Raw genomic sequence first — 142,385 nt, 5'->3', positions numbered from 1 at the left:
AACGGGCACAGGAGCTTGTGTGTAAGCACTCCAGTGCTTACACCACCCTTCCGCCACCCTCCGCCTCACGGCTGGGCGGGCCCGGCAGCAGCAGCTCAGCCTGCTGAACAGCCAGCCCCCGTCTGGTTGCCCGTGCAGAGACGTCCCCATGGCCTCTGACAGCTGGCCCTTCATCCTCCCCCTCCACTGGGATTCAAGAAAGGAAGAAATCCTTCATCTGAGAGTACATGAGGGTGGGACCCCACCCCATAAGTAGTTTTTATGAGATCACGAATGAAAGCAAGCAATGCGCTCGCCATAGCTCTCCGCAGCGCTCTTCTCCCTGGCAGTGCCCGAACCCCTACCACTGGAGAGCAATTGGACAGATAAGGTGCACGACGACTGTCTAAAAAGAAAGAGCCGACCGCATGTGGGAAATAAAGACATGCAGACAAATCAGACGCAGAACAAAACCAGAGGTAGCAGGTTGCAGCGTGGGTTTGGGAAATGTGATGCTGTGCAACTCAGAATTTCTGTCACTTGAAATCAGTTTGATTCTCACCAGCTCCTGATGGATGAAGCTTTATGTACTGGCTATTCTGCTTTACAGTCACTGCTGGATAAACTCAATAAGGAAGGTATTCATCCCTTTATAAGGTAAATTGGCAATCAGTAAATATGCCATTTCATCCCAAGATGAGCAATATTTTTCAACTCGATAATCCTTTTAGCAGAGAACCCTCCTAGCAGTAAAACAAACAGACAGACAAATTGCAACGCATACGAAACGTGACAAGTATCAAGCATAGACAGACCTTCTGATCTGCCAGGAGTCAGGGCTGAAGATCTGCTGCTGAAGCACTGCTTTTCCATCCCAAGCATGTCAGTGGAAATCAGGCAGTCACTGACAGAAGCAGGTATTAGGTATTGCAACAGAGAAAAGGATCTCCTGGGTAAATAGGATCAGGCCATTCCTCTGCGCCTGTTTGCAACAGCATAAAGAGTTTGTTAAACATTAAGGTCAGGAAACTTCCAAAGCCAGTTTTAGACAGTTCACTGGTGAGACAGCTCCTCAGCCAAAATGCTGACTGCTCTGCTAGTTTAGACTAGTGTAGTCTGGAAACAGAAAAAGGCATTAGCATTACTAGTGCCAGCCTTACCACGGCTGGTAGTGGCCCAAAGCATATCTGATGGTTATTTAACAAGTAAGGGTAATGGAGTCCCAGCTTCACTCTCAGCACAAAGGCAGCCACAAGAACACAGCAGCTGGGATCTCAACACACAAGAGTCCATACTGCAACTTACATGAAAATTAAATTCCCCTTTCAATCTCAGAGGTGTTTTCCATGTTACAGAGAACACAATCAGGCAGTTTCACAGGACTTGCTTTCGGGAATCCAAATACAGCAGCACAAGCCTCCTCCCTGCACCATGGATTCCCATCCCTCAAAAGTTTCATGCGATGCCAAAGGGGAGGTAGTAACAGTCTACCCCCAGCACCCACACAAAGCGAAGCAACCTTTCCTCCCGAGACCAGGCTCACACAGGTGGGAATGCAAGATCCTGGAGCGTTTTCATTAATGATGTGAAGTGCACCACAGGAACTGAGGTCTCTCTGGGCTGACGAGCCAGCACAGCTGAAATTCTCTGGAGTTGTTCAGAGAAGTTTCAATCTTTTACATAAAAGCAAAGATGACAGCTGTGCTTGTAAAGACAGATTCTGAAAAAAAGCAACTACTAGAAAAACGTACTCTTTAAAAGACCTTTATTTTGGTTGCATGGTTACAATTCTGCAGTCCATTTATGCTTACAGTTAGATTGTTCCCAAATAATATTTCATAGCTCACCATGTAAGCAGTGCATTCTCTATCAGTCTAGTGTACAATAACTTTATAAAAGACAGATTAAGGGACTTTTTCATCTGTACACTTTTCAGATTAGTTCACCAAGATCAATTAAAAAGGCAAATAGATTAATTGGCAAAAAAGTGTCGTTACATTTTTAATATATTAGTAAAAAATGGAACAAAAGGAAAAAGGTCATTTTAAAGGCTATAAGCATCAAACGCCTTGAACAGTTTGAATCAGTTCAACCGATTTCAACTTCATTTCAAATACCACTGTTGAACTTGGAATTGAACTTGTAATCTTATTTTCTTCAGCTGTATGAAAGACCTCACATACAACTTTACCTGTTCGTGGAAACTGAATCACAGCAGTTTCAGAACAGTGACACTCAAGTGCAGTTAGGAAGTTGGGAATATTCTATTCTTCCCAGTAAATCTAAGAATTCACAGACTAGAGCTTATTTTCATCTAGCCAAGCTCATTGATGCACACTTCAGATGAAAAGATACCAGATGTGTGCACATAAAACACAATATTTCTTAATGCAAGAACTGAAACAAAATATCCACGTAATTACATCATCCACCCTACGTACCTTTGCAGGAGGCTTCCAGGCATAACCATACTCAATGCCAGATACAGAGATATACGAAGCATCTAAAAGATTTCAAGTAAACTGAAGGCTTAATTCAAAGGCTTCAGTTATAAAAGAGAGATCACACCAACTTCAGCAACCTACATTTTATTTTTGAACCACCCATATCAAATGGGCAGGTGAGTGGGATGGAAGGGAAAGACAGAAAGACATTTCTAACTTTAAAATAAATTCTGAGATGTGAATTTGTTGCCTCAAGCAACAATTCAGGAGTTTGTTTTGGCAGCAACATTTCGCAATATCCCAAAAGATAATTACCCGCCCCGTCAAAACAAATTATCAGGATTTTGATTAGCCCCCTAAACCTTAAAGAGTTTTTTATGTTTAAGTTAACGGAACATTTTATGACCTTGACTGTTTTTTTTTCTGGTAAGACAGCACCCACACCCAAGAGGGCAGGCAGTTATACTGACGGTAGTACTGAAAACGTTACTTCTCAAGTTAAAACAAAAAGTCTTATAAAAAAGGTAAGTGTGACGAAGTACAGAACCATTATTTTACTCAGCTTCACAATGAGCAAACCATGACTAGGGATTTCCTTTCATAATTTAAATACCAGTTACAACGCTTCCTCCAGAGACTTATTTTGTAGATAACCATATGATGATTCCAAGAAGCAATACTCCAACAGCAAGTATAATAATGAGGATGCACATCTTCTTTCGGGACTTTTGCTGCCAATAGAGAAAAAAACAAGTTGACTGAAAACTGCACCGCCACATCAGAACACTACTCAAATGCTTTTATGGTCCTACTGCTTGTGCAATCTAAATAAATTGTGTCCTCACTAACAACAAGTCATATAAAGTTGTTCAAGAAAAAAAGAACTAAGTTATCCACAACTGACTTTTACGGCTATATTATTCAACAGAATGATTTCAGTGGTATTTTCTGGCATACATAATAAACTAATGAAAGAGAATGCAGTAACGTAATGAATGAATGTAATTAGGACACCGGGGGAAAGAAAACGTGAGAGAGCAGGCGACCATGTACAGAGGAAAACGGACAATCAATCTGCACAGTAGAGGAGGCAGAAATGGTCTGCTAGAAAAAAAAATATTTAAAGACTATTGATGTATATACAGATGGGGACAAAGGACTGCAATTTTAGACTTCTGGAAGATTGACTTTGCATCTATTCACAGAGTTATTTTAAAGTTGTTTTTGTCAAGTTTCTTAGGTACAGCTTACTCTTAAAAAAAAATGAAAAGAGAAATTAAAAAAAAATATAAAAAGACCTCGCTAGAGACCCAGTGATGTAGATGTCACTACAATAATGTGTAAGTTATGATTATGTCCAGAACTTTCACATCTCCCATACAGGTCTGTAACTTGAGATACCAGAGCACCCAAGACTAGCAGCAGTCTGTCATCCTTTATCTGAAGGATATGGAATCTGAAGGTTTCCTTCACAGCAGGAAAGGAAATTACCAGTGGGTTTCACAGGCTTTTGCTGATAGCCAAGGGACAATAACACTAAAATCTCAGGATCTGAGGCCACAGCTCCAGAAGCAAAGCCACGCTTTGCTCTGTTTGGCAGAGGTTCTTCTGCCTGGGTGTTTTTTTGTTTTTTCCCCCCCCCCAGAACTACATCTGTGGCAGTTCTTCAGTGGAGCTGCCAGTTCTCTGCCCAGTACCACTCACGCTACCAAGTTTCTTGTCTTAACTATTCTCTTCTTCTAGTTTTAGTATCTCACTGTCACTTCTCCCATTGTCAGGTTAAGATTCCTTCATGTCATCATTTGACTTGCTAGAACTCAATCCGTTTGCTAGAGTATCTTCCTTCTTATTTAATATGTGGCCAGATCCCTTCCTTACAGTCCCAGTCTCTTCCTTTTTTATCCTGGAGACAACCTCTTGCCAACAACTGCATTGAAGTCAAAACATTTTCCCCGTAACACTACTTAAGAAAGCTAGTGGACTAAAGACATGAAGATCTTATTTCCTCATACACTTGATCATCATTTCTATGACTGCTGAAGCAGCAGTGGTAAAGGGGGAAAGAAAGGAGAGTAGCCTGGCTTTGCCCAAGCAGCTCTGCTGTGTGACTGCACCCCACGTGGCAGATGGGTGATGCATACCTCGTCCAACCACAAACAGGAGTTGTGAGGGTACCAGCCATGTGTGGCCTCATCCCTGCCAGCAGGCCTCAACCTCTAACACTTCCTTGAGGGGGTCAGAGCATACAGACATAATAGTTGCTGAAATTAAAATAAGTCTGCTGAAAGTGGAAATGATTTTTCAGCATCTCGGAACAAGGATGAGTCTTCAAGCAAAGGAAAGTTCAAATCCGAAGCAAACGACACAATCCTTTCAAACACAGGCCAACTCTACGGAGTAGTTGGTCTCTGCTGCAAGACCCACTGAACAGAAGTTTGTCTCGATAACCTTCCTTTGAGATCAGAAGATATTCATCCTTTCCTCCTCAAGATAAAGCATGAAGTTGTTAGTTTTCTGGTTGAAATTTTAAATTAACACCTTCCACAGAAAATTTTGACTACTACTATTTTTTTCCTGAACTTTGTCAGTATCAAAATAGGAGTCATCAACCCTACTTAATGTGCCAATTAGTGCCATCTAGAATACAGTTCAAGATTGCATCTACCCCTTTCCCCTCTCCCACTTCTGAAATCAGATATTTTGTCACTGATTTACTGTCCTGGCTACTACTAACACACATAAGAGGATTAAAAAAAAAGTCTCAAGGACTAACTCTGACTAAAGAGGGAAGATTTATTACTAATAAGATTATTTCTAATAAGTTCCAAAATGTTACAAAGAAATGGCATTTAAAGATATTTAAAAGGCTTTTCAAAAAAGTTTGAGAGTTTGAAATACATTTTTAGCATCAGAGTAGCAATTAACAGAAGCTGGATATATACAGCTTTGAGAAGATTTTGAACAGCAAAAGTTGATGCTAGCTGGCAGCATCTTCAAAAGACTTCCCTGCCTATCTTCCCTACTCCTCCAGTCATCTTTAGAGGCTCACTCTCTGTACACAGGAACTTTTTACTTCTTGAGCTATATAAGCAGGGGGTTGTTTGTTTGTTTTTAAATAAAGGTATAACTCCAGGTGCTCTGAAACAGCTTGGCTAATTTTACAGGAAACCCAAAGTTTTCAGAGGTCACTGACTTTTGTTTTATAGTGACCTAGAAATACCATCGTAGTCTAACATAAATCTTTAATTAAGTCTCCAAGCCTTGAGGAAACTGATAAACAAAATCTGAACTGTGTAAGTAAGCGCAAGTCAGGACTACTGAGAAAGAACAGTTACACACAACTGGTAGTCAGCATTACCTGGTAGTTTGCTGCTCTTGACAGCTGCTGGTTTGCTTGCTGCACATGTACATCTGCATTTTCCACATTGGCTTCTATGCTGTCTTTATTTTAAAAGGAAAGATTTCAAATTTTGGTTAGTCATAACCCAGCCAAAGGTTTGGAATGCCGAAATACACTTGAGAGTATATGTAATAACTGCCCCTCAACTGCTGGTGTCTTCATCAATACCCAAAGTTTTATACCTTGCATTATGGAAGTTTGACTCATCTTATACTTATCCCTGAGTTCATTTTCAAACTGCCCAGGCAATGAGTGGCTGAATTCATGTCAGCAACAGCTCCCCTGCTTTAGAAGCAGCACTGAGCCTTAGAAACTGACTGGGGTAGAAACTTTCAGTACTTTTCTGTCCTCCAACTTGCTACTGACTGCCCTTTGCTCAGACTAAAAAAGCCCTAACGCCTATGAAATCAGAGAAAACAGACACACAAAACATCCCAAGAGGCATGACTCCAGTTTGGTATTCTATCATACTGACAGAGATTTTTTTTTTTTCCCCCATGGGAAAATATGATGGGATCTTGAACAGATAATGGGGCAAGGTGATAGAAAAAAGCCCTGCAAATATATGCTGGGCACAGACAACAGCATGATTTAACAGTAGACTCAGAAAATGCACTTTCCAATCACATTTCATCGGAAGAATAAGCTTGTCTGCATGGAGGGTAAAGCAGGAACCTTTGCTGAATCTGCACACTTTTATCACTAGTCAATACAGTAAAACATGAACTCCAATTTTATGTACAAATAGTTCCAAAAACTATTTTTAAACACATTTTATACACATTAAAAACTACATAATTTTTTAAAATTACACTTTAAGCACACTTTCTTAATGTATTCCCAGTCACCTCAGCCAGTCTACCCATTGTCAGGTTGTACCTGATTTGCTTTAGCATTGATATTTTCATTACAGGAATTTTTCCAGCAAAAGGAAGTTCTACATTGCTGCAGAGAGATAGAATAAAATTTTTCAGAGAAAAATTGAGTTGGACTTACCTATCATATCACCTTGCTCATGAATCATCATTCCCAAATCTTTAAAAATTTCATTGATGTCCATAATATCTGCCTGCAAGGAAACAATCAGCACATTAATTGACATGACATATTCCAGGATCTCTGTGCATTTAGATACAAATACTGCTCCTTCTCCTCCCAAGTACACATCCATGACTCTTTACACTATAGGATAAAAACCCCCCACTTTAATATGCTTATTTGGAACGCTTTTTTTGTATTATGAGAGCAAGTTTATTATAATCAAACAAACTGAAGATGAGGATGTGAACAAAGTACACTTCATAACACATCACAAACAGGATCTCTCATTGCTGAGGGCTTGTCTATACACAGAGTGTATTAGTTTAACTGAAGGGGCAGGCTTATGCCAAATTTGCTTAAAAGCTATCCCTTTAACCCAAATGAATAAAAGCATATGCAGAAAGTATTTTGCATTAGTTTTAGTACATCTATTAAATTAAATGCACACAAATTTCACAAGCAGCACAGTTTACAGAAATTACCTCTATAATATGGCCAGGCTGCTGCACCTGTATAACATTATCCTATTGCCATCCGGTTATGAAGAAGTGACAGATGTCACGTTACCACTGTGCATATGATCTCTTCTCAACTAATGACTGATACATGTTTAGTTCAATTCACTGTATGTTAACGTATGGGTGGCAAGGAAAAGATTATTGCAAAATTTATACATAGAATGGATTTTGCCACATGCATCAGCAAGGTTTCCTGACAAACCCCAGTTCCAGCATCTTTCTTGTTGATGGTAGAGATGTGGATTCCAGACTGTCTGGAAAAATTCATTTTGTCTTCACAGAAGTCTCTTGATGTCAGTATTTCATCACGTGACAATTTTTTGTGTAGTTAACATCTTGTTTTTAAATGCTTTTAACTTTTTGACAAGCCCTTAACTACGGAAGTTTGAATGAAACATAGCATCTCAGTATTTCCAGAAGAAGTGTTCAAAAAAGCTGCTTACAAAATGAAGATGATGAACAATACATTGGGAATACCTGGGATGAAAGGTATGAATTTGCTTCTTTTATAGTCACTGTTAAAAAAGATTGCGTACTATGACCACTATATTGGAAAACAAAGGATATATATTTTTTCATGCAATTACATGAGCACTCTCTTATTCCATAACTGAACCACTGAAGTTAAACACAGTATCAAAACATGCCTTTCACACAGTAGATTTCTAATGCACATTTGACATACCATCTAAAGGCAATATTTGTAGTTTTGAGGGGAAAAAACACACACCCACAAACAAACCCTAACCCCTCAAGATTAATGTCTGCAATTAAGGCTCAAGCCACTACAAAATGTTTTTTCTCTGGAAACATTAAAAGCATATTCTGCTGTAAAACCACTTGTACATACCTCAAGCTGCCTAATGGAGGATTCCCTCTCCTCAATAAGACGGAGGTCATCTTCTGTAATTTCTTCATCTTGTACTTGTGCTTGCGGTTGACTATCAAACAAACAAACAAAAAAAAACCACCCAGAATTGAGCAGGCATGATGAGAAATAACTCCGAAGAACAAAACAACAGTTAAATACATAGCACATACTTTACGTTATCAGTTAATAAAATGCACATTTTTACCCTTGCCTGTCTAGCTAACAGGGAAGGTCTAACAGTCACACCTTTAGTGTAGGAAGCTGCTGCTGTAGCAAAGTTGCATACAGCATTGGTTTAGTGGATTGGAAATTCCAACTATGAATACAAGGGCAAAGTTTCTTCTGAATTATAAACAGCAGAGTTTATATCCATCTGAGGCAAAAGCAAGCTAGCCAACAAAACAGAATCTGAGACTGAGAAGCAGTTCTTGGAGACTATGAAAGCAATTGGGGACCCCAGTAAACACTGGACCCTTTTATCACAGCTTAACAGTTTTCCTCTGTTCACAGGTTGGACTGTGCTTACCTAAGTTTGGGTCCCACAAAGCTCAGACACAGACTTGGGGCAGCTTAAGGAAATGACTGAAGCTGAGGCGTGGGGAAAAAAGGGGGAGATGATGTGAACTGCTCCTTTTTCTTCTCACCTATCCCACCAAAAAGCCTCTTCTCTACACTTGCCCTATGGAAGAAAGCCTGACTGAGCAACCTATCCCAACTCCCTCCGAGAAAAGGCAATTAATCAGAAAAAAAAATTAAAAAGAAAAATCAAAAATATCAGCAGCTGGCTTCCCTGCAGGCCATTTATTATTCTGAGCTAGGTTAAGACTTATTAACAAATTCAGCCTACCTGTCCCAAGACACAAGTGTTCCTTCTTTGTAGTTATCTTCAGGAGCACCACCCTACATGATCAGTGTTTAAAAAAATAAATAAAAACATTATGGCCCTAAAAGGAGCACTGTCAGCTTTTCTGTAATGAGTCAATATTACAAGGTTTATAGTAAGTCAACTTCAAACTGAAACATGATTCAAAATGTTCTCATCCCGATTTTGCTTTATGCATGCATAAAGCTGAAACACAAGCAAAAACATTCAGCTCAGTAACTGCTTGCTAAAATTTACAAGTACAGGAATGTGTACTTGGCACAGAATAAAAGAGCAAAATGGATATGTTAACAAGGAAAAGCTCAAGATCTCAAGCTCTTTAATACTGCATAGAAATCTGGCAAGTGATTCCTCTCTGTAGGAAAAAATCTGTCGATATCTAAAGGTCCAGCAAAAGCATTGCAAAATCTACTAAAAATTGCTTTTGCAATGAACCCAAGGGCACTTCATGCCTTTGTGTGACAAAGGCAAGGGAAAAGTAACAGTTTTCAGTGAGGGTTCATCACAGCTTAATTCAGCCTTTACTATAAAACGAACTGCATAATTCAGCTATGCATAAAAGTGAGCAAAGAAAGCTTATAATTGTATACTTATATATAATCATATCGCACACATTCTGCAGTATTTGAAGTTAGATATGGGCTTTTGTAAGTAGCATCATGGAGGCAAGTTTGACATCCAGCACCACTACTGTAATCAGAGTATAATGACTCATTTTCCGATACTTACAGATACCCTTGAGCTGGCTCTTACTCTGGCTACAAAGTCTTTTTCTTTCTCAGCAGCTTGCCTTTGGAGTCGTTGGAAATTTGTTAGTGCTGTGGTGAACTCCCCCACAAGACGGTCTTTCTGTATTTTCCTTTGACGCTATAGGAGAAAAAGTTTTACCAAGTCAAATGAGCTCACGCTTTTCAAGGCTCTGCCATTTCCAGGCTGCTCAATGCTGAGGCATATACTCTTTTTTTCTAAATAGGTGTAAAGGAAGGCTGTCTGCAAAACGATTTGCAACTGCATGGACAAACCTTCCTTCCCTCTGGGATCACATAACTCTGCCACAATTTAAGGCATTTAAAGAGGAAACTGATGTATTTAGTTTCAATTAACAGCTGGAAGTAAGAAACTGGCAGGGACAAAAAACCTTCTACCTGCCTTATTATCTGTTGATTATAAAAACTACTGTTTAAGTGTGAAATATTTTGATGTTAAAATATGCAAAGGTGACTGAATGGGGAGGAAGGGTGCAGAAAAGAAAGAGCAGGGCACTTCACATGTATTTTACATAAAAGCTGGAAATACATATTGAGCTGCATACAGAAGTGAGTTCACATCCTCCCTAGTGCTTAAGAACTGGTACAAAAATACCTGTTTTAACCTTTCAGAATTTTTTTTTTTTTTAAGATGTAGGGGAGGGAAGAGGAATACTGGGCACTCCAGAGAGCCTCCACCGCATTTCCGTAAACGTATACATTACATCAACCCTTCCATCCAAATTTCTGAGAGGCTATAATTTGCCATTCATCAATCTGCTATTTATGCATTTCATTGGGAGATAGCTTTGATGAAGATGCTTGTGATAGAAAGAGTAAAATTAAACAGTAAAACATCTTACCACCAACGTTTCAGCTCCAAGATAAAGAAACAGAGAAACCATAAAAAAAAAAAACCAAACATAATTTGCCTGAACTAGAGGTTATATACCAAGACCAAGTTTTAACACCTCTATTAGAAGTTTACAACTTGACAGGATGAGAACACGTGGATCCTGGCCTGCCACTTGAATTTAGTGTTTCAGGACAACTCGTTTTCCTATAGGCTCCTTGGTAACCAGCCACAGACCAGGCAAGGTGTTTGAGTGACATCCATGTCTTCTGGGATCCTGTTGCTCTTCCCTTATTTAAGTGACAGATTTTGCCAGATAAGAAACCATAGGATGGCAGGCAGGAGTGTGCTAATGACAACAGCCACTTCACATGTTACCTCCTGCTGAGATTTTACACAGACATGGGAAAGAAGCAGTTTAAAGACTGAACAAGTTGTTTTAGTAACAGGTCCTGTCCACTCCTCTTAACAAAGGAAAAGCCCGTGGACAAGACATAGCATATATGCTGATCTGAGCGATGTAGAACAGATTCACTGTGAATAATCAAATTATTTGGACAGGGGGTGAACAGGTCTGGCCACCTGCCCTGCAAGCGGTTTTGGCACACAATTCCTTGACCCTGGAAGCAGTTAGAGTGCCTGCGGAGTCAGACTGCAATGGATTACAAAGTGCCCAGCTAACTGAAATCACAGGCACAGCGCTCTGTCTTGATTCCTACCATTTCAGTCAAACTTCCTCATTCCTGATACATAAAAACAACTTTGGAACAAGTCTGGACTGCAATAAAATATTCTTATAAGTGTCCCTGTTGTGCAAATGTGTTGACTCACTAAACAGCGCTTTGAAAGCCTGGTGAGGAGCACAAAAATAGGTATGCAGAACTGAAGTCACTCAAATACTCTACATGAGCCAACATGACAGTCAAACAAGCCATGCTTTTTGGTTTTATACCTGTTCACTTGTTGCAGGCAAAGATCCAAACTCTTTAATGTATTTGTCAGTTTCTTTGGCAAGCTGGTTGGTGTATTGCTGCTTCTGTTGCCTAAAACCAAATGCAAAGTTTCATTAGAGACCATTGGGTTACTTTGTTTGAATTTCACTGATTCTCAGAAAAGCAGCAGTACTAAATGCTTCTCTAAAGTGCACAAAGCCATCTTTAATCTGTTCTTCACTGTAAAGGTGTGACACCATGGATTCGAGGCAGACAGATGCTGAAGAAGGTGTGTTCCTCTAGCGTGGCAGCATCTCACTACTCACTTTTTTTTTTTTTTTAGTTTTTTTCTATTTTCCTAATGTGCAGCAATAGGTTTCTAGTTATAATGAATATCTAAACATGTTTTTCATAGTGCTTTTGAGGCTATCAATAGTTGGAAACACCTGGTCATTTCTGAGTTCAGAATAACTGTAGAAAAGACCAAGTTTTTTCTGTGTGGAAGAACATACTGTGGCTTGGATACCACAGTTCATGAAAGGTCAATTCTTGATAGTTACTGGGAAGCTTATCCAAAGAGATTTATACTCTCCCATGATACAGTAGCTGCGAACTTAGCTGAGAACTTCATTATTTACTAATAGCTTTAACAGTGCTTAAAAAAAGCGCCTCTTCTTCAACAGCACTGCTATTTCTGGGGGTTTTTTTTGTCTCTTTGCTTCTGATATTATCACACACTCCTTTACCAATGTTCATATTTTTTTCCTGGAGCAACTCAAATTCTTTACCTGCTTTTGCATCCTCCTCCTCCCCAGTGTATATAAAAAGGTTTTATCTGGAAAGCTATTAGCAAACAATCAACATCAATATTTAAAATAATCAAATAACTCTTCAGATACATACCAACATGAAAGGAAGGGCCAAATGTTCAGATAAGTGAAAAAGGGACAGATGAAAACTCAAGGAAGGTTACCATATAGATTACCTCCAGAAAGCGACTGGAACATGTCCTTCACAACAGCTTCTATCCTGTTTAGTTGTGAATTTATGCCTAGATCCTGTCTGGTTATTGCATAAACTGCATATGTTGATCTTCACCTATTCACAGTGTCCAGTAGGACATCCACTGTGGATTATACCTGGCTAATGTTATGGGCCCTGAACTGGGGCTAGCATAAAGCAATCTGGCTGTTCACACAAAATGAATGTGATGCCTTTGGTCCAATACACACCTCCTCCTACTGTTCAATGGCCACAGTGCGGCATTAACCACACTGAAGCCTGCCAGCTTTCTCACCCACAGAGTTAGCACAACATGTCGCTTACATGCATTTATGATGCTGAGATTAATGTGGTAAAGGAGGTTAATGGAAAAAAATGTATCGGTTCATTAGACTGTGCAGGGAAGTGGAGAGCAGCTGACTGTCTCTGCTAGTGGCATATTAATGAAAGTCCACCTTCAGGTGACTGAACTACAGCACAGCATCTGCCTTGAAGCCTTATTTCACTTCTGCTATTTCAGTATTTTTGGTACATGTTTATTCTATAATGCCATCCCTTACTGTAGCTTTCATGACTAAAAAGTTCTCTCCCCCAACATCACATCTCACCAAAAAACCCCAATATATTCATTACCTTGTGAAACTTACACAGATAGATTTGAAGAGTTGACTGAGGTGGAGGGGTGTGGGTGTTTAAAACAGTGATACTGCTTTCCAGTCCTGCCCCTTTCCCTTTGCTGACATACAGCGTAGGTTTTACAGATGTATGGATACTGCAGGCAATGTACATGGGCAAACCAGCTGACTCTAGTTTACAAAGACTATTCAAAATTAATTTTAAAAAGGGCATCACAACATTGAAATTTCAAGCATTCCTCTATACTTGCCTTTCTCAGTGAGATCAAGCACTCTGCTTAACAAAAAAAAAACTCATCACCTACCAGGAGATTGTTTACAATGCAATAAAATTAAACGTTTTCACGTGAAGTACTCACAGCTGTTGCCTCAACTCAGGCGTGTCTTGTGGTGTTCCAAGCTGATGTAGTATTCTTTGTATTTCGGCAGCTGTTTGTGAAGAGGAAGAGAAATTTTAATGGGGCACAGACAACTCCCACTTAATTTTATGCATTTTTGCTTGACAATTTTAAAGCCATAACAGTTGACAGAAACCGATACTCAAGACTTTTTCAACCAACTACAAAGAATCCACTTAAGAAATCCCAGAACAACTAGTGAATAGTTTTTGCCAAGTCAAAGACAAAGCCCTGGGTTTCTTATAAAGGATGGGAACGCATTCAAGTGTCTAGGTAGAAACAGGCAATTTAAAGATCAGTTAAGAGTTTCACTGTAATAAGTATAAATCGGGCCTTTTAATATTAATTTTTAAAATAAGCAGCACAATTCTTATTCCAGTTTAATCATATTTTACACATGTCATTTTGGAAAGCCATACGAAAGACTGCCATGACATTATCATACACAAATGTTTCAGAACCAGTGCATTAATGAAGAGACAGCAATAAAGCATTCATGGGCTTACAGCACATTGGCGGGGGGGGGAAGTCAGGTGTCCAGGTTTAAATTGTAATTTTGAGATCCTTACATTTTTAAACATGAGACAGAAACCACCAGTGACTTTTAAGTGTATTTCATAAAATATATTAGTTTTGAACTGCAAAAAGTGACACATCATCTGAGCCTTATTTTCAGTGTAATTATTTTACTGTCACATGAGAAAGCAAGGAGAAAAATGGACAGATGCTTCAAGAATATGCAGTTTATCACATTGCAAAACTAATATCCTCGACGTGCTTTATCTCAGCTTAACACCCTCACATCTTCTCAAACAAAAGAATACATATGCAAAATAACTTGGTTTTGCTTGACCTCAGCTAGAAGTAGACTTGTCTTCCCTGTGTTTCTGTGGCCCTCCCCAGGCAGACTGGTGTACCACACAGTCAGTAGAAAATATGACAGTAGGACAGCATGTGGGCTGGCACACTACCTTTTTTTTCCTAAATAAAGTTAAAACTGCAGTAAAAGGCATCTCTAAGTAATGAAGAAAACCATTAAAAAAAAAAAAAAGAATATTTTTCTATATACCGTGGAAGAGATCTGTAACAGACAGAACTTCAGTTGCAAGAAGAAAGTTACCTGTGACTTATGTTAAGCTGTTAGATAAAACTGGAATTCCTTAGAACATTTTCAGTAATAATACTAATTCTAGTCTTTGTTTCATAACGAGTCTCCAATGACTCAGATGATATTGGATTTTCTACTCTGCTTTACGTAACGACATGATGTCGATAATTGCTATAACCAGTTCCCTCTGTGCACACCCAGGTAATGAAGATATCAAAAAAAAAGGGTAGTTAGTACCCAAGTTTTGCATGAGATGAAAATCAAATCCTTCAAGACAGAAGTCTTTGTAGGAACTAAGTGGACTTGAGCTACTAAAAATATTATTGGGGAGAACAGCACTGTAAGGTGGGTTTCACGCAGCTTGTGTTTTAGTTGAGCGAAAAGCAGCAAAACAAAAGTGAAATTTTTTGAATTTTGTCTACAGTCGCCACCTGCCACTGACCACCAGCCCTTCCCTGCTTGGTGGGGATCTCCTACCTGCCAGGGACAGGAGGTCCTCCGTGCTGCTCCTCAGCAGCTGGAGCGGGTCACACGTACTGATAAACACCGACTTTGGGTAATTAAGCCTTCTTTTTATGTTCAATGTAACATCTTGTTTTAAAACAAAGGAAGAGTTAACTGGCTGGTGTTCTTTACAGCAGTGTTAAGTTTTAATATCTATAAAACTGAACACAAATTATCCTTTATTTGTTCCAAGGCACTTTCCCTTCTGATTCATGAGCCAAGGTGCTCAGGTACTCTGTATGTACTTTTACGCGGAGAATAAAAAACAAAACAAACTGCAAGCACCCTGTTAACAGCTGTTTTGCAGACAGGAAAAGTACCGGTGTGTCCCTACCGCCACCTAGAGATGCATTATTTAACTGCAAATAAAGAAAATACAGGTTTGTGTTTTAAATAAAGGCTCTCACTTGAAAAATTCCCTGAAACAAAGCCTATACTTAAAATATTTGCATTCCAAGTTAATTAGATATTTATCCTACTTCTAAAACTGAACACAGGTGGATAATTGAGGGGAAATTAAAAGCCAGCACCTTGTAGCTGGTCAGCTATACAATTCCAGGCAGAGGAAAGTTCATCTCAGTTCAGGTCTTTTGATTCAAGAATTCAGCACAAAATTAAAGCACATGTTACCAAGAAGTCTGTAAGTATGCATCAAGATAGCAAAGTGCTAACAGGCTTTCAAACCTCAAGGGGAAAACCCAAGGACTGAACTGACACCAATTTTTCTGGGCTTCCTGTAATTAGCATTTTCCACCATTTTCCTTTCACAATAAGAATATTATTCAGAAAAAAATATCATTTCTCTTTTCAATTTCTTGTTCATATGAAGTATATCGCATTGAAAAGTGAAACATTGCTTATTCAAGTAAGCAAACAGAAAAAAGATGGAGCAGTAAAAGAGTAAGTTGTGGCCAACAGTCTTCAGCAGCACTCCTGAATGTGTCTTCATAAAGAGCCAAAAGCAAGTTGGTAGGACCAGTGTAACACAGAGAGCAGAGAAGGTGACCTTCCTGAAATCTTGATTTACAGTACATACCTGCAGATTGATGAGTTAAAGAAATCCATCCTTTGTACTCCTTCATATTAATATAAACATGCTAGAGTGTATACAGGCTAAAAAATGTGTTTCTTATACAGTATTATAATTCTTTTCGTTTGGCTTGTTTTTATTTTTTTGGGGGGTTGGTTTTTTTTTTTTTTTTTTTTTTACACATTTCTTACTGTAGCTACTACTCCTTCAAACATTTGATATAATATTATACATATAATCACAAAACCACCTAAACCCTGGACATTTTTCCAGACTCACGAACTTGTACAGCTTTACTGATAAAAACAAACTTTAAAGTAGGCTTTAAGACATCACCACCTGGATCACAGAGGTAAAGTGTCTTGTTCCCTCACATGTACACACAGAGATCTTACAGAATTTGATTCAAAGCAAAAACTGGCTTCGAAACTTCTTAGATAAAAGTCACTATCCCTTCCTTTCCCTAAGGGAAAGGCAGGGTAGCCTTAGCCTCTCCTCCTGCAGGTTAGACTGCGGAAAAATCTCTGCTGGCTCCTTCCACTGTCCCATTTGGGAAACAAGCAGGGAGAGGGTCTCGGCACTGAAGCGGGAGAGCAAAACTGCTGGAAACCTGGGATTACTTTTCATAAAACAGAGGCCCCTAAATTCCCAGTTTCACTGCTGATGGTGGCATTTATAATGGTGCTGCCTCAGTTGTTTAACCAGCTTTTCACCCCTGTGCAGAGAGTTCAGGCTGGCACATAAAGGCACCTGGCAGCTGCTTTGGTGCCTCCCGACCCATCAGTAATGCTCAAGCGTGCCAGAGAGCCAAACGCTTAGGCCCAGCTCACAAAGTCCTAGCTCTGCACTGTAAACATACTGGTAACAGTCAGCGACCAAAGATCAGAGCACGGTTTTGATGGGTTCCTAGGTTACCTCACCCTTTATGGTTTTCCTTTCCCCACTTCCTGATTCTTCCAACTTCCCAAGGAGCTCTGAAAGACAGAAGTAATACGACTACCAGAGGTCCCCCCTGTCCTTCTGGGAATTACCAATCCTGTAACAGAGCCTGACTGGATCTTGTGCATGATTTTAATCCATTTCAGTGCAAAGTCTGACACTTTACCTCACATTCCTTGGATACGTACAGCTAGCTGCTGGACTTTGCTCAGGAGCTGCAGAAGGGCACACACCATGTGCACGCAGGCGTTCTTCACCAAAGTCACCAGGATATGGCAACAGCCTCCTTCAGAGGCGTGCTGACTCCTGCAGCCACTTTTACGCTGAAGGTCAGGGTAGATGTTTGCATATAATGAAGATCAACAGCTCTTTCAGGACTCATGCTGCAACCCTGCAGGAGCAGCACCTTGACAGCTGTGGGCTGGCAACGAGGCTCTGCAGAAGGCGAGTCCCCCTTGGGAACTAGGCAGCGCAGAAAGCAGGGTGCATGATACCACACAAGCAAAATGAATTTCCTCCACGCAACTGCTGTCTTGCATGCAAAAGAAAAGAATCTCACTTTTTCCACCTGAAAATGAGTCTTGTATTAGAAAGAAGCAATACCGTATTAGTAGGAAGACTTTTCACTTGTCTTTGCGGCATTCCTGATCTAGATCTCATAATACATAGCTACTAGCTGATGAAAGCTACTTGGCTACTCTCAGACCAGTCACATGCTCAGGAACAGGTCAGACACGGTTAATGATGAGCCAGAGAAACAATTAAGACCTAACCTGAATTCCTACAGAGAAAATTATTTAAGAGTTAGCTCATGTTTACTTTTACTAAGCCAAACAGTGGTTCCATTTCTAGTCAGTGGAAGCTCTCCCTCTAGTTAAAGAGAACAAAAAAAAGGGCACAGAAAAAATAGTAATACTGCCTCATATAAAAGGCCTCCTTTTCTCTACATGAGTTACAGGAGTAGTGAGATTTACAGTGGAAATACGTACATTTTTTAACAGATAGAAGTATTTGAGACACATGTTCCTGCCAGATCTGCAATACATACTATTTTTTCCATAGATAAAAATATATTTCACATATTGGATCACACACTATCCTTGCTTAACAGCTGGCTTTTAACTGGCTGGGAAAGAAGAAAGTTTCATCTCCTTTCTTCTCATCTTCCCTTGTTTTTCAGCTGCCCCTGCAAAGCTGTTCCGTTAACCACAAGTAAATCCATGTTGACATAACTACTGGTTCTGCCCCTCGAAGATGAAAATGTTTAAGATCACACAGGAAGTTTCAAACTTACAATAAAGATACAAATAAATAAATAAATACAATGAAGACCAAAACGTAAACAACTTCTTGCCTCTAAGAACACAGAGGCAAAGTTATCCCCAACCGAGAATTAGCAACCACTGTACAGGCTGTAACACCATAGTATCGTTGCAGAAGAAAAGGTAAAAAATCCCAACAACAAACCCTTGAGTAAAATCCTAATGTTTGAAAGGCAAAGAACTAACTAAGAAGGAAATGAAGAATGGACTGTAGGTCACCCATCACATTCATCCCTAGCATGAGACAAGGGAAACTGAGGATGGTCTTACTTTGGAACACTTACCAGTAACTCCAGCTACAGGAGAGAAGCTTTCCCAGGTTACCTACAATCAGCTGTCTTCCCATCTCAACCTCCATTCTATTTAACATTTGGAAAACCAAACTTTAAACCCTCAAGTGGCCATGACCAAGCTTGTTGCAGCTTTACAGCTGGAGAGTGAGGTGAATCAACACATAACCAAGAGTCCTAAAAAGAAGGCCACAACGCAGAAGCTGGGGTGGAAAAATACATTTAATGAGTGCTGCTTATTACCCCTTTGCAGCTTGGAACCTCACTTCTTACTTGGATCACACAAGACTGCATTATAGCCATGCAGCAACCGTTTCCTTCAGTGCTACGGTACAAGCCAAACCCACCACATTGCCCAATGTCATAAAGCTATGGTCTAATGCTTCCACAGGAAATGCAGCACCCATTGGGCGTGCTTGGTATAAACACCAGCAGCAACAGGAGCAACAAACACCGCGGCATTGTGCTGCTGAGGACAAGAACCAGACAAGCAGGCAAGGCAAGTACAATGAAACCTGCCTTACAGACAGCAAGGCTTGGGACCTGTCACAGGAAGAAGGAGCAGAGCACTGTTCCAACCAGCAGCTACAGCTGCTCCTGAATGTTAACTGTAATGGTGAAGGTCCCCCCCATACCACCATCTTTTACTTAAAAAGGGACAGATAGGGTTTTAGTCACTGCCTAAGGTTCACAGGAGTAAAACTAACAATGGGGATTCAAAGCTATTGATTTTCAGTCATTTTCGTCGTTCCTGAGCCAAAGCAGGATAAAACAGAACCAACAAAGCATTCCTTTGTGCGCACCAAACGCAAAGTCTGCTCCACGTGAGGCTCAGGCTCAGCTATGGCTTCGTATGGCCAACACGCAGTGTATACAACACCAGCACAGTCACCATTCAGAAATGCTTCGTCAAAGACCTTACATATGCTGCCACCGGTTGGGTAACTATGAAGAAATCTACTTGTTTCCAGCTGAACAAGTGAGTCAACAAAGAGCACATCCAGTTACAGATTAAGTTGAGTGGAATCTAATAAACTTCAGAGTTACTTCAGAGCAGGTTATTGGACTACAAGAATTATTTGTAAAACTTACACCAGTTCAAACTGCTTTTGCCTGAGGACGGCAGGCTTCCTCAATTTATTCAAATCCAATTCAATGTGTTTTCCTTCTGCGGAACTTTTTGACTGAAAGTACTTGACTAAAGACAGACAGACGCTACAGAAAACATTCCTGGATCAATCTTTTATAAAAGCTGTGACATACAGCAACCTAATCTAGCTGCAATAAATCCAGCAGATTAGAGTTTTCTGTATGAGTGCAAGTACATCTTTAAAGCTACTAGTGTAGTTCACACTCACTAAAGATTTTAAATAAATTACAACCCTGCTGTGCTGTACACCTTGCTATCCCTACTTTAACCAAGAGTGACAGTTCACTACAGGAATCAAATCCAGGACACCAGTCAAAGGACTCCAACTTAGTAAAAAGCAGCCCCATGCCCAGGAGCTCACCTAATTGGAATTAAGTATCTAAAAACTTCAGCAATTTGGTTTTAAGTGATTTGCTTTATTCTGTCTTAATGTATAACACTGATTATTCTAAAACAAGATAATACATTGTCACAGGGAAACAGTAACTGAAGTATGTACGGGAAGGAAAAAATAAAATGAGGATGGGGATGAAGATTGTTCTCAGAGCTCTAAGGACTAAAGACTCCATAAGTACATAAGAGTGGGAAAACACTAAGTCTTGTACCCTTTCCTGTTAGGTTTTATTAGAGCTTCTAGCATTTCTAAATAGAATCATGCCCCCAAGTCATCAGGAACATTAGTAACTATGTCTGGAGTTCAGGACCTGCCTTCAGTTTTGTCAGCACAGCTGTAATTATTTCATGCTAGTGTACTACCATTTACAATGGTCTTCCAAGGACACTGGGAAGTGGGATTGAAGTAGTGCCTATTTTTCTAATGTGGGTATAAAGCACACTCAATACACCTTAAGTGCACAATAACTGATCATGTGACCAATTATTGCAGCTCAGCCAAGGGGAAGTCATTATATCAAGCTGTAATCACTTCATAGTCTATATTCATATCCTACAATGTCCCCGGTAACTCCCTGAAACCCCAAAGTTTGAACATTTCTGTAAAGAGTATCAGTAGCTTATGAAGTTATGAAAACGATGCATGATTCTGCAGTAAACCGTAGCTGCACAAACACCATAAACCGAACCCACCTACATGAAGAAAGCTTGTTTTTTTTTAAGAGGTCAGGTCACTAATACAGGAAGCTAACTCAGGAGCTAACATGGAAGCAAAGACATGCTACACATCACAGACCTGTCGACACAAGCAAGTAGCTGTCACTCTGGGGGTCACTCGCAACCAACCACTGACCTGGGTTTATTCTGAGCCCTAACTGGAGTGCAGCCTCCTGCAGAGCAGTTTTATAGGAGATTTGATAGAGGGCTCTCTGGATAATCAAACTTTCATGCAATCTCCTCTTGTCCTGTCCTCAAGGAGGAAAATCTAACAGAATTGATCTGGAATAGGTATTTTAAGTACCTTAGGCTCTGAAATGTAACTCTAGAGACAGGAAGGAGCATGAGGACTCTGGCCACATCCCTTCCCCTCTCTGCTGCAAATGCAGGCCGTTTTGCAAAAGTTATCTTGCCTAGCTGAGTCCATTTATACTTGCTCCATCAGCAAAAGCAATGGTTGCAGACAAAATTGTGGATGTCTTCACTGGTCACCTTGCTATTTGTAAATTGCACAGTGGTTTTACAATTGTTATTTAAACTGCTTCCAAACTAAGATGGCTTTATTTACAGAGCTCTGTCATCCCCACCTCACCCAGACTAGTTAACTAAGGTAATGCAAAACAGTGTAGGACAAGGAAAAATTCTGCCTTTTCTGCACATACTAACACAAATAGCATGCTGGGGCGTACATGGAAGGCCCATTTTTCATTCTATTCTGCTGCTAGCATAAATAAATCCCTGTCCCTCTTGTGCAATGTCATCCACATAAGACACTGTTTCATATGTCATTTTCAATAGAACTAAAATATTTTTAACAAACGAGACAAAACACTGAAAAATATTAACAAAACTCGCCAAATTCATAAACAAACCTGTGAGGCATACTACCTTAAATATGTATGCTACTTTACACAGATCAGAGCCTTTAGGAACAGCATGCAAATCATTCATGCTTGAAGTTTTCAGAAATAGTTTATTTCTAAAAGAACTGTGGGCTTCATGACTTCACCTCATTGCAGAAAGACAGGCATTTAGAAAGACCCAAAATATCTGAATTCCTCCTCCTATTATCCTTCATATTCAGGTTCTGAATTGGATATAGCAGATTCAAGTTCAATTCCTCAGCCTTGGAAAAGCCCACAAAATGGAACATGGAGGACCATCATGAATGCTTAAAACCCCTAAATAACCAGCCTTTTCCAGGTTTTACTGGAACTTAATCTTAAAAACAAGAAACCTTCCTGACAACAGCAACAATAATAAAAAAGATTTGTTCCAATTACTATGTTCCCACAAAGTTAAATTCTGGTTAACTGCAACTAATTGGAAATTTCTGACCATTTCCTCATCAAAAGTCTCAACAAGCTCTACTTTAAGCCTATTTGCTGTAAAATCACACCTGTACAAAACCGCACTTTAAATATAGACAAAACAGAATTTTGTTTTCATACAGGCTCTGATTTCAACACCTCAGCGATTTCATTTACTTTTCACTTGCCCATCTGTAGACTTCTTTAGCTAAAGAATTATCATGTGAATCCATTGGTGTTACAAACATAGTAGCAGACATAGTTTCTCATTAATGTTTTAGCCTGTTTTAGCCCAATGTTCTAGTTATCTACTGGGCTTAAACCACAACAAAAAGGCACATATCAGAACTCTAATATTCTTCAGGGTTTAATCTGTGTTCATGATTTCCTACAGTTACATGAAGTGAAAGGGAAAGTCATATGATCGATATAATTCAACTCCCATTTTAAGAACATTCAATGAAAATACTGCTCATAGAAAACTTGGGATGCAACAGAAATTGGACAAACTTGCTGTCACAGGAGAGGTATCACATGACAGAGGGATCTCTGCTGGCTGAAGTTGACCTTCCAGGAATGCGATCTATACCAATTGATGTTTGTGCTACCTTAAGGAATAGAGAAGGTGGTCAGCAGAAAGCAAGAGTCCTTATGAAAAAGAATCTCTCAAAGCCAGGAAGACTCCCTCTAGCCACATGTGGATTCTGGCTACTGAATTTTATTTTATTTGTAGTATCTTGCAGTATGCAGAGCATATGTTTCTCCAGCTGGGCTGATTTTCAGTGTGCATGAACAAGTCAAATCCTCTATCACTGACCTTGCCAATACTGAGCAAGGGCAGATTATGCCATTCTTACTGACTTTGCAGCTACCACTGCGCAAAATCCTGCCACGACCTTTATAAACTGGAGGAGTTGGGAAGGGAGAGGTAGGGAGGGAATATGAATGCCTCACTTCAGTTGGCGTAGGTTCTGTAACTAATTACAGTTTGCAAACCAGAACTTCTCTAAAACTCAAAGACTGGGTGTACTTTATCAACGCCAGGCTTTGTTCTGTGTTCCCAAGCAAAAGGCAGTGTTCTAAACTGCTTCTAAACCAACAGCTCCCAAAGCCTGGCTTAAGGTGCCAGCGGAGACATGATAGTTATCTGTCTAGCCTGTATCCTTCTGGCTTTTCTTCAGGGATTGCACTGAGTGACATATTTGGTAGCTACAAAGAAAATATTAGGAGCAAAGCAAAAAGAAAGGCATACAAGTCTGCTTCCTCAGTGCTTCCTCTGCTTCCTCCCACCCACACATGGGAGACAGACTTGAGAAGTAGTATGTGGGGGGAGGAAAAACCACGGCTGGTTACTTCTTCTTGCACAGTTCCTGTCAGAGACACGAGTCAAATCTTTCCAGCTGAGTAGAAGAGGCCCCTACTCCTCTAACCATATCCTTCCTACTCTTAAAACTGTGGAGTTGTCCCTGTAGATGAATGCAACTCCCATTCTGCTCCCTCTTGGGAACATCTTTTTAAACAAAATGCTTTCCCTCTTTTTGCTACACACAGCGAATCAGTTCTTTAAAATGCAGAAAACTGTTAGATTTCAAAGAACTGCTCCCCCTCACCTTCACAGTTGTAAGAAGTCTGAAATTAACATTTTAAAGCTTTTAAATTAGGCTTTTTGTTTGCTTTACTTATTCTACTTTAATCTTTCCATTTGTTGAAAGATCAGATTTCCTCTTGTACAATTTGCTACATGCTCTTCAAGAAGAGGAGGAGAAAAAAAAAAGAAAAAAAAATCATAATATGGACTCAATGCTCTCATCCTACTAGGCATATCCCTAGTATGGTAAATGAACATGCCTGGTAGAAATACAGGTTTGTAAGCAGGCAGGCCTTGTTTTATCACAAAGAAATATTTTTTGCTAGCTCATCTAGTTTCTGTGCATCACACTCATTCCTTGTCTACCCAGTTGCTGTAGACGAGTGACCAACAGGAAATATTTGACGGAAATACTGAAGGAAGGCATTGAGATTTCTCTCAAGTTAATAGCAGCTGCCATTAAGCTGCCACATAAGTGAGAGTGCAACCTATGAAACCCAGTTCTGGAACTACTGCTCCTTCAGTAAACACTGATTAAAACACTTTGATAATAGGTTCTCCATCTGCAAAGCCGAGACAGGTTGGAGCTCTACACCCTGCATCATTCCTTATATTCGGTTCTCCATATTCCTGTACTTCATATTCAGAAGGGACAAACCTCAACCACCTTTAAATTCAGATTTTAAAAGTCCAACACAATGCGTATCATCTAGATTTTATAATCAGATATAAGATAGGCCTGGAATGAGACTTCCAGTTACATTAGACCAGATTCCAGACAGACAGACTTTCAAACCCTAATCATAAGTTGCGTCCTAGTAACACAGAAACTTGGCAGCTGCCTAAACCTAAGAGGTGCCAAAGCTCATTATACACTACTTTGGTTTTATTTTTTAGATCTGAAGGTTCCCTAGCTGTTCTCAGATCTGCTTCTCATCACTGTTGACACAGACCCGAAACCAAACCAGCGAGACACAGCTCGCAGGCATCGCAGACCTCACAGAGGCTCAGCACACAACACTGCAGCTCACTCAAGCACACGTGCTTCGGGCTCCCCAGGTTTTACAGCACTGCTCAAACAGAGTCACAGGGATTCTCTAAAAACACTAGGAGTGAGTCTGAGAGCCAAACTCTCCCTCTCCTGCCTGAGGCCCGCTGCTCTGCATTGGATGTCAAGAAGAGCCTTACGTTTTGCAAGTCCAGCTGCTCAGTGGAACATTTTTAACAAAAGGCACGGAGAAACGCTCCGCAGAATAGCTCCCTAAATCTCAGCTCAGAGATGTCACTGCTAAGCAAAACATGAGTTTCAGGCTGAGGAAAGTCGACTCCATTCCCTAAGTGTTGCTAAGTGATATTATAATCACTTATTTCTGCAGAAATGCTGGAAATGGAAAACAGAGCACGGATCCTTGTTTGAAGAACAGCTGAACCAACCTTCTTTTCACAGAATGCTCTGGGGTTTGCAATCCCAAACACATATAGGTGCCCTCCTGGCTTAAGTTTCCAAAAGAGCTCAGAGTGCAGACAGCAGTGTATGCTGCTTCCTATTAGCTATCTCAATTATATCTTCAAGGTCCGAAAAATGTCCCACCAACACCCTCTCCCCCAAAGAAAGTCAAACAGCCCACTACAGATAGCATTTACTGTAGCAGTTCACCTGCGGTTTCAGGCAAGGCAAAAGCAATTTACAACTCTTAACACATCTTCAACATAACAAATCAACTGCATGATTGGATCAACAGATCAATAAAATCTGTTCCTTAAAGTTAAAAGGGTACTGAGCTAACCCAGCTGTTACCCGATACAAATACAGGTCCTCTCCATTACCACAGAACAACTCAAACCAACAAGAATACGATCTTGCAACTGATTTAATTCCTGAAGTAGTATGCTAAACCAGCATAGAGATGAGCTTTGCTTGTCAATCTGTAACAGTGGGCTACATGAACTAGGAAAGAAGGGAGGTAAGGATCACAAGTATTAATACAACAGCAGCATCATGTGGATGCATTATGAAATGTGAGGTATTTAATATATGTATTTTATCTTGTATATGCATGGCATATTAAAAACAGTTAATCAAGAACCAGATCAAATTTATTACTTGGAGGGGGGGTGTGATATAATTCAACCTTGAAGAAATATTACAGTAAAGATTGTTGTTCTGACCAATGCTACTTCCTATAAAACTCTGGTGCATTATGAAATCTCGGCAGCAGAGTGTTGTCTAATCTAATTAAGGAAGTTCTTCTGCATTTCTCCCACAAGTTAAAGGGCCAGCTTCTAGCTGGAAGAGCCAGCTTCCTTTCAACTAATCTGTATCTCATCTATATCTCTGTAGTTGTATTCACAGTTTGCTTCATGTTAACAGAAGCGTGAATTAGTTTTGAGGGACCTCCTGAAATGTTTTGGTAACCTGAAACAAAACTCTCTTACTCTATTAATCTCACTCTGAAAACCAGAATACCTACACAACTCCAGGTTAGCCAAGATTTCAAATGTGTTGACACGTATCACAAATGCTAAGCATTTCTGGACAGAAGTGCAAAATCAAGTCAACGGCTTAGAAGTAAAAGCATGGATTTAGGGTCAAGATTCCCGTTTCTCTCCCCCTCCCTCCCTAACCGAGATCATAAACTGCAGTCTAAGAGACACCTGCTGAACAGCTGACTAGCTCTGTAGGTCCCTAAGCTTGCAGGTTCCTCCCCATTTGACCTGGAAGTTCCTGCAGCTCACACCTTCCAACAGAAAGCTGGACAGATACTACACACGGGAACAAAACAGCTACAAAAGTGTACATAAGCCCTTAGAGAGCTCAGTCCAGGAAACGTGTTCAGCATGCCCATAGGATCCAGACTCTCACAAGATCTACCGGAGGAGAACGGACTACAAGAGTAACTGAGTGGTTACAGTGCAGTCCGATCTACAGAAAAGCGAGGGATGGAATCCAGTGGTGTACCTGCCAGTCCTAGAAAAGTGCTTGGCTGGAACTTTTGAAGGCAAAGCTCCTGTTTCTGAAACCATGCAGCAGTAGGGCTAAGAGAGATTTGGACTTGGGTCTTGGAAAGGCAGAAGCACCTGTCTATTGCTCAGACTTTAGCCATCTAAATTTTAAAAAGGAAAGGAGAGCAGGATTGCAGGTAGCCCCTGTGGCATGTCTCCTTCTATCTAAGCCTAGGCAGCTTGCTTTTAGTACGCCTTGTTTGTCACAAGGGGAGGGGAAACACAGCAGAAGCAAGAGAGGAGATGGAAGAGGCAGGATGAGACTAAGGACTCGCCAAGTCCAGCAGAAGATGGTTAATCATGTTCAGCGACTGTCTTCACAATGCTCCAGTTTCAACCACTGATTTCACTTTACGTGTTCACCTGACAACCGAGACTTATTTTTTACATCTTGGAGCCTCGGGGTCTGTCACAAGTTGGCAGGTGTCTCTGGAAGACCAAGTTAGAAACCGTAAGACTGAGTGAATTCACTGAGCAGATTTTAGCAAATAAAGCATAAGGGCTTTTACAGAGCCAGTTTGTTAATTTTAGATTGAGGAAATACAACCGTGATGTACAGAAACTTTGCAATAAAGCAAAACTGCCATTTTTCTTCCTGTCTATTGAGAGTCAAAGAATTTCTTTCTGGAAGAAAATACAAAATGTAGCTGAAAAAGTAGGCAAAAGCTCAATCTGTGCCATTAATCTGTGCTACAAATACCAACTTCTAAAACTTGTCTTGCAAAACAAAGATCAAAGTGTTAATTAAAACTGACATACTTAACTGATCAGAACTCATTTGAAGTTTTAACAATAAAATACCCATTTCTGCATGCACATTGCATCCTGCACACCACTAAAAACATGCATGCCAAAACCTAGCCATATGCTGTTCACGGCTAGCTCCCTTCTGATGAACAGTGTACTTCGTGTAATTTGTGAGATCAAGTTGTATTTGCTTTATATATACACACACACACTAAAAACGTAACAGAAAATGGGGCGAAAGGGAGAAGGACTGAAAACCCCAGCAGCCTAACTTACCTCTAACTTGAGCACCCCTGTTATGTGGCTAAAAAAATTAGGTGGCATGAATCTAAGCACAGGTATATTAAACTTGCACAATCTTATTTACAACTCTGATATGTACTTCGAAGGGCAAGCTGCAAGGCCACGGCTTCCATCCCTGCTAAACAATTCAAGCTCCAGCAAATATTTGACGCAATCCTTGCTCAGCAAACATCTCGACCTACCATCTTAAGGTGCCACATAACTTGCCAGGACAAAACTGGCTTATTGCCAGCAGCCATCTTACTAATTATTTATTCATTTCGTGAATACTGAGTGATACTATACTTCCCCAGGATAGATCACACTTAACCATACATACGAAGGACTGGATCTGCTGTGTGATGTGCCACAAACCTGTCAAATGAGCAGGTGAAGTCAAAGAGTGAATTCCCATGAATGAATCTGAGAAACTAACCTTGGCTGGGGGGCACCACCATTATTAAAGTTTTATATAAAACATGCATAAATGCAACTTACAGCATTGTGTGATCTTCTGGATGTTAGAAGTTATGCGTTGGGCTAGTTGATTGGGATCCCCAAAACCTGCACCGTACGACATGGCTGAGTAGATTCGCTGTCAAGTTCATCCACGATGAGAACAAGTCAGACAGTCTCCACCGATTAAGGACACCTAAAACCCCGTCGCCAGAAAACAAAGTTATGTCTTGGTCATTGGTTTACAAAGGTCTTCATCATCTTAAAGAAGAATACATAGGAAAAGATTAAAGAAAACTCCATATACTAGGGTTTACCCTCTCCAAAACCACAGTACTTCAAAGACAGAATTTAAGGGAACGCTTTCTTAAAAAAGTATTAAATAAGAATATGACAATCTTTTTGAATTTCCTACAATAACTCTTACTATTGAGATTCTTAGTAATACACATGGCTTAAGATCTGCAATTACTCTACAGCAGCTACATCACAGAAACTACATCCTTTGTCAAACTTCTTACATGTTCTTCCTACTGTAAGTAAAGAAAAAGTATGCATTTTCATTTGTTGTCATACCAGAAAAAAGCTGTACGTTTAATCTGTCAATGCCAAATCCTCTGATGAACTATGACCCAAACCAATTATATGGTTATTTCCATACCGTGAACCACCCATCCCACCAATACAACCTAGAATATATAAACCACTGGAAAAAAAACCCAGCAGACATCACACAAGATATCAGAATGAAGGAGACACCCAGTTCCCTCTAAACACCAATCATTTGTAACAACTCCAGTTTTAGTTGTAATCCAGTTTCATCTGAATCCTATGAATTGCCACTTTATCCTGTTTCAGCTGCTGTGTTTCTCAGTATGAACTCATTTTTCAACAACTTGGGTATGCAAGTGCATTTTTACGGGTGTTTTTTGCACCCAGAACTATCACATCTTACCCCAAAAGGTCAAAATCCGACAACACAAATACACTTGCCCTAAAAGCGCACATATACAATCATGAAGCATGTAACTACTAGAGATGTCTTAGCCTGCTTTCCATCCGTACAGACCAAATTTCAGCAAAAGCTCAAAGATACTCTAAATTAACAAGACATAGCTTAGGATACATATGTAAATCAAAACTGGCCATTTATCTGTTCTGCAGTGAGAATGCAGACTAATCAAGCATACGTGCATCCAACACCATCCCACAATTTCATCCAGGCTGTGCTTAGTCTTTTCTACTCTCCTGCACATCACCTTCACCGGTTCAAAACTTTAACCTCACCAGTTGCCTGCACTTCCACTGTTCAACCCAAACCACATGCCTTCCAAGCAATGTCCTCTTCTGCTGGCCTGCCAGCTTCTGGTTAACAGACACTGCTAAAACTCAATTTCAGGGAGAGAGAGAAAGCCCATTTAAATGAAAAGGCCAACTGATTTGTCAGGTGTGATACCAGCTGTGCTACAGTATGCAAACTCAAGTCCTTATGAACTTTTAAAAAAAAAAAAAAACAACAATTAACAGTCCTTGTTGCCAAGTTATTATTTTCTTTCACCTTCGGAAATGCCTGTATTAATACAGCACAGCAACACCCTGGTTGTTTTAAAACATGACTGTTTTCCTATCTCTCTGATATGAAATGCTCTCCAGTGGAGCTGGCAAGACATTGCTCTGGTCAGACACATCCCAGCAGAACTTTACTAGGGATGCCTGCTGCCCTGCAGGTTACATTACCTATGCCGGATGAACAGGCTGCTGCTACCGTGAAGACAAACCCTGCACGATTTTGAAGTGGCTGCTGCACCAGGGTCCCAAACCCTGCTTGGAATCTTCAGGCCCTGAAGTATCCCCTAGTAATGAACAACCGGGTGGCAGATGAGGCAACAGGGAATGCATTTGCACTCTTCGACATACTTGCTGCACAACTGCCCACGAGTCATGCTAGCTCTCTGCAATATTGTTTCCTGTCTTTGTCTGTACCACATGCAGATTCAAGTTATTTTGGGTCACAGACTAAAATCTGAAGTCAGTCACTCAGCCAGCCTAACTCTGACTTATCTGGTCCAAGGCTGGCATAACAACCCTTGATCTTTTTGGAAGCTCTACACAATATTGCAGTGAATTTGTATTGTAAGACCAAACCCATGCAAACTTTATAGCGAATAAGTGGTTCTGTGCCTTGGTGCATTGACTAAGTAAGGAAATTCTATCAATTTAGCAGAAAACAGAATCCTAGGCATAAAATCCAAAGAAACAACCTAAAAGAAGTTAGTTTGAAACCAAAGATTTCTCAGACTGTTGACATTGTTTGTTTCTTTTAAAAGTTATGACTATTTCTAGACACCTTAGTAGCATGCTAACTACAGTGCTAGCACCCGCTAAAAATGCTTTTTAGTTAAATATTATATTTAATGTTAAAAGTTAAACATTAATATGCAGCTGCTCGGGAGAAGAGACAGCAAAAGACCAAATTACCTTGTGTAGAAAGGCTACAGAACTGACTGAAATAGCCCTTCACGATTGTTTGTTCTCCCCTCATATTTGTATTCACCAGACAGCTGCCTGTAACACTGTTCTCAGCAACAGCATTACAATCAAGAGCTACACACAGAATATTTCATCCAAGTCTTGACAAAAGCAGTGACTTTCTTTTTTTGTCTCGAAAATTTCTACAGCTAACTGTATCTTCAAACAAGTTACACTGCACTATACTGACAAATGTACAGCTTGTACTATATATAAGACTTTGAGCTTTTCCACTTTCTAGCTACATAGTTGGGCAGCCAAACACAACACAAAATGAGAGGATGTTCAGATGAGAGATTGCAAAGTCCACAGGATATAGTTTAGCTTTTTGTCTGCACATGTAGATCTCTCTAATTGTTAATACAATTCTTTGTATCAACACACATATTTCAATTGAGATTTATAGTAAATTTGTAGGATAGCATAAATGCACAGCTGTTTTACTCCATACGAATTCTTCCACCAGCAATGCTATTCCCGAGCATGTTGATAACACAGGTTAGTGACAGGGTAAGCTACTGGTCTGGGAACAGACAGCAAGAAAGGTAAGGGGTCAGCCATCAGCTCTCATCACTTCCCAATCTTCACCACAAACTCCCCAAGTCAAGAAAAAACAAACAGAACAGTCCAAAGAGAAAGAAAATTTTGTATTTGTTTATTATTATTTTTTCAACAGCAAGCGTGAACTTCTGCCTCATCCTAGTTCTCACAGCAACATGGGCGTCTGAACTGAATGAACACCCTACTTCCACGCGCACACCCTTTGCTTGTTAGTGCTGAGTTACTCAAACTCCTCTGCAAACACAGATAGCTGAGCCCTTGGGAAGTCAATGGGAGTGTTGCTAATGGCTTTGACAAGGTCAGGGTTTCAACCACCAGGAAACAAAAAAAGACCCAGGCACCAAGCATTTCCTTCCATATCAAGGTGACAGAAGCATTCATCAAGACTCTGAATTTCCATAGGAGTTACCCATTTTCACTTTCACAGCATTTAACAACTCTGTCCTGATGTACTTGGGTATTACTGCCTGCATAAATTTTAAAATGGGGAAGTTAATAATCAGCTGCAGTTGAGAGAAGCACACTTTGCATTCAAACTGGAAGAGAGCTGCATCTGTGGTAGTCTTCAGTTCCTCTAAAAGTTTCAGTTGGGTGTGAGCTTTTGATTGTACCTTTTATCTTCCGCTCAACATCTCTGTCTTGGAACGGGAGTACACCTAGTGGCAACTCTGCTTGTCAAGCTGCTGAAGAAAGTCCAAAGAACTGAGTCTACTGGCAAAAATGAAAAAAGAAACAGAACACTTCAACACTCACTGAAGCAAGACCTTTCTGTACATACATAAAGTTTAAAGAATTCAAAGGATTGCTGTACATTTATCCTAATTTCTTTGTTACCTGGTTCCTGCATCACACATACCCAAGCAAAAAAATGAACCTTAGTTACCAACTTGTTTTCTAGAAAGGTGTTTGTCAGGAATGGAAAAAAAAATCCACTTTTCCCTTGGCTGTTTCAAGTCAGATCACTACGGAATGCAGAGACAAGAAAGTGGGAACTCCACAACTGAGCAGCTCCCCAGTGCCATTCTTGAAAGCTCCATCAGGACAAAATGATGTAACGTGACAAGCGCAGCGCATGTTAGATCTCAGCAGCAGTCACCTATCTATCTTGCAGACTCCAGTCAGCTACAGTTAATAAGCACCTAACCTATTTTGTATTTTCTCATTTAGATATTCTAAGAGTTTTTCTTTTCCTATAAATCTAGCCCATATACCTTAGGATAAGAATCCTTAAGCAATAATTTTACTGTTTAAGCAATATTTTAGCATCAGGACCTAGAAATGTTTACATGGATCCTTAACTTTCAGAAAGGAAAAAGTACATGCTGCATTCCATAGAAATGCTTGAAAATTTAAATCCGATCTGAATTAGGATTTTATGCCTTTAACTATTCAGAGACAAGTCATGGGGCTTTCTTCTATGTGATTATTTTTTTTTCTAAATAAAGGTCACAGAAACAAAGCTTCTTCCAAACAACTCCTAAATGTGACTTCCTCTGTAAACTACTGCCAAAAAAAAGTGCAAAATCCTTCAAGCAGGGTGAAAACACAGGCAAAAATGATGAACTGCTGAAAGACTTAGGCAAAAAAAAATTGCAGCCAGCCACAATGTTAGCTACAGAAAATTTGTATGATGGCGACAGCCATGATCAGTAAGATTTCTGCAATATAACATTGCTCAATCTATTTCACCTCAGTAGGTTTTACCACCCAAATACTGAGATGATACAAGCTGCACCTACAGAGTGACTCTGGCACCTACCTAAGGCAACCGAAAACACATTACCATCTTCAGGCAGCATCTGCTGACTTTAGCAGTAACTTTGCAGCAGGTAAAATTAATCTTTTTCTAAAAAAAAAAAAAAAGCAGCTCTTGGAATAAAGGGGCAGTCTGTATGCTGTAAGATAAGTACTCCTTACTACAGCACCTGAGGGATTCTCATAACAGACTCATAGCAATTGACTTAGTAATACACAGGTAAGCACTAAATCTGCTGCTATTTTCTCTAGTGGGGACGAGGGAGGTTAAGTTTTTTCTGGATTTATCTATTTTTTCCCCTTAGGCTAAAATATTTAGAGACAGAGATCATATTTTCCACTTTGTGCTTTTACAGCTCCTAAAGTGCTGGAATCCTGGTCCACAAAGGCAGGCTGGGGGCTTCCATAATACAAAACCAACTATGAAGCATAATAAACATACAAACAAAATAGCAGTAAAATTAATTCCTTCCTGTCTTCTTAAAAGAAGAAAAACAAACAAACAAAAAAAAACCCAAACAACTTTTCCGGATTTTCTTTTATCATCTAGTTTCAGGTAGCAGTCAAACTTAAATCCACACAGGGTAGGGAAAAGCAAGCAAAGTTTATTTAAAACTTTTTTTGCTTTAACGCAGCAACACTAACATAAAAGATGTCAAAAGGTAATTTTCTATGCCACTCTACCCAGTTCCCTCAGCCTTGCCATATTCGTCATTCTGAAACATACCAAAACCAAGCTTACATTGTGTAACGGCTAGAAGTATTTTTTTTAGAAAGGAAAAAAAAAAAAATTAGATTGTGCCACTGGTCAGTGTTTCAGTCATTTTCCCTAGAGATGATTCTGTCCAACAAAGATGTAATTTAAAGCGGTGGCATTTAGAACTGCCCAGTGTGGAAAGCTAAATTACAGAAGCCTGAAATACTATCAGGCCTAATGCATCATCAACGCTCAGCATACATGGCTAAAAAAAAAGAATATAGAATCATAGAATTGTTTAGGTTGGAAAAGATCTTTAAGATCATCAAGTCCAACTGTTAACCTAGCACTGCCAAGTCCAACACTAAACCATGTCCCTAAGCACCACATCTACACGTCTTTTCAATATCTCCAGGGATGGGGAGTCAACTGCTTCCCTGGGCAGCCTGTTCCAGTGCCTGACCACCCTTTCAGTGAAGAAGTTTTTCCTAATGTCCAACCTGGCGCCTGCCCTGGCGCAACTTGAGGCCGTTTCCTCTTGTCCTGCTGCTTGTTACTCAGGAGAAGAGACCGACCCCCACCTCGCTATAACCTCCTTTCAGGTAGTTGTAGAGAGTGATAAGGTCTCCCCTCAGCCTCCTCTTCTCCAAGCTAAACAACCCCAGCTCCCTCAGCCGCTCCTCGTAAGACTTGTGCTCTAGACCCTTCACCAGCTTCATTGCCCTCCTCTGGACACGCTCCAGCACCTCGATGTCCTTCTTGTAGTGAGGGGCCCAAAACTGAACACAGTACTCGAGGTGCGGCCTCACCAGTGCCGAGTACAGAGGGATGAATATGCTTATCATTGTCTGATTCATCCACGCCGATATTTATAATGAACTAGGTGAAAGAAACACATAGCTTTCACATGCCTAACAGAGCATACTAGTTCTCGGGGAGATGCCTTAAGCAAGGGAATTATGTTTCCTAGGAGCACAAAAGGCATTTAGAGGCCTGACGATGAAGCAGGAAGAGGAAAATGAATGCTGGGTACTGGAACTATTGGGGAGGGGAAGGAACAGGAAGGCTGAAAATGGACCTTTGATGACCATTTTGAAGCGCCAAGTTTCTTGTGCTGCTGGTAGACAAACAACGTCTCACAGGAAAATGGAGATGGACCAGGACTACAGGACATCTCGTGTGCTACGTGTTCTCACCCAAATCTCCCTAACAGCAGCTTTTTCATTTTGAACCAAATGTTCAGACCAAGTACAGGGAGGGAGAAGTTACCTTTGCACAAAATCTGATTGCACTGGATGACGAGTTTCTCTGAGGCCTACCAGGATGCTAATGACTACATACAGCTCATGGTCCCTTTTTTTCTCTCCCCCCCTGCCCTCCAAAGAGTTTCATTTCAATTTAAGCCACCAAGAAGAGTGCTACTTAATATTCTGATACAAGACTACAAGAGATGTCTTCATGAAGGGAACACAAACACATTTTATAACAATGCCACCATCTAGCATCGCTATCTTCTAATTGTAACATATTTTAACTTTTTTTTCCTCCTCTTTTCCTTCTTTTCTATAAACAGCACTTGCACAAAACCCCAAGCTCCAAGCAGAAAGGCTGCACTGCCGGCAAAGCACACGCCTGGACGATGATCAGTGAGGAGGGCTCCACTCGCCCCGCTGGCACGGCTCTCCGCCTTTGCACGGGTTGTTCATCAGCAGAGGGGGTCACAACACATGAGCACGTCGCTTCTGGCAATAACTATCCTGGGATTTTATCACTGACGTTCAATTAAGATGCAGTGCCTTGCATTTCATGCAACGCAGAGTGAAACCTTCCACTTCCTTCTACAGTAACAAGAAGTGCCCACCGCTGATGCAGCGGCGAGTGGTTCACCAGGAAAGCAGTGGTAACGGCAGGCCAGCGGCCTGCCACGCCAGGCCTGGGCCCGCTACGTACATACGTGACTTTTATAATCTCCCTTCCTCCTGCTGACATGCTTTGCCCACCTCGGATCCACAAGAGCACAGAGAGGTGACACAGCGGAGGTGACCATCTGACCCCGCGAGTCGACGCAAGCTGCTGTAGAACATCAGCTGTAGGCCCCGAGTCTCTCCTTGGTGCATCACGGTCGGCATCAAGCCCAAAGCCACGACGTCGGGGGGTGTCACGGGGAGGGGTGTGGGGGACCAGGGCTGGTGGTGACACAACCGACCGCACTGCAACACCGCGGCCCGGGCCCTGCCCGCCGCAAGGCCCGGCCACCCCCTCCCGCCCGCAGCCGCCCCGCTCGCCCCAGGCCAGGCGGCAGCGCCGCGCCGGGGAGGGCAGCGCCGCGCCGGGGAGGGCCCGCAGGGCGCTGCGGCCCCGGCCCCGGCGGCCCTTCCCGCCGCCCTCTGACAGGCTTCCCCCGCCTGGCAGCCCCTTCCCGGCCGGCCGGACACTGCCCTGCCCGCCCCCTCCTCCGGGCGGGCGGCGGCCACCCCCAGCGCCCCAGCGGAGCTCCCGCTGCCCTTACCCGGTCCCGGCGAACCTGCACCCACCGGGCGCGGCGGCGGCAGGGCGGGGAGAGGCGGCCCGGCCCCGCCCCGACCCCGCCCCGTCCCCGCCCCGTCCCGCCGTGACGGCGGAGGCGTGGGGAGGAGGGGCCGCGCCGCCGCCCCGCCCGGCGGCCTGGGGGAGCGGGGCGGGGGCGCCCGGGCCTGGGGGCGGCGTCTCGCTGCCGGCCCCTCGCTGGCCGCGGCCCTCCGCGGGTGGAAAAAATGGCGGGGGAGAGCGTAATTTCAGGAGGAGATGCTGTTGCATCAGGAATTAAGCGGAAAACACGAATAAGGAAACAGTATTACAGTGCAAAATGCGATGTTACTACATTAATATCCTGCTTTGAAGCAGTGCCTTCAGTTTCGGTCACTCCGTCTCTAAATGGGACTGAACACTTAGAAGAAAGCGAGTGGGAAATTGTACCTATATCTAAAGGTGCCTTTAAACGAAAAGATGTACAATATTTAGCTGAGAGAGGGGGCAAGTGGTGCCAGGAACAACGGGAAACGAGGGGTGCGTTCACACGGCTGCCGGCGCTGGGATCGGTGTGTCGCCGGAGCAGGCCGGAGCAGAGCAGGCCACGTGTGGCTGCCGGCGCAGCAGTAGCCACCGCGCCGGGAGCAGCGGGAGCAGAGGCGTGGGGAAACCCGGCCTGCTCCTGACCCAGCTACCGGAGAAGAAGCAACAGCTGAGCCTCGAGGCCGCCTGCATAGCAGCTGAGGTGCTTCTGCACCCTCCCCAGTTCTTCAAAGGGAAAATTATAGGACCAGATGCTCCCCAGAGCCCTGCGGCTGGGCTGCTTTGTCTGCGGGATACCCCCGTGTGCATTAAATACCACAGAGCGTGCAGCACCTGATTGCTGGGAACGCCGTCTCCTCCACAAAGCCCAGCCTTGGCTAGGGAAGAGCTGCAGAAGTTGCGAAGTGCAAGTTTATTTCTGCTGCGTCATAGATCTCTATCATCGCTAAGATTTAGAAATAACTGGAGCAGTGGAAACCTTAATAACATCCTAACCAAATAACGCTGAGAGAAAAGTCCAATAAACTGCCAACACAATAGAGTGATGTTAAAGGCCTGCAGTAGACAGACTACCCTTTACATAAGTGGTTCTTGATGTGTCTCAAAGCATGCTGAAAGGAGAGAGACAACATAGCCTCTGAGACTTGTATGCCTGCCTGTAGTTCTTATGTTAATTGATGCTTGGAAGTGTCCTCACTTTCATAAAGTTACCAAGAAAAAAGCATTCTGATATGCCTGTTTGCTGCAGGAACGCTGTATACATCTTCATTCTAGTTCTAATAGGCTGTTTTGAGTAGCAATGATTTTAGCGCTGCTACGCGTGCAGGTGTTTACCCCCATGCTGTTGACATACTGAAGCTGATCCAAGGTGATCCCACTCGATGGTGCGCTAATGAGAGTATAATACACGTCCTTTCTGAATTAAGGCCTTGCCTTGATTTTTATCTCCGAGTGTTTGTCATATAAACTCTGTTGATTGAGCCCAGTCACTCTTGCTTTATGAACCTTCAGCTTAGCTCACTGTCAGTTTTTCTCCAGAAAACAATACATCTTTTGCTATCGGATTTCAAATATGTACTTCCAACTAAAAATATTGAGAAGCGGCCCTTTGTCAGTGAGAATACTTTATCTAGAGATCACTGCTTGGTGACTTTTTTTGTAGCTTGGAGGTAATACACAGTCATCACTGATCAATGTTCATCCTCATGCTATGGAAAAGAGGTATCCAAACACTTTTCTAGTGATGCTGGATGTTTTATGAACAAAATGCTGGTGCTAACCTGCTGTTAGCTCACTTATCATCAGCATCCACTTTTTATTGTTCAATAACTAACAGTCTTTTTGATATGATGCTCTAAAATAACTGGTTGCAGCAAAGATACTGCAGCCTGGGAGGAAAAGCTGGATCGTAAGACACATTTTTCATTAAAATATTGTCCATACTATGAAAATATTTAGATGACCTCTTTAATATAGTCATATAAAGTAATTATGAAGATACAGTTAAGAGACCAGCCAGAAAGTCCTGTTTACTGATCAGATACTGCTAAGAGCACAGTATGTCCTCAGAAGATTTTTGTTAACTCCTGTAGAAAAGCCACTGGCTGGGAGAAGGTGCTGTTTCACCCTTTTAGATAAAACAGGAGGATTCCTTCGGTTTCTGCATCCTTTCCTTTGCTAGCAAATAAGAATGTTTTCAATAGTGCGTAATCCACGGACAGGAGTTGTAAAGCAGCCGTCTCTAAGTGTTATCATCAGAGATGCTGAAAAGGAGTGCTGCTACACAATTGTGTCTCTAAGCTCATTTAATTGGCTTATTTCTAGAGCTCCCACACCAGTATTACCCAGGGTTTGAGTTCAGAATCATATATTCATCTACTTATGGACCTTTCCTGTTGCTTTTGGAGCGTGATCAGATTTCAATTGATTAAATGACATGGGGAAAACTCTGGGGAAAGAAAGGGGAAAATGTTGAGACCCTGCTATTCATAGGTACAGCGTACCACGGAGGATGCTCTGGATCTTCACTGACCGAAGATCAGAGTATACGCCATTTACATTCTTGTTGATGTATGTAAAACTGAGCTAAAAGGGGTGTCACTTCAAACACGCTGTTTGAGGATCTGTACTCAGTATGGTATCTGATGTTTGAAAGAATCGGAGATTAAACCAGCGTAGTGTGATTTTGAAAGCACACGCCTTCCTCCTAGTCTGGTATCCGAATCTGCCCCACCTTCCTGACTCTCTATTCCTACCTCCCACCTCTTGCTGCTGCCCTGGCACCGAACCGGCAGGCACGCGGGCCCAGCGGGGTGGGTGGCCCAAGCCTCGGGCCGCCTGTGACGCAGGAAGGAGGCACTCATTCCCCTGCAGCTCCCCGTGCCTGCGTGATGCATGATGAAACGAGGGGGAAGCAGCCCAGCCCTTGCCTCGTGTTCCTGATGAGTGTCTTCTTTCCAAGGCGTGAGCGGTGCCTAAGTGGTGCGTAGTTTACTGTACGGGCAAATTTCATTCTCTGCTGTCACATTTCACTTGCGCACCTCTGACTTTGAATAGGAAAAGCAATGCTGCCAGTATTTGGTACTGACAGCAAACCGCCTGGCAGAGCTTCCCAGGTGGTTGTTACTGACGCATTCCACCAGCTGGAAGAATTCCTGTTATTGTCATCGTCATCTCCATTTGCTAATTTAATTGAAATAGCCACTCCAGAACCTGAAATGAGATTAGGTTCCTATTATACCCGATGCTGTACAAAATTATGATGGATGATGGTTTCCAGCCTGAACAAGCTTATGGTTTAATTATATTGCAGAATGGCCAGTAAAACCTGTTTGTTTAGAAAAACTGTATTGACCATTTGCGTGTTATTTAGGCTGGTACTTGCTCTCCAGCAGCAGTAATTAATGTGATTGATAGCATACATTTTAAATAAACACAGAAAAATTCTGTTCCCAGTGTTGATAATGTTTCCTAAAAAAAAAAAAAAAGTTTACTAGCAACTTATTTTCAAATATTTTTTTGCCTTTCTGTTTAATTTTCAAAGACCATAATATAATTTCATCTGCACTAGTGAAATGAGCTGACGTTTCAAAGCCCAGTCTTTGATTAAGAAGTACCTGCAAATACATAATCTTTCTAACTTCATCCAGACCATTTTAAAATGATAAAGAATTATAAGGGGCATAAAATTAAATGGCAATATTTTGTTCAGATAAAGAAATACAAATCTACAGAAGGAAATATATTAAAAAGAATAAAATTTATGGATTTTGAGGTCAGCAACTAGCTGTGATAGAATCCAATAGATTGTCATTTTGAAAATGAGGTTATTGTTGAGCAATCAATCTTCATCATTTTACAGCTCATCATCATCGTCATTTTACAATTGATAATTATCTTTATTGCTTTTTGAAACCATGGAAGAAAAAAAACACACAAAGGGTTCCTAAGAGAATTTGGGTAGGTAATCCCAACAGACATCAAAGGCAAGGGGACAGAGGGGGAGCTACAAAGATGAGGAAAACATCACTTAATGATAGTTGTGAAATGCAGCGTCAGTAAATTGGGAAAGCGATCGTGGCTACTCCCAGAGTTTTAGCAGCTTTTCCTTCTCACTTGTTTGCTCTGCCACTGTCACTGTACATATCAGTAGTCTGGCTTCTGCTTTTCCCTCTTTCCATCATTCCAGTCTGCTGTTTAGCCAAAAAGGACATCTAGCAACAATCACCCAATGTTATGGCATAGTCCTTATACTGCGGCATAGATACTGGTAACCCATCGAGGGAATAAGGCTCATCTGCTTCCACAGAAGAAAAGGAAACTATAAAGACAGATTATGCAATGGGACTCAAAAAAGAAGTGGCCAATTGAATGCATTCATGACATATACCCTCTGTAATCTGTTGAGGACTGATTGAAAATATCTCAAAAAACAACTAGAATCTCAGTGGAAATTCCCTTTCTCTATTGCTTTGGCTGCAGTGAGTTCAGAGCAAAAGGTGTCAATGAAAGATGTTGTTAAGATGCCCCTAGGACATGACTCAGTTTGAAACTTGTAGATTTCTACATAGCTAAATGTCTAAACTTCTATTATATGCCTTGCTTAAGCTCGATGCCCCACAGAAGGGTATTTAGTGCCATTTTAGATGCCTGGATGTGTCCCACCTGGTTCTCAGCTGCTGCTGAGATTCATTGGTGCTGGATGCTAGCCCTGTGTAGATAGCTCAGGTTCCCTAAGGCACCTTAGGTGGCACTGGGAAAATGATTCATGTCCTAAATATCCACTGACTACAGTCTGAGTTTAGACAGCCATTCTGGCTGTAGCTATAATCAGTGCTTCGATGATTACCATAATTATAAACGCCTACCCATACACGTTAATTTTAAGAGTCTTAATCTTGAAACTCCTCCCACAGTCTAGGTCTTTCAAGACGTACCACAGCTTTCCTATATGTTTCTATGGTAATTTGGCACCTGAATTTTTCTAAGAATCTGATTTTGCCTTTCACTCTTCAGCCTGGTCCCTGGGTTTGGTGCCCTTACTACAGAAAGTCTACAGCTGCATGTAGAAGGGGTCAGGTTTTTACCTTCTGCTACAGCATGAGTAGACAGAGGAACAATAGAAGCCTTGGCTTCTGTCCTAAGAAACAATGAAGATTGATATCACAGACTGGGGATATATCAGACACTGGGAGAATGAAGTGAGATTGAATGACATTCCAACTACAGGCGTAAGGCTTCATAAATGTCGCAGTTTAAAAACACCAACGTTTTATGGACACTCTCTGTTCAGGACATCCCTGAAAATAACGCATAAGCCCTATTCTCCTTCCTCCAGACATGTGCTTTAGCTTTAAATATTTTGAATACCGATATTTTTTCTGACTGGGGTCTTAAGATTATGGACAAAACCAAAAAGGATTTGAGATAAACAGATGTCAGAAGAGATACAACATCCCAAAGCTGTAGCTCATTTGTACTTGTAGAGGAAACTGTTCTTGCCGTGCAAAAAACATAGCGATAAGATAAAAAAGAGGGAAAAGAGTTTTACCGTTTAGTTTATTGCATACGTTAAAATATGCAGCTGCTACAACAATCACTGTATTGCCCTGTTTTCCTACAGAATATCTGCTGTGTAATTCCTTTCTTTTGTTCTTGCACATGTAGGGCCTGATTCATTTGCCTACTGCATTTAGCTAAAAATTGACCACTCTTCAGTAGGCTATGGCGCATCAGCTGGTTTCTTACTATTAGTTACATGCTTTCTGTAGCTGTTTGTTCTTTTAGTATTTGTCACTTACTTAGAAAATATGCAGTTGACTATAGGATGGAATGACTTTTTTTAGAAGGCGTTAAAAATTTGAACAACCTGCAAACCTAATAATAGTTTTACATACCATTAACAGAAAAAGACAAAATTATTAGAGTTGTTATTTAGCTGCTTGTTAATTGTTTATAGAAGAGTTACTACTGTTTACTACAATTTAATTTTTTTTCTGATAAAATGTTCGTAACAATGAGGTAGAAAATAACTTCCTTATGAATAGTACAAAATTTTACTATGCGGCTTGCTGCTGAGTAGAGATCTCAACTTACCAGCATCTACAGTTTTAAAATTGAACTCGTGAAAGCGCATAAACATAGCCAAAGAAAACTGAGAACCTACACTGACATTTTTTGCTCAGCCCAAGGTTGTAAGCATATGTTATGTCTGTAAGCAGACCTACTCATTTCTTTGGAAACAAGCAAACAAAAGAGCATGTGAAATCTTAGGATTGTCAGGGAAAAGAAATTAAAAGAACAAAACATATAACATCATAATATCTATTGATATCTGGAGTTCGAGTACCCAGTGCAGTTCCTGTCCTCTCTCCCCCCTTCTTCTAACTCACTTTATGCAGTAGCAGTGGAAAAGATATGGAGCAAGGCAAAAAGGGTGTTCAAAGGCATGGAGCAGCGGCCTTGCACACACGAATCAAGCAGGCAAAGATTCCACGGGTTTCAGTGGACACTACAGAGGAATTCAGGATTGTATCTCCCATAGGTAGCCTTTGGCTCAGGGGCTTCTCCCTGTGGGCTAGAAAAATAATGTAAAAAATATGGGTATAACCTTGCTGTCTCATCCGCTGTTGGTCACTATCTTAGGTAGACATTTGATGTCACCTGCAGTTGCATCCTTATGCCTTTTTCTATTTAAAAAGACATACACCCTATGTAACTTTGTAAATCAGCACCACCTGCTTTGTGTAAAAATTAGACAATTGCCTGTGAAGAAAGGCTCTTCAGAAACAGGCAGCAACTCTTTCAGGATACCCGAGGAATAGCATGGACAGGGTCCTCTTTGGAGCTGATTAGAGCCAATTTTCAAATGCTTGTTGGCATCACATAACAAACGCAAGACTTTTATAAGGTGTGTGTGCTGGGACAAATGTTGTGGAAGGTGAGTCACAGAATGGCATGTCTGTTTAAAATGGGGATCTGCCCAAGCCAGCTGTTTTAAAAAAATTGGAAAATAAGAAAAGAAATCCTAGCTAAGTGGATGTTCAATAATATTAATGAGAAATGCTATGATATAGCTTACAGTATTTTCAAAGTGTATGAGAAGGCTCTGGTCGTTCCTGGTACAAGTCTACTGTAGATGTCCTGGAACAAAAGATCCCATGAATTAAGACTAGTTTCACAGCTTTCCTGAACTAACGGTAGGAAAATACGTAGATCAAGGGACTGCAGGCAGAATTGAATTAGGATGTTAAAAAGAACTGGGAGGGTAATGAAATCCAGAAGACTGTCTACCATGGTGTCAATAATAAAGGGCAATCAGCACAGGAGGTAGACTCCTACAGCTACCTCAAGAGTCTTTGTTGCTTTCCTTTTACTCTTGGATGCTCCTACGTGTAGCTGAGACCCAATACTCCTGTTTATCAGCCTGCCTTGCTTGTTAGCCACAGTAAATATTTTTACATACAAAACTATCATTATGAGGCAAGGGAAGAAGAATACTGGGAAGTTCAACCACCCCCAGAGCTTGTCGAACAGCAGCTGACAGCTACCAACACAGGGCACGTCTCACAAAAAATGGCCCAGTCCTTCTGCAATCGCTTTAGTGTAGAGGAAGACAGAGGTATAAGCCATAGGCACTGCCCACCCCACCCCAATGTAAATGCAGGCCACTCTTACAGTGAACTTAGTGGGGTAGAGCAAAGGGTCAGAGATGGCACAGTGCCAATCAATGGAAATGAAACACAGATGAAATATGGAGGTCAAGCAAAAGTGTGTCCAGAAAGGTGTGCAGCCTACAGAAGTAATCTCTGAAATACCAGCAGCTCTCTGTGGACCGGATGGTGCTGAAGGGCAGCATGGTCAGCCCCAAGGGGGAGGTTGGCAAGGGCAAGGGAGAGGAGAAGGAGGTTGGTGGGGGTGTGCAGGGCTTTAAAATGGGAAGCGACAACAGCGACAAGCAGGTTTCCCAGCACCTTGATCAGCATACCCAAGGCACAGGCCAGATAAATGGCCAGCTGGACCCCAAAGGGGTCATAGAATCATAGAATGTCCTGAGTTGGAAGGGACCCACAAGGATCATCGAGTCCAACTCCTGTCCCTGTGTAGGACAACCCCAAAATTCACACCATATGTCTGAGGACATTGTCCAAATGCTTCTTGAATATTGTCAGGCTTGGCACTGTGACCCCTCCCAGGGGAGCCTGTTCAGTGCTCCACCGCCCTCTGGGTGAAGAACCTTCTTCTAATGTCCAACCTAAACCTCCCCTGGCATATCTTCCTGCCATTCCCTCGGGTCCTATCACGGGTCGCCAGGGAGATCAGTGCTGTCCCTCCTCTTCCCCTTGTGAGGAAGCTGGAGGCTGCGATGAGGTCTCCCCTCAGTCTCCTCTTCTCCAGGCTGAACAGACCAAGTGATTTCAGCCACTCCTCGTATGGCTTCCCCTCTAAAACCCTTCACCATCTTCATGACTCTCCTCTGGACAATCTCTAGGAGCTTCGTATCCTTTTTGTACTGTGGCGCCCAAAACTGCAAGCAGTACTCAAGATGAGGCTGCACCAGTGCGGAGCAGAGTGGGACAAGCACCTCCCTCAGCCAGCTAGCAACATAGTGCTTGATGCACCCCAGACACGGTTGGCCCTCCTGGCTGCCAGGGCACACTGTTGGCTCATGTTCAACTTGCCGTTGACCAGAACCCCCAGATCCCTCTCCGTGGGGCTGCTCTCCAGCCTCTCTTTCCCCAGTCTGTATGTACATCCAGGGTTGCCATGACCCAGGTGCAAAATCCAGCACTTGCCCTTGTTAAACTTCATACGGTTGGTGATTGCCCAGCTCTCTAATTTATCCAGATCTCTCTGCAGGGCCTCTGTGCCCTTGAGAGTGTCAACAGCTCCTCCCAGTTTTGTGTCATTGGCAAACTTTGATAACAAACCTTCAGATCCTGCATCCAAGTAATTTGTGGAGATATTAAAGAGCACTGGCCCTAAGATGGATCCCTGCAGAACCCCACTAGCGACTGCTCGCCAGCCCGATGTAACCCCATTTACTATAACCCTTTGAGCCCGACCTATTAGCCAATTGCTCACCCATTGCATTATGTGTTTATCCAGCTGTATGCTGGACATTTTGTCCAGGAGGATACTGTGGGAGACAGTATCGAAGGCTTTACTGAAATCCAAAAAGATTACATCGACTGGCTTCCCATGGTCAGCTAGGTGGGTAATCTTGTCATAGAAGGAAATCAAGTTAGTCAAGCAGGACTTTCCCCTCGTGAATCCGTGCTGGCTGGGACCAATGACTGCATTGTCTTTCAGGTGTTTTTCAATAACTCCCAGAATAATCTTCTCCATAATTTTGCCAGGCACAGAGGTGAGGCTGACAGGCCTGTAGTTACCGGGGTCATCCCTGTTGCCCTTCTTGAAGACTGGGACAACGTTTGCCAGCTTCCAGTCAACTGGGACCTCCCCAGATTCCCAAAAGCATTGAAAAATCGTTGAGAGAGGTCTCGCTATGACATCAGCCAGCTCTTTAAGTACCCTCGGATGAATCCCATCGAGCCCCATTGACTTATAGGGATCCAGCTGGAGCAGCAAATCCCGCACAAGTTCAGGGTTGGTTGGGAGTTTGTCGTTCTCGCAGTCATGGTTCTCTAGCCCAGGGCTCTGGGGGTCCCAGAGCTCTGGGGGTCCCAGAGCCCATCGTCGGTGTTGAAGACCGAGGTGAAGAAAGTGGTGTAAGGGTGTAAGGTCCTATAGCAGGAACCGTTCACCTTGTACCACAAGGTGACGAGCATCCCCTGCTTAGCACTGGGGCCCTGGGCTGAGCTCATGGCAGCCTGCCCAGGTCCCACTGCTTCCCCCGGCTCTGCCACAAGCCTGGAAAAGAATTCACCTTCCAGCAGAGGTGCCAAATGACTAACCTGAAAAAAAGGTAATAAAAAGGCAAGTTAGAAGGAGAGATGTCTTTTAGTCAAATACTTTTACTAAAACCATTGGACAGTTTCCATATTTCAAGCAAAAAAATGAGCCTGATTTATCTGGTTTATGTTTTTATATTATATTTTGGTTTTCTTTCAGCCAATACTGTGAATAGTGCAGGAAACATAGCCAATCCATAGGTGTGTGGGCAAGCAGTCAATAAAGAGAAGGTCTGTCTTAGAAGGAAAACCAGTGCTGAGTAACAGGCATTGCAAGCCAAAGCTCCTTAAGGGATTGAAAGTTGACTCTAGTACAATGGTGCACTGGTTCTTGTGAATTTCCCTGGAAATGAAGTTCCAGTTTGGTTATGATTCTTTTTATTAAGTAGAAGCTGTGAAGTTCAGGTTAACAGTTGGACTTGATGATCTCAGAGGTCTTTTCCAACCTGAATGATTCTATGATTCTAAGTGATTATTCTAAAACAAGTAATATCTGATTGCAAGGGAAAGCCCTCTGGGCAAGTTGCTAATTTTATAGTGTTCTGGCTATGGGGATATGTATGGATATCCATTGTGTTGATGACATAAATATTCAGCAAGACAAACAGAAATATTGTTATATGCCCCAAAGATTGCACCTGCTTTTTACTTATGAAATTGCTATTTAAGTTTTAAGTTATTTAATTTTTAATTTGAACTGTAAGAAATATGCAATAGTAATGGATTATAAGGGATTATTCCAGTAGTCTTTTTAATAAATCAGATAACAGAATGTATGATTCTTAACAGTAAGACAATGACAGTTAAATACATGACATTTTTTTATATGTATTTTTGTTCTTGAAATGAACATCCCGGTGGGATAGGGGAGAGAATCAGAAGAGTAAAAGTGAAAGAAAGTGAAAAAAAACCCTCATTGGTTGAGATAAGAACAGTTTAAGAATTGAAATAAAATAATAATAATAATGATGATGATGATGATGATAAAAGAATATACAAAGGAAGTGACGCACAATGCAATTGCTCACCACTCGCCAACTGATACCCAGCCAGTCTCCAAGCAGCAATCACTGCCTCCTCACCAGCTTTCCCCTAGTTTATATACTGAGCATGACATCATATGGTGTGGGATATCCCTTTGGCCAGTTTGGGTCAGCTGTCCTGGCTGTGCCGCCTCCCAGCTTCTTGTGCATCTCCAGCCTTCTCGGTCAGTAGAGCGTGAGAAGCTGAAAAGTCCTTGACTTAGTGTAAGCAGTACTTAGCAACAACTAAACCAGCAGTGTGTTATCAACATTATTCTCATACTAAATCCAAAACACAGCACTATAGCAGCTACGAGGAAGAAAATTAACTCTATCCCAGCCAAAACCCGGACAGTAGAATGGGAGCTGTACTGCAGTGCACTGAAATCTTTCTAAGTACATGTCTACTGCCTGAGTGGAAAGTGTGAGATGTTCTATAAACCAGAGGGAGAGAGAGTCCCTATAGGTGACAAATATACCTTAGGGGCATAGAGAGACTGTTGTGTATTTATTTGGCAAAAATTGCCGTTTTATAAGAAGTTTAAATGCCCACATGCTCAGCTGCTATTGAATCTCTGAAGATTTATATCACAGTTTGCTGTGAATTTTCTTTCTTCAGCTGTTTCTGCAAGAAGATGCAGCTAATGCCAGCTCATCCTGTGGCATCAGTGATCCTCACCCCATGGAGGCCTCCCTTGCCTGTTCCTGAGCCTTGGTCTCCCTAAAACCGTGTCTTTCACTCCAGAAGGAGGTACATCAGGTACCTCTGGATTTTCCTTGCTTCCCCCATGGTACTCCCCATTTCTATCCCACAGTATAAGCTGGCAGAAGAGGTGGGTACAGCAGCCTTCACTCCCGGATGTTTTTGTGATATTTCTTTTATGCAGTGGAACAGTCTGTTTTAACGTGGACATTACAGAGACAAATATCACTCAGGAAAGTCTTGGATTTTTCATCCTAGACAGGATAAGGGGTTTTAAAACAAGCCTCTCACTTCTCAGTGAGTTTTCCCGGTGGTCAGATCTTCCACTCTCATCTCCTGCTCAGTCAGGGCAAGCTCATACCAGCTCCTTAAGGGACTCCAATGGTACATCTCTCAGAGCTTGTCTTCTTCATCCCTGCTCTGCAATTAGTTTTTTACAAGCTCTCCAATATGACCGCCGTCCTTCGTCTTCCCTACTTTGAGTTTCTTTGGTTAAGAAGTTGCCTACTGCCCAGCTCCCCTCCCCTCCCTCTTGATGTTTTTGAGGCACTGTGTGCCAAAGGCTGCTGACTCCGAGCAGAGAGACTGTTAGAATAAGGCTGAGGCAATTGTTTAGATTGAATTTTTAATACGAGAAAGAGCTAAATCAGTATCAGTTTCCATATCATTCTGTTTTATGGCAGGACACGGGTAGCAGCTATTACTATAGGGATTTAAGAACTCCTGCAAGAGCAAGATATTTTTATTTTTTTCAGTTTTGCTTCAACAACAATTTAAGGTGACATTTCTACACTATGAAAAATCCCATTGCAAAAAGGTATAAATTGGGCATAGTTCTCTGAAACACTGTGCTTAGCTGGAGACTTGCTGTAAAACTTCAAAGAAGAGGTTTGTTTCTCCTTTTCCTATTTCCACATTTCAATAAGTGATCATTTATATTAAGATTGTCAGAGGCTTTTGGATAGCTCTTGCTATTAACAATAGGTTTTTTGTCCTTGGTGCTCTGACATTTTCATTAGTTTCATTCTTCCTGTATTTTATACGCGATAAAGTATTCTCATCCAAGTACTTTGTCATTCAAATTCCAAGTAAAATCATGTCATTGATGGTAGCAGACATTACTTGTTGGAATTGCTTTGCATTTTTTCCCCTCTCTTGTCTTCTGGTCACGGACAAGAGACCAGTTCACAATTAAGGGAAGGCTCAAATAGTGACAATGTAGGTCTTTATACTTTGAAACAAGAAGAGCTTTTCAACGTGTATCAACTTGGAAAGTAAGAATGCTATCACAAAATAAAAAATGGCAATCATACTCAAGATGTTCCTTCTCTTTACCCTTCCTTCTTCAGGCAAAATTGCTGGATATAGTCTCAAACTGAACTTTTGTTGAAGGTAGTATGCAGCCTAGTAATCCACAGGAAAATATACAAAAAAATGGAAGGATAAGTTTGCTATCTGATATGGTTCTATCTGCAGTGAAGACATGCATAGCCAATATCTTTTTTAATTGAAACTGCTGCACATAACCTCTAAGATCTCAATTCCTCTAAGTAACCTCTGAGTCTGAGTTCCTTAAAATAGAACAAGACAGTTTCAAAGGATTATGGACTTTCTAAGAGGGCTGTCATCAGTGCCCCTTTGCCATGAAATTTTTCCTCACAGCTTCCAACAGAGTCAGTCTGGGATCCCTAAACAGAATATAATTGTACGAGAAGGCTATGGGCTTACTAAGATGACCTACACTGAGCTAGTGAACCTAACTCTCAAATCTTCTGTCACATGTATTACAGCCGTACAGCCTATAGTGCAGCCTTTTGCGCTCTCCCTCGTAGTAGTGAGCAGTGATCATCTCTCAAGAGTGTTTTATCATTACTGCAGAGTGGTGGAAATGTTTGTAGAGTAAATACTCACCCCGTCCAGCTTAAAATTTTGCTAGGTGTAGCACACCCCACCTCCGTGCAGACAGGGGGTCTCCATAGGGTGCAGTATGTATTTTTTCTTCATATTTCTTACACAAATAGCAGCATTTGGCCTTCAGTTTTGTAACTATGGAAAATTCTTGTCCACAGCACTCACAAGAAATTGTTCCACCTGCTGCATCTCATTTTTATGTAACTTTTGCTTTTATGTTTTCCTGCTCTCGGTTGCATTGGTCTGTGTTCTGTCCATTCAAGTGCTCATATAGGACACACCTATATGAGCAGTTTTAGAAGCAGTGCCTCTGTAAGTTAACTGTGGCAGCTTAAACCATGTTAAAAGTGGAAGTGAAGATGGAGAGAGAAGAACTCACTGGTGTTGTCCCCATCCGTAGCATCGTTGTCCAAATTAGTCAGCTGAAGGATTAAAACTGAGGAGTCTGTGGATTAGAGAAGGAGGAAAAAAGGATATTTTAGTTCAAGAAGTTAATAAAAAGAATTAGTGAATTCAAGTATTTTTTCTGTTATCTTTGAAACTAACTCATATATTTGTTTCAGTCTAGAATTGTCTTAACCCAAAATAAAATGGTTTTCTTTCAGTTTATCGATCTTGTTATCCTTTTATTGTCTCTTTTTTTTTCCTATTTATGTCAAATTTGAAATTATTAATATCTCAATAAAGTGAAAAATCCCTAGTTCATCATCTTCAAAACGTTCCCTCTCATCATTTTTTTCTGTCCAGACTTTTTTCTGAATGTGACCCCAAAGTGCAGTTTTTAGTGAAATTAGTGTTTAGTGATGCAGCAGAGGAATTGCAAAAGATATGACAGAAAAAGTCAAAATACACACAGAAAAAAATGGAATGTGACATACTGCAGTTCAAGAGTTCTCTGCAGAAGAATTCATTAATAACAGGTGTTAAAGGTAATCCCAAGGCTGCAAAAGAGGGCTGCAGATACAACCAATATAGACCTTCCCCAGAGCTCCCAATTCCCTTTGCTGTTGTTCGCAGTGAGCAAAACACATGTCAACTGGGAATAATCTAACCAAAACAAGCGGTATGTTAATAGGGCCTGTTAATTCACATTTCAGAAGAAAAATTAGAAACTTAAGATATTTTAAGCGGGTAAAAAAGGAAGGGAGGGGGAGAAGTAAGGTTTTGTACTGCACAGCACTGGCAGAACAAAATGAATGAAGAGTTAATACTGAAATACCAGCCACCAAGTAGTCCAGCCTGTCAAAAGCATCAGATGGCCTTCAACCATCTGGATGTGGCCCATGCAAAGCTGCCTTTTTATACTGGACAATTTTTTAGTGGCACAAACTGGGCAGAGGTGGCTGAACTCCCCTGGGCGAGGAGCTGGAGAGCACATGGCAGGTTAAAGCAGGGCTCCCCATCGCCCGTCTTCTGCTGGTTCGAGGCACCTGCACGGCACTGACCTGCAGCCAGACCGCTGGTCCCAGACTGGGCAGATATCACTCACTCCCTGCAATTTCCACCAAAGGAAGCAGAAATGGCCAATATAATTGCCCACAATTTCTTCCTTTCTCGGTCCAGGGCTGCTCCATGGGCATCAAACATCACTTTCAAACCCTGTAGAAACACATTTTCTTCCTGTCTGACCTGGCAATGTTGCACTGCTGGTGGCGTTACTTGAATGGGATATTGATTTCTGCTAAATTGTCACAATGAGGAATAAAAATCACTTTTCTGGCCATAATAATATTAGAAAAGCCAGATGCGCTGGAATGTCCTGCATCACCAAATAGGAGCATGCTCTCTTTGTACTCACCCAACAGAGCAGCTGCATGGCAGCACCCGACCGTCACTTTGGCATCCTGACTGGGGGGAAGGGGCGCAGTGCAATCACTGGGAAGACAGAACTGAAGCTTTGCCCATGAAACCTTTGACAAATATGACGGGGTTTTTTATTTGTATTTGATTTACTCCCTTTTTTAAAATCTAACCTTTAATTCCTCTGAGGGAATGTACCCACCTTCATAGATTACTATTTTGATTATAACTTATTTTCATAAGCAGTGCGGTGCAGCACATGAAGAGAGAGGCAGTTGTTCAGAGGCTAGACCGTCATACCCTAAATCAACCCACACTTAAAATATTTTTCAGTTACAGAATGAAAAAATATATTTCTAAAAGCAGGCTGAAGTTGTTTTATCAGTGCTTGTAAGACTGTGTCTGGAGTCCTGTGAGTAGATAAAGACGACAGAGTATTTTCAGCTGGAAAAAGTGTTTTGGCTCCATTCTGCTCCCCTGATTCATTTGGAAAGTTTGGCTAATAGATCAGGATGACTAGGGTGCTCATTTTCAGACAATGGTATCTAAATAATTACCTCATGCGGCTTAAACATGAGAGTTCATGCTGGCCCTTGGACACAATGGTTCTTCAGTGTCGTGGCCACGTAGCTTGTGTCTCTGTGTGCACAACAGAGAACTGGATAACGTATCCTGTGGATGTTGTCAGTGTGCTGGGTCCTTTCCTAGCATCTGGACACAACATTTCTTAGGATATTGTGTTACCTTGCCGAATATGAGTCTACCCATAGGTTACCTATTATTGTATTTGACAGTATATGCAAATACTGTAAAGATAAAGCAACCCATATAAGTATTTGCAAAGTTTTCTGAAAGTAATTCCAGGAGTTACTAATCTATTTATAAAGAACGTGACTAGGTAACCAAGTTTTTACAGGAAGGCAGTAGAGTACACTGAAAATAGCAGTCTGAATATTGCACCTGCAATGAACATTTCCAAAGGTTTTTTGAAACAAATAGTAAAACAAACCATAAATGATAGGGCTGCAGGTAGAACCGAAATAATCCAGCCAGAAGGTGGCATTGCACAAGCCCTTAGGTGCTGAGAAGTTGATAAAAAGATCAACTATTGTGAGAAAGGCGGCCAAGAACAACGACAAAACGAACCAACCAAAAATACCCCCAAATTTTCATGATTACGCATGGTGTTTCCATTACTTTGTTCTGGTTTTGAAGGAATTCTGATTCTTGTGACACATGGAGAATTTTAGTAATTTTTCTGCAATGTTTTCATGCTACAGAAAATATGTGGACTTATATCTCTGCCATCACTGTGCCTGGAAAAGAGAAAGCAAAGGGAGAAGCCAGCACTCCTCAGCATTTGTTAAGTATGAGAGAAACACAGAAACTGCTGCAGGCAATAAGTGCCATATATTCTCCAATAATGTCAGTATTCAACCCTGAGAAAACTATGCTAAAGGCGAACAAGAATAAAATTGACTAGCTATCTAAGAAAATTCCTTCTACCATAGGGATGGTCATTTTGGTGATGTAATGCAATGGGTCAAAGACGGTATAATTACAGTCAGGAAAGAGAAATCAGACAGGAAGGTGAGGTGCTACACACAACTGCATCACAAGATGTGTAAAGTTTGCAGGAGAGAGCCCCAAGGTACCAGCCCGATTTGATGGAGCTGTCTGTGCTGTGGGGCATAACACGACACTGAGGAAAAGTCAGTTTTGACCATGGAGCAGACCAGAAACTTGGTGAGAGATTGGATTGCTGGAGATGACGGATGGAAGCAGTCACAGACCTATTTACCCCCATTTTGGACAGGATGGTTCCACCCATGTATATGCACGTAGCACAGGGGCAAAGCCCACACCTTGCATTTCTAGGCCCTGAACTGTTAACTGCATCTTGCATTTCTAGGCCCTGAAATCTTAACAAAGTCAAGGCAATGCTACACCAGCTGTGAGCTCCAGAGGCTGGATGAAGTCATGATTTGGCAGCATGAAGTAGTTGCCAAAGTATTGCAACACAGCCAGTCCTGGGGAAGAAAACCACATAAAATCGCTTAAACATTGAAGATCAAGATCTGTAGGGGAAAGGTTTTTTGGGGAAAAGATGTTCTTGAGCACACGATCCCTCATTTAGGTCAAATCTTGCCTCTCCTCATTTATTTAAAACATGTTTTTGTGTCTTCAGAGGTACCTTTAAACCATCTTGATTACAGCGTTACATCAGGTCTAGAGACAAATGTGACAGTCGCAAGTTCTGTGACTGTCACTTCTGTCACTCGGCGTCTGAACTGAAGGATGAGGGGACAAAATCTGGCCCTGAGCTCCGCTGATGTCAGGTACCTGCAGTGTCAGCGTACTTCGGTCACGCGCAGGCTGTGAAATTAAAGTGTCTGAGGGCAGGACCCCCAGCTCAGGAAGGAGCTCAGATGTCCCTCGCTGCCTGGTATGAAAATGCTGATGCGGGCTGGTGACACAGGCCAGCTGCCCCCCTCCCGGCTGGCCTCGCCTGCGAGCTGCTGCAGCTACGGCCTCTGCGTGCAGGCACGCCGTAAGAGAAGACTGCTCCCGATCAGAGTCAAACAAACATTTGCCTGTTTTCCTCTCCCCTCCTGCAGGCTGCCTTCCCCTGCCTCTCCATCTTGCTCCAGAGTGCTACCAGATTAATTTATTTTGTGTTTAAATATCCTTTCTTTTATTAAAATCCAAAGCTGTTTTGAGTGCTCTTTTTCTCCATCCTGCATTTTGCTGGAAATGTGTAATTAAAAATACGAGTGAAAGCCCTCTTCCTTTGTTACAGGAAAAACTGGAATGTTCTTGGTTTATATATAGCTAAAAAGTCTCATGGCTGTCTCGAGAAACTGCACGTCCTTTTCTACATCAGTTTTCTCTGTAATGCTTCATCGATGCTTTGTTGCTGCTGCAGCCATGAAGACTGACATGCAACTGATCCAGTGGGAAGATGATTTGTTTAGGTTATGTAAATGGAAGAATAAATAAATTATTTTAATATATTACAGTTACAGCTGTATATGCCCTTTTGTCAGGAGTTTCTTCGAACAGTTACTTTCATTTACTTAATTTTCACTAAAGCTGATTAAAATGTTGTGGGGTTTTTTGGTCAAAAAACCGTTATAACTGAAAATTGGACACTGACTATTGAGCATTAATTTACCTGAACTTATCTGACTTCTTTGGCATATTTTCATATTGAACAGAAAAATTAATGCCTGTAAACCAAAACTTTTAATTTACATCTTGAATAATTTATTTTGTAAATGCTACTGCAGTGTCTCCAGAGAATTGCCACTTGGATGTTTTTTGTTACTGCTCACTTCCTTCACCTCCAGAACACGCCTGCCTTCAGAACCGTAGTTATATCAGTGACTTCATGCTAAATGCTTAAGTGCTCTGCACTATTAAGGTATAAAATAAAAATCAGCACAGAGCTTGCAAAAAATGAATCAATCTGTTTCTCAAAAAGTTTTCAGCTTTGTTTTTGCAACCCAAGGATTTAACTTTTTTTTTTTTTTACCCCTGTCTTAATAACAGATGTCGACTTTTTTCTTTAAAGCTGCCTTTGCCTGTGGACTCCACAAGGGGGTAGGAAATCCCTTCACACAGTTTAGGCTCTGACAGAAAAGATCAAAAAAAAAAAAAAAAAAAAAGTGAACTTAACTATTCTGACCACAAAACATTTAAAAGTAGAAATACAGCAATTGTTTGAATAAAAATCACTGGCTTTGAAGACAGCTCTGAATGTTGCTGTTAGAGGCATTGCAAGAGGGAGGCTGACTGTGGATTGGCTGCCTGGGATGCTCTTAAGTGTGCCTTGCTGTCCTGCATGTTCAAACTGAGATGTACCGGAGAGGAAGAAGACCATGGGGGTGCTCTCAGACTGAGGTGCCCACCTGGATATGGGATCTTGAACTCCCTCCTGAATCCAGGACTGGAAATATATCCTCCAAGGGCAACATTAGCTCTTGCTGGAATCATTCACAGTAAAAAAGATACAAGAAGTCCTAACCCTTCTGGCTGCTGCACTGAGGAGAAGAACATGGTCTGGATTTGATATAGACCAGAGTTCATGCTAAAACAGTTCACTGTGTCATTTGGAAAAATAGATTAATGGGCGAGCATGTGTTTCAGAAAAAATAATACAAAACAACTTACTAAATTACTTAGTTTACTTACTTAATATTTAAGGAGAGAAAGAAATGAAGAGATCTGCAGTGCTTGCACCTGAATATAAATGGTGTACCCCATTGAATTGAATGTGGTTAATATGTTGCAGCAAAACCCACAGACACTCAGGTTGTCCTGTGCACCAGCAGGTGTGACCCACAAAAAAAACCCTGTTACTCTGATGCCCTAGGTTTTGTGCAAAGCAGTGCTTTGTTTAGCATCAAGGTTTGCACCAGCATCAAGTTTAACAGCAGGTGGAACAGTGTGGCATGCCACAAAGTCGTTCAGGAGCCAAATCCCACCATCTGACAGATCTGCAAGTCCCCTTGGCCAGAAGAACTACTGAAGAAGCTGCAGGCTGCAAGTTGGATCGCCAGACTAAGTAGATACTCCTTTAACATCCAAGGGCACACACTGGACACACACAAGGACATGACACACTGAAGCCTCACAAATAGCTCAAAATTGTTCCCTGAAAATTTGCAGTCTGGAAGAAGTGTTGTCCTTGTAGGAGATGTAATGTATTGGGCCGACTCTGAATGATTTATGCTTTATGTTAATGAAGTAATTTAATCATTACTTAAAATGTCTCCAGTTACATCACGTGTCACCAGCTAGACATTTAATACATAGAAGAACTTTCACAGCTGCCTAAATGTGGACTTAGAGACTTAATTAGACACCTGACAGTAACTTAACACTTTCTTGTGTAACTAACAGAAGGGATTAAAACTCACTCTGCAGAGTAGTTGAGTACAGCGGCAAATCCTGCTGGCAGCAAACATTGTGAAGACACTTAAAAAGGATCTGTAGTTGCCTCCAAGTCTAGTGTTATGTCTAATTTTTTGTGGCCCAACATCTGACTCATGGTTTCACTGCTGGAAGGATGACAGGGACATTTAGCATTTGTTAGCTTTCAATAAAAACCCCTCATGGTTTACAAAGACACATCTGATGGCACACGAGTTTCTCGGAAGAAGCCACATTGAGCCGCATGCAGACATGACCTGGCACAGCTGGCTGCGACACCATCCCTGCTGCGTCCCCCATCACCTGACGTGGAGCTCCCCTCTCCCTGCCAGCAACAGCACATTGTGGGCTCTCTGTATTGCCCCCAAACACTGTATTTCATGTGGCTCAGCTCCAAAAGGAGAAGCAGAAAGATACCCTGGCCAGTAAAGTGTCATGTGAAATGTATGCAAAGGTTGCCCTCCACTTCACCAGAGCTTCCAGAGAGCTGGCCCCCATGAAAGTACTGCAGGAGCAAAAGCAGATTAAGATGAGTCTAGACAAACCTGAGGTGACAGCACAGGCTCTGTAAGTCAAAGCTGGGCTGTGTTAGAGATCCAGCTCTCCAGAGCTGGGCCATTGGCCACAAGCAACCTGCTGCTCGGTTTTCTTGCTCTCCCTGAGCACTGGTCCCTCTGCCCTCGTGTTTAGTCCAGGGATCTCCCTGGGCATGCATTGAGCAATGATATGGGACAATGTATTATCCAACTTCTAGGTGCCTGAAGTCTGTATTGCATCCAGCCCTGCTCTGTTCCCTGCTCTAGCTGTTCAGCTAGTGGCAATTGTGCACAGAGAGAGTATGTGCATGAACTTAAAGACCTTGGGTTTTATGCTTTTTTATGAAAGGTGAGAGCGTTACACACCACCCCAGACAAGTCTGTGACCTTCCAGCTCCTTGCTCTCTCAAGTATTTCAGGGTTGGGGTGAAATTGGGATTCTCCAAATTCAAATCAGAACATGTTCATGTTATCACAGATCCATTTAAAGGTTTTCAGCAAAGAAAACTGTATGCATACCATGAAAGGTACGTCAGAGGTACAATTCACAATAAAGAGACTGCAGTAGCTGCATTCAGTAACGACCACTCAGCCAACCTTATTTTAAGCATGTAACTGATGTGATCTCTGGCAATGACTCTTACTGACTTCAGAGGGAGCTCGGCATGGCAAGGACCACAATTAGAGGCTCCAGTTCAGTGTGAAAGTGTGGTGGGGTGAATATGGGGTGGGCTGTCAGCAAGCATAGTTTATAACATCTGGAGCATGATGTCTAAACAAAGAAAGGACAAGCACATACCTGAGTGTGAGCAGTACTCTCGTTCCCAGGTTGTTCTCCCCCAGTATGAAGCACACGGAGAATGAGGGCTGAAAACCCCATTCCATTGTTTTCAGGGGAAAAGATCAACTTCAAGCCAAAATTACACTCACATTCTATTTGCCTGGGAATAACAGCAGACTCTATACATCGCTAATGCCCCAGTCACAAAAGAGTGACAAAGACTGTCACCATATTAGCCTGGGATGTATTCAGTTTAAGAGATTATTGATGGTAAACCTCAAGAAAGATTAGCTGCATGCATACAATATTAGGTGAAATACTGAGTGTAGGGACTGTATGTAAATACTTTCTGAAATTAAAAAAAAAAACCAAAACCAATGCATTAAGAGATTCTAGAAAGACTTAAACTTCTGAAACACTATCAAGGCATTAAGAGTGAACACAAATGGTAAATAAATATCATATAAAATGAGTCTGATTTTATTAAAGAAATATTTGATGAGATAATTCTATACGACTGACTCATAAAATTCATATTGTGCATTTCAGGTTTTTAATGAACCATGAATATCCAGTAATCCACTGTTTCTTCTTAATTTCTAGAGCTGCTGTCAGTAGTAGAATCTATTACTGTGGCTGATCTTCAGATAAAAGTTTTATTATATGAAAATGTGAGTTAAATATTTTGCCTTTTAAGATATATTTAAATGTTTTCCGAAACCACGGATAGAAAAAGCCGTATATTAATGGATTGCAGAAAGAATTTAAATACCCAAGCCAGTTTAGAGCATCAAACAAAGGTAAAGGAGTAGAGAAATTTACCAATGGATCAATTAAGACTGCAAAAAAACCAACAAAACCAGCATATTAAGAAACCCAGCATAACTATACTCAAAGTCTTGGCAGCTTTCCTGTCTTTATTCTTAGAAAGCTCTTTTTTCTTATCACTTTTTGTGTGCCTGTATGCCTGGCTCAACTCACGTGTGCCTTTGGGAGACTGTAAAAATTTTAACATAAATCCCTATCATAATGCAAGCAGTGACAAATAAACCAACTGTAAATAAAACAGCCCCCCACAGTTTGTTGAACACAATAGGGCACAAGCTCAAGCATTTAACCAGCATTTCGTAGCCTTCCATTCCAGAAGCATAAGCTTCCGAGAAAACCACACCAAAGACAAAAGTAGCGGGCAGTGACCAGCACACGGCTACGATTTCTTTTATGGCTGCGACAGTCATGGTGCTGGCGTAATGCAGAGGGTGGCAGATTGCATAAAACCAGTCCACGGCAATGGAACAAAGATGGAAAATGGGAACTAAGCAGAATGTCAGGTCCAAACTGTAATGAACTTTGCAGAATGTCATCCCAAAATACCAGCAGTTCTCCACAGACCTCACCATGCTGTAGGGCATAATGGGAAAGCCCAGAAGGAAATCCGTGATGGCCATGGATAGGATGAGGAAATTGGTTGGAGAATGAAGCTGCTTGAAATATGAGATGGAAATTATTATGGCCAGATTCCCTAAGACGGTGAGAATGAAGGCTGCTGTTATGAATAGATACATTACCCCTTGTGCTCCTGGTGACCTAGAGCTCTCAGGACGGGATCTATTTCCAAACTCAGAGCAATCAGTCAAATCCCCTGATATATCTGGAGAAACCATAATCAGTCCTTTATTAGATTTTTCTGTAGGAGAAGCAGTTCCACAAGCAGATTTAATTTTCATGAGTTTACAAAAGATTCCAAATCCTAACGTGAGAATACAAGATAAAGTAAGTCAAGAGCATGAATTAAATTACTGAGTGAAATGCAGTAATTCAAAGATGAATTTTCTCTTAGCTTAAATAGGGACCAACTGCAACCCATTATTTTTCTGAAATGGTACATGAAATCTGATAACTGGAAGCTAATATAAAAGTCATTGCAAATAATATTTAAAACTTTAAAAGCAGTTGAAAGTAAAATTAATTAACTCTTAAATTAACTAAATTACATGATACCATCAATTTTATCTTGTGCATTCTATTGTACCTGGAGTGTTTTGTAAAATATGGTTCTTGTATTTTATATACATCATAATATCAGTAATTTTGAAGCGGTGGAACAAAAAGATGCATAGACAAAGAAATCCCTCAAGTTCACTTCAATCTTTAAATATTGTATAGGATTTATTTATCTCTTCAATTTTAGAATGTTGATCTTTTTTGTATAGCAGAAATGTTATGTGAGCTCACATACCTCAGCTTTCTTGGAGTTTTCAGTTAATGGCTATTCACCTAAACGCTCATCTTGAGAGTCATAAATCACCTGCCAAAATCCCCTTTTCCAAATTATTTAGGATGTTAACCTCACCTGCTGTGGATTAGGAAGTACTAGTAATGAACATATCTGATGGAAATCAATTGTAAATTTGGTATGATAAGAAATATTCTTTTCTTTCCCTACATATACACTTGTTTTCTATCATAATTCCACTAACTGAAAGGGAGTGGAAGTAGGTTGAGTCTTGCCTTCTGTAATAGGCTGTGATCCAGCTGCAGTAGTTATAAATGAATACACCTGTGAATATTTTCAAGGGTCAGAAAATTCCCTTCCCTGGGGAGAACCAGACCCATTTCTGCCACCTCTTTTCCTGATAACTTGTTTGGGACTAAGAGCATATTTAGAAATAGAAGGAGAAAAAGATACTCTTTTCCACAGTGATTTAACCCACTTGAAAGGAATTTGGGAAACAGCTTGGCCCACTGACTTTTTCCAGTAGGTATCATCCTGAAATGAAGAAAATACAGAAACAGAGCATCAAAAGATTCAAAAGAATGCTTGGAAGTGAGTTTTATAGACTAACCCTACCTGCATCTGTTTTAGTAATACCACCAACAGATTCTTTAAGTAGACATTTTCCTGTTTTATTATTGTCCTGCAAAACTGCAATGTCTGTAAAAGGCAGACCCCCTTAGTAATTTGGCTCAGATTAATGAAAGGTGGGAATTAATTTTTCTTTTATGACATTACATTTAAGTCCCAGGAGATTTTGAGTTAAAAAAATATATATAATTTAGGGGTTTACATCAACAGGAGATAAACAAAGACAAGTGTCTGTATTCCCAAGACTATTATTTTTGTTTGCTCTATTAATTCATTTACCTCATGTATAGGTGAGCTATTTTGGTGACTTAAGGTTGATAAAAGTCATATCAAAAAGTCTTTGAAAGGAGAGGCTAAAAGTCAAGGTGAAGAAAATATGTTCTGGTTTTTATCTGTTTTAGTGGCCAATATGTTCTATCTATCTTTCACGTTTTTAATAATTACCATTTCTAATGAAACTTAGAAATGAAATACTTAATAACCTTGAAGAAGATTACCATCTTGTAATTTAATGGGCTGAAACAGCACTTTCTGTCATGCTGGCTGTATAAGCAGCTTTCCCATAATGTACAGAAAATCTTCCCCATACATTACAGAAACAGATAAAAAGAAGTGTTAATTTAGGTCAATCTATCATTGTTATTGGACAATCTATTATTTAGAAAAAAAATAAAAATAGGAAAGGTAGTATTTATTTTCTTACAAGAAAAGACAAAATTAATTCACTATTAATGTGAATAAATGGAGTCCTCTGAGGTCAGAGGTGGATGTTCAGACTTAATGTTGACCCTTATGCAGGTGTATTGAAGATGCATTACAAGTCCAAGGGTAAATGACTGCTATTCAGCAGAGACTGGATTTTTATTGAATGTGATATACAGTGTGTCATAAGAATGGGGCAAAAAATAAACATGGGTTTTAAAATTAATTAAGGGAAAATGGCCTGTAATGATAGGACAAGGGGTAATGGTTTTAAACTAAAAGAGGGTAGATTCAGACTAGATATGAGGAAGGAATTTGTTACAATGAGGGTGGTAGATGCCCCATCCTTGGAAACATTCAAGGCCAGGCTGGATGGGGCTCTGAGTAACCTGATCTAGCTGTAGATGTCCCTGCCAGTTGCAGGGGGGATGGACTAGATGACCTTTAGAGGTTCCTTCCATCCCAAAGCATTCTGTCATTCTATGATTCTAAGATTCTATGAAAAGTAAGAACATTTAAAGGAGTCTGCCTTTATGGCAGCTGCTTTAAAGACAAACAAGGAAATTTTCTGTTGGAAATAAAATGCAAATCTCTGGCATTATCTACAACAGAATCATTTACAGACTCCAAAATTAGTAAAGTTTTGTTATTGTGTACAGCAGAAATATGTTATCTTTGAGATCTGTCAGTATTTTTGAGACAGGCATATCTAGTAAGTTTATTTTTAAGTAATCAAGTGAGAGATATGCAACCTTTACAGATGATCCTTTATTAAAGGAAGTTACTAAAACATAAATCCATGCAGAAATCTGCCCAGACGCAATTATATTAGATTTGAAAAATAAATAAATCTGTGGATGGAAGCTACACTTCAAAAAGCATTACCTTCAGAAAGCAGTGTCCCGTGTGCCTCACCATTGGTCCTCCTTCAGCATGGGACAGAAGATAGTGGTGGGAGAACAGTTTGACACCTCACCTCTTGGAAATGAAATGTCTAAAACCTGCTAACAATTGTACAGGAACTGAAACCTTTATAAAAGAAACTGTTTAACTGGATTAATGCAAGACTACAGAAAGGACCTTAGAAATATCATGTGGCAGTCCAGTTGGGCGTTGTTCAGCCTGGAGAAGAGAAGGCTCTGGGGAGACCTTATAGCAACCTTCCAGTACCTAAAGAGGTCCTACAAGAAAGCTGGAGAGGGACTTTTTACAAGGGCATGTAGTGATAGGACAAGGGGTAATGGCTTTAAACTGAAAGAGGGTAGATTTAGGTTAGATCTAAGGAAGAAATTCTTCACTATGAGGGTGCAGAGGCACTGGAACAGGTTGCCCAGAGAAGCTGTGGACGCCCCATCCCTGGAAGTGTTCAAGGCCAGGTTGGATGGGGCTTTGAGCAACCTGGTCTAGTGGAAGGTGTCCCTGCCCATGGCGGGGGGTTGGAACCAGATGATCTTTAAGGTCCCTTCCAACCCAAAATGTTCTATGATTCTATGATTCTATAATTCTATGATTCTATGATAAATTGTCTTTGAGAATTAGTCATATGCGGCACTGCTGTACTGCAAAGGCAGCATGGAGAGAAAATTGTTCTAGTCATTATTTTCACTGGTGCAACAGTTTAGTTTTATTACAGCCTATGAGTTTCCTTCATGTTGTACCTCATCATTTCCATGTTGCTCTTAATTATTGACTGGAGAGAACTATTTGGTTACTTATTACTAACTGCTCTTATTCCTCTGAGCTGGCTTTAGTAAAGCAGACATCACAGCAATACAGAGCAAAAGACAAGCTCAGATTTTTGGAAAGAATTTATTTTTTCCTGTTTGTAACTGGGAAAGTCCGAAGGGTATAGGATGCCCTCTGTTTTCAGTGGTCTCTCTTTAGCTGACAGATAACCTTTTAGTCAGTATGCTGTGAGTGCTCAGTGTTTAAGGAGACTGACTTTTCCTATACCTATGGGAAATAAGTCCAGACACCTAGGAGTGGGTTGTGGAGTTCCCACTGCCTAAGTTAGCTGTGGATCTGATGTCTTAGAGAAGTGAGTTTGTTTTACAAAGTCTATAGCATAGTCATCACAAAGAAACATTTTCAATTACCCATGCAGTTGGTTGGATTTAAAGTGGCAGCATGAAGGTGAAAAGATCTTATTAAAAATCCTGCAAAGGAGGAAATATTGTAGGAATTAAATTTCATAGAATCACAGAATGGTTGAGGTTGGAAGGGTACACTCTGCCCTATCATCCAGATCATTAATGAAGATGTTAAACAGGATTGGGCTGAGGATTGACCTCTGGGGTACACCAGTAATTGCTGCCTTCAACTAGACTTTGTGCCAATGATCGCCGCTCTCTGGGCCTGGCCATTCAGCCAGTTTTCAATCCACTTCACTGTCTGTTCATCTGGCCCATACTTCATTACTTTCTCTATGAAGATCTTATGGGAGACAGTGTTGAAAGCCCCACTGAAGTCTAGGTAGGCAATAACCACTTCTCTCCCCTTGTCTACCAGGCCAGTAATTTTATCATAGAAGTTTATCAAATTTAAGCTATGTCTAATGGGAACAGACTAGTCAAAAAGTGCTTACAGATAGGCATAGTCTTTTTCTGAATCAGGTCTTTAGATGCAGTAGTGTGGAAGTAGTGTTGTAGATAACTAAGATCATCAGAAAAACTACAGAAGTAAAAGCGTTTTGTAGAACACCAAGTATCATATGTCTGACTGTATCTAGTATTTTCTTCCTTGTTGAATGGGTATTAATGCATTGTGGAGGACAGAGAGTGCACAGTGTGCACAGCCTGGATGAGTTAATGATTTAAGGAAAGCCATACACTTTGCAACATTTACACAGTTTGAGAGCTCAATTTTTCTGTTTGAACACTGCACTAATGTATGTTTTTATCTAGCTGTTTAAAATATTCCAGTTTGGAGTGAGGCTTTCCTTGTGAACTTTCTGGAAGGGTCCTGCCTGGACAGTCAGTGCTCCTCCTCTTCCCCTGTCCTGCTGCATCTGGAGTCTGAGGAGCAGACCAGGAGGCTCTGCCGCAGATAGGACCACCGTGCATGAGGCCATAGCACGTGGCAGCCTACAGGCTGCAGCACCGTGTTACAACCATCAAAACATGAGCTACAGGAATAAGGCAGAGGGGACAGGTGGCAGCCTGTGACTCCGAAACTTACTGTCAGTTTTGTACGAAGTATGAGAGGAAGGTGCCATTGCAAACTGTGCTCACTGGTGGCAAAATGAACAGAGGTAGGTTTACTGGTAAAACAGATCCTTTCATCATGCTGGAGTAGTTGCTTCGCACAAGTTTTCAGGGAAGTTAAAACATTAAATCACCCACTGGAGTTTCATTTGTTTTGAAAAAGGTAGCCGTCTGGGAAGTGATTAATAAGGTCACTGATTAAATGTGTTGATAAGGAATTTAACAATACCCTTTGCACTTCATTTACACGATGACACTTTGAGATTGCAGTCAGGTACATTCTGCTTCACCAGACCTAAACCATAATCTGCTCAGACAATAGCATGAAGCATTTTTCTTGTGCTCTCCTAATTTATCAAAATCTTGGGCTCAAATAGAGACCCTGCGGCCTCATTAACACATCTCATTTGTACATCTCCTTCACAGTGAGAAACAGCTTTGTGCTGCCTGTGATTAGAGCTGATGAGAGAAGTAACCTGGGACTTCATTAAAGTTGCTTTGCCAGAGAAGGCACTCTGTAAACAGAAGGCAAGGAGGCTCCTTGGGAAAGTGCCACCTTTAGGTAATAGGACACCAGAGGAAAAAGTTATTTCTGAAACTTTCTGAGCTGGGCCATGCAGAAAACTGACTTACACTTGTAGGTTATTAAGAACAAGGAGAAATGCCTTCTAGGGATGAAGGTTACCAGCAGTCTGTGTGTGGAAGCCCCTTGTTACTTCTGCAGGGAATAAATACTGGTAGCATCTTGGATACAATAGCTTGAAGGAGAGGTGGGGGTCTATACACTGAAAATTTCTTCTTCTGCTGTTTCCATTTACACTAAATAGGCTGTGGCGATCTTGTGCAGCCATGATGTCGGGATGCCCTCTCTACTGGCTTTGGCTGGGATAGAGTTAATTATTTTCTTCATAGTAGCTTGTGTAGTTGTCCTGGTTTCTGCTGAGATAGAGTTAGTTTTTTTCCTAGTAGCCTGTGTTTTGGATTTAGTATGAGAATAATGTTGATAATACTCTGATGTTTTAGTTGTTGCTAAAGAGTGCTTACACTGTCAAGGACTTTTTCAGCTTCCCATGCTCTACCAGGTGCACAAGAAGCTGGGAGGGAGCACAGCCAGGACAGCTGACCCAAACTGGCTAAAGGGCTGAGCATATGAGGTCATGCTCAATATATAAACTGGGGGGAGTTGGCTGGGGGGCAGCGATCGCTGCTTGGGGACGGGCTGGGTGTTGGTCAGTGAGTGGTGAGCAGTTGCATCACTTGTTTTTCTTGTGTTTTGTTTCTCTCTCTCTCTCTTTTTGTTTTCCTTTTAATTTCAGTTTTATTATTATTATCATTATCATTATCATTATCATTATCATTATCATTATCATTATCATTATTGTTAATTACATTTTATTTCAATTATTAAACTGTTCTTATCTCAACCCACGAGTTCTCTTACTTTTGCTCTTCAGATTCTCTACCCCATCCCACCAGGGGAGGAAGGTGAGCGAGCAGCTCTGTGGTGCTTGGTTGCCAACTGGGGCTAAACCATGACAGTCCTTTTTTGACACACAATGTGGGGCTTGAAGGATTTGAGATAATAACAGGCTAACCAGAGTGTATTAAGGAATTTGTATCTGTTAACAGTTGCCGGTCATAATATTGATCAATCTGTTCTTAGTATTAGTCTACTTGATCCGCACCATGCTCTTGTTTTTGCAGTATGTGTTAAAGATTGATGTTGTTTTTTGTAGTTTGCTGTGCTCTGCAGTGATTAGTGATGTTTTGCCTGGGACATTTGTTATTAAAACACTGGCCTTGAGCTTCATCTGATATTTAAGCTTTGTACTGAAACCATTACTATACTTCAGGTACCACCTCATGGAGACAATCAGCAATTATACTTCTTCCTCTGAGAGGTTTTTTATGGAAGAAATACAGAATGGCACATTCGCTACCTTCTTCTGTGATGTTTCCTCCTTCATTGCAATAACTTTTCAGTATCTTGAACATCCTTAGATAGTTAAGATACTGCTATTGGTATTTCTTGGGAGTATTGTTTCAGTTTTGTTAATAAGCAATTAAAGAATATCACCCAGAGATCTGCCCCAAGGCTGGATAGTTATGAGTGGCAGGGTGTGTGGCATAGCATGGGGAAATGCCTAGGATGATGGGCATCTCCAGTGTTTTGGAACTTCACCCCTGAACAAGTGTAGAATCCTGAAAAATTAGTAGAATATTTGGAAGAAGTATGCTGTCACCCTGGCAATTCTAGGGATACACAAATCACTGCAATGTACTGGGGCCTGGCCCGTGCCTACCGAGCCCTGTTCAACACTATTCAGTACCCTCAAGGGGAAGAGAAGGTCTCTGGATCTGACGACAAAATGACAGGCACTGAGGCTACTCCAAACCCTGTGACAGGCACTGTGGCTACTCCAACCCCCACGACAGGCACTGCAGCTGAACCAGAGAACCAACCCGTGCCAGTATCAGTCGCCTCTATACACAAGAAGAAATCTTGGAAGCAAAAGTCAGCTCATTTAGAAAGGGATAATGAAAAAGCAGGGCCATCACAAGGAGAGGAGGAAGAAGAGGAAGAAGTCGTAAACAAGATGGAAACCACCTGATCTCTATCCCTGAGTGAGCTGTGAGATATGCGAAAAGATTTCAGCTATTGTCCAGGTGAGCACATTGTCACCTAGCTGCTCCAATGCTGGGATAACGGCGCCAGTAGCCTGGAATTAGAGGGTAAGGAAGTCAAACAGCTGGGAACCCTTTCTAGGGAAGGAGGCATTGACAAAGCGATTGGAAAAGGGGCACAAGCCCTCAGCCTCTGGAAGTGACTACTGTCAGGTATGAAGGAAAGATATCCCTTCAAGGAAGATGTTATATATTGCTCAGGCAAATGTACCACCATGAAGAGAGGTATCCAGTACCTGAGGGAATTAGCTGTGCTGGAGGTGATTTATGGTGACCAGTTATCCAAAGACCCAGATGAAGTGTGGTGTACACGACTCATGTGGTGGAAGTTGGTACGGAGCGCACCAACATTATATACCAACTCATTGGCAATACTGACCTGGAAAGATGAAGAGGCAGCAACGGTGGATGAATGGCTAGCCAACTCCAGGCATATGAAGAAAGTCTGTCTTCTTCCCTTGTCTCAGCTATGGAGAAACTGTCCTGGGAAGTCTAGCAACTCAAAGAGGATAGGTCCTACTCCCTGCCTGTACAGACCAGTATCTCAGCTATTCGGAGTCAGCATTCTTCTGCTTAAGAGAGAGGACATGAGGAAGTGGGGTGGAAAATCTACCTTGACCCTAGAGGCACAGGTACATGAGTTGCAAGGAAAAAAAAATCACACAAGGGGGTTCTTCCAGGAAAATTGCTGCTCCAGTTTCCAGTGAGCAGTTCCCCAGACAGAGTAGAAGGGCTGATTTTACTTCCAATCTTAATAAAAGGACTTTTGATTTGCATTTACAAGAAGTACTAACGAATACTATGACCAGGACTAGAGGAGCCCTGCCTCCAGCCAGGTGGAGGAAAGGCACAACCAGGTTTACTGGACTGTGTGGATTTGATGGCCTGGCACATCAGACCCACAGGAGTATAAGGCTCTAGTGGACACCGGTGCACGGTGTACCCTAATGCCGTCAAGCGATACAGGGGCAGAACCCACCTGTATTTCTGGAGCGACAGGGGGATCCCAACAGCTGACTGTATTGGAGGCCGAAGTGAGCCTAACTGGGAATGAGTGGCAAAAGCACTGCAGAGGCTCAGAGGCTCCGTGCTCCTTGGCACAGACTACCTCAGGAGAGGGTATTTCAAGGACCCAAAAGGATACAGGTGGGCTTTTGGCATAGCTGCCTTGGAGAAGGAGGAAATTAAACAGCTGTCTGCCCTGCCCAGTCTCTCGGAGGACCCTTCTGTTGTGGGGTTGGTGAGGGCCGAAGAACAACAGGTGCTGATTGCTACCACAAGGGTGCACTGGCGGCAATATCGCACTAACTGAGACTCCCCGATTCCTATCCATAAGCTGATTCACTGACTGGAGAGCCAAGGAGTGATCAGCAAGACTCGCTCACCCTTTAACAGTCCCATATGGCCCGTGCAAAAGTCTATTGGAGGGTGGAGACTAACGGCAGACTATCGTGGCCTGAATGAAGTCACGTCGCTGCTGAGTGCTGCCATGCCAGACATGCTAGAACTTCAATGTGAACTGGAGTCAAAGGCAGCCAAGTGTTATGCCGCAACTGATATCACTAATGCATTTTTCTCAGTTCCTTTGGCAGCAGAGTGCAGGCCACAGTTTGCTTTCACTTGGAGTGATGTTCAGTACACCTGGAATCGACTGCCCCAGGGGTGGAAACACAGCCCCACCATTTGCCATGGACTGATCCAGACTGCATTGGAACAGGGTGGGGCTCCGGAACATCTGCAATATATTGATGATGTCATCATGTGGGGCAACACAGCAGAAGAAGTTTTTGAGAAAGAGAAGAAAATAGTCCAAATCCTTCTGGAAACCAGTTTTGCCATAAAATAAAGTAAGGTCAAGGGACCTCCATAGGTGATCCAGTTTTTAGGAATAAAATGGCAATATGAATGTTGTCAGATCCCAATGGATGTGATCAGCAAAATAACAGCCATGTCTCCATCAAATAGAAAAAAGGAAACACAAGCTTTCTTAGGTGTGGGTTTTTGGAGAATGCATATTCCAAATTACAGTCTGGTTGTAAACCCTCCCTATCAAGTGACCCGGAAGAAGGATGATTTCAAATAGGGCCCTGAGCAATGATAAGCCTTTGAACAAATTAAACAGGAGATGGTTCATGCAGTAGCCCTTGGGCCAGTCCGGGCAGGGCAAGATGTAAAAATGGTGCTCTATGCCGCAGACAGGGAGAATGGCCCTACCTGGAGCCTCTGGCAGAGAGTACCAGGGGAGACTCGAGATTGACCCCTAGGGTTTTGGAGTCAGGGATACAGAGGATCCAAGGCCTGCTATATTCCAACTGAAGAAGAGATATTGGCAGCATATGAAGGGGTTCAAGCTGCTTCAGAAGTGGTTGGTACTGAAGCACAGCTTCTCCTGGCACCCTGACTGCCAGTGCTGGTCTGGATGTTCAAAGGGAGGATCCCCCCCCCCCTACACATCATGCAACTGATGCTACATGGAGGAAGTGGGTCGCACTGATCACACAATGGGTTTGAATAGGAAACCCCAATCACCCAGGAATCTTGGAAACAATCAGGGACTGTCCAGAAGGCAAAGATTTCAGAATATTGCCAGAGGAGGCAGTGACGTGTGCTGAAGAGGCCCCACTGTATAATAAACCACCAGAAAATGAGAAACTATTTTACCTGTTCACTGATGGATCCTGTCGTATTGTAGGAAAGCGTTGGAGATGGAAAGCTGCTGTACTGAGTCCTATAGAACAAGTCGTACAAACTGCTGAAGGAGAAGGTGAATCAAGCCAATTTGCGGAAGTAAAGGCCATCCAGCTGGCTTTAGACATTGCTGACGGAGAAAAGTGGTCAGTACTTTATTTTATACTGACTCATGGATGGTGGCAAATGCCCTGTGGGGGTGGTTGCAGCAATGGAAGCAGAGCAACTGGCAGCACAGAGGCAAACCCATCTGGGCTGCCACATTACGGCAAGATATTGCTGCCTGGGTAGAGAACCTGGTTGTAAAAGCACATCACATAGATGCTCATGTACCCAAGAGTCAGGCCACTGAAGAACATCAAAACGAGCAGCAGGTGGATCACACTGCTAAGACTGAAGTGACTCCAGTGGATCTGGACTGGCAACATGAAGGTGAATTATTTCTCGCTCAGTGGGCCCATGACACCTCAGACCACTAAGGAAGAGATGCAACATATAGATAGGCTCACAATCAAGGGGTGGACTTGACCATGAACACTATTGTGCAGGTTATCCATGAATGTGAAATATGCGCTGCAATCAAACAAGCGAAGCGGTTAATGCCTCTCTGGTGTGGAGGATGATGGCTGAAACATAAATATGGAGAGGCCTGGCAGATCGATTGTATCACACTCCCACAAACTCTCCAAGGCAAGCGCCGTGTGCTTACAATGGCGGAAGCAACCACCGGATGGCTGGAAACATATCCCGTGCCCCATGCCACCGCCCGGAACACTATCCTGGGTCTTGAAAAGCCAGTCCTGTGGTGACATGGCATCCCAGAGAGAACTGAGTGAGACAATAGGACTCATTTCCAAAACAACCTCATAGACACCTGGGCCAAAGAGCATGGTACTGAGTGGGTATATCACATCCCCTATCATGCACTCTGGGAAAATTGAACAATACGATGGACTGTTAAAGACTACACTGGGAGCAATGGGTGGTGGGACATTTGAACATTGGGATACACATTTAGCAAAGGCTACCTGGTTAGTCAACACTCGGGGATCTGCCAATCGAGCTGGCCCTGCCCAGTCAAAACTTTTACATACTGTAGAGGGTGATAAAGTCCCGGTAGTGCAAGTAAAAAATTATGCTAGGGAAGACGGTCTGGGTTATTCCTGCCTTGGGCAAAGGAAAACCCATTCGTGGGATTGCTTTTGCGCACGGACCTGGGTGTACTTGGTGGGTGATGCAGAAGGATGGGGAAGTCCTATGTGTACCTCAAAGGGATTTGATTTTGGGTGAATGAAGTGAATGGCATGATGTTAATTGCTATGTAATACTGTATGCCATCACTTTTATGGTTGCTATATGCCGTATCAATGGTATTACAGTAAGAATCATCCAGATTAATGGAAAATGAACTTTGATGAAACCAAGCAAAGTGCAGCTGTAATGGAACCAGAACTGGCTTCAGCATGCAACAATCCAATACTGCACACCATCTCTCCTGCCCTGAAAGACTGTTATGACAGATGGAGCCCAAAGTCATGGACTAAATGAAGTCAACAGGCATTTTAGAGGGATGGCCCATAGACTAAGGGAACGATATCTGTGTTTATATATCAAAAGACAGGGAGAGTGGTGGTGATTAATTGGAATGTATTGGAAGGGGTAGGACCTGGGCATGTCATAGATGGTATAGAATAAGGGTTGGATGCTGTCCTGGTTTCAGCTGGGATAGAGTTAATTTTCTTCCTAGTAGCTGCTATAGTGCTGTGTTTGGGATTTAGTATGAGAAAAATGTTGATGACACACTGATGTTTTAGTTGTTGCTAAGTAGTGTTTACACTAGTCAAGGACTTTTCAGCTTCCCATGCTCTGCCAGGTGCACAAGAAGCTGGGAGGGGGCACAGCCAGGACAGCTGACCCAGACTGGCCAAAGGGATATTCCATACTTTATGACATCATGCTTAGTATGTAAACTGGGGGGAGTTAGCCAGGGGACAGTGACTGCTGCCTGGGGTCAGTCGGCAAGGAGTGAGCAGGTGCATCACTTGTTTTTCCTGGGTTTTGTTTCTCTCTCTCTTGTTGTTTTCCTTTTCATTATAATTTTTAATTATTATTACTATTATTATATTTTGTTTTATTTCAATTATTAAACTGTTCTTATTTCAACCCACAAGTTTTCTTACTTTTGCTCTTCAGATTCTGTCCCTCATCCCACCCAAGGGGGGAGAATGAGCGAGTGGCTCTGTGGTGCTTCATTGCCGACTGGGACTAAACCATGACAGTAGTGCTGTGTTTTGGATTTGTGATGAAATCAGTGTTGATAACATACCCCTGTTTTAGCTATTGCTGAGTGAGTGGTGCTTACGCCGAGTCAAGCCCTTCTCTGTTTCTCACCCCACCAGCGAGTAGGTTGTGGGTGCACAAGAAGTTGGGAGGGGACACAGCTGAGACAGCTGACCCCAACTGACTAAAGGGATATCCCATACCATATGACATCATGCTCAGCAATAAAACCTTGGGGGAAGATGGAGGAAGGGGACATTCAGAGTTATGGCGTTCGTCTTCCCAAGTAACCGTTAGGCGTGATGGAGCCCTGCTTTCCTGGAAGTGGCAGAAGATCTGCCTGCCAATGGGAAGTAGTGAGTGAATTCCTTGCTTTGCTTGTGCACACAGCTTTTGCTTTACCTGTTAAACTCTCTTTATCTCAACTCAAGAGTTTTCTCACTTTTACCCTTCTGATTGTCTCCCGCATCCCACTGGGGGGAAATGAGCAACGGACTGTGTGTGGCTCAGCTGCCTACCAAGGTTAAACCACAACACCCTCCAAACTTCTGCACAGCATGTGTGGGATGGCTGAGACTCCCCTAACCCAAGGTGTCCCCTATCTGCCCTCTCTGGTAGGTCATCTCCTCAGGATGACCTACTGGCTGCTGACAATTTTTGACCTGCTTCCCTCCCAATGCAGGACATCAGGGAACTGTGTATATTGCTCTGGAACTCCACAATCCACCATTCCACCACCCTCTCCCGGCTGCAGCTATTCAGGCAAACCTTCAGCAGTAGCTCTGTGGATCACTGCCTAGATCCAAAATCTCATTTCAGGTCTCTTGCTAGTCAGGTAAGTTAGAGAAGACATCTAACTGCTAGTTCCAGAAAACTGGCATTTGACGCAAGCATTTTTGGAGTCCCAGAATCATCCCAACTTTTCCATAGTGTGGGATTCACCTATGCTGAGTAATCCTCATCTCAACTATCTAAAATTTATATCTAAAATCATCGAAAAATCTATTCTAGTGACTGGAAGATCCTTCTTGGTAGTAAGAGAAAGAGCATCTGCAGGGACAATTCATCTTACCTAAAAATGGATAAGCTAGTGAGATAAAACACCCTGTGAAGATAAATGGTTTTCTACAGTGAGTATAAAGAGAGTTACCAATGACTAGAGCAGATGTAGTGCCTAACTTTTAGATGTCTAAATTTAGGTTAGGTGGCTATCAGCCTTCAGGAGTGTGGGTCTGGATTTTATGCTTTTAAGTAGATTAGCTTTGCACTAGGGTCTAGGTGCAGGTTGCAAAGGCATGTGCTCTATTTGAACTAGAGGCCGTCCTGCAAACAAGCTGGGATCATATTCATTCACAGACTCCTCCTGCAACAAGAAAAAAATGCCAGAAAGATGCCAGAACACATTGTGAAGAGAGACTGACCAGTTATGAACTCTGGTAGAGCTGAAGTTCTCTGAAAAAACAGTAGTGTTTCCAGATTTTCAGGGAGATAGATAGACAGTGGGTGATGGGAAAGAAACATCTCCATTGACTTCCTGAAAGGACCATGTTAGTATGTGCTGAACTTACTAAATATACTTTAAAAGCCTCAGATGGGCAACATTCCTCATAGGGAAAGATCACTTTCCTTCAATCTATAACACCACCAGAAGAAAGAAGGTATCACCTGGAAGCACTTCTGAAACTGCTATTTCAAAAGAGATCAAGATGTCCAAGTGATCACACAGTTCATTTCAGGAGGTAACACTGAACATGAGAAAATTAACTACATCAGGCCAGCCTCACTGGGGTTGAAGAAGAGAATTAACCATTCATTTATCAGAAAGATAGATTTTTTAAATCTTAACTTACTTTATTTCTGCGAGATAAAGTGTTAAAGCAGTCATATTGTCACTAACAAGGATTAGTGCCCATGTGGTGTATATTTTATTGTTCCTTTTAATGTCATTTTGGAGAGTGCAAACTTACAAGATGGCAATGAAACAGTAAAAGAGACAATCTCAGATCCTGATTTTGCTCTGCTGAAATGTAACATCGTTCAACTTTTATGCTCTACAGAGTAGAATGCTTCAGTGCTCTACAGGGCACAGAAAAGAAAGACAAGATACACATATGATGTGCACTTATCCCAGCAACATGAATGGAGGACGTCATTTACTGCTGAGCATAGCTCTTACTTCAGTACAGAGTCATCAGTTTCTCTCCATAGTCTCTTCTGAGGTACTAATCCTTTTCTGTCCATTCCCAGGACTGGTCCATAGTCCAACCAGATGTCACAGGATCAGGCCACAGGTATTATTTCCTTCAGTTTGGTGATATGTCAGTTCTAGAAAAGCCAGGTCATAGATTAAAAAAAATGACAGCCTGTGGGTCTTCTTCAGCTGATGACCATGTGCTAGTTCTTGACTTACTCGCCTGTCCTTCATGTCCCAATCTGGGTGTCCTGAGAAGCTGCACACAGATGTAACCTTGACAGCCTGCTCACCCAAGCGCCGTCACCCCAAGCCATTCCTATGGAGTCCTTCTTCTGCCTCTCCTCGTGGTGCTTCCACATTTACCCTGTCCCATGCACCCTCTGTTCAGGTCAACCATAGCATTTCTATAACAATCGTCTATGTATTTTCCTCACCAGCTGTCACAGCATTGCCATCGGACAAAATAATAGTATGTCCAAGCTAAAAAAAAAAGTTCTGTAAGATGCAAATTGGTGAATACTTTACATGGAAACATTCATTAGACAAGCATTATTTTCTGGCATTGTCAGGTTCACTATTGCTTTTCATTCCATACATCATATTTTTCCTTATCTTTGATCTCGTTAAACATGCTTTTGATCTCACTAAGCAGCAAAGCCTTTAAGTGACAAACTCATAAGTGACAAGCACTAGTTGAAATGGAAACGGAAGGAACAGCATGACTTTTCTCTGTTCCATCTTCCCTCCATGGAGTGTCCTGCTATGGATGTATATGGGCCCATTTTGACCTCTGTACACATACTGAAGGGGAGGGACAAAACTTAAAAGCTTTGGGTTATTGCTCAAAGATGTCTAGAAATTCAAAAGGAAAGGCTTTTCTGCTCTTCCTAGAGGACAATAAATAAACACAAATATTGTAATATAAACACACCTTGTTCAAGAAATTAATCTGTTGTATCAGAATAATTTCTTAATGATTAAGAGCAGGGATATAAACTGTTGTAAGTTTTTTTTTTTTAAAACTTAAGTCTTGCTCTCCTGTGCATTGCATATAAATAGCTATAATGAAAAAACCACATACAAATCCTGATCTGGAATGAAAGAAGATGTAAAGCGCAATAGCTGCTTATCTGCTTGAACCAGATGTGGTAAATGAGTAAAAAAATAGGCGTTTCCTTCATTTTTTAGCTCTTACGTCCAGGAGTTCAGCCTCCAGACAAAAATTCAAGGCTGTGAATCCAACCATTTAAAGCACATTACTCTAAAAACAAATGAGTCCTGGAAGAGTCCTGTTGAAAAACTTTTCCAAACAGAATCATCTTTAATGCCCTGCGAAACCACATGTAAAAAAATGCGTAAACAATTGGGTTAAATGTAGAATTTAAATAACCGAACCAAACCAAAGCATCAATGAGAACAGGAGGTATCACATAATTCATAAATGGATTTGTTGCTGTAAAGAAGAAGAATGGACTCCAGCAAATGAGAAACACTCCTATTATTATGCCTAAAGTCTTGGCAGCTTTCCTTTCTCTGCAGAATGAAATGTGGTGCTTCATTTCAAATTGCATCTTTTTTTGGATAATTGCATCAATGGATCTTGCCTGCCTCTTGGCTATAGAGTATATTTTCCTATAGATGTACAGCATAACAAATCCAGGGAGATAAAAAGACACCGTGGAGGCCACAACACCCGAAGTTTCACTAAAAATGACAAAGCATCCTCCAGCACAATGTACGTGATTATAAATCTCTTCTGCACCTCGCAAGTTTAGGTCTAGAAAGATCATCCCAAAAGCAAAAGCAGCAGGGACCATCCAACTTACAAATATCATGACGAGGATAACAAAAGTATTTATCTTTGATTTGTATCTTAGAGGGTCACACACAGCATAGTAACGGTCAATGGATATGAAGGAAAGATGGAAGATGGAAGCCGTGCTCAGCATAATGTCTGTGCTCGTATGAATCTTGCAGAAGAGCTCCCCAAAATACCAGCAGTGCTCGACAGAGCGCACCATGCTGCAAGGCATGATGAGGAATCCCAGCAAAAAGTCTACTGTAGCCATAGAAAGTATCAGGAAATTGGTAGGTGTATGGAGCTGCTTAAAATGTGATATTGAGATGATAACTGTCAAATTTCCAACCACTGTGGCCAGAATAATGCAAACCATGAAGATATACATGGAAACACGGATACTGTTTGACCAGCCGCTCCTTATGCAAGAGCCATTTACGGATTCACAGCACAGTTGCATCCTTACTGAGGTCTCAAATCCACGTAGGTATGCAGCACAGGTACTGTTTTTCCTAATGCTGAGATACATTTGCAACTGTTTTTTTCATTTCTATACGGGGAGAGCTGCGGGGAGGAAAAAAAAGGGCAATTGTAAACACCTTCATTTATTTGGACGTGTAGGAAATTCACATTTCATTATTTATGAAGGATGAAACTCTTTTGTAATTATGCTTTTAACAGAATGACACTTTTATCATTAGACTTCCCTTGAAATGGGAATCTCATTTGATGAAATAAACTGTATAAGGGGGTGTCCTCACACCAGAATAGCAGTGGCTCCCAGAGGCCTGCACTGAGCAATGTCTTGTATACTGGGCAGATGAGAAGTCCTTTTTGCTATTTGCTCTTTAAACCGTCCTAGTCGTCTTCATCAAAATTGGCTGGAGTCCTGTATCTCCCACATTGCTCTTGAAAATCAGTCACTTTAGATTCTGAAGCTCCCTCAACTTATTTTTTGATACATAAATCTAAGATCTACAAGTCTAAAACGGAAGGCTAAAGCCGAGGAGCCCACACTCAGCCTCTCCTCCAGCCCTGTCCTGACAGCGACAGCTGAACCTGCTGTGCAGCCCAGCAAAACCAAAGAATTTCCATGAGCCCTCCGTTTTTAGGCAGATGGCACTGCCTGACCAGATCAAGTCTTACTGAAAAATTCTTGCAGGCTCTAGCTGTAAATGGAGATGTAAGGAAAAGATGTAAGAGGAGAAAAAAAAAAAAAAACACAACAACTTTTCTGACCTTTTGCTGCCAAAATATGATGGAAGAGCCTGACAAATCTGAAGCATTAGCTTCTGTATAAGCAAATACCTTCTCTGTCGGGCTCTAATTTATTTCAGTGCTAGTAGTTTAGCATTGTTCTATATATTTATCATGTTAATACTGTTTTAGCCAAGGCACAAACATGGAGAGAAACATTTTCTGAATATTGATTTAGTCTGCAGCTGAGGTTACAAATATTGGCTGTCCTCTCATGTATGCAGTCACACGTCCCTTTTGCGAGTGTCTTTACAGAAGTTTCATGAAAGTACTTAAGCACTTAGCAAGCAATATTCATTGTTGAAAGATCTGTTTTTCCTTTAATTGACAGAAAAATAGTATTATTGTGAAAAATAAAGAATATTAGCATATGCTATTCAGTAGCATTATTGTTATGGTATAATGTGGTTGTTTAAGTCAGAAAAATACTGACATAGCAATTCAGCCAGTACTAATTTAATCCGTTTGCTTCAGGACTTTGCTGCCTCTGGTTATTCTGGATAGGACACAACAGAATAATTATTTTTTTCCCATATTGAAACAAATGTTCTTAGAAGCACACCATGTCATTAGAAGCTAAATGGAAGCTGAAGACAGATGATAAACTGTAGCTTGCAAAACCTTGACAACTACAGGGTTATAACTAACAGCTTGTGTTTACAGAGGGATTTTCAAGTAGTGCCAGACAGTGGCACCTGAGTGCCAGGGAGAAGCTGCACCCAGAGGCACTCTCAGGAGTACAGGACACTACCTGAGTATAGAATCATAGAATCATTAAGGTGGGAAAAGACCCTTAAGATCATTGAGTCCAACTGTTAACCTAGCACTGCCAAGTCCACAACTAAACCATGTCCCTAAGCACCACATCTACCCATCTTTTAAATACCTCCAGGGATGGGGACTCCACCACTTCCCTGGGCAGCCTGTTCCAGTGCCTGACTACCCTTTCGGTGAAGTAGTTTTTCCTAATATCCAACCTAAACTTCCCCTGGCGCAGCTTGAGGCCGTTTCCTCTTGTCCTATCACTTGTTACTTGGGAGAAGAGACCAACCCCCACCTTGCTACAACCTCCTTTCAGGTAGTTGTAGAGAGCGATAAGGTCTCCCCTCAGCCTCCTCTTCTCCAGACTAAACAACCCCAGAATATTTATTTATTTATTTTAGTATATTTATTTACTGTTTGGGGTGCCTCTTGCTTCCCCTTTTTTCTACCTAATACTTGACACTGTCTCTGCTCTTTTCCACCTCAGTTTAACTATCACTTCATATATTTCACTTTTGGTCAGTTTCTTCATGTTTCTTTTCCTGCCTGTCATTCCTTCTTTTGGTGTATTTACACCCAGATAGAGGAAGCACAGCGAGATGGATCTTTATTAACTCAAATCTTCAATTTTCACAGCAGAAAGAATTAAACACCAATTCAACTGTTCATACTGGACATATAATTATAAAAGTTTTAAGCTCATTCAGGTTATAAATGTGTCACATAGGTTTCAACCTTCATTTGTTTTATGTGTAAATAAATTAAAACAGGCTATGAATACAATAAAAAAAGAATTAAGATGCTCTCTCTAGTTTTCTGTTTAAAAGATGAACAACTTCAACTGTTCTCTGACAGAGAAACTATTTAGCCTAAAGAAATATGATCTCCCCTGGAAACTGTTTTTCTTTTAAAATAAATTTTGTTTTGAGGAGATTTTGGTTTTTTGTTAAACAGAAAGAAGAAACTCCAACTAAAATATTGACCAAACTGAGATCAAGTGGGTGGCTTTGCGTGAAATGGAAACAAAATAAGTCAAAACTCATGTGGCACACTCTCCAAATGAGCTAAACACTGAAGAAGTTTTCAACACAAAAGCAGAACACTTCTCTTCCATAATTAGTTACAAAATTTAAAATTCAGTAAAATGGAAATATGAAGAAGCATCCTTTTAAAAACCTATCCTCCTACCTTTCTCCTCTCATGCTGGGTAGAAGCCTGCTCTTGACGCTCATGTGTTTTCTGCTAATTGAGTGGCACCCCCTTCCTTTTAAAGACCGTCTCAAAAGACAGCTGAGGCTCTTCACCATCGTAACAGTTCTGGGTAATTTCGAGAGGACGGGTACTTAATCCACAGCAGCCTCCAGAAACCCCCGGCACATTGCTGGAGCGTGTTGGGTGCAATGAATAGTGTTGCTTGGCCCCGTGTCTCAGGAGCAACTGTTAATGTGAATAGTAGCTCAAACTGTTTATTTTGTCACCCACTTCAGAACAAAATCATGGCTGTAACAGTCATATTTGTTTAACGGGCCTTATTTATAGGTAAATTGAACTCATTTGAAGTATGTTTACTTGTTTGATTAAACAATGTGGTACGTTGGGAGCAGCCCAAGATTATCTAGGTGCAGAACAAAAACTGCCATGTAGCCTCCCTTCTGTAAGCTTCTGAAATATAGCAAAATACATAAGTATAGGTAGGTTACAGCAGCATGTAAGATGTCCTTGAAAAGGTATATTGTGTACAGAGTGACATGATGTGTATTTACCAGCCTAGTTCTGATTACTCTACTGAACAAACAAGTTTAATCTAACGGCTATTTGTAAGATACAGCTACTAAAAAGCTGTTTAAAGTAAACACCTATTATTGGCTGTACCGGAGTCACAGATGAGGAGCATCAATTTTTTGCTCCACAAAGGACCATGCAGCCTTTTAAAACAGTGATACTGCTGAATACAAAAGACTGTTAATATGGTGACCACCAGCGAAAGCCCAGTTATGCTGGGTGCCTCAGGGACGCATGCAACAAGGTAGATTAAGATACTATTTCTTGCAAAATATGCTGCATGACCTGGGTTAGCCGCTTCATTATATTATGTGCACAAAAATCAAAATGAGTGTAAACAACTCAGTTCTTTTATTTTTCTTGAGGCTGCACTCGTAGAGGGACTGGAGTGCTGCAAGGCAAGGCTCTTCTTGCTGTAGGAAGATAGTTTGCCAACTAAAAAAGTGCAGAAACAACTATCAGGCTGAGTGAGAAACCACTTGAGAGAGTCAAGAGGCTATGTCGAGGAGTCAGGTCCAATTGCTCAGAGTTGGGGAAATGTCAAAGAGACGTTAGGCACCCAAATACTGGTCTCTGAGAGAGGCCTTCACCCTTTTGAGATTCATAGCTGTGGGCCTTCCTTGGAGCCAGGCACTTGTCTTTGAGGAGTGAAGGTTTAGGCCTTGGTAATTACCATCTTGACATATACATTTTATAGGAAGGTAAAATTTAGGGGAACAAATCCATGTTGCCTTACTCTGTACAAAGCTCATAAAGTCTGGCAGCCAGCTCATTATAGGGACTTAGTCAAAGGACATCCATGCGTGCACACGCACTGCTCTCCTGCCGTGCTTCTCCTTCAGTGGCCAAATCTCAAGGCAATGATCTGGAAAGGCAGCTCTGTTTGAAGTGTTTGTTTCAGAAACATCTGCATGGCACCAACCAGCCGAACCCCTGGGGGACCCTCTGGAGTGCCAGTGCTACCAGAATCATGGCAGAGAGGCTGGGGAACCTTCCCCTGCCCTGAACAGCTCTGCTCCGCTGCAGGCGGGCAGGCAGCAGCCAGCTATGGAGCCTGGGTTTTTGCTCTGCCTCTCTTCATGACCAAATTTTGACTCCAGTCAAGGCGCGCTTCCCTTCAGTTTCTGACTTGCAATAAAATGCAAGAACAACTTGCCAATCTTCCTCTCACGTGTGACATTTCTCCAGGAGGCAACCTGCATCTTTTTAAGCCTGCTGAGGATTTTGGAAGGGTTAGGAGTCCTCAGGGAGATGAAATAAAATGAAAAGGAAGAGTCAAAACCCAATGATGCAAAACAATATGTTGTAGGGTTATTATGTTTATTGGATGGCTGTATGACAGTCGTATCTTGCCTGCCTGCACTGTGCCTGCACTGTGCCCTTGTCACTAGAACATGCTGGTGGAGGGGAAGTTCAAATAACAAATCTGAGAGCAGCCGGTTTGAGCACAGGTCCCTGGGGCAGGCCATGTTTGCTCCCTAGCTGCCTACCGGCAATACCTATATACTTTAAAATAATTAAATGTATTTAAAAAAAAAAAAAAAGGGAGAGAAAGGGACCAGATGACACTAAAGGTGAATTTTGTCCCCGATATCAGCGTGGCTGGGCTCTCACTTTGACTTCACCTCTAAAGAAGAAAAGACTCATCTGTGGGGCTCACCAGCCTTCCTGCTCCTACCAAAATCCTCTTTGTGGAAATGCCCTTCACTCTTCTACCAAATACCAACCCACAGGCATAGCACTTAGCCTTCGTTATCTCTGAATGCACCCGCTTGTACTGCAGGACCCATACACATCAGAAAGGAATGCACCACAGACCTAGAGGAAGCTGTGAGCCTGGGAACGATGGTATTTAATGGTATGCTTACTGAAATGAATGTAAAGTGGCAGTTTGTAAGATATCAAGATAATTAATTAATTAAGCAGGCCAAATTGTCAACTGATTTAGAGCAACAAGAAACACTTTGGTAACAAGCTTCCATGCTGTTGATGCAGATCCTTCAAACAGGCATTTTCTTGCAGGTTAATGCTGATGTGGATCATGAAAATATTCTCAAACTTGCTATTTATAATATCAAAGAGAAATATGTCAAGCTCTATTTTTGGGAGACCTCAGAGCAGTTATAAATAGTCAGTGTTCAACAGTCTTTTGAGTCTGTAATAGAGCAAAGCAGTTATACATCAAAATTCAAAGTAAAAATTTGTCTACAAAATTGTTGCTGTGTCTTTCTTTTCTGCAAAATTTCTCTTTCTGCAATAATTAGTTTTCAGATTTTTGGAAAACCAAGAAAAACAGGTGTTGCCACACTGTCTAGCATACTTTGGGTCATCTACACTTCTTGTTTGTTTGTTTTTAAAACATAAAATCATTAAAATGGAATACAGCACAGAAGGGAATGGAAATAGCACTTTTGCCACACACCAAAACCATTTGAACAATGTGTTAAAAAATTATTCTGCCCTTCTTAGGCAAGGCTGTGAAGGGACACTGGAAACGGGAAAGAACAGAACGGGGCTCGGGAATGAGAACAGTTCTAACTAACCATGAAAAAAAATAAAAGGCAGGACAGCATTGATTTCTACTGTGATTCTTTTAGCTTGCGTTTCTATGGGTACAGTTTGGCCATTTGGCAGAAAATATAATTTTACGGTATCCATTAGACAGAGGAAAGTTTCTCATTTTCATGTGGTTCATTTTAAAAACTGGCTTTCTGTGGGGGGAAACATAGATTTAAAGCTACTGGAGGCTCTAAGGTGGCCCCATGGTTGGAGAGGAATTTTGAAAGTATATAACTCCACTCACCATTTATGCAGTCCTCAGGAAAAAAAGCACAGCATTACAAAAAATTATCTTCTTAATTTTCCGTTCATATGTTTGAAATCTGGGGGAAAATGCACAAAGTCCCAACGAGCTATTAGTTCAAAATAAGTATTTCATTGTATGGGTCAAACAAGAAGATGTGCCAACTACTAATCTGAATGCTATTGCTGCAAACCTGGTGCAATTCCACTGAAGACAATCTGAAAGTAGCCCAGATTTATACCAGAGGAATTTAAAGAAGAGCGGATGAGGTGATTGACCTCTACATCTTTTCCCATGGTTTGTATTCTTACTTTTCAGTAGAAACCATCACTTTTCCTTGCCAAGGAAAAATAGCTGTTTATACAGAGCAATGTGATGTTCATGCTCTTTCTCAAAGTATAGTGCTTAGTATCAGGACTGTAAATCCAAACCCCAAGATAAATGCAGATCTCTGAAATGCACAGAGGACTAAGAGATTCCAGGAAAATAATGTTTTTACAGCAAAGCAAAACACATCCATCCAAAGCCAAGAAACTATCTCTGCATGGGGCGGGGGGGGGGGGGGGGGGTATCTACATATTTGATAGCCCTCCTAAGTAATGCCATAACGCAGTCCATTGCCTCTGCTCGGCAGCAAAAGCATTGCCAGGGCTCCCCGGAGGGCGGGAGCAGCCCCTCACCTCTCTCCCTGGCAGGGCAAGCAAGTCCCCCGAGCTGTAGTGCGGGTGCGGAGGCACCCATGCAGCCAGGCAGGTCCCCTGTGCCTTTCCCATGCTCCCGTGCACCCACCAATCCCACGGGAGCGAATTTAGGACTGTGGCTGGTTTGTAGATATTCGGTGGCCTCCGAACACCACCTCCAATATGAAGGCGAACGCGGAGGAGGGAGGCAGCCAGCAGTAAGCAGGTATGATCCCAGCTTTGTCATTCTGCATCCTCATGGCCCTGGAATAACTTCACAGAAAGTAAAGAGCCTTACTCTGAATTCACAACTGTGCCTGAAAAGAGTTTTACCCCCTAGCTATGCTTCTCTTTCAGCTATTGGGAATGAATGCCTTTTTAAATCATCCTCTTGGCCACCACCAAAACCTCATTGCTGTTGGTGCCATTGCTGTTCACTACAGACAGAACACAGTGATCTGTGCAGAATAACAACTATTCTCTTCAGTGCTAACCATAGAAGATTCATCTTTGAAACCAAGTAATATCCCAGACTAGCATATTAGCAGCTCACCGTATTTCAGACTGCGTGCCACGGAGACAGTACCTGCTCAGGAGTTATTTCCTCATCACAAACCGGTGCAGCTTGCAGATACGGCACAATAGTGACTCATCCCACATGAATCCCACAGCTGAGCAGTTGCACGCTCGGTCTGACTCTGGTTTACAGCCTGCTGGAAAAATCTCCTCAACAGGATGACGTAAATATTAAATATTCAGAAAAGATAAGCAGATAATCAATCTATTCTGACACAAGCCACTAGCATATGCAAAGATGACTGCATCTGAATTAAGTTAAAGCCAGGCTCATGGAAAGAAGCATACGAAATGAAGATAAATGTTTGTTATGGTCAAAGTACAGATGGAGCTAACAGCACTGAACTGTTTTTAAGATAGCCTGGTGTTTCTCTCCCTCCTTTCAATTTTGTGTAATGCTGCCAAACTTTAGCAATTTCAGTTATCTTTGAAAACTTTGTCTATCCCAGACTGGATATTTTCAAAAAAATCCAACCACAATACTTCAACAGTATCTGAGAACAAGACCGATTAAAAAGATATTGTTTTCTCCTAATGAAAAAAATCTGCTTGTCTTTTATTTACAATGCTCTGGTGTTTATATGCATTGTAGCAGGGACTTAAGAGGTGTTGATTGCCTATTTATATATCTTTTACCACACCAGAGGAACTATGCCTAAGTATGGCCAAATTACAAATCAGCCGTGGCCAAACTGCAACTTGTTGCTTTTTAAAGCACAACTCATTGACTGGCATCCACATCTTCAAATAGTAAGAGTTTTAGTATTGCTGTGGAGCCCAAGGAAGAGAGTCCATCCAGAAAGAAGTAATCCCAGGAGGGAGATGAACTGACCCACTTTAGGTTATATTGACATATAAAGGCTTATATGTCAGTAAGCAATCTCCTGGAGTCTCCATTCTCATGGACTACTCTCTGTTGCCCTTCACAAATGCTGGATTTGACTACAATAGGCATGTGCTGTTTTCCTAAAGATATTAAACAAGTTTGATGATTGTTTCTGATTGTCCATTTGCAAGCCCAACAGACTGCAGATGCCGGTGCTTTTTTAGGCATTTTTAAGGCAGGGGACCTGCCAGTGCCATCCTTTGCTTCCACAGTTGTTTGCTGCTGCAGGAAGAGGGAGTGCTGTGCATGAGCATCACTGGGATCGTGGCACCGCAGCAACAGCAACTCAACTGGTGCAGAAACTGCCAGTGTCAGAGGCTGTGCCCTTTTGTGCCCACCCTTCGCTGGCCAGGCTCAGGAAGACATGCCTGGGCAGCCTGATTTTTCAGCAGAAGAGCTTCATTTATCTTCTCAGTAGCTGCTGTCTGTCATTTGAATATGCTTTTTGGATCACTGAAGGGGAGGTAAGGGTGCACTGGAGTCAGTCTGAATTTGATTTTTTATTCGTTACCAAGTTCCTGCTTGCTAGCCATCTCCGGCACAATACCTGTGAGACTGAAAGGGAACAGATGGCAGCAACAGGAGGTTTAGCTGTTTAAATGTGCCTCTACTAGCCTGCATAACTTTTTGTTTTAGCAGGTGAGGGCTGGTGAAGAGAAAGGAAATATCTCTCTTTTTTCTTCTCCCCCTCCCCTTCCCCCCCTCTCCAGTCCATTTTGTTCTTATCTGCAGTTGCTGCTGCTTCTTCCTTCTGTGCCTTGCAAGCCGTGTTGCCCCAGCTGCCCACATGGACCAATGCCCGAAATGGATCCTCTAGTACAGGTCCCTTTCCTCCTTTCCCTGCTTTCTAACATGCTGTACATGCATCTGTTACCACACGATAGTAGGTGGGTCATTTCATACCACAGGTTTTGAAGCTTTCACTGAACATGTTCTCCTCATTTTCGGGGTGAATGCCAGGACTTGATTGTTACAGGTAGTCAGCACTTGCGGCTGAAGCCAGTGGCAATCATGTTTTGACTATATACAGTATTTTTGTAATATGAATTATTCTGGCATCTCAAGTTACCTGCCTAAATTAGTGACTACTGTAAACATCAGTTTCTTTGCACCGCATCTCCTCATCTACATTATAGGATAAAAATTACTCCTAACTTCATGGAAGTGCTGTGATTGCAAATGTTCGTAAGACATCAAGATATTATCTAATGATAAGCCTTGGCAAATCAAGGAGGGGTACAGCTCACATCCTTAGTGATAGAAGAGCAATGATCTGTAAGAAAAGATTTGGCAGAAAACAGCTGGCATTGTAAAACTCCCTTGGCAAAACACAAGAGTGGTTACATTAAGTGTTGCATGACCCTCAAATGCAAGAGGTTTCATGCCTGCTTTTTGTTTAGTCTAATGCTGAACTTGGAAGAATCCCTGCAAACAGAGGCTAATGTTAGCATGAAAAAACAATCTAAAATGCCTAGTGCAACATTAAAGATAGGCTCAGAAAGTCTTCAACAAAATGAATGTTTAAGCCTGTTGCTAGGTAATGATGATCAATCAAACTTAAGCTTTTTTTTTTATAGCTCTAGTCCTTATACATTGATACTCTTGAGGTATAGCTAAATGACATCTATTATGAAAGGCACCACACGTATTTTTACCCACACCTGCCAAAGCTTTCTGTCTTTCAGTCTAGCTACCAGGAAGTACATCGCTGTCCATTAATGGCCACGTTTGTACAGCTTGCTCTTCCCTTTCATATCTCCATGTCAGTGATTTCTATTTAGGCAAGCGTAATTCTTCTTTTGAACAATAAGTTTCCATGAATGAATTATAATGTGTTTTCACAGTTTAGGTTAGCTATTGCAGCCAACTCAGTGTAAGAACATCTTTGAGAAAGCTGGATAAGACTACTAACCAAGTAGGGGATGGGAAGAAAACAAAGGTTTGTACATTTTTTTATCAATTTTTGTACAGTTTGTCAGCTGGGTGATAAACAAAAATACTGGGGATTTAACAGGGCCAGTGCACCTAACTTCTGCCCAGGTGGAAGCTGTATGGATCACCGTCTCTATGAATTCCCCTGGGCAGAGCCGATGACTTCCAGCCCAACCAAAACCAGTCAAGTGGTGTGAGAGCCTCCATGCAGGGTGCACTGAAAAAAAATACAGAATACGGATGTTTGAGTTCACAACTAAGTGCAGAACATCTCTGTCTCTGCAGATGCACGATCAGCAGATGTAAACTGATGTACCACCATTGATTTTAGTAGTAGTATAGCAAACTTACTGCCCCCATTTGACTTTATTAGACCTCAATGAAAAGAGCATTAAGTCAAGATTTCTGGCCCTTAGTGGAGACAAAATGGAAAAAGAAGAGAGCTTTAGGTATTAGATAGCAGCACTTAGCCAGCACAGTAATAAATGCAATACGGAAAACTTGAAAAGGTCTCTAACAAGTATGGGGGAGTGAATTCTAAAGAGTCTGTAAGTAACTTAGCAATGACATAGGCCTAAAGTTCACTGTACTCTCTTTGCTCAGCTTAATGGAGTTGATGCTAAGGCATTAAAACTGCTTTATTATTGTTATATTATGCCTACGATTTTCATAAATGTTGCAGAATGAGGTTTAGATTTTTCCAAAACCATTCATAAATTTGACATGAATTACTACGAAAGTTTTGCCTGGAAAAAAAAAGTCTTTTCCATAAAGAACCCTAAAACTATAACTGAATAGTCCTTTTTCAGTGTACAAAAAGAAATCTCAGATGGCTGGAAAACACAGCAAGGTGCGTTGCAGAACAGAAAAATAACCTTGATCTTGATGACTGTCTCTAAGGTACTCTATATTTTTTTTTAATGTTTTTTGCTATTATGTTTTGCAGTATGTGAGCTGGGCAACCAACTGTATGCAAATACTTATTCTCCTTTTTTTCTGCAAAGGGCTTTCCTAAAGATTGACTATTTTTTTCTGACATTAAAAGATATTACTGCTTCCTACACTCCCTGCTGCTTTTGCATCCTGACATCATCACAGCTACCAGACTATGAGTTCATCAAAATTAACTTTAACATTAGAAGCAGCAAATGAAGATGGATAGGCAAAGTTAAAATCATGTAGTTACAATGATTTTTATATTGTACATATTTGTAGTGGAAATTCACTGCTGCTGTGAGAATATCTGAACAGACAATGAAGTATTTCACTTACAACTTTATAGTAATGAATAGCTACAAGAAACATTTTAATACTTTCATAGATGGAGGCTACAAGTGCTTCTGCTAATTCTTAATTGTTTTCTAAACTGAAAGAGAAATTAACATATTGTTGTCAATATGCTAAGTTTCTGTTTCGCCAAGACTGCTCATTTCTAGCTGTGTCTGACCCACAGGTAGACAACACTGGGTAATGCTGTTATGCTCATCTGTGGCTTCAGTAGGAGGTGCTGTTTGTCTACAATGTCAAGAGGTTAATTTTTAGAAGGCATACTGGAATTATTTCTCTGTTGGACTCTGTGACATCTCATAGTCCATCACAAGCCACAGAGAAGCATTCCTGTATTAGCTGTGGTAAGCCTTTTAATAATTGTTGCTGTCTTTATTGACCTGTGCAAGTTATTTCTCTTTTTCAGCTTTCCTGCCCTGATGGTGGACGGTGACATTGCAAACGCTGTCTGGATGAGGTGGGGTTATAATTTGGTTCTTGGTTAATTAGAAATGTATGAATTCTTCAATTCAAACTCAGGTCATTCTGACTATCACTCTATATCTGCACTGATTCTGTGTACCTAGGAACAGTGTCCCACACTGCTAAGTAATTCACCTATGATAACACAAGTTGTTCATAAACATTTAGTATTGTATGACTGAGCATAATAATTGCACAATCTCTGACCGCACCGTGCTGTTCCATGTTATTTAATGGATAACTTGAGGTCATGATGACTAAAATATGCATACAAGGACATGGCTACAGTGTCCTGCTCTCTTTAAAAAAAAAAAAAAAAAAGAAAAAGATTATTAAGATTCTGTCACTATTTTTGCTCAAGGTCTGTTTGCTTTAATTCAATATGTACAATAAAGTACATTAGATTTTACTCAGAGTTAAAGTTTCCCTAAAGTTGTTACCAGTCTTACTTAAGTCAGCCATAAGTTTTGGATCACACTGTTTTAACACAGTGTTTTTCTGCCTTCACCTGAAGCCTTGCATCAGTGAAATCTATTAAGGACTTGTTTTTCTCTCCGTGTGCTCAGAGACACCATGGACAGGTGGGTCTTGTTTGCTTTGGCCAGCATCAAGGTATAAGGAAGAAATATTGACATGTGAAGAGCAGGCTTTTCCAGCTTAGAAAAAGATGGGGTTCATTAGGATACCATCTGGAGTAGCTTTTGAGGTGGAGTCATTGACGTGAATTACATATAAATTAATTTGATACTTCTCCTCTGGCGTATCTGTCCCAGAGTCAGTAAACACTCCTGTTCTTTCAGAAACTCAAATTCTGTCCCATAAGGAAAATGTAGGAGAGGCCTTATTTTTTTTCCTAAAGATGAGCTAAAGTTCTCTCTTTTCTAACTCCCACCTAGCAGGTAGGAAAGTAAGTGCATAGCTGGTTAACTTTCTGTGAATTCAACAGAAACTGTTCTAGGTGAATGTGATTTGTTGTATTTGTCATTCATTATCTCTCTGCTTCTGTATTCTGAACGTTTCTGTAATTTGAATCATTTGAAATTGCCCTTTATTACAAAAACTCACATTTCCTAAAACTGAACTGGTCACTGTGACCACCAAGTTCCTCAGCTGAAGATCTGGTTGGTTTTTGCACTCCTTCCAGGGAACCCTTACCCAAAAGCAGGGTTCGTGGTTCTTGCACATTAAAATGATGGAGCTATTCTGAGGCTGCTGCAACGGTCCATGTAACTTCATCCTCTGCTTGGTTAAATTCTCGCTTTATCATCAGAAATGAGAAAGGGATTAGTAAACTCCTCAGTGGTCCATTGTATGGCACCCTCGTTACCCTCTCAGGGAGAGGAAAGCTGTGCAGCAAATCTTGAAAACTACAGGTCAACCATTCTTCCGATTTCATTTTAGTGTCATTTTCAAAGAATCTTGGACTTCTGCATCCCTAATGGATGAGGCTTGAGAGTCCTTTCCTAATATCCTATAAGCTACTTAACTAGGAATATCAGTTGCATACTGCCCATTTCCAACTCTGACAGTCTAAGACATTCAGCTCTGCATGTATCTGGGAAGTACTCCATACTTCAGAAATACCAGCAAGCGGTATGTGAGAGATTTTTATGTTCAATTATCACAGCCTGAATAGTGACAAGGGAGCAGAAAGTGGCATAAAATCTACCCTTGAATAAAAGAAAAATATTTCTTTAAAATTTAGTTATCTCCCCAGGGGCCCAAATTCATTAACACTAATGAACTCTCACTGACTCCACTGCTACAGATATTTTTGGAAAGTTTAACCTGATAGGAGAAAGATAAACCTAGTAATAATAAACTGAATGTCTACAATTCTGCACAATCCAGGTCCCTGAACTGTGTTCCTCTTCAGTTTCAGAAAGATTTTTATAAATTCCATGTCCATTTGGAGTACATGAAATACTTGGGATTTAGAGTACCAGCAACCTGCACAGTATTTGTTTGTTTCAAGAGTGCCACTGATGCACATGAGGCATTTTTCTCTAAAATGCCCCCAGATTCTTCTTTTTTGTGGATTAGCATATAAAGCTATTGATGCCAACCAATGAAAAAAGATTTTAATCAAGTGATTTGACTGTAACAACAAAAACAAAAGTCAAATTGCGTTCACGTGGCACTCTAGTAGCGGTTCCTCTTATTTTTATTTTTTTCTTTTCCACATGAGCAATGCTAGGCCAGGTAATAAAAGCATATTTCACTTGAAGGGCAGCCAAGGGGGAGATGGAGGTGAGCAGCAGGGCGCACAAGAAGGAGGTGCGGCACTGGCTCCACACCTGAGTTTGCAGCTCTTGCCATGCCTGCAAGGTTGGAGGATCTGCAGGAGGCGGCAGCTGCTCCTGAGCTGGGCTCCCTCTTTCTTCCAGCCCTATCCTGTTGGAGCCAAGGCCTAAGTTGCCTCAAGGAGTGACCAAGACTAAAGGTATCAGGGGTACCTCTTCTGGGGTAGAGAGGGAAAAAGCAGGGTTCAGGGCAGCAGAGAGAATTATGTTTTCGAGTTAAAAACCATTTTAGGATCTTTCTCAGCACTGGAGTTTACAAGCCAGGATAGCTCTTGCCTTTCTCAGAGCATTTCCTTGAGCTCTCCCAGGGCAGATGGCTGAGTGAGCAGCACTGGGGATGGATGGGAAAGCACCGCCATGGGGACCAGCCCCAGGGCAAAGCTCCCGGCTGCTCTGCTGCAGAGACACTTTCCACCATATGTGCCCGACTGTGCTGACCCCAGTGCAAACCAACGGACCTGCGTGGTCAGCAGGACAATGCTGCAGTTCATAACCAGCACGCTCAGTCTTGTTTGCCTTTCCCAAACTGGCTCGGGGAGCAGGGTCAGCTCCCACCATTCAGTGTGGCTGTCTGCATCTTGAAATTCTGGACTCCACATGCACTTCACACCCAATGGTCACATAGGATTGGTACTGCCACAGATCGGTCATAATCTCCTTGATCAAAACCTCCTCTGTTTGATGAAAGACTAGGCTGTGTTACAACCACAAGTCAGGTGAGAAGATGGTGAGGTGCTGGACAAGGCACCAGCAAGCACAACCTCGAGGCCCTGCCTGTCTTGAACAACTGTTCCCAAGCGGTACAGTCCCTCCGCTGAAGTACAAGCTCAGCTGTTTTATTTCCAGGATGAAACAAGTCCTGGAAGGAGCCTCCAAAGTTGTGTGCTGAGAAGCAGCAGCACATGGGAAAACAGAAATCATGTGATTTCAACAACTTCTGGATAACATACGTTGGTGTGCATGGGGTGGGAAGCCACAGAGTGTGTCTTATGTGCCACATTTAGGGCAGCTCAGTGCTAAGTGTGGTGCAGGCTGTGAGCCAGTGACGTGAAGGGCAGTAGACGCAAAGGACTGTGGGATAAGCATTGAGGCAGGGACCACTCCAAGGCGTATGTGGTGCGAATGAGGCCTGTTTGGTGCAGAACGTGACAGACAGAAATCCGGCCCAGGACTGCCAAGTTTTACATATCATTGCTAAAGTCCCAAATAATGCCCATTTCTCACACTACATGGTAAAATGTGTTTCAGGTACTAAAGCATTGCCTATTTCCTATGATTTTACAATTTTGAAGAAATTTTGCAAATACCCGGGAGAAGGTGTTGGCATACCATGTTTATATGGTAAGTCTGATCTGAAATGCATTGGACACAGCACACGTCTTCCATGCACAAAGCGGTGCAAGCTCAGAGGGACTGCAGAACTGAGGATGCCTTACGGAGCTTAGCCAGACTCAGCGCCTGTGTGGGTTGTGGACGACTACTTTCTCTCTTTAAGGCTGCGTGTCAAATAATTTAGAATCTGGTTTTCTCTTCATTGTACAGTCCCTTGGTCAGAATGGGGCCAAGGCCCACTGAGCATTAGGGAGGCCCTATTCATTGGTGTGTAAGGCTGAGAAACACGGACACTTAGTGCTTATACAGTCTAAAAAACAGGAAGGGGCAAAAGGGACAAAAAGGCTTCTTTGGGAAAGATTTGTTCTGCAGCAAATTGGCAAACTTCACATTTCATACATTTCAGTGTAAGTCTTTTTTCTACTGTTATCCTGGCAATCTACATGGTATCTTTGGGAAAACAATAATTTCTAATTAAAGATTTCATGTGACAGAGCATTCATACTAAAAAGCAGTTGCACTGGCTGAAGCACTATTAAAAAATGCCACTGATACAGGTACACAACAGAGTGATCACATTGCTTTCTTCTAAATAAACTCAACTGCTGGGGCTGCTGAGCAAGACTGCAGAATAAGAATGATACATGATAACTGCCACGGCTCATGAGGAGGTGGATCACTGTAGGGAATTCCTAAGGAGTTATGTTATGGGGAAGTTCGCAGGGGATGCGGCAGGTCCTTTTCATAAAGCCTTCCAAAAAGCGTCGCTGTTATGAGCGGTTTCGATGTGCCATGCTTACTTTTCAAACGTCCATCACGTAGCACCTAGTTGAAAAGAGAAAGAATTATACTAACCATCCACTAACAGAGTAGCAATATTGCATGGTCCAGAAAGGATAGACCTTAGAGGTTGAATATTTTGATGCAGCCCTTTTAAAAGACGATCGTGAGAGTGAAAGGAACCAGAATTCACTCTGGCTCTGCCATAGCCTTCCCACATTTTCTTGGACCTGAAGGTCTTTAAAATTTCCTCCAGCTCCATCTTTGGAAAAAAAAGATAATTTTCTCCACCTCATAAGACACTGAGAGTGAGTATAACTGGTTTGTTAGGTTCTCATTAGTTACTCGTACATGGAAATGAAGGTTGTATACATATCTAGGACAGTAATTTGAAATATTTTTTGATTTGTAGATCCCAAAACAATGAAACAATTTCTAGATAGTAGTAGAGAATTTCAAACTACATGTCATATGTTGCTTTTCTTAGTTACTTTTTACAGATCAATTTGAAATCACTGTTGTTCGTAGACTGTGAATACCTGAAACTTTTTAAGAGCCTCTATGACAAAAAACAAACATGTATTTGTTAAGAAAATATAAAATATTTTTTAAATTAAACCATGATCATATTTTAGCATGCCAATAAATGGTTTGATGTGTATATTTGTACAGAAGCCCCATTCAAAACATATGCAGGATGAGCAATGGTTTTCCATTCTCTGCCTTGAAAATAATCACCCTTGTTTCCCCTAAAACTCTTCAAGTCTTTTTCACTGTCTTCATTGTGTCTTGTAAGTTATTAAGTACCTCTTCCAAATCAATTAAGATTTCATCTAGCCTCTTACATAAACGTAATCTAAGGTTTATGAATGAAAACTTGTTTTGGCAAAAATTTATGATGAAGTTTCAAATTAAAAGAATAAACCCTACAAAATCCTCAAAAATCCCTTTTAACATTTTTAACTGCATAGGATCTCTGCTCTTATGCATGATACTCATTAGTATTTTTTCTTGCTTGGACAATTTCTCAGAGTATTTGATTTCTTTGTCTCCTAAAATGCCCATCAGCAGAAACCTGTAGAAAATAGCACCTCGAAAGCTGCCATTTATAGATTTGGGACCTGAAGTGGGAAGGCATATTTGCTAAAGAAAACACTGAAGAGATCCTCAGCCTTAGCATCTATACGTTCTCACCAGTAAGGATTAATTCAATCCATCTGTTTAAATGTCGTCTTGAGTTACGATGCGCTGAACCAAGGAAAGTGGTTCTTGGATGGGACTTTGCTGCCGCATCAGTTTTCCAGCACCTGGAAAACCCTGCATGAAACAGCTCCAGGGTGTTCCATTACCTCAAACTCCCCGGGGGCCAGCTGCACCCTGCTGTACAAGACTTCTGGAAAGACGTAGTTAGTGCCAAACGTGCCACTGAGGGAGAACATCTCAAACTTGGTCTGCGCAGTCTCCACCGGCTGCCCGCACGTGTTCAGGTCTGCACTCTTGCACTTGAGCAGCGTGCATATCTGCGGGGAGGAGGGTACAGAAAGGCAAAATACCACTAAGCTTTCAACAGTCAAGAGCTGGATTTGATTGTAAGAAAAGTTCTCACAATGCAGGAACAAACAAGTGTTTTGGGATGGTTGGGATGTAGGCATATACAACCCACACTCACCCCTACAAAACCAATTACCTGCCAATGGTATTTTATCAGAGAACCGTGAAGCCCATCAAATGCACCCAGGACATAAACTTCATCTTTGCTCTTGTTTGCCATCCGATAGACCAAATGACAGCAGAGGTCTCCTTGGCAGACCGTGTAATTTCCAGCTTTGTGCCTGAGTTCACTGAAAGTGAATATATCCCGCCGGACAGCTCCCGAAAAAGTGTCTTTTTCTCGTGGAAATTTCTTGATGCTTGTGGCAAAGGAGCTCCAGTTGACGGCAGGGGGGTAGGTGGGAGAAAGACGGGGGCGTGCGCTCAGCTCTGCTAGCAGGAGACATCCCTCCTCAGTCGCACTGTCGTAATGGTAGGTGGCAGGTCCCTCCGGTGTGAATAGCCCGCTGCCTGCCAAGGACACCCACCAGCCCTCTGTCAGCCGGCACCCCAGAGCCCAGCTCAGCAGGGGGGCCAGCCACCCCCTGTGCATCACTGGTGGGCTTTTTCGGTGATGTTATTTTCAGTCAACACATTACGAGGAATTTTGGAAGGATTTTAAAGCACAAAACCACTAAAATACCCATCCTAGTGTAAAACCATGACCTAAACTTCATAGGTTAAACATGACCTTCAAAGGTTTTGTGCTTTGCTGGATCTTGAATCTGGGCCTTAAATGGCAATTTGACACGCAACCATCCCTATTTTTGTAAGAACTTAAGTTAATTTAAATATAAATCAGAGCTCTAAGAGTGGCATATTTGCCAAAGAAGGAAACGGTGGGGGTAATTACCTTTCACAGAAGGAAAACAAGGGCCTAAACTCAGCTCAGTCTATTTAGGGCAGGCAAAAGTGTTCCTTTCAGGCTATGGCTTCAGGGAAGAGTTGCAGATGCAGCTACAGCAATGTTTTCTCAGTTTACGGAAAAAAAATTGGCAGTAAATATCTATGCAGATCAAACCGAAACATAAATATTTCTAATTCTTCAGCAGCCACAAAAACCTGAAAATGTTTTATTTAATATACAACAGGAATCCTCCTTTTGGTTTTAGGTTATCAGGTGCTGTTTAAAACATTTTTTTCTCCATTGAACTGTTGATTGAATTTTAAACAAAAATTCTGCTTCTAAATGAAAGGCTGAAAATTAAGTGAAACTTTGTGCTATTTTTGAAATAAAATTTCACTTCTACATTATCAAAATTTCATGTCATGCATTTTCTAATTTTACCTCTCCCAAAACATTCACCGTTTCCTTGCCTGAAGCTGTTTACTACATTCAATACAACATCAAGAATATTTTTAGTCTGATTGAAACACTATTTTCCGGAGACTTCACTATTTGTAAAACATTTTTGCTTGCTTCTAAATCGAGTACTCTGAAGACAATTTCCCTTTTCCCAAATGCAACTCACCTGTCATTGCCAAGTTGATGTTGTGAGTATTTGCTGAAAGCAAATTGACTCCCATGCCCATAGCCCAGGCAGAGTGAAACTCAACCGCAGTCAGAAATGGCAGGACGTTCATCCAAGCCGTTGGGAAGAGCACGGAGTCCACCTGCAACTCGCTCACCAGGACCACGGCAGGCTCCCGGAAAAGGATGTCGAAGCACGTGAAGATGCCAAACTTCCCAAAGGGGGTCTCAAAGGTGACAGCTTCTGGCTCTTTAGGGTAATTAAACTGAGTTTCTCTTCTAAATAGGTTATACTGCAGATGAAGAAAATGGCATATTAGAAACTAGAAATAAGGCAAGGTTATGAACAGCTACTTTTGCATCTGAAATAGACATTAAGGCAAAGCTGGGGGTTGAGACACCTGAGCTGGCCAGCACAGTGGGTTTGCATCCATCCAGCTGACCCTCTCCCTCTGCGAAATGAGGTGGCTGCACCCCAGCTGCCTCCTGGAAGCAATGCCCAGCCAAAATTAACTGCTAAACCCTGCCAAGATGTCACCTGCAAAAGCGCTATCTGGCTTGGCTAAAACTGTGCCATGGACAAGCTAACATTTACTGAGTATGGAGAACTCTGTCACCACTTCTTTCCCATTTAGTATCATAAATGTAGCCCTTAGGTGTTTGGTATCCGGCATGCGCTCTGCAGCTGCGGTGCTCCTGGGAATAATGCCTGATCGATCAAGCACTTGCCTGCTTTTCCTTCTGGCCATAAGATCCTGGCGTTGGATCATCCTGGATTGGTTGTTGCTCTACAGTTATGTAAAATTATTTTATAAACCATCTGAAATTGATGCCAGAGAGATGAAAAGTATACTGATAACCAATTACAGGGTGATGCTGAAGTGCCTCTTTACCTTGTGGTAACGAGCCACCAGTTTCCCCTCCGGGTCAAAGACGACATCAGTGTTATACTGATAGCGACCATCGCTGGGGCAGCTGGGATCACTGGAGTTACACGGCTTCTTGTCCCCGATGTTTGCAACCACATAGATGGAGTTATTCCTGGCCATGCAGCTGAGTCGTTCCTGCACTGGTGCTGGAGCAAATCTAATGCATGTTTGGTGAAAGAAAAAAACAAAAAAAATTTACAAGTTTAAGTTCAGATGTGGAAGAAATGCATTCAAAATTTCTGTTCCACTAACTGCATATCCCCAGGTGCAGAAAAAGGGATAGATCAAATCATAGTTTCTGTTCATTTTCTTCTCTGTTCATAGCATCATTTTAAATTGCTAGTCTCTTTTAGCTTTAAAAAATGGTCTCCCTGTGTTCTTCTTTCCTGTATCTTTAACAATGTTATTTTCTTTGTGGATATAATTCTCAGCTAACACACATACAAAGATATGGACATCTTCAGAAAACAGGAGAGACTAAATCAATATACAAATATAAACTTAAAATAAATTAAAAATAAATATTCAGGCAGACCTAAATTGTGATTTAAAAGACCATGTTAGCCTTTTTTAAGACTCTTCACTCTGTTTAAGGCAGCTGCCCATAAGCTTTTAGTAAAAAGTGGCCACAGCATTTACAGAGGTGAGGACTCTTGAAATCTTGCTTCATAAAGCCTCAGAACAGAAGAATACAAAAGCTTAGCTTAGACATGAACCTGGTCCTCGTGGTGTCCCTTGCTCACACACATTCAGAGCACCCTGTGTAACACAGCAGACTGCAAGCAGTTGGATTTCTAAAAGACAGTTCTTTCAGATCTAGGGAAATATTTTGTGCAATTTGATTTAGAAATCACCCATCCACATGAGCTGAGGATTGAATCACCTTGTCTAATCTATGCATCTGACATGGTAATAAACTAGCTTATACTTACAGAAGATTTTCACAATTGATCTGAAGTGATAAAGTTTTACACGTTTTAAAAATAATTATTTTGCCTAAAATTTCCTCACTTTCCTCCTTTTGCAATTTTTAAAAGTGAGACTGTCTCAATGCTTTTTATCTTGTGTATTCCCATTACTATTTAATTAAGAGTTCTGCTTGATGCATCTCATTTCTACAGTACTTGAGATTTTTAATAGATTAAAAAAGATAACAGTTCTTAGGCATTTACTGGGAGCAGCTCATGACTCCATGAGACACCAGTTTGAAACCACATAAATCCCTGCAGAAGAAATCACCTTGTGGGGTCGGTGCAGGGAATCCAGTTCACCACCGGATCAGGGATATCCTCCAGGTAGGGGTAGATGGTTTCTCTTGTGAAAAGCCAGCCGTAAATGCCGTCTTCAGGAGTCACAATGATGTGGGCACCCTGACACGAACAGGCTGCGTTAAGAATTCACCCATCAACAGATAACGAGGGGGGTCAGCAGGAGCAGAAAACACTAATTAACAACGCTCCCGCTACACCTAGTACCTGCCGGGCGGCTTCCTTGATGGCCCCTTCCAAGACATCCATGTTTTTGTTCATCAGGGCCAAAGCATCGTCAGGAGAAACGGGCTTGCCAGTGGCGTCTGGCAGGATGACCGCATGTTCGTAGACGGCTGCAATGAAGGTGTCGGAGGCAAGGGCCTGAAGGGCTGTGAGTGCAAACAGTGCAGCGTGCAGCAGAGGCCGGGAAGGGAGCATGGCTGGTGCCTTGCAGCTCCTGGATCGGGCATGGGGAATATAAACCAAATAGAAAGAGGAGGAGTAAAGACTAACAAGTTTGCTTTGGAAATAATCTTCTATTGAGTAATCTGGGAAGGTACAGAATAGTTCTGCCAAGAATCATTGGCATATATTTATAGTAAGAAGTCAAAAAAACATTTATAAGAATTGGATCTTGTTTCCTGTAAAGAGAACATGTCAGAAGCCACGCTGACCTACAAGAGCCTCCATGGAAGGCGCACTTACCCACTGCATCCGTACATCCCTCTCCAGGCTTCCAAACCCATCTTGGGGTGAGCCCAGACTCTTGTAGTTAGGGCACACTACTCCATATAACCTTACTGTGTGTGGCTGCCATCAGTTAAAAATTCAGCCAGGGCTGAAGGCAGACCACCTGTGGGAAGTACAGCCCTCATGCTCCAGAGTGTAACTGATTCATCTACGTTTATGAAACACATGGTCCTGCCATGCCTCTTGCCTTTGGCCAATGGCTTAGTAAAGATGTATCAGGTGTCCTGAGAGCGTCCTCTCTCCTGGGTTCATACTGCTATATAAACTAACCCTTGAACTGTGCTGATTTCTTTGCCTAGACCTAACATGCTCGCTTGTTTTGTGAGAAAGAATTAAACAACACAAATTTTTTTTTTTTGCTATTTTTGTTACAAAAGGCATTTTTTGCAGAATAAGCAATTTGAAATTACTCACACAAAGCAGTTTTTTTCTCACGGAAAGCAATTTTTGCATATTATTTTGGAAACAGAATATTACTACTATAGTTTCAGGTGCTTCATAAAAAAACCTTTGTTAGAACCTGCTGTATGTCAGTGAGGGTAAAGGAACATAACCTGGCTAATCATTTACCACTCAGCAAGAAACCAAGGAAAATATTCTTTATCCTAACAATATCTTCCTCTTCACTATGTAGTTTCACCCAGAAGTCTTCTTTTTGTTCATCAGTGCCAAGGCCTCCTCAGGAGAAACCGGCACTTCAGTGTCCTCCGACAAGACCACGTTGTGCTCATAGACGGTTGCAATGTAGCTGTCCAGGGCACAGGTCCCCAGAGCAGACAGCACCAAAAGCACGGCAGAGGCACGAGCTTTAGGAAGCCCCATGTCTGGAGCCTGGAAGTCACCCAAGAGGAGGATGGGGCAAGCAAAGACAGGGGCTTTAAAAGGGGAAGTCTTGCACAAAACCTGGGAATTCCCCACAGTGGCAGAAAGGTGACACCAGGCGATGCAATCACCGTGCCCGGAAAGTCTCAAAACATCAAAGGCAAGAAAAGCGCCAGCGTTGAGCAATTCTGCCTTACACCACTCACCACTGTGCTGCAGCTGAAGAAACAACGTTGCTTGCCAGATGAACAAATGATTCAGGCGCGGCACTGCTGCAGTAATGCAGCTCAAGGCAAGCCCAGGTCACAGCAGGAAAACCAGCCAGAGTTTGGGAAATCTCAGCAAAGACCAGCACGGACACATTCCTGGCCAGACTCGAGGGCGCGGGGTGCAGGCAGGGCTGCAGGAGGCAGGCGGCCGGTCCCGAGCTCAGTGTTGCCACACGGGCGCTACCTGTGCCACCTCAGCTCAGCACAGCACCGGCTCAGAGTTGTGGGGCCTTTGGGGGCTGCTCCGCATCACAGAAGGGCTGCCAGGCACCTGTTTGCCTGAGCAAACCCATCAGCACATCGCTCAGTAACTGAGCTCTGAAGATCTCTGGTCCCCAAAGGTCTCTGTTGGAAGAGTATCATGAATGGGAGCCACAATTTCTAAATTTTGCCTATTACAACCTGCTTTCTTAAGTCTACAGATCACTCCAGCAGAAATCTTGAAGGTAAAGCTGCACATGCACAAAAATCACTTGTATCTGGTTGCCCAAGTTTCTTACCTTCTTTGGTTCTGACTCAGCTCTCAGATAACGACACGCTTTTTTGCTGCACTTCCATGGAAGATGCGGTTATTGTTATCAGCGGTTTCACACAGCCTTCTCTTTATACAGACTGAGTCGGTATGTGGATGCATGGGTAGACTTGCATAGGATTACTTTCTGTATGCTTGACTCACTTCACACAATAACACATTTCACAATGATAAATGTTATGCAATCTTTGTAGCAAAAATAATTTAGTGCTATGGTGGCTTATGCCAGTCTTCTATAGGAAAATATTCAACATACAAATATACCTAAACCAAACCACAATGGCCTTGAATCAAATCCTGAGTTCAAGATACTCACCAGGTTCAGGGTTGGGATCATATACTACTTGCACACACATTCCCTTGGCCTCTGGCCTTGGCCAGAGGACTGGCATCAACAGTGAACAGACCTGAAGCCTCTCAGCTCCTGGACCAGCCACGCGCTCCCGCTGAATCCCTTCTGCATTGCAAGATGAGACCTTCTTGCATGCCATATCCTGCCTTAAATCCAGATCCTTTCCCTGGGAGAGAGCTGCAGTATCACCCACCAGGTTCCTGTGGGACAAGTACAGTGTGTGCACTGAATCTGTACCCATGGGAAGAGGATCACACGGGATAATCCTTTGCCAGACTGGGATCAGTCTGTAGTCAGACAGTAACTGACTCCAACAATGAACAAGGTTTTAAGAGAGCGTGGCTCTAGCAGCACTGATGTTGAGCTTCCCTAAGTCAGAGTACATTGCCTGGGGCTTTTGACAAACATGTCATTATGTTAGACATGACACTATGTTATGTCACATGTGAGTACCTATTTACACTGAAAACAGGAAAGGTCATATGGTGCACAGCAGTGCTAATCAGTGCTGGAGTCTGGATAGTATTTGCACTCCCAGCTTCTCACCAGCTCCCTAACAGAAGTACATGGGACTGAGGACCTTGAGAGCACCATGCTGAGACCAGGAATGGTGCCAGTGTGGGGAAAAGGAAGGAGAAATTAAACTAATAGGGGTCTCTGACCACTCTTAAAGACACAGCCACAGAACATGCACATGTTCATGCACCGATAACGCTGAAGGAAGGTCACTAGGGTCCGGCAGCAGCAACAAAGCACAGGTCGCTGCGGGAGAATACGAAGCAAAGATGTGAACAGTGCCTTCTCATCTGCAGGAGCTGGTCTTAAGTAGAAATCTAACCCCCCTAATCCATGTGCCACACGATGTATACCAATGGCATAAAGGCAACCAAATGAAAGCAACGCAAATAGGAAAAAAAAATGTGTGAGGTAAAAGAACAGACTTGCATAGGTCAGCATAAGTAGTTTTATATCAGAAAAAAAGCATTATTGAGCTTTTTTGTATAGAGCTGCCATGAATCACATCTTTCACGAATCACATCTTTTTATTTACTGGTCTCATAATAATCTGCAACTATAAAATAAGCAATGCTATTTTAATAAGAATGTGTCCTCTGGCCCACAATATAGATTTTCTGAGAGCTAGAAAAATAACAATCCAGAAAACTGATAGAGGAACACAACTGCTGTTTTGCACTAATAGAAGATTAGTAATCTTATGATATAGGAATAGATATTTCTCAGTAGCTTGCAGCAATAAAATAATATTTCTGCACTATTACTAAATGAAGCACATTGATAAGAAGTTTGTGCAACTGGAAATAAGATACATAATTGGAATTGTTGTAGTAGAGGATGTTGTATCTCATTTGGACATGAGATTAATAGCATACAGCTTCAGTTATGGTAACATCATGGGAAGGCTGGTGATTGTGGGTCTTGTTTCAGATGATCCTTTTCATACCACCGTCCAAAAAGTGTCACAGTGACAACTGGTTTTGTTGGTCTTGTCTTACTTATCAAGCGCCCATCATTCAATACCTGATTGAAAAAGGTAAAAGAAGGACATAATTAGAGGAGTACCCATATGAACACACTAAGAGCTCACAAGGATGTGACAAAACAGGAAGAAGGTACGTCAGACCATATCTCTTACTGAAACTAGTGACTTCATTAAAAGGTATTAAATAGATCTGATTATTCACTATGAGCAAGGTCACTTTGACTGTTTTGAGACAGTTTATTCCATTACTACCCTGTGAGAACCTAGCATGACACATGTCCAGGGCATCCCATTACCTCAAACTCCCCGGGGGCCAGCTGCACCCCGCTGTACAAGACTTCTGGAAAGACGTAGTTAGTGCCAAACGTGCCACTGAGGGAGAACATCTCAAACTTGGTCTGCGCAGTCTCCACCGGCTGCCCGCACGTGTTCAGGTCTGCACTCTTGCACTTGAGCAGCGTGCATATCTGCGGGGAGGAGAAGACAATGTATTTAGCAAGACAGAAACACTCTGGGAGGAAAGCCTTGTGTCATCAAAGCTAGTGTGTGTCAGAGCAGGTGACCGTCACAGGATCTCTTTCATAATCTTTAAGCAACTCCTTTTTAGTTGTAGCTTATTTTTTCAACCCTTGATCTGATTGAGGATATTCTAGAGCTGCACAGCCTTAGTATTTAGAAATAACCTTAGTTTCTGATGTAAGTGCTGCCAGAGCACCTTATTTCGTCCCTGAAGGTGAATCCTGTCACTTCCCTTCCTTCTTCCAATTTCCAGTTTTCTCATTTGAAGATTCCCTTCTCACATGTCTTAGTAAGATGAGTTTGTGAACAGAAATTTCAGGCAAATGAAACAAAGTCCTCCCCATGGGTACATTGTGCAACTATACACACAGGTCCTCTTACTGGTATTTGTACATGATGCTAGTGATAATTCATTAGATGGTCTGGTAGTCCATGGGAAGTCTGAATTTGATGTTCTCCATCCAACTCCTGGTGAATATATGGCAAGGTGATGAAGTCAGCATCCTCTGCTACAGTTTTGTGTTAGCAGTTGTAGCACATAGAGGAAAGTAGGAATGGCAATGTTTTGTCCTTAAAGTTAATTCTCCAGGTTACAGCTGATAAATGTTTATGGACACCATGAAGAAATATGAAATAGGGCTAGCACTCCTATGAAGGTTCAAAGGATGTTGACTGGTTTGGTGACAGGTGATGGAGGAGTTTGTCTATCTGTGTCAGATACTGGGGGATAGAAGAAGCGCATTTGCAAACATCAGAAGTATTATTCATCAGCAAATATGGCTTCCTGTTGAAATGCAAATAAGTAGAAATAAAGAATCTGATTCTCTCAGTATGTTCTGAGGAAATGAAAAAAATACTGAGGAGAAAAAGGAGGAGTAGAAATTCCTGTCTTCTGTAGAAAATTCAGTACTGGTAGAGACCATCTGGCAGCTTCCACAATCACTGAAATAAATTTTCCAAGCGAGCTCACCAAGAACTGAATTTATTCCAGCTACCTTCTTAAATGTATTAGATGAGCTGTTTGCTGGCTAAGACCTCCCCCTATATCCTGGAGTCTGTACCAACTGCTATGCAAAAGCTGTGTTGACAGACAGAAGTAAGTAACTAAAAAAACAATAATCTGCTGGCACGATAACTTAATTATGGAGGCAAAGAAGGTTTTCTAATATGGCTTTAAGCAAATTCAACCAGGATGTAACTCACTGTCTTCCCAACCATTTGATTAAAACAGAGGAAGAGTGGACATTTCCAGTAAAAGTCATATGCCATTTCAGTAAACTTCATTGCTATGATTTGAGTAATGACAAAAAAATAACATCTCTGTGACTCTAAATTCTCAGAGCATCTCATAAAGATCAACTGATTTTTTAACAGCAACTGTTTGATGAAGATTACAGAGGAGATTCAGAACACTTACTTCAGATAGTCACAAAAGAGGACCTAAATTTAGCCAATGTTGCACAGCTAAAAAAATAGCGAGTGCACTCTGGGAACTTAAAAGATTTTAGAGACCTTTTCACTACATTTGTTGGATTTAAACATAAGCAGGCTTGGACATTTTAGCAACTGCTTCTTATTGCTAACAAATGGGACACTGGGACTCCAGCATACAGGAAAGTCATTGACTTCCCCCCCCCCCCCCCCCCCCCCAGAGCTGAAGGTTTCTCCCTGTGAAGAAGCTTCCTAAAATAAGTACTCCCCTCCAAAGAATCATTACCTGCAGATAGTATTGTCCTTCAACAACATGAAGCCCATCAAAAGCACCTAGCACATAAACTTCATCTTCTCGTTTCCCTGCCATCTTGTAACTCAAGTGACAGCAGAGGTCCTTCTGGCAAACAGTGAGGTTCCCCTCGGGCTTAGTGAGATCAGTGAAAGTGAACCAGTCGTGGAAGATGAGTCCTCCGAAATCATCGTCATTTGGTGAGAATCTTTCGACACTCAAAGCATATGAGCTCCAGTTGACAGCAGGCGGGGAGGTAGGAGAAAGGCGAGGGTGTGAATCTAGTTCAGCAATGAGGAGGTGACCATCCTCAGTTTTCATATTGTAGTAGTATGTTCTGGCTCCGTCTGGTGCATAAATACCGCTCCCTGAGGACAGTGCAGTAGTCAGTCCAAAAATAATAAAAAATTTCATATTGTCCTTTTAATTGTCCGTACTGCTAGCTTATCCACTATTTTATAAATATTACAGACATTTTAGTCTCATCAAAGGTGACCATTAGCAATGCAGTACACAGAGATCATGCTTTGGCAAAGAGTAGCATTTATTTCCCTGGGTGAGGTCTGCTCATTGTAGACGAAGGCAGAGGATGTTATGTTATGGTTGTATTTATGGCCTCCCCAGTTCTCGTTTCTCCTGTACGGAAGAGAGTTGCTTGAGAATTCCTTTATTCTCAGCTAATTGATGTAAAAGAACCATCTACCAGTTGAGACCATCCAAAACACAACACAGGCAAGTATCATGGGCCTGTCCTGGTTTTGCTGTGCTTTGTATGGTGCCAGTAGGGACAGGGGTTGTCAGGTTTAAAATTTGGTGATGACACTCTTCACCTTCCAAATAAATATATGATATTCCTCTGCAAAATAACCCTGCAGAACAGGGAACAAAGATTCATGGCTATACAGATTTTTCAGACAGAGTGAGAATTAATTACCTGCCATAGACATCCTGGTATAGTGTGTATTGGCGGCTAGGAAGTTGACACCCATGCCCATAGCCCAGGCAGAGTGAAACTCAACCGCAGTCAGAAATGGCAGGACGTTCATCCAAGCCGTTGGGAAGAGCACGGAGTCCACCTGCAACTCGCTCACCAGGACCACGGCAGGCTCCCGGAAAAGGATGTCGAAGCACGTGAAGATGCCAAACTTCCCAAAGGGGGTCTCAAAGGTGACAGCTTCTGGCTCTTTAGGGTAATTAAACTGAGTTTCTGACATAAAGAGATTATACTGTAGGGGAAGGAAAAAAGAGAAACCATTTAAAGGCACTTACTGCAATATCCTCAAGTCATTCCCTAAAACTGTTCAGAATGACTAGAAAAGTTTTTTGATCTGTGCTTGAAGCCTTCACATGTAGGAAGTCAAGCTAAAATTGTATGACCACCATAGTGCCCAAAAGATGGATATGGGGAGACACATATTGCTCTGGCATCTAGCTAGGAAAGCAAGCGGCTATCTGCAGGTCTGTTGGTGTCAGCCACCTGCAACTCCCATAAAAATAATCTCTCCAGTCTCCCCACCTAGTTTATAATTCCAGTGACCTGAAAGACACACAAAAGAGAAATAATAATGGAACAGGAGCATGGAGGATCTGGTGCCAAGAGACAGGATTGGTGACCTTGGTGTGGAGATGCACAGAAGGACTGGAAGAACACAGCACCAGAAGGAAGCATGAGACAGTACAGGGAGACGGCAGAGTGGAGAAGAAAGCAAAGGTGGTGGTGATGGGGGGAAGGCAGATGATCTCAGCCAACAGAAAAATCCAAGTTTGTAACATTTTCAGCTTTCCAACATTTTCCTTTTTCATAAAATCATAGAATCATTAAGGTTGGAAAAGACCTCTGAGATCATCAAGTCCAACTGTTAACCTGAGTGCCAGGTCCACCTCCAAACCATGTCCCCAAGCACCACATCCACACGTTTTTTGAATGCTTCCAGGGACTGTGATTGCACCACTTCCCTGGGCAGTCTGTTCCAATGCCTAACCACTCTCTCTGTGAAGAAATTTTTCCTAATATCTAATCTAAATCTCCCCTGGCACAACTTGAGGCCATTTTCTCTCGTCCTGCTGCTTGCTACCTGGGAGAAGAGACCAACTTCCACCTCGCTACCACCTCCTTTCAGGTAGGTGTAGAGAGCGATAAGGTCTCCTCTTCCTTCGCATTCACATTTACTAGAAGAGTCCTTTAATCTCCAGGTGGCCTGGACAATAAACACGTGCCACTGAGCCAGAAAAGAGGTTCAAGTTTACTGAACTTGTAACTCAGTGCCTGGGCTGTGCCAGGCTGGCAAACGGGGGACGAGACTCGCATTATCAGTGTCCCCCTCACCCAGTTTGCTCACAAAGAAATATCTTGGCATCGTCTCTGAGGAACCAGGCGAAATACGGGGCCCAAAGTGCATTAAATAAACAACTGACTTTGGTCTAGCCACATCGGCATGATATCTGGCACACGACCCTCAGACAACTTTGATGAAGCTTGCAGGTAGGCACATAAAACTGAAAGAAGGTATTTTCACTGGGTGCAAATGTTTCAATGCCCTCATCTCTTTTTACACCCAGCTTAGGTCCATAGTTTTGTCCAGATAATTCCCATTATGCAAAAACTGTGCTGAAACATCATCAGAAAAAAAGCCTCTATAGGAAAGGGCCTGTCTTCCTTAAATGAGACTACTCATCTAAGACGAGATGCAGATGAACATTTTAAAATCCTGGAACGTGAAGGGGTATTCTGGTGAAAACCCAGCACTGAAAACTAAAGCTGCTTAAGCAGCAGGATTTCCAGTAATAGGGAGTTAATGAACTGAGGGAGTCAACCAAAACCATATGCCACTAAACTGGACCTGCAGAATCATTTTTCATTCTAGTCTGTTTTGAGAAACGTGACAACAAATGCAAATTTGGAGTCAACACTTCACAGCAAGAGAGAGATTCTTTTAAATTATAAACAGAAGAAAAATCTGCCGTGTGACAATGACTGGCATTTAATTCTCTTGCCAAGTGGAGACATTTTGGAAGTAGTGGAAAAATAGCTCCTGACTTTCCAAGGCTACTTTACCTTGTGGTAACGAGCCACCAGTTTCCCCTCCGGGTCAAAGACGACATCAGTGTTATACTGATAGCGACCATCGCTGGGGCAGCTGGGATCACTGGAGTTACACGGCTTCTTGTCCCCGATGTTTGCAACCACATAGATGGAGTTATTCCTGGCCATGCAGCTGAGTCGTTCCTGCACTGGTGCTGGAGCAAATCTAATGCATTTTAGAAAAAAAGTCTAACAAAATCTGTTCTGTCAGTGGTGTCCATCACTGGAGTGCTGAGGGCATGCCAGCAGCACCTCTGATCCTGCGGTTGTGGCAGGGCATGCAGATTCACAGGGTGGCTGAAACACTCCCTCAGGTTGCTTCCCACACCTTGGGGCAGGTCCTGGAGCCCTCCCATCAGCATCCAGAGGGACATGCCGCCCTTGGGCTGCCTGCCAGCACCCCTCAGCACCCAGAATGTGCTCTGCAGCAAGCAGATAATCCTAAGGTTGGGAAAGGGCAGGAGAGGAATCGCTGGGTGGAGGAAGAGACAAACTTGGTGCCACACAGGAGAATATCTTAGCGTCTGGTATAGCAGCACCTGAGGACCGTAGCTCTGGGCCCTCGACACACCAAGCAGAGTCGAGCTGTGGAATAGTGCATCTGATGTGGTCAAGGCATCATCTCCTCCCACAGACGGAAGCACACAGTCCTCTAGCCATGGCATGAGCAGCAGCGGGATATTCCTTCCAAGATGTGACAGGCCATGTGCCATAAACTGGCAGCACCTCTGAAGCACCCGTACCAGGCCAGAAAGAGAGCAGACATCCCCCTCTGCAAAGTGGTGATGCATATGGCTTTGCAAGGTGTGCATGGGCCATAAAGGAGGACCATCATGCAAGATACATATATAGCACCAAGGAATAGGGCATGCCAAACAGTGATGGCCGGCCATTATATTCCTGCAAGGCACTAATGAAAAACCTGGTTTAGGACACTGAAGAGACACAGAGATCACCTTCACAAAAACTCACTGTGCAAAGAACTGGAAAAAAGACTGGCTTAGACATGCTGCTGCCCCACACACACCCCACATTCACTGAAAGACTCTGTATATTTTAGCTACTTATCTCTCAGTAAAAAGTTGCACATCCTGCACTTCTCCCCGTTGTGAATCTTCCCCTCAGTACCGTTGAGGAACTACATCCTCACAGATGTAATATTATGGTCTTAGCACCTCATCATCGAGCAGGTGCAGAAAGCAGCGGTGAAAAAGGCGGACCACAGCTGTAGTTCTATGGCTGAGCACTTATTTCATGCTCTATGGATCTGAAGTCCAGTGCTCAGCTATAGGTTATCATGTCCCTGCTGGAACATGACATCTGAATCACAGATCATGTTCTACAGCACAGACTCTAGCAATTCGGACTTTATGTTATCTTAACTGTGAAAAACTAAGATTAAAACTTTCTGGGTTTGTATCACTCAGAGATTTGGACTTTGACTACTGAACTCATCACCTCTGATATTAGCTGCTCAGAAACTATTTCTTGGCTGTCCACAAAAAATAGTATGTGTGCTTTTATGCATGCTGTATTTTATACATATGAACATAGCATTTGTAAAAAAACAAACAAACCAACAAAGCAAATAAAAATTAGTGTTAAGAATTTCCAATCACTTCTATTCAAAATAGTGTGCAAATGCTGAAAGCAGAATGAGAAGCAGCATATTCTGGCATCAAAGCTTTTCCAAATGCAAAAAAAAGAGAAGTTTCCTCTACATTTAGCAATCCAAATTCTGTATATTGTTTGAATTTCTCTCTAAAGTGTCTAATTAAAAACCCATTTTTTTTAACAGGGTTGCCTAGTCAATTAGTCATGTACATGCTATATATTTTATCATGTAACTTACCTTCATATGCAACTTTAATTGAAACTTAACCTCATGTCAAAAGCATTAGCAGTTCTTAGGCATTTACTGGGAGCAGCTCATGACTCCATGAGACACCAGTTTGAAACCACATAAATCCCTGCAGAAGAAATCACCTTGTGGGGTCGGTGCAGGGAATCCAGTTCACCACCGGATCAGGGATATCCTCCAGGTAGGGGTAGATGGTTTCTCTTGTGAAAAGCCAGCCGTAAATGCCGTCTTCAGGAGTCACAATGATGTGGGCACCCTGACACGAACAGGCTGCGTTAAGAATTCACCCATCAACAGATAACGAGGGGGGTCAGCAGGAGCAGAAAACACTAATTAACAACGCTCCCGCTACACCTAGTACCTGCCGGGCGGCTTCCTTGATGGCCCCTTCCAAGACATCCATGTTTTTGTTCATCAGGGCCAAAGCATCGTCAGGAGAAACGGGCTTGCCAGTGGCGTCTGGCAGGATGACCGCATGTTCGTAGACGGCTGCAATGAAGGTGTCGGAGGCAAGGGCCTGAAGGGCTGTGAGTGCAAACAGTGCAGCGTGCAGCAGAGGCCGGGAAGGGAGCATGGCTGGTGCCTCGCAGCTCCTAGAATGCTCTGAGTCATGGACAAACAGTGCAAAAGGTGCATACATAGAAAAGAAGAGAGGGACAAAGTTGAACTTTAAAAGAGGGAGGGAGGAAGTGCTGGTCTGTTAAAGCATTACCTTGGAATCAAGGGTTGCTGGTGACATACAGGGAAGTATAACAGTACACAGTAAGGATGTTGCAACTCAACGGGACTAAAAAACTGGGCAATGCCAAGAGTAACTGTGCCAACAGAAAAATAGGTTCTTAAAAACATGGTTAGAAAGAATGGTACAATTTTTGTTGTCATACTTTTTTCTGTCATTGATTGCACAACACTTTTGCTATCTGTGTTGGCTCAACTCTGATACCCACATGCAAGGTGGGTGTGTCACCCCTGGAGCTAGTCTTCTGTGACGTTTGAGTGCTAAAATTGAGGGTTTTAAAAACTGTTTGCTTTATTCTAGTGTCTTCATATTCCCCAGTTCCTGTGATATGTGCCATTATGTGCAGCTTGCTTCCCAGAGTTTCTTTAGACCAAATTCATTACATAGCATCTCACTGTACTTAGATGTAACACACTTAACGCGCCAGCAACAGAATTGTCCCTGGCATTTATCCCAGGGGGTCTCCCAGTTGCTTCTGTTTAGCTGTACATCACTTTCCAACAGCCTTCCACCAGAAAATTTGCATCTGGAGGGAATGTTTTCCTCTGAAATCAAGCAGGTAAGCCACCAGCCAGGCCATTAATCGAGTACCTCATTGTCTGGCTGCCACTTGCCTGAAGCAGAAGGGCAGGATAGTTCACCAGGCACAGTGGCATGCCTGCTCCTCTGCTCATCTTTCCTGTCCCCAGGAACATGCTGTGTATTGAGGGGTCTTAATTTTTAATCTTTTACTTCAGTTCAAATACATTTTTTGCTATGACATATTCCATTTTTTTGACTTTCTAGTAGTTGCAGTATTCTCATTTGGAAAAGGTTTCCGAATAGTGGGAAGCAGAACAGGCTGCCTGCCTTCAGCTATAGCAGACTGTCATTGTAGAGCTGTCTCAGAAATGACAGAAATGTGGATGAATGCAAGCACCCGAGAGTTCCCTGCAAGAGTAGCACTGACCAAGGGTTTCAACCATTAGGAACATTGATTTGCATCTGGTAATGTTCACCTCTAAGTACTTCTCTACATACATTGCGAGATACAGCATGCTCATTCAGGAGCCTTAAATATGAGCCTTTAAAAGGCTGCGATAGAGATTTGAGTGATAATTGAGGTAATGTAGCTTGGAAGCCTTTTTTCCTCCCCTGTTTTTCTTAGCAAATGAAATACACATTGAGTCACATTAACCACAATCAGACGTAAGTCTGGAGGAGGAAGCAGAAAACGCTTCCTTGTTTAGCAACAGCTAGGACAACAGTCAGCCTAGAAATGTGACTACTCTGGCGGAGCTGAGCAGAAAAAGTGACAAGTGCAGGGGACGGGCACTGCCCTGCACAGTTCAGTGACACTGCCAGGACAGGGGGGTTTCAGTAGTACGGCAGGATGGAGGCAGCCCTGTCTGCCTCTGTACCAGCAGGCACCACCGCCTACTGCCTGCAGAGCTGGGCGCTCACCCAGGAGCAAGGAACTAACTCCAGTTAAACAAACAAACCCACTGAATAAAACTTAACAAAACTACAGCGCTCCAGGATATACATGGCTGTGGGCAATGTAAGAGGAAATTTATCCTAGAGCTCCCTCTAATTTTCATGCCTCCATCCTCCCAGTCCACTCTCCGCACCCCTCTACTGTGCTCTCCTCCGTCTCTGCTACTGCCTGAGGACGGCAGTTATCTGAGGACCGACTTACTTTTGTGAAACAGGATGCGATTTGATGCTAAATCGGCTTAGCTGTAGAGGTAGTCTGTCTTCAGATTGCGGTCCTGCTCCTTTTCTTGTGCTAGGAGAGACTGCATGGAAAACTACTCCTTCTTCGATGGGTAATCTTGCTGTGGAGAAGCCTGTGTGAAGGGTCACACCACACCTGCCACTGTGCAATCACTGCAAAGCAGTGAGGACACGCGGGCAGGAGTGAGGAAATCAGAAGCTGCTCATTTTTAGTAACAGCACATAGTTAAGTTGCTCCACTGTAACAGGACACCATGCCCTAGGGCACAGATATAAATGTAGGGATACAGTACTTTTTCTCCACAAACAAGTAGTGTTTTCCATTACTTCTATTATATGAATTGTAGAGGGTTACAATTTAGTACATCTAGAGACTAAAATTGAGTTTTTACGACATTCACTTTGTTTAAAAGCAATGTATTTTACATCCTGCAAGTCTATTTTTCATTATGTTGGTCAGATTAAATGTGAACAGTACTTTTATTTCAAAACAAACCTGCAGAACAAACAACAGAATTAACAGTACATAGAAGTCTTAGCCACACTACCCAAAGTAATCTGGTCCACTTGCTTAGAAAGTACAGTCTGAAGAGCCTGCACCCACACACGTGCCAGTGTGTTCAATCTGTTCAAGCTGTTCGCCAGCCTTTCCCAACACCTGCCTGCACAGCCCTGACTCTCCCTCGCACCAGCATGAGCAACCACTTCACGGGAAGACTGATACACACCTTCGAAATTGCTCATTTTGAGCATTTTTGATATGGATCCACCTGACTGCTTGAAAAAGGTGACACAGTTATCAATAGTTTTGTGGAAAGGAAATTTTTCACACCCTAAAACTGTGGCCAGAAAGATTCAAGTAGACTCCTCCAACTGTAAGTTAGGGCATGGCATGATAACATATTACACCATGTACTCAGTTGAATAACTGTTTTTGAAGCAATGGTGTTTGCAGGCTTGTTTTCTTTTTCAAAGTAAACGCTAACTTAAAAGTTCAACCATCGGCCTTCAAAGGTTCTATTATTCTCTCGTTTAGAAAAGTGTGTGTTCAGAGATGGGGCAGAACAGTGCTGTGGAAATTACTTCTAATACCCCTCCAAAAATTTCGAAGAATTAAAAATGGGTTGTTATTGGGCCCCAACCCACTTGTGTGTTCCTGAATCCTACACCACAAAAGTCAGAGGAAATTATATTCTGTTGTTACCAGTGAGATCAAGGTCAAGCCTATGACAATCAAAAGCTGATACAAAAACGTATACAGAACTGCCCAGCAGAGTAGTTTATTTTTGCTGCAAAATCAAGTCAATAAATCAATATGCAATGACTATGCTGTTAGATAAGGCAACCTGAGAAATAGAATGCCATTATAATTATGGGTATTAACAGTAATTAACATTAGTTAACATTATGATTAATTACGATTAATTAGCATTACAGAAATAAGGAGATGAGATCTTAAAGGATCTGCAGTGAAATCATGGTGAAGCTTGCTGTGTGTGTCGAGGGTCCTTTTCATACCACCTCCCAAAGAGTGTTACACTCAAAACTGGCTTCGATGTACTAGTCCGACTTATCAGACGTCCATCATTTAGCACCTAGTTATGGGAAAGTAAAATAAACAGGAACATCAGCAAAGCAGTACTATTGTATGACAAATACAAAATAAAATATAATGTTGACCTAGTTGAGAAATGTCATGAAAAAGGACAAAGCAAAGCATGTCTGAGTCTCTTATTCACTTGGAGATACCACAAAGTCTGAGAAAAACTATACTACTTCTGTCTTGAGCAAGATCTTGTTGTAGGAGATTTGGGGAAGAAGGGAAACAGGGAAATGGACCTGCTGTATGAATGCAACCAGGAAAATCAGGCAGAAATAAAGCTGCCTTGAATTCAAGCCAGTTACTGAAACAGAGGACACTAATAACTCCTAAGTTGCTCCCGTGTCTCGTAGTGGCTTTTTCACCATTTGTGTTACAAGTCTGACAACACGCAAGGGTGTCCCATTACCTCAAACTCCCCGGGGGCCAGCTGCACCCCGCTGTACAAGACTTCTGGAAAGACGTAGTTAGTGCCAAACGTGCCACTGAGGGAGAACATCTCAAACTTGGTCTGCGCAGTCTCCACCGGCTGCCCGCACGTGTTCAGGTCTGCGCTCTTGCACTTGAGCAGCGTGCATATCTGTGGGGAGGAGGGTACAGAAAGGCAAAATGCTGCTAGGCTTTCAACAGTCAAGAGCTGGATTTGATTGTAAGAGAAGCTGTCACAATGAAGAAACTATCCAATACATCTACTCATTTATTTAGGCCAAGAGGATCCATGGGTGCTCTTGGCACTTGAAACTTCGTAAAAAGACAGTTCTTTGCCAGCACTGCAGCAAAGCACTGTGTCTGTGTGTACACATGCGTGTTTATAAGTTACGTGTGCATTCATGCACAATGTGTATGCATTTAGTCATAGATGTGGCATAGTTTATGACCTAGGTAAGTTACTTCAGCTCTGGCTGAGTTTCCTAAAAAACATCAGCATGATGGCACAATCCACTGAGCAGAAAACAGCTCTCTGTTGTGACAAGAGCATCCCTATATAGACAGGGAGAACTCTACGATCTTCTCTCCCTTTTGTACACGTATATGGAAACCTCCTTGAAGTGTTACAGCACAGGGTCAACTCAGGGTCTTCACTTTTATCATTTGTAACATAGATGGAAAAGCAGGACCAACACCCCTAATGAAGTCAAAATGCATCATGAAGAAAACATGTTTTCAGAGGGGCCTAAAAAATGCCTGCTCTTAAACCCCCTCAATCAAAAACGAGACAAATGCAAATAGGCTGCAAAGAGAGTACTGCAGCCTTCCCACTGTCCAGATAAGAACAGAAAACCTTTACCTGCAAATAATACTCTCCTTCAACAAGATGTAGCCCATCAAAGGCACCTAGAACATAAATGTCATCTTTCTGCTTCTCTGCCATCTTGTAACTCAGATGGCAACAGAGGTCCTGCTGGCAAATGGCACGATTTCCCTCGGGTTCAGTGAGTTCCGTGAAAGAGAAGATATCATGGTAAATGACCCCACTGAAATAGTGATCGTGTGATGGAAGCTGTTCAATACTGCTGGCATACAATTTCCAGTTAACAGCAGCAGGATAGTCAGGAGACAGATGTGGGCGTGAACTCAGTTCTGTCACCAAAAGGTGACCATTTTCCGTTTCTGTATTATAATAATACGCTCTCGGACCACCTGGGGCATAAATACCACTCCCTGCAAACACATAACACCAGAAAGCTTAGCTTTTAATCTGAAAGCAAGTGTATGGTACAAGTAAGCAGTCTTCACTAATTAAACATGTGCCAAATTTTATTCTAATGTTTACCACATTGTTTTGAAACTAAATTAAGCCTTCACAGACTACAATCCTAACCTAATGCTTTTTGCAATCAATGGAAAGTAGACCAAACTCTGATGTTTCATATATTGTAAGTGACAAGATTAGTGTGCTAGTTATATGCCATTATATATGGTTTAAGTGGCTGAAGCTATACATTCCTCATTGAGTTTAGCTGCATCAGAAATCAGTATTTCTGATTAAAATGAATGGTAACACTGTCAAGTAAAAAAAAAATCTGTATGGAAAAGATATTACCAAAAGTTACATCTTTATGCAAGCTCTTTACATAGATACATAAATCTTTAAAGCCCAGAGTAAAACCTATCCATACAGAATATGAGTTGCATGACATAGGGTCATCAATGACTGAGAACTAAAGGAATGACCCAAAAATGCTTTTATTTGGAAAGCAAAGTTTAGGGCTACATTTTAGCAACACCAGTAAGTTTTCTCTCACTTTTGCAAGCACATGCCCACAAAACTTGTGCTTGACTTCGAGCATCTGCTCAGGAAAACACTCAGTGAAAACAGAGCCTGCAAAGAAAACTTGACACAAGGTCTCCAGCCCAGAAGTAATGTGTGCAGGACTCACAAGAACATTTCTCGGAGTTAGGTTTCCACCTAGTGGAGAAAAAAAATTTTGGGCCTCCACATGACGAAAACATCGATAAAGACCAGGGTCAGAAGATGAAGAATCACATGCCTGAACTCTCAGGACTGACCGTTTAACAAATAACTAAAGGTGTTCTAGTCAACTTAAGCATTTCTGAGTTCTTACATGTCACATTTTGATTTCCTTTTTATCTGTACAAGTTCTCTTGTCCTAATCCTGTTGACATGTGTATGCATGCCTAAAGCTGATGGGAATTTCTGCTCAGGTCAACTGCACTACATAGATATAAACATTGCCCATGAGAACAAGATCAATTACAGCAATATCACATTACCTGTCATATCTAAAGTGGAGTTGCGCGTATTTGCTGAAAGAAAGTTGACGCCCATTCCCATAGCCCACGCTGAGTGAAACTGGACTGCCGACAACAGTGGGAGAGTGTTAACCCAAGCGGTTGGGAACAGAATGGTGTCAACCTGAAATCTGCTTGCCAAGACCACAGCTGGGTCATGATAGAGTATGTCTGCACAAGTGAAAATGCCAAAGTAGCCAAAGGATGTATTGAAAGTAACAAATTCTGCATCCTTGGGGTAATTAAACTGTTTCTCTGTCACAAAAAGGTTGTACTGTTCATGGAAAGGAAGGAATGGAGGAAAAAAAAAGTTTAGAAAAGAAATCAAACCATTTAAATCACACTAATATTGAATATAATGCGGATTCACTTAAATACAAGTAATGGAGAATATGTCTTGTGAACATGCTATATTTTAATTTGAAAAGGAGAATTCATACCACTGCAAGAGGAGTCAAGCAGAAATATCTGTGGTTCTGATTTATACCAGTGAAGGGGATTTGTATTCAGTTAGCAAGAGTTTAGGACATTACTGTTTTAATATCTCATGTGTCACTTCTATTGAGAAGCAGTAAAAATAGAGGGCTTATGCAGTTTTAATTAATTTATTTTAATTACTTGCTATTAAATTCAGAATAGCAGGAATGAAGATGTCTTAAGGCAGTGGCTTTCACCTGTCCTCTGACACCTGCTCTACAATGACGCTACGTACAAATACATTTAAGCCTGGGAAGCAGCTTCTGTTTCACCTCTTTAATCACCTGAGGATCATGCACTTCCCGAGCTTTGTAAAATCCTCTTACCTTGTGATAACGAGCCACCAGTTTCCCTTCTGAGTCAAAGACAACGTTGGTATTGTACTGATAGTGACCATCACTTGGGCACCTTGGATCACTGGAATTACAGGGCTTCTTGTCTCCCATATTCGCAACCACATAGATGGAGTTATTCCTTGCCAGACAGCTCAGTCTTTCCAGCACTGGTGAGGGAGCAAACCTAAACAGCAGGGAAGGAAGAAAGGAAATAAAACATCAAACCAGTCAATCCATAAAAATGCCAACACTAAGACTACAGATCACAAGAATGATAGGTTTTAGTTAGTCATTTCTAATATGAGACTGTCGTTTTCTGTTATTCAACAGAAGGCAGCGGGTTTGTGCTTCAAAGCTTAGCGTGCTGAAACTCCAGCTTCACTCACGTTAGATAAGTGAGGAACACAGGGGTTTCCTCGCAGTGAAAATGAAGCTTTGCACCTTCGAGTCTCCCTTCTGCTGCTGGCGTGTGGTACAGTGTTGATGTTAGACCGACACATGGGCTAATCTCAGCTTTCTGCTTCAGCTCTTGATTCAGCTGCTGTGCTGAGGTAGCTTACGATTTGTTTCTTCTATGGTGCATTTCGTTGTCTTTCACTGATTATTGCAGTCTCAAAAAATGGTGCAATTTATTAAGGAAAATAACAGAACAAAAAGGCTACCACATCACGATTCAAAAATATAAATTTGAAATTGTGCAGTATATTGTTTCAGTAGTAGCCGTTATTACATTCACAAATATTCCCAATATTTCTGCATTGTAAACATTTTCTACAGCATGCATGAATACATTATTGCCATGTAGATTCTGTAAGTTTTTGTTTTTCTTTTAAATAAATCTCAGCCTTTATGAGTATACTAACTAAAATCAAAAGAATTACAGTGAGAAAAAAATGACAGAGAAAAATGATGAAGGAAGTTGTCTGAAGGTATTTATGGCAACTACATGATGTCTAACCTGCCTTCATTTCACAGCAGTTGTTCCAAGACATTTAAAACTATCAACAACCACTCCTAAAGGCAGCTGTCTTTCCCATCGGACCGTTCCGCCGTGCACAGCAGGGACGATACCTTCCAGGATCAGCACATGGACTCCAGTCCACCTCTGGGTCTGGGATATCCTCAAGATAAGGGTATATTGTTTCCCTTGTGAAGACCCAGCCGTAAATGCCATCTTCAGGAGTCACAATGATATGGGCACCCTGGTACCAACATACAAACCCAAAAACGACCATTAAGAAAATTAATAAATGGTCAGTGTTTACCAAAATTAATGTCTCAAACTCTGTCATAATACCTGTCTGGCTGCTTCTTTGATGGCTGCTTCCAAAATTGCCATATTTTTGTTCATCAGCACCAAGGCCTCCTCAGGAGAAACCGGCACTTCAGTGTCCTCCGACAAGACCACGTTGTGCTCATAGACGGCTGCGATGTAGCTGTCCAGGGCACAGGTCCCCAGAGCAGACAGCACCAAAAGCACGGCAGAGGCACGAGCTTTAGGAAGCCCCATGTCTGGAGCCTGGAAGTCACCCAAGAGGAGGATGGGGCAAGCAAAGACAGGGGCTTTAAAAGGGGAAGTCTTGCACAAAACCTGGGAATTCCCCACAGTGGCAGAAAGGTGACACCAGGCGATGCAATCACCCTGCCCGGAAAGTCTCACAACATCAAAGGCAAGAAAAGCGCCAGCGTTGAGCAATTCTGCCTTACACCACTGTCAGAGAAGTCACCACTGTGCTCCAGCCGAAGAAATGCATCGCCTGCCAGATCTGCAGATTCAGGCGCGGCATTGCTGCAGTAATGCAGCTCAAGGCAAGCCCAGGTCACAGCAGGAAAACCAGCCAGAGTTTGGGAAATCTCAGCAAAGACCAGCACGGACACATTCCTGGCCAGACTCGAGGGCGCGGGGTGCAGGAGGCAGGCGGCCGGTCCCGAGCTCGGTGCTGCCACACGGGCGTTACCTGTGCCACCCCAGCTCAGGGCTGCACCCATCTAGCCAAGCGTAGTTTGGCTATACCTGGCACAACGCTTACTGATCACAGCTTCACAGATTGTACAACTGTATTAGTAGCAGCAGATAGCTATTTAGACCTGCAACAACAGGAGACAAGCACAGCGCTAGCCAGGGGGTTGCTGAGTTTTCCATAGGAGATCCCACTGCTTGCATTAGCCATGGTTCTGGGACCCCTGGATAATCATGGCAGGAGAACATGCTTCTGAGTTCATCTGAACAACAAACCTGGCAACCAGGATTCCTCGTCAGGTTTCTTTCGCCTCCATTGTGTACGTGAAAGAATGAAAAGGGGAGCTGTGTTGCCAGAAAGCTAGAGGGGTTAGTTAAGCCTGTCTAGTTTCTACTGAAGGTCTGGTGAAGTTCACACATTGCAGGACAGGTCATTAATTTCAATGACATTTGTGCTCTTTCGAGTAATCCTGGCCACTTCAAGTCCTAACAGCACAAGTCAGGTAAGTGAAGAAGTCATTCCACAAAGAGAGCTAATTAAGTCTCATGTCTACAGAGCTGCATCTTGTGCACCTTGCGTCTACCTCTAGTCCTCTCGGCTCCTTCTGACCTGCCTCACCATCGGCACTGGCAGGGTCAGCACTTCGTAATAGGTTGAGGTGTACCTGCCCGGTTTCAGTAAAGTCTAACACCTGATACAAAAGGAAAGGGAGCTATTGCCAGGATGTTCCCAGGGGAAGCCTACCCTTTGGTACCCTGATGCTTCACAGTTCAGCTGGCTACCAGAGCAGTTCATCTTGCTAGTGCCCCAAAAAGGGCTCTGGCAGGCAAATTTCTCATGTAAATACCAGTAGCTACTCACAAGAGAAACTGATTGAAAATTGCTAGGACTAGACCATTTTTCTTATTTATGGAAAAATGGGAATCACAGAGAACCCCTTCTAGGACCCAGTCCTGGGCTCAAGGACAAATTAAAAGACTTTTGCCACAGCCAAGGTCAAGAATTCTAATGTGAGTTTGCCAGGCATGCCCTTGTCTCAGTTCCCCTTGAGTTTTTTTGCCGAGCATCTGGAGGAGGCGAGGAGATTTCCCCCCCCCCACACCCCTTGTTGGAAAACAGTAGCCCTAGACTTTGGCAGATTTACTGTTGCAGAGGCAATTAATGCAAACATTCCAGCTGGCATTTATTAGTAAAACAGATCTCACACACACCCCAAGCTGAATCTTCATATGAAACACAAACATACCTAGGTCTGTACATGTATGTATACACACATACACACATGATGCCAAGTCTCCTCCAGGACTGAAGATCAGTTAGTTCTGTGTAGAGATGCTAAGTCTTCTCTTCACTACCTTTGCCTCCCATTTTCAGGCACTTCCAAGATAATACATGTGTTGGTAGACACAAAGTCTTTTAGACTCTTGTTGTCTAAGAAAATTCACAAAACTTAGGAAAAAAAAGTTGCTTTATTGAAAACAATATTGTGCTTAATGCTTTGTCATTTCAAATTCTGTTTCAACATTTTATGTTATCAGTTAAAGTATTACAAGATAATGAACTTTCTTTAAAAAAATACAGAAAATCACGGTAGCAAAATAGTAGCTTTACCCTAGAATAATGCACAGCAGGCTCAAGTACAGAAACCAGACATTTGAAAACTCATCTTGTCACAGTCAGTGGTGCACTGTATATGGAATACAATTAAGCAGGCTGACATCTGAGGGTTACTCATCACTTCAGCCAATCCACATGAGAACTTCCAAAAGAAAGGCAGTCAGTATTTCAAAACAGTAATGCTACAACTAAACCACAACTGGTTGTTCACTAAGGGATCATGTATCCCAGCTCCAGAATAATGAAACACTGTTAAGTCCACTCATCTCAACACTATGTTAAACCACAACAGTAAACAGAGAATGGAAAGTATGTCTGGCTATGTTTCGCTGCCCATCAGATGAGTTCTTTCTTCATTATTACCAGGAGGATTTTGCAGGCTGGAACTGGAACTGTTTGCACAAGGACAAGAACAGAAGGGAAGAAACAGACATAATATTCTCTAGATAATTCTATGCAATACCAACATTATAGCAAAAAAGCCACATGTTACGTGGAAAGAGCTACGTGGATCACTAGATTTGGTTCCCCACTACTGCACGGAACCACGTACTATTGTTTTCACACCTATAATTTCACAGAATCATAGAATGGTTTGGGTTGGAAGGGACCTTTAAAGATCATCTAGTCCAACCCCCCTGCAATGAACAGGGACATCTTCAACTAGACCAGGTTGCTCAGAGCCCCGTCCAACCTGACCTTGAATGTTTCCAGGGATGGGGCATCTACCACCTCTCTGGGCAACCCGTTCCAGTGTTTCACCACCCTCACTGTAAAAAACTCCTTCTTCCTATCTAGTCTGAGTCTACCCTCTTTTAGTTTAAAACCATTACCCCTTGTCCTATTGTTACAGGCCCTATTAAAAAGTTTGTCCCCATCTTTCTTATAAGCCCCCTTTAAGTATTGAAAGGCCACAATCAGGTCTCCCCAGAGCCTTCTCTTCTCCAGGCTGAACAACCCCGACTCTCTCAGCCTTTCCTCATAGGAGAGGTGTTCCAGCCCTCTGATCATCTTCATGACCCTCCTCTGGACCTGCTCCAACAGGTTCATGTCTTTCCTGTGCTGAGGACCCCAGAGCTGGACACAGGACTCCAGGTGGGGTCTCACCAGAGCAGAGTAGAGGGGCAGAATCACCTCCCTCAACCTGCTGGCCCTGCTTCTTTTGATGCAGCCCAGGATACGGTTGGCCTTCTGGGCTGTGAGTGCATATTGCCGGCTCATGTTCAGCTTTTCATCCAGCAGTACCCCCAAGTCCTTCTCCACAGAGCTGCTCTCAATCCCTTCATCCCCCAGCCTGTATTGATACTGGGGGTCACCCTGACCCAGGTGCAGGACCCTGCACCTGGCCTTGTTGAACCTCATGAGGTTCACATAGGCCCACTTCTTGAACTTGCCCAGGTCCCTCTGAATGCCATCCTGTCCCTCGGGCGTGTCAACCACAGCACTCAGCTTGGTGTCACCTGCAAATTTGCTTAGAGTGCACCCGATCCTGCTGTCTATGTCGTTGGTGAAGATATTGGTCCCAATACAGACCCCTAAAGGACACCACTCATCACTGATCTCCATCTGGACACTGAGCCGTTGACCACTACTCTCTGGATACGACCATCCGGCCAATTCCAGCTCACAGACACACTCCTGGAGGAACCATAAGTAGGGTTTGCTCGTTATTGCCACAGTCCTGTCACTTGTGTAGAACAGGCATTGCCTGGTTTAGGTCTCTGTTTAGGTCAGTAGGGATTTCGGAAAGCATACAAAGTATTTCAGTAATATTTTTACTGCTCATCCTGTCATTCGTTATCAGGTTGGTAGTGAGGAAAAAATGGAAGCACAGGTTTCAAAGGTTTGCTCTCTATGGCTGCAAGTAAAATAAAGAATAAATATCTCACCATACCTTCTCCTTGTTGCTTCAGTGATATAGAATATTCCAGTTGCAAGACCCTTTGAGGAAACAGTCAATTACAATTGTAAGAATAATAACCTTATGTAATAGCTCATAATTGGAATAGAAATAAAAAGCAAAAAATGTGTAATTACTTACACTTAACAGTGCCCATCCTCCTTGGATAGCTGAGGCCCATTCAAAACCCAGCTTTTCATTTAGAAATCCTCCCAGAGTGGGACCTGTAAATGCCCTGCAACAAATCAAAATAAGGTATTGGCATCCCAAACAAAAAAGATAACACATCATATTCTCAGAGAACTTTTTTATTGTGTTTTATGGCCTCCGTCCATTGATTCTCTCTGTCAACAAAGAGATTGTCTTCCACAGACCTAACTTTCCTATAATCCACAATAAGTATTAATTCTTTGTTTGCCATGGCCCCAATAAACCTACCTAGTTACCTCCTCAGCTGGACATAGGATCCACATCAGAAAGCTGAATGCACTCTCTTCTGTATCTGGAATGGCTTAGAGGCCCCATTAAGGACCATGTTCTAACATGGCATCTACATCAATCAATTCTATCATAAAAGAAATTTCAACTCTCACCCCTCAAAATGTAAATCTCCCAAACTTCGAGATGGATATAGGCAGGTGGGGAGACACACTGTGACAGACGCTGTCACTGCAAGGTTGAGCTGTATGTAACTGCCCTGCACCTTCATGCCTGTCTAAGAATGCCGTGAAAAGGTTATGCAGCTGCTGTCACTTTATGAAAGGTCTTACATGATACGGTCTCTCACTACAGAAAGGGACAAAACTGTGTAAAACCAGAGAGACTTTCTGGAAGCAAGTCACATAATAAAACCAGGTATGATAACAGCATAAAACAGTTTCGGTAACTTTATACTACCCATATCTGTACTGAACCCTATGTCAAATCAACAGGACAGCTAGAACTTCAGTTAGCTTGGAAAAAATGGTGCAAATTTCTACCGCTGAAACCCACCTGCAGCCACAGAGGACTATAAGGACAGATAAAAAAAATTCTGGAAGTGGCTGTCAATAGGGGGACTCTGTCACTTCCCACTGAGTGACAACTCTGAAGGGTCACTCAGCCAGTAGCACCTTTCACTCATTTCTGTTACGACCACACAGACACACTCTGCTAAGCTATGCAAACACAGACCTTAAATAATGGCTGTGGCTGAAAGAAGATTCTACCCTAAGCTATCCCAGACAAAAGGAGGAAATGTGGAAAATGAAAGAGGGAGAACAGAATTAGTCAGGAGCAGATACCTTCTAGCTTGCTCTGTGTGGGTGGAGTTAGCTTTGTAAAAAAATTAGGGTTCACCTCTCTCTGTATTAAATATTTCAGTGACAACAAAAACGACCACACAGAAGCGCAAGCTAACATCCACTTAATCATTGCAGCTTTCTGATATGCAGGGCAATACATTTCGAGGAAGACAAGTTCAGAGTCCATTCCCTTTGTTAGGTAAAAAGCTTTGTTTTAACATGTCCACCAGGCACCTGTTTAGTAAGAAACTTTTGAATCAAGGTCAACACAATGACTGCAGTGCAAGACTTCTGGTTGTAATGCAGCAGGCTTTCGTGTGGCAATAGCATAGAATGACCAGACGTTCACAGCTTACAAAAAGGTGACTGTATACCTACCCAAGGGACCACATGGCACTGAAGAGCCCAGACACCAGTCCCAGCAGACTCAGACCTTCTTCAAATCCATTCTCACTGCAGAAAGACAGACCAGGTAGAGTAGTATTTATTGTCTCATTATTGTCTCTCAGTCTATAGCCTTCCCCTATAGAGAAAGTTTTTTTCCCCTCCTTTTAATTTACACACAACATAAATAGTTAAAAAGCAAAAGCGTACAGTGGAATCATGTTTGTTTACCCAGTACTTTCTTCTTTGCTGCCTCTGGAGGATTGCAGTGCTACTTGTCATCTCTGATGTCTTCCGAGTGAGATTCCTAACATTACACCATTGCTCATTCCCCATGTTTCATACAGCAAGCGTATTACAGCGACAGGTGGTTTGTAAGAAGAAAACACCTTGTTCCAAAAGGAACATACTAATACGAGTAAATCAAGACCCTTCTAGTCATTACTGTCAAGTCACATCACAGACCCCGTACTGTGAGCAAGTATGACTCCTGTAGGTGCAGCTGTTAATGCCAATGCAGACAGAAAATCCAGTGAAAACTGCTTGCTGTTAATCATCCTCAGAAGCTGAAATAAATCCTATCTATATGAAACCACACACAGGTCGTCCCATACTATGAAACCCAAAGTCTGATGGACTTCAGTGTGTTCACAGTACTGAGATACACATTTACAAAATTATATTTGGAGTATAATGACTGGGGTGCTCAGTCAGAAAAAACTAAGACGAGCAGTGGAAGCGTTTAAGTGTTACTCACTGCCTTTGTCTCAAAAAGCGGGGGGAAAAGGGCACACCAAAACCCCACTTCATATTCACCCCTGAAAATTAGTTGCCATTTCCTACTGTCAGTAACATGAAAGATGTGCTGGACAGAATTACTTACTATGCACAGTGCAGTATTTCTGGAAACACAGGGATAGCACTCATGCCAAGGGAAAAGCCAACCAAAACCAGCACTAGCACAAACATCCACAGCTGACTGAAAAAGAGGCATTTAAAAGAAGTTAGCTGCTGAAGACTCTTTTCAAATAAGGACACCATTTGCTGTTTTATCAGCTCTCAATGACTGCAGAAAACTGGGTTTCTTGAAGCCAAGAACTCGACTTTAAATGAACACTAAGACTTGAAGATACAGCTCTACGCTTAGAAAAAGACTTTGTAAGGGAATTGAAAAATCCTGTGCTTGAGTTAAATATTTCTGTATGAAATGCAGTTCAATTTAAGAGGAGCACATAGGAAAGTGGTGGACAGACAAGCTTAACTTAGCAATACATATATCCAAGCTCCAGACTTGCTTTGTTGCACAAGTGAAGGACTTTGCAGGTACAATTTGTAGGCTGATACATTATACCCAAATAGACTTAGCTAAGGAAGAGAATGTTGAAGATTTTACTGATTTCCTTTTCTCACCAGCTCAGTTTCAAATCTATTTAATCTTTTTTTTTAAAAGTAGGCATCTGGGAAGAAGGAGTTGACTAATTCTGCACATTGTAGAATCACAGAATATCTCAAGGGACCCATAAGGATCATCGAGTCCAACTCCCTGCTCCTCACAGGAATACCTAAAACTAAACCATATGACTAAGAACGTCATCCAGATACTCCTTCAGCTCTGATGGGCTTGGTGCTGTGACCACTTCCCCGGGGAGCCTGTTCCAGTGACCGATCACCCTCTCAGTGAAGAACCTTTTCCTAATGTCCAATCTGAATTTTCCCTTGATGCAGCTTCATTCCACTGCCTTGTGCCCTGTTGCTGGTCACCAGAGAGAGCAAGCCTATCATCAGCTTTAACAGAGTATATAACCTAGGACAAAAGGACTATACAGTTGTTTTGTAAATGTAGCGGTGTTCTGCTGTGAATTAACTTGAGAGCTATGGCAATGCAGTGTTCAGGTGAAACAGACACTGTCTCTACTTAGCTAGCTGAAAACAAAGCTATAACCTGGCATTTTCTTAAGTAATATATACACATAGAGAAGAAAAAAATCAACACTGCTGCACAGCCATGCAAATAAATCCATAGTTCAGAAACATTGATGAAATGGAGAAAACTGAAAAATAAGACAGAAAGAGAACTTTGTTTTACTGCACTGGAAATACCACAAAATTGGGAGGAAAGGAAAATAAAATGCAGCATTCTTCCCACCACACATACATTAACAGGAGTAAAGACAGTAACAAAAGGAAAAGCATCTATTTTATGAAGCTGTAAAATTTCAGTTTTCAGGTGCTTCCACTGCTTTACATTCATAGCCTCAAGTTAAAAGAAACTTGGTCAGGGATGTTAACTATAGACTTGTGGACATACATGACTATGATCATGATAGCTATCACAAAAACATCACATAAGGGGACAGGTTCAAGAAGAGGCAGTTCTGTACCTTTCAATGTGCAGTACAGGAGCAGGTCCTAACATGAAAAAGCACAGTGCTGTCATTAAGCTTCCAGATACGAGCAGCCACTTCCTGAGGTACTGTGAAAGAAAAGGAAGAGGTATGTAACTTAAAGATGTGAATTTGTAATGTAACTATTTTGTCTTTCCTAATACCCCTCTTCTAAATCTCCATCTCCTGAAAAGTACTGCTCCTGTAGAGACCATCATTACATACAAACTGGGAATTCACGATTTCTCTGCCAGTTCTGAACACCATCAAGAAATACTGAATTCATGTGTCCTCACTGCCACGGCAATCACTGGCAGCAGCTGCTTAATACAGAGATTGCTTCAGGATACTGAATAACAGTGCTTCTCTGTTAGCAAAGTATTTTAGGTCTTACTCTTCCTTAATATAAGAAATACCATATAGCATTGCATGTGATTCTCATGTAAAAAGGCCATTATTAGTTTGTGTCAGGAAAAAAAACAGTGTCAGAAAACTGGCACTGTCCTTCGTGCCCAGCATTCGAAGTCTAGGTTTCCTTGATCAATTAGCATTGGCTGTCAACCAGGCAGTTTTAGGTATATCACTGTCAAAGTCTCTTTCTATGGTGCAGTTAAGAGTTAGAGAACCATAGTCAGTCAGTGTGCTGATCTAATTTGGATATTACACTTTTTAAGAGAGAAAGTCAATACAGCTAACCAGAACATCTTTACTCCTCTTCTCAAAAGCTGATAAAATCAGATGTGGACAAAAGCGTGAATAACTGGGACACGTTTTCCCACTCTCCATTCCATATTGGCTGGAAATAGATTGTGCTTAGTTCACCGGAAAAGCGCGACACATTTCAACTACAGGATACTTGTCCAACACCCTTTACTATTTTGGACATTCTTGTACTACCCAGACCTTGCAAAAGAGACCTTCAAGTTGGCAATATTCAGTGCACGTGCAAGGTCCTGAAAGACAGATCCCTTTACAGGACCAGACCTATGTCCATCGCTTCAAATATGGGAAGTCCTCCAGTTTTAACTAAATGCAGAGAGTGCTTTACCAACCCTGCGCAAACAGCAGGGTAGTACTCACTGGCAGTTTGTCGCTCAGGAGGCCGAGGAGGGGAGAAGACAGGGAGTACGAGAGTGCCAAACCAAGGAACACCAAGCCCACGTAACCAGCTGGGAGTTTGAACTATGGGAAGGAAGACAAAACAAAAAAAGAAACCATATATGCTGTATTCATTAAAGGACAATCCAAGAATTATATTTTAGGTCAAAATACTGAAATGCATGATTTTAAGTATTCTACTGACAACTATACAGAGGTTTTTCAAGTATTTGAAGTCATTAGCAGAGCTTCAGTTTCCTTCCACTTCCATTTCTAAGCAGGGAGTGAAAACACCTGACACAACTGTACTCAGATAAAGCCTAAATCATCTCAGGAGGAAACACTATACTATGTCCCTACACCAGCAGGATTCCAACATCAGTATCTGGCACATTTGAAACAGACACCTCAGCCACCGAAATTTAGATGGATTTAGTCTTTACCTCTCCAATCTTCAGTTTTAGTTCCACTTAGAAAAGCATAAATACTATAGTCATCCACTGCTAATCAGTGCATCTTAAAAGTAAGCAGCGCTATAAAACACAACTCTGGCTTTTCAGCCAAAGGAGGATTTTTATGAGAACGAGTAAGAGGGTTTTTGCAAACACCTCGAGGCCTACATTTTCCTAATGCAGAGTCACATTTCTGTATTGAAACAAAATGTGTAATGAACCAAAAACATACCAGTCTCTCAAATAAGTCCTTTAACTACCAGTTAGAAGGTATTCCAAAATGTTTCATGTGGCATGGACTACATAAATATTCACTACTTCCTTGCCATATGCAAGCACATGATAACAGCTCTAATTTAGTGGTTAGAACACCTGCCAAGAAGGCTACAGCCCTTTCACAGCAAGTTATCTGTTAGCGCAGAGCAGAGGGAAAGCAGAAGAGCCACACCAGTGTACAATATTCTACAGTGGAATAATTACAGATCCCTCCTGGGTGGTTGAAGACATACATTCACATCTCCACTGATGGAAGAGGTTAGCATCAAGTCTCCTCCACCCTGGATGAGTGCTCTAAGTACTGGATGAGACAGACAAAAAGTAGGAGCATAACAACCTGTGAAATGCTATTCCCTGGAAAAACAATTCATAAATAAACCACTCAAAAAGTGTTGTTTAATTTCACACAGAAATAGAATCTTAAACTGTTTACTTCAAATTCATTACCTTAAACACCATGGGGAAAATAAAGAAATAAAATTAAGTAGGAAACAAATACATAAATATTAAAAGTAAATAAAACAGTCAGTGACTTGCAGTTTTACAGAATTTGCTTTCAGAAAGGAGGAAAAAGTCCCTCGCTCACAAAACCAGCTGCTATGCCCTGTTCAGAGAAGGTACTCTGCAGTGGAAAGCCAAGTAAGTTCAGAAAACACATTTTTAAAGGCCTTACATTTCCTCATTCTCAAAGTTACCGAGACCCAGCAGCCACAAACGGTATCAAAAGAAATTGCGATTTGTCAGTACTGTGGAAATCAAGTTATTTGGAAGTCATATTATTAACAGTTAATTAAAGCAGTGTAGTTGGATAAGGTTTAATTTTGTTTAGGATATTTAAACCACATTTATAACCAGTTATTTACTATTTAGCAAGTCAAGACTTCCCTGCATGTTAACAGGACTTACCTTCTTCAGGATAAACAGAGACATTGTGGGATCCAAAAAGCCCAAGCATGCACTTAAAGAAAATATAGTAGAACAGAGTAGTAAGACTTTTGGCAGAAGAATGAGCTTCCAAAAGGAGTCCTTGCTAGGGATCGAATCTGTTTCAAGAGAAAAAGGGGGGAAAATTGCATTATTTTCAGCAGCATAAGCTCATGATTGACCTTCTTGCTTTATAAGAGAAATCATTATTTCCCTTTTTCTAGTCCTATTACTCTTGTTATCTAACAAATGAGAGTCAACAGTAGACTATTACTCTCGATACTATTTTTATATTAAAAAACCAAATTTGATAGGTGAATAAAATAAGAAAAGTACACAATTTAGATTCCAACATTGCAAATCCCCAACTTGAAAAAAAACAAAAGCATGTACTATTCCCAGTTATGTGAAAATACGATTACTTCTCTGCTAGCCCTTTTACACAGAAAATCTCATGGATACGTCTCAACTTAAAACAACATGCACAAACCATTCATATCCAATCAGAGAAACATGCTTTGAAAGTAAAATAAAAACATTGCTATTTATCAGTTGAGATCTGTCCGAATTTTTAAGCAACTGGTCATTTGGGTCTCCTACGTGTTCAATTTGTACTAAGGACAGGAAGGTTCTTTCGGATGTCATGGTTAGATGTCATTTCTAAGTCAGGCTCCCTTCCTGATACTGTTGGTGCTTTAATAGTTGAATGTGGTCTCAAAGTATAAATAGAAATAAAAGTTCATTCATTAGCATCCACCAGCTCAGAGCTAACATTTATTTAACGTAGTTTCAAATTGGCTAGTAATATCATGACTCCATACAATTTCAGAGCTCAATGAGGTGGCGGCAAAGCCAGCAGTAGCAGCACATGGACAACTACTCTAAGTTTCTTCTAAAAGCCAATATATATGAAGTTATTCCCCAAGGTTTTCATATTTAAGCGGAAAAATATTTTTTAGATGTATTTTAAAGTCACTAGTTTTTATTCTAGAAAAGACTAACAGAACCTTGCAATTATGATCTTGTGTGAAGACTTATCTTTAAGTTAATTTCCTGTCCAAACAGGACCACCTAAATTTAATCAAATTTACATGACCTCCAACAGGTCAATTAAACCCCTCCTTTGTTAACTTTAACATTCTTTTATGTTAATCAGATCCTGCATCATTCAGTACAAATAAACCCTTTTTGCTCTCCCTATAATTCTGTTTTTTTCCCCTCTGTTAACCCCTTAAACATGCCAAGTTCTCTTGTTTTAGGCAAAACCCATCTTCAGCTTTTCTTCAACTAGCTGCAATGACAAGCTGATACGAAGAAGACACAAATGATCCTTTACAAGCCCTGAAGCTAAAGAGACAAAAGAAAACAAAAATTTATCTCAGTTCACTTCCACACAGAGTTCTTAGTGTTTGCAGAGATGGGCATGAGGTGTTGGATTCATTCCAGGCCATCTGCACACATTAATTTTAGTTCACATGAAAACATGGGCCTGATCAAGATAATTCAGCTGGAGCTTTGCCCTCCGAGTTATATCAAACTCCAGAAACTGATACTTTTCTAAAACACAGTTATATACATGAGAAAATAAGGTGAGTGAAGGAGAGAGGAAGAAGGGTGCTTACCATATTTTGGTAATATGCACATATTCACAGGCACCAAGACCAACACTACGCATCCCAGCGTAATGAAAGGGACCTCAAAACCAAATGACTGGTACAAAAAGCCACCTAAAGGCGGGCCCAGCACCAGTCCAAGTCCTGTAAAAATTTCAAGGCTGCCCTAAAGGATGAAATAGAAAGCAAGCAAAAAAAAAAAAAATCAGAATGCTGAGAAACTGTACTGTAACAATAAAAGCAATCCATTTTTCTAAGGAGCAGCGCAACATAGGCCAGTGAAAAGAAAAAGGCACTGCATCACTAAGGTGGATAATGGCTAGTGGCAACCTTCACAAACTGGGACAATGAAAGGAATTTTACAGTTGCCTGCTGACAGCCATCACCTCTTTTGCTTCACTATGGGGAACCACCTGTAGTGCAGCGTTAGCCACTCTGCTGTCACCTAACACATCCCAGTCCTGAGGCAAGACAAATGTGCTACTGATGGAAAGCATCTGTAGGACAACTCGGGCTGAAGTGATCATCTCTCCCACCTGCAGTTACACTCCAGCCTGAGGGGGAGGACCCAAACAAACCTACTGGGATGAGGCACATGTGCCAAGTTAAAGCTTTCTCTCCATAACCGACCACTTGGATTCACTGACTAGGGGTAGGAAATAACAGTGAAATTGCAATGGTGATAACTCAGGTTATTTTGGCTATAATTTCATGATCTGGCATCTTTTATAAGATACTAATTTTCAAAAGGACAACAATACAGTTACACTTAAATCTCGTGTTACAACACCATGGTCACCACTGTTCACATCTGCCTCAATACTTGACTAATCAGTGCTTAGACCATCCTGTTTTAACAAGTAATGGCTGGTGGTAATAATTGCTTACAGTTAAAGTTTTGCTAACTTCTGGGACCCACAAAGATAGCATAGGGATTTATCCTCATCTTTAATTTTACTGATACAAGTCAGAGTGGTCAAATGACCCGAGAGCAGGCACAGTCAGCAATAGCCAAGTTCTTTACCCTAGGTCAGCCTAGGGTCTGAGGGTCCCAGCCTTCTCCTTTCCTAGGAAAGGAAATAACTAATAACAGCATACGACTAGCAAGTCCTTAAAATTAGTTCTAGATAGATTTGAGACATTCTGGTAAACTTCAACACATGGAATGCCCATGAGTTAACCTAACTGCATCCAAATAATGCTTTTACTTGTGTTGCTCACCAACGATAACAAATATTTATGATGTATTAGTATTTTAATGGTCCGATTTCAACTGAAGAGATAACTACTGCCATCAGTGCTCAGCTGTCTTCAAAACATAAGCAACTAATACATACTGCTTAATTTACATCTAATTGGAGTTATGCTAAGGTCTAAAGTTGTTCTAGGATTGTGATTCTAGATTACAAATATTAAGTGACGATTTCAAATATGCCGGCGTATGAGATATCAGATTTTTTTCCTCCTGGTTTTAGGCTGCCTACTGGCAATTTATCATACTGCAGCTACTCAGCTGTAACACTGGTTTTTGCACTTACCAGGACAGTAGCTATATTACTGGGAAATGCCTTTGCAAGGATTGAAAACGATGCTGTCATTGCTGCTGCAAAACCTACTGCATCCATTGCTCTTATTAAAAAGCACAAACCGATGAACATTGGTCCACTTGGCACCTTGTCCAGCATTCTGAAAAAAAAAACAGTAAATGGAGATCTCTCAGGATGCACTGAGTTATCTGCTAAAGTCCCTGGAGCACCACTTCTTACTCATTAAAGGACACAGTTACAAGGCATGCAATGCCTTCTATTGCCACATCTTTTTGAATCACATCAGTGAAGTCATTCAAACTTTACCAAACTATTTCTGGCAGCTTTCTCCCTTTCCCCCATTCTTTGGCGATGAAAAGAGCACAAATACCCTAACCTGTGAAAAACTCCAATGCCATCTTCTGTTGTATTTCATAACTTTTCCAAGCAACTGAGGCAATGAGTTACAACTACCTAATAAGAGCTTCCTTCGTTGTTAATAAAACTTCTATTTTGCTAAAACGAGTGGCTTAGCCTCTTCGCCTCCCAGGCAAAGCTGCTCATTTGCACTCTATATTTTTAAGAAAAGAATAATTAAAACACTATGCATAAATAGTTCCCTTATTGCTGCACTTTGACAGACTTCTTGCTATTCATCAACTATGGTAGTTATTTAAATATGTAGAACCTTCCTCCTTTGCTTTCGAAGCACTAAACAGGCTTTGAAACCTACCGAAAGGGAGAAGTGTTTCTTTCTTCTGCTTTACAAGGGACGGGTAAAAAGCAAAGATGCAAAAAGTTAGGTGACCTAACCAACACCTGAAAGATGCCCCAGAGTTTCCAGTTTTGTGTCCATCTTTTCATATGGATGAAAATGATTAGAAGAGAAATGCAACAAAACCAACCAACAAAAATTACTCACCCAAACAGAATGGTCACACATCCCGAAACAAACATCCCTGCCACAAACATGAATTTTGCTCCAATGTGCGTAAGCTGTAAATTAAATATCATTTTTACACGTTATTATTTCAAGCCTAGATCAAAAACCTTTCAAAGTTACTGTTAAGAAATCAAAACATTATGGGCTTCTAATAGCGTATGTAACTAAAAGATCTGGACACACTGCTCCTGCCGGTGTGTCTTCATGCAATACTGAACCTAAAAATATTCTAAACGGTTAAGTGACTTAACCCAGTTTTCAGAATGGTAAGACAACGGTGCAGTTAACTATTTCACAGCACTGCGCTGCAGCTCAGCAGAGCAGCAGTTTACAGCAGCATTCCTCATTCCCCCTCCAGCACTGTCAGTGATGCCAAGTCAGCAATACCTGTAAAGTATATGGTTCAGGAGAGTCAATGGAAGCCAATTTTAAAGCAAATTTATCACAACCTTTAATAGCACAAAGCTTTGGCATAGGAAGCATGGTACCTTCAGGCTTCCCCATTCATTACCAGGGAAAGGACCCCACATTACTTCAGACTCCATCACCAGGGTGAAGGATGACAAGAGGCATGCCATAAAGCTAACTCAATCCCGTAACAAAGTACATCTCAGCTTCTAATTCCATGCCATAACTTCCCCTAAGGACAGCAGGTTTTGCAGACTCTTTTCTTGTTCAGGCCTGGACAAAGTCCCTGTGTTTCAGCCATTATTACTAAAGCCCATATTTTGATGAGTTTCACTGAAACCCTCAGGATTTCTGATGGCCAGACTGTCCACCTCTATTGGTGCTCACTTCACTCGTCTGCAGTGAGGATGGCACGCTCACTCTCTCTCTCCCCTGCAAAGTACTCGGTGAGGGTTGTGCCATAGTTGAATGCCACCACAGGCACCGAGACTGGACTTACCAATGGCACTTGTGTGACACCTTGATGAGCCACTTCACCACCAGAGAAAAATCATTCACCATAGGGTCAGCAAAGAGACTGCCCAGCCAAAGAAAGAGAAGACTCTGAAACTGCAGCAGCCCCAACTTAGGGCCTGATCCTGAGCAGCCCTAGCCAAAAATGCATAGACAGTGGTGCTCCAGCATATAAACAAACTGTTATATAATTTATTTGTAATTTCTCCAGCACGAGAAAAGTCCCGAATCTATGGGAAAATTGAAGCTGCAAGAACTGGAGACATTTATCTCATATTGCTGTATAATGAAGTGGAAGGGGAAATGGAGTTAAGCAGCAGCGAGTCATAATAGGAGGAAATGTTAAGAAAAACACAATATACCAGAAAAGAAGAAGGGGTGCAGATAACTAAAGAGAAAAAAAAAAAACAAACCCACCAACTTAAGAACATTGCCAAAGGCAAACAGAACATATAAGTAAGTGCAATAAATAAAATGGGGGGTATGGGGAAGGGAGGTAATAGAAAGGAGAATTGATCAGCATATTACTCTGAAGCAAACAGAAAAGTTAACCAGAGAAACAAAACAGCTACATGTCCGCCACCCTATGCTACCCTCAGTAACTGCAGAAAAAAGTAATTTTTAAATCGTACTGACAATACTTTGATCAGATTCAGACTGACTGGCCAGGCTCCAGTTACTGCAGACACAAGCCTGCAGGAGTGCTACTGAAGAGACGTTGCTTTCCTCATCCTTTAGAGAACTGTCTTCACGTACCAACCTGCGTCATCACAGAAATAAGTCATAGCTTCAATTATACTTACATAATTTCCCAAGATTAAAGAAGTCGAGAAATTGACCAAAGCAAAACATCCAAAAATCAGGCCAACAATGGTGTTACTGGCACCTTTTTTTTCTGCCTGCAAAAAAGATCACAACTGTCTAAAGACGGAGGCAAATTCTTGAGGTGAATAACATTCAGGCCTTGTACATTTAATTTTTGTTTTAATTCTCTATTAGCGCAGTTACAAAGCAATTTCCTTTCTCAAAGGCAGTAAGGGCTCATCAGGTAACAACACAGCAATTCGAAGACATGTTGCACTTCTACTTAAGCTATATGTAATCAAGGTAAAAGCAATAGTTATTCCTCAATGAACAGAAACACTGTGCTGTTTGCTGAACTACTGAACTGGGGACCAGCCTTTATACAGGTAGCTTCAGCTGGTGTGCAACGGAGCTAGCTAGACAGCCTTCATCCCTCGCATGGTGAGAGGCCAGTGAACAGAGATATCTGTTATCTTCACTGTATCATGCTTTCCCATAACAAGCACCAGGCAAATTTTTGTATTTTTCCAGTTGGATAAGTCATTTTCTTGGGTACAAGCAGTACATTGGAATATTCACAGCAAAAGTAATCTTAACATTTCTTTGTTAATATTTGGTAACAACTTGCTCATGAGAGAAATGAAATTCTGCAGCAAAGGCACCACGACCTCTTTTTTTTCCATCTTGTATTTAAGCACTGCATTTGCTCAACATAAGCAGACCTTATTTTTTTCCCCTCCAGTTGCTAGGTCAGGAAGTTTAACACAGTTCATGATGGCCCAGCATGAGTTAATGGAGAGGTAGCTATAAATAAAAAGTCATTGAGTGGCTATGGCACTGAAATGCAAGTCAAGACACGGGCAGAGTTTTAATCTCAGCTCTACTACCAAACTGCTATGGAACACTGGGCAAAAAAAACCTATTTCACTTCTCCAAACATCCATTTCAACTTCTATCTCATATCATTAGTTTGCTGTCTTTTCTGAAGCCACGGGGAAGATAAAATTAGTCCATGGACAGGATCCAGGTCACCATTATATACACTCTATTTTAGCCAGCATCAGGCTAGCACTATGAATTCCCACAACTGAAAAGTCTAACTCGGAGCTTACAGCCAGCCATAAAGGTCCCACGATGTTCAAGATCCTTTCAAAAGTTTCAACATGCAAAAAATCATATATAGAGTAGCTAGCTAAATTGTTTGTTTACCTCTGAAGGGAAAAAGGGTCCCAGGATTGAATAGCATATCATTGAACTGAAGTTTATAGAAGCTGTCGCAGCCATTGTAAATATCTGTTCTCTGGTAAGCCTTCTTGATTCCTCACCGACTGTTTCTGGCACGCCATCTTCTTAAAATACAAAAGCAAAAGAAAGAAGTATTACAAACTGATAGAGGGAAACACAGTCTGCAATCAGGTTTGAAAATTAAAACCGGCACAAAACTTTCACCCTCCCGGCTCTGGGGAATTAAACCAAGCCGCGCTACTTTTCCCCCCCGTGCCGCGGCTCAGACCTCGCCGCGAAGGCGGCGGCACCCCCGGCCGGTGCCAGCCCGCCGCCGCCCCTCGGCCCTCCCCGACAGCGCCGGGCTTGCGCGGGGGCAGCCCCGGTACCGCGGGGGCAGCCTCGGTTCGCGGCGCCGCGGGGTTCAGCCGCGGAGAAACCCGGCCCCGGCCCCTGCGCGCCCGCTCCCTTGCCCAGCGCAGGCTCCGGCCCTTCAGCGCCGGCGCGCCCGCAGCAGGCAGAGCCTGCGGCGCGGCAAGTGCCCCCGGCCCCGGCCCCAGCCCCGGCCCCGGCGCCGTCGGAGAAACACGGGGCACCCCCCCGCCTCCCACCTGGGGGCCGCTCGCTGCCCGCGCCGTCCACCGCCCGGCTGCCCATGGGGAAGGAGCGCCGCGCCCGCAGCGGCCGGCGCGGTGCCGTGCGGTGCCGCCCCGACCGGCAGCGGCCGCGGGCTGGCAGCGCACTGGCGCCGGGGCCGGGGCCAGCGCCCGCCCCGGCCGCGGCCCCTGAGCATGCGCGGCCTGCGGGGGCCGCCCGCCGAGCCCCTCCGGCCGCTGCCGGCCGCCGGGGGCCCTCCGCCGCGGGGCTGCCCGGGGCGCGGCCGGGGGTGCTGCGCCCCGCCGGGGTTGCCAGCCCGGGCGGGGGGAGCAGCGAGGGCGACAGCAGGCGCCGGTCGTGGGACGGCCTGGCAATAACCTGCCGGCGTCCAGGGCAGGCTGCGCACCTGGCTGAGGGGAGCTGCTCACCTGCTGGGCCCGGCCAGGCACGAAGTGCAGCCTGTGCTCTGGGAACAGCGGCTTCGACGGGTTACAGGTGAAGAAAACCGAGGAGGTAGCAGGCAAGCTGTCACGAGAACTGGTGTGCATTTGCTGAGTACAGCCATACCTCACCTGGGCATTAGGAAGGTGTTTCCAACAAGCAGGACAACACACATCATAGAAAAGCCTCGCAATGGAAGTGTAAATCCCAAGTGTATTAGAACAGGAGCTCAAACAGTTTATGGGTATCATGTTATTGTGACGGCTAGGGACTGGGGGAGCTGGGGTCAGGGACCCCAGGGGTACATCCCACGTCCTGCAGCCAAGGAAGTTTGGATGGTAAAGGAGGGATGGGCTGCAGGGACTCTGCCCTGCTACAGCTGACTAACCCCACTGCTTTTCCTGAAAACTTCACCCTTCGGCCCGGCTTCACTCCCTCAGATTCCTGGGGTGTGGATGGCAGTTACTGTGGGACTGCGGATTTGCCTCGTCAGCACAAGCGTTCGTCTGTTTTAAAAAGAGCTGTTAAGTCTCTGTCTTCCATACCTAAGGGAGATTCAGGATGGCTTCTTAGGACTGGTAGACCAAGCACGATTGGTGATCATCTACACAGCCTCTAGCAAGTTACAGGATCCATAAACAGTAACAGAAGAGCTGAATGACAAAGTTGCCACAAGAATCAATAGCTATAAACTGTCCAGGAGTAAATTCCGGCTGGAGACGAGGAAGAGGTGATATAATCAATCCATTTGGCACAAGCTCCTATCGGGAGGGGAGGGAAGTGAGGAAGGAGATGAGGCATGAGCTGGGGAGCCCTTCAAAATGTAATAGAAGACAGACCACCTATTGCTTAACGAGAAGAAACAGTAAGTACTTCTTAAAAGCACTATTTTAACTAGGCCATCAGTATTCCATCTAGTCACCAGCTATAATATTAAGATGCATAAGGCATTTCAGAGCAAATGTTGCTGTGTAGCTAACTTTAGAATCCCGCACTCCATGTGACAAAAAAAAAGCAGAATTACTTTCTTATCACAAGATTAGGAAGCTTTAAAACTATTTAGCAGCCACAAAGAACAACAGCCACGCACTCCTTTGGTGAAGCCTATTTTGGCAATATATTGTGTGTGGCTGTCCTGGTTTCAGCTGGGATAGAGTTAATTTTCTTCTTGGTAGCTGGTATAGTGCTGTGTTTTGGATTTAGTATGAGAATAATGTTGATGACACACGGATGTTTTAGTTGTTGCTAAGTAGTGCTTACACCAGTCAAGGACTTTTCAGCTTCCCATGCTCTGCGTGGCGCACAAGAAGCTGGGAGGGGGCACAGCCAGGAGAGCTGACCCAGACTGGCCACAGGGCTATGCCATACCCTATGGCGTCATGCTCAGTATATAACTGGGGCAAGTTGGCCGGGGGGGAAGGGATTGCTGCTCGGGAACAGGCTGGGCATCAGTCAGGGGGTGGTGAGCAATTGTGTCGTCTATCACTTGCTTTGTACATTAGTATTGTATTATATTATTATTATTATTACTACTACTACTACTATCATTCTATTTCATTTTACTTCAATTATTAAACTGTTCTTATCTCAACCCAGGAGTTTTCTGACTTTCACCCTTCCAGTTCTCTCCCCCACCCCACTGGGGGGGAGTGAGTGAGCGGCTGTGTGGTGCATAGTTGCTGGCTGGGGTTAAACCACAACAGTGGCATATATTACGGCTGTGAGGTTAAAAAATCCCTAAAAACTACCATGATCTTTTCCTGTCTGCATGCAGAAAACCACAAAAACATAAATGCTTTTTGTAGATATTGCCCCTTGAACAGCCTTACGCCGCCAAAAAAAAAGGAAAAGCACTTGGAAGTCATCCTGGGTTCAGCAAAAGGATAATTAGAAAAAGGTGATATATGCAAAGCATGACACACAAATAGAGCGAATAAGAGAAACTTGTAGACAGAGATTAAAATCATGGAGAGAGAATAAAGCTTTCATTGTGTGGCTAGAGATAGACAGTCAATTATGTTCAGGAGGTGAAATAGGTTTCACTCCAACTCTCACTCAACAGATTCCAACTACTTTCCAAACCGAGTCCTCCTCTCATTAACAATTACATGTGAATAATGAGTAATCCAATAAGGCCTATGGAGTCAGATTTCTGCAAAGCCAAAGCGTGCAGTAGAAGGCTGAAGCGTGGGAAGTAGCAGTGATGCACTGCGATCAGCATGAGCTGCAGCTCCAGTAATGAAACGGGGCTATGAACTCCCTACGCATGCATACACTTTACTTATGCACTGCTCATTATTGCCAGAAGAAACTGGTTGATGGAACATGTTTGTTAATTCTTCATATATTCTTCCTAAGCTATAAATATTTGTTAACCTTTGAACCGGGACTTGTTATCAGCCTGTCATGGTAGTTTTTCAAGTCTAACAAAAATAATTTTTTTAAAAGCATACAAGCTTTTCTTGCTTATGTCGTGTCTGCAGCAACTTTAAACAAAACCTATCTTTCTTTTCAGATCCCAAATCATATGTAGAATTCAAACCTTGGAGCACTAGCCCTCTATAAATACTACAAATAGAGTCTACATCCATTGCTTATGTCCACAAGATAAAAACGTATTAAGAACAGTTGCTTTAAGAGCAGCTTCCTTCATGGACATCCAGGACATTCTGAAATGCACATGTGGGAATACATATCCCTTATTATTGTTCTGTATATTTGTAGAGATCTTAGAAATACTTCTGTATTACAATCCGGAAATCACTTAGCCAGTGCTTATTTGCATCATATTACTATTTCTTTCGCCAGAAGTCATAGTGGCTGCACACAGGTTTTTGGAAAGAGTTTAAAATGGCTGTAATGTAACCACATGATAACCACATCCTTTGAGAGTCTAGTGCAGAATCTGTGGAAGGCAATGAAAACCAGCAAACTCTTTTGTTCAGTTATCATGACATCAAGGTCTGTCTTCTTTTCAAATCAGTATTGAAATGCCATAGCTTGTCCTCTTTCCGAGACCACAGAATGGCCTCACCATAATTTCTGCAGGCGCTTGAAACTCGATGCAGACATCTCTCGCGCTGCTGAGTAGCAGCACACGATTGGCTGTTCTGAACCGTTAGCTGGAGGCACTTGGAAATACACATCTCTCCCCTCTGGGCTGATGAGCAGGAATTCTGTGGATATAGGGCAAGAAAATTGGTAAAAATAGCCTGGCCTCCCATCTTGATGATGCAGAACCTTTTTTTGGACTGTGTGACCAGAAAGTGAATAAGGTAATTGTTTAGGAAGAGCAGGGTGAAATGTGTTATTTCCAAGAAGGCTTCCAACTCGATGTTCCACAAGACTGAGAAATCATGTCTGTTTTGGAAGGAAAATGAGATAATTCTATCTTGTCACATTGCAAATCTAATTATAGCACATGCCTGTGCTTTGTATTTCTAGAAACAGATGTCAGAGGGAAATATGTTTTGCAAGGATTGTGCAGAACTGAAATTCAGAACTGATTGTTCAGAGTTCAGCAGTGTCGTCAACCTCTCTTGGGAGTTTGTAATACCTGACACTTTCGCCTGCCTGCCTGGCTGCCTCGCCATACTGTGGTGCTGCCTGAGCTACTCATTACTCCGTTCCTGAGTCTCCACAGTTTACAACATGGCACTTAAGTTAAGCTGTCACTGGAGTCTGACATTTTGAAGAAAAGATGGGTTGTGGTTGCCAGGGTGAGCATGGGGTGAAGGTAAAGGTTACCGCAGCAAGAGACAAGGAGAGAAATAGCAAAAGCAAAAAAGAGCAGGAGGAGGATGGCTGAGACACAGTGAACCATTATATCCTCGCTGCAGTACCGCTCTTCTGAAAAAGCTCCTGAGTTCAGTTGCCATTTTGATCATAGAGGGAAAAAAGAGGAAGGCTGCCACCCTGGAAAGGGGGGACAGTCAGGGGGAGTCAAGGAATTGAATGGAGAGCGCAGAGGGTAGTAGCTATAACCAAAGGATTTTTAAATACATGCAGCAAGATGGTGAGTCCAAATGCATCACCCTGAACAGCTGGCTGGTGAGAGTCCAAATTCATGAATGTCATGTGACAGCAGCTTGTTGTTACTCTTCCTCTTCCCAAATCCAAGTTTATAGACAGTGTGTTATGCTGTTTATAATGTAAGCAAATCTTGAGAGGACCGAGTTCCTCTGCTGGGGCTGGCTGCTCAGTGAAACACCAGGCCAGCGTTTGCACTGACACCACCTCAGCCCCCTGGAGCCCAGGCAGGCTCTTGCACTG

General features: G+C 42.1%; 7 protein-coding genes and 1 pseudogene across 18 annotated transcripts; all 8 read right to left on the bottom strand.

Moving 5' to 3' along the window:
- Positions 1-1,727: 1,727 nt before the first annotated feature.
- STX7 (syntaxin 7) lies at positions 1,728-36,727 on the bottom strand. 4 transcript variants are annotated; one of them, XM_087776844.1, is made up of 11 exons: positions 36,593-36,636; positions 32,243-32,339; positions 28,584-28,737; positions 13,664-13,733; positions 11,688-11,778; positions 9,866-10,003; positions 9,101-9,153; positions 8,233-8,323; positions 6,820-6,892; positions 5,782-5,864; positions 1,728-3,154 (listed from the first exon to the last, which is right to left on the bottom strand). In XM_087776844.1, exons 3-11 carry the CDS (start codon positions 28,663-28,665, stop codon positions 3,062-3,064), a joined length of 774 nt encoding a protein of 257 aa, XP_087632970.1. In that variant the 5' UTR covers positions 28,666-28,737; positions 32,243-32,339; positions 36,593-36,636; the 3' UTR covers positions 1,728-3,061. The 4 variants fall into 4 exon arrangements, with proteins under 4 accessions (XP_087632970.1, XP_087632971.1, XP_087632969.1 ...); XM_087776845.1 differs by having other exon boundaries at positions 32,243-32,342; positions 36,593-36,607; XM_087776843.1 differs by lacking the exon at positions 32,243-32,339 and having other exon boundaries at positions 36,593-36,727.
- Positions 36,728-43,721: 6,994 nt separating this feature from the next.
- On the bottom strand, positions 43,722-46,460 carry LOC148053349 (trace amine-associated receptor 5-like; annotated as a pseudogene).
- A 12,402-nt stretch (positions 46,461-58,862) lies between these two features.
- On the bottom strand, positions 58,863-59,800 carry LOC104008896 (trace amine-associated receptor 2). Its single transcript, XM_009460825.2, is given in 3 exon segments — positions 58,863-59,087; positions 59,089-59,182; positions 59,217-59,800. Coding segments are annotated over 3 exon segments (903 nt in total).
- Positions 59,801-74,577: 14,777 nt separating this feature from the next.
- On the bottom strand, positions 74,578-84,632 carry TAAR1 (trace amine associated receptor 1). 3 transcript variants are annotated; one of them, XR_015708423.1, is made up of 3 exons: positions 79,859-79,896; positions 75,070-77,215; positions 74,578-74,984 (listed from the first exon to the last, which is right to left on the bottom strand). XR_015708423.1 is itself a non-coding variant. In XM_087775687.1 (3 exons), the coding sequence occupies exon 3, from the start codon at positions 77,178-77,180 to the stop codon at positions 76,110-76,112; it is 1,071 nt and encodes a 356-aa protein (XP_087631813.1). In that variant the 5' UTR covers positions 77,181-77,215; positions 83,256-83,334; positions 84,522-84,632; the 3' UTR covers positions 74,578-76,109. The 3 variants fall into 3 exon arrangements, 2 of the variants coding, with proteins under 2 accessions (XP_087631813.1, XP_087631812.1); XM_087775687.1 differs by lacking the exon at positions 79,859-79,896 and adding exons at positions 83,256-83,334; positions 84,522-84,632 and having other exon boundaries at positions 74,578-77,215; XM_087775686.1 differs by having other exon boundaries at positions 74,578-77,215.
- A 6,372-nt stretch (positions 84,633-91,004) lies between these two features.
- Positions 91,005-101,201, bottom strand: LOC104008833 (pantetheine hydrolase VNN2). 3 transcript variants are annotated; one of them, XM_087777465.1, is made up of 9 exons: positions 101,075-101,195; positions 100,512-100,919; positions 98,959-99,190; positions 98,723-98,853; positions 97,448-97,640; positions 96,556-96,847; positions 95,181-95,554; positions 94,843-95,013; positions 91,005-93,538 (listed from the first exon to the last, which is right to left on the bottom strand). In XM_087777465.1, exons 3-9 carry the CDS (start codon positions 99,169-99,171, stop codon positions 93,419-93,421), a joined length of 1,494 nt encoding a protein of 497 aa, XP_087633591.1. In that variant the 5' UTR covers positions 99,172-99,190; positions 100,512-100,919; positions 101,075-101,195; the 3' UTR covers positions 91,005-93,418. The 3 variants fall into 3 exon arrangements, with proteins under 3 accessions (XP_087633591.1, XP_087633590.1, XP_087633589.1); XM_087777464.1 differs by lacking the exon at positions 100,512-100,919 and having other exon boundaries at positions 101,075-101,201; XM_087777463.1 differs by lacking the exons at positions 100,512-100,919; positions 101,075-101,195 and adding an exon at positions 99,439-99,789.
- A 1,203-nt stretch (positions 101,202-102,404) lies between these two features.
- On the bottom strand, positions 102,405-112,722 carry LOC104008832 (pantetheinase). 2 transcript variants are annotated; one of them, XM_087777462.1, is made up of 8 exons: positions 112,562-112,722; positions 110,506-110,747; positions 110,270-110,400; positions 108,257-108,449; positions 106,136-106,427; positions 105,196-105,569; positions 103,256-103,426; positions 102,405-102,997 (listed from the first exon to the last, which is right to left on the bottom strand). In XM_087777462.1, exons 2-8 carry the CDS (start codon positions 110,716-110,718, stop codon positions 102,869-102,871), a joined length of 1,503 nt encoding a protein of 500 aa, XP_087633588.1. In that variant the 5' UTR covers positions 110,719-110,747; positions 112,562-112,722; the 3' UTR covers positions 102,405-102,868. The 2 variants fall into 2 exon arrangements, with proteins under 2 accessions (XP_087633588.1, XP_087633587.1); XM_087777461.1 differs by lacking the exon at positions 112,562-112,722 and having other exon boundaries at positions 110,506-110,789.
- Positions 112,723-113,863: 1,141 nt separating this feature from the next.
- LOC104008895 (pantetheinase) lies at positions 113,864-121,109 on the bottom strand. Of its 2 annotated transcripts, none has more exons than XM_087777467.1 (8): positions 120,973-121,109; positions 119,063-119,284; positions 118,837-118,967; positions 117,757-117,949; positions 116,936-117,227; positions 115,488-115,861; positions 114,609-114,779; positions 113,864-114,194 (listed from the first exon to the last, which is right to left on the bottom strand). In XM_087777467.1, exons 2-8 carry the CDS (start codon positions 119,273-119,275, stop codon positions 114,075-114,077), a joined length of 1,494 nt encoding a protein of 497 aa, XP_087633593.1. In that variant the 5' UTR covers positions 119,276-119,284; positions 120,973-121,109; the 3' UTR covers positions 113,864-114,074. The 2 variants fall into 2 exon arrangements, with proteins under 2 accessions (XP_087633593.1, XP_087633592.1); XM_087777466.1 differs by having other exon boundaries at positions 119,063-119,853; positions 120,973-121,073.
- A 67-nt stretch (positions 121,110-121,176) lies between these two features.
- On the bottom strand, positions 121,177-137,846 carry SLC18B1 (solute carrier family 18 member B1). 3 transcript variants are annotated; one of them, XM_087777470.1, is made up of 14 exons: positions 137,687-137,846; positions 137,061-137,197; positions 135,851-135,946; positions 134,106-134,179; positions 133,196-133,343; positions 131,667-131,823; positions 130,027-130,163; positions 128,375-128,476; positions 127,292-127,383; positions 125,794-125,889; positions 124,905-124,979; positions 123,385-123,478; positions 123,238-123,284; positions 121,177-121,735 (listed from the first exon to the last, which is right to left on the bottom strand). In XM_087777470.1, exons 1-14 carry the CDS (start codon positions 137,730-137,732, stop codon positions 121,663-121,665), a joined length of 1,374 nt encoding a protein of 457 aa, XP_087633596.1. In that variant the 5' UTR covers positions 137,733-137,846; the 3' UTR covers positions 121,177-121,662. The 3 variants fall into 3 exon arrangements, with proteins under 3 accessions (XP_087633596.1, XP_087633595.1, XP_087633597.1); XM_087777469.1 differs by having other exon boundaries at positions 137,061-137,200; positions 137,687-137,843; XM_087777471.1 differs by lacking the exon at positions 125,794-125,889 and having other exon boundaries at positions 137,061-137,200; positions 137,687-137,843.
- Between the last annotated feature and the right edge of the window lie 4,539 nt (positions 137,847-142,385).

Source organism: Nipponia nippon, unplaced genomic scaffold (genome assembly GCF_047370975.1).
Source record: "Nipponia nippon isolate SJK-2023a ecotype South Korea unplaced genomic scaffold, ASM4737097v1 scaffold_4, whole genome shotgun sequence".
Lineage (NCBI taxonomy): Eukaryota > Metazoa > Chordata > Aves > Pelecaniformes > Threskiornithidae > Nipponia > Nipponia nippon.
The sequence above is the reverse complement of the archived record's forward strand: the minus strand, read 5'-3'. Positions and strand labels throughout refer to the sequence as shown.

Bases quoted from the DNA above. Each gene is read 5' to 3' on its own strand.
- STX7 (XM_087776843.1), bottom strand. From the start codon at position 28,665: ATGTCGTACGGTGCAGGTTTTGGGGATCCCAATCAACTAGCCCAACGC. The intron at 10,004-11,687 runs GTATAAAACCAA...TTTCTCCTATAG, and splicing joins TGCCTGCAACAAGTGAACAG to CGTCAAAGGAAAATACAGAA. The intron at 6,893-8,232 runs GTATGTACAAGT...GTTTCCTTGCAG, and splicing joins CCTCCATTAGGCAGCTTGAG to GCAGATATTATGGACATCAA.
- TAAR1 (XM_087775687.1), bottom strand. From the start codon at position 77,180: ATGTATCTCAGCATTAGGAAAAACAGTACCTGTGCTGCATACCTACGT.
- LOC104008833 (XM_087777463.1), bottom strand. From the start codon at position 99,479: ATGGGTTTGGAAGCCTGGAGAGGGATGTACGGATGCAGTGG. The intron at 97,641-98,722 runs GTGATTTCTTCT...AACATGCATTAG, and splicing joins CCCTGCACCGACCCCACAAG to ATTTGCTCCAGCACCAGTGC. The intron at 93,539-94,842 runs GTAATGGAACAC...CTTTTCAACTAG, and splicing joins TGGCCCCCGGGGAGTTTGAG to GTGCTACGTGATGGACGTTT.
- LOC104008832 (XM_087777461.1), bottom strand. From the start codon at position 110,784: ATGTATGCACCTTTTGCACTGTTTGTCCATGACTCAGAGCATTCTAGG. The intron at 106,428-108,256 runs GTAAAGTAGCCT...CTTCCCCTACAG, and splicing joins TGGTGGCTCGTTACCACAAG to TATAATCTCTTTATGTCAGA. The intron at 105,570-106,135 runs GTAATTAATTCT...CACTGTCCTCAG, and splicing joins TACCAGGATGTCTATGGCAG to GGAGCGGTATTTATGCACCA.
- LOC104008895 (XM_087777467.1), bottom strand. From the start codon at position 119,275: ATGGGGCTTCCTAAAGCTCGTGCCTCTGCCGTGCTTTTGGTGCTGTCT. The intron at 115,862-116,935 runs GTAATGTGATAT...ATGTGTTTGCAG, and splicing joins CTCCACTTTAGATATGACAG to GGAGTGGTATTTATGCCCCA. The intron at 114,780-115,487 runs GTAAAGGTTTTC...TCCTCCCCACAG, and splicing joins AAGGAGAGTATTATTTGCAG to ATATGCACGCTGCTCAAGTG.
- SLC18B1 (XM_087777469.1), bottom strand. From the start codon at position 137,732: ATGGGCAGCCGGGCGGTGGACGGCGCGGGCAGCGAGCGGCCCCCAG. The intron at 127,384-128,374 runs GTGAGTACTACC...TTTCTTTCACAG, and splicing joins TCCTGAGCGACAAACTGCCA to TACCTCAGGAAGTGGCTGCT. The intron at 125,890-127,291 runs GTACAGAACTGC...CCTCTTTTTCAG, and splicing joins CCTGTACTGCACATTGAAAG to TCAGCTGTGGATGTTTGTGC.